This window comes from Tachypleus tridentatus, chromosome 7 (assembly GCF_004210375.1).
Source record: "Tachypleus tridentatus isolate NWPU-2018 chromosome 7, ASM421037v1, whole genome shotgun sequence".
NCBI classification, from domain to species: domain Eukaryota; kingdom Metazoa; phylum Arthropoda; class Merostomata; order Xiphosura; family Limulidae; genus Tachypleus; species Tachypleus tridentatus.
This window is the reverse complement of record NC_134831.1, coordinates 60,644,791-60,788,969: the sequence shown is the minus strand read 5'-3', so window position 1 is coordinate 60,788,969 and position 144,179 is coordinate 60,644,791. Positions and strand designations below refer to the sequence as shown.

The following is a 144,179-nucleotide window of genomic DNA, read 5'->3' as shown; positions in this document are numbered from 1 at the left end:
ATAGAATTTAATTGTCTTTGCCTTCACATATGAGAGTGAAATAATTTTGTGTTGACTACATTATGATGAAATTGCTTTTAGAAAGTCAAAATGTAAAAATCTCAAAGTTTTATACAATCGTAAAAGTAGTTTATAGGCTACTAAAGCAATTACGTTAGATTCATATGTGTGCATATAATAGACAACACATCCTTTAGGGTAGAGATATTGTGTGTTAAACCAGTATTGTTGGTTTAGGCCTTATTGCAGATGTAGTTTTCAGAGATGTTGAAGAGCCCATTTTTGTAAATGTAATATTCTAACTTTATTGTTTCTCTGTACTTGACCAGTCATATTACTAATTAAATTCAATTTTTAATTTTAGGTGCATAAGTTTTTTTACTATTAACTGTAAATTGCTTGCATGCAAATTTTTTCATTTATGAACTTTTTTAGGCTTTATTTTGAATGTCATTAATGTTTATAAGTTTTAAAAAACTGTTGTGAAAAATCACTTTTGACATTAAATTGTGAGAAACCATTATCACGAGAATTTATCTTCCATCTTTTTTCATTACTTGTTTATTCTCATTTGGGACCTTTGACAGTTAATGTATAGATAGTTGAAATTTCATCAAAAGTTAGAACTATAGTGATAAACACTAAAGGTATTTCTAAAGTGTTTTCATATACTATGAAAAGCATCATTTTGATCTAAAATAAATGTGATTACAATGTTAGAAGTATGTAACATGTCAGGAATGTTGTTTATAATGGAAATATTTTTTAGATTTAATAGATACTTACTCAATGGAACATGCAACGGGCTTAGAGAAAAAGGAACTGATGGCAAAAGCTGCTGGAAATGAAGTAAGTAAAATTATTATATGGAGTGTTTATCTTAACAGTTTGAAGATACGAAGGTAGGTTGTTAAAAAGATCCTAAATCAGTGGTTCTTAACCTGGGTTCATTCGAACCCCAAGGGTTCGATGAGTCAGTCTCAGGGGTTCGATGGAGGTCAAGACAAACGCACTGTGTATGTGTCCGTTTCGTTCACCCCACTCGTATGATTCTTGACGTCATGCTCCACTTGGCCTTAATATCTGTGCTGAAGGGAACTTCATGCGCTTAGCAGTTGACTTGTGACTAGTAATCGTGCATCATTTGTGATTTTTTCCCTAATCTTTCAATCCCTTCATACTTACTATGTTGAGCAAAAATAGAAAGTGGTTGGACAAATACGTACAATATGGATTCACGTGTATAACAGAACATGATGGGAGTCAGCGTCCTCAGTGCATGATTTGTAATGCCCAGTTGAACAATTCTAGTATAGCACCGGCAAAACTAAGAGAACACTCCCTAAAGCTGCATGGAGATAGGAAATACAAGAATACAACGCTTGCTGGATTCAAGGTAAATAGAACCAGGTTCGATGTAAAGGTTACTTTGCCTGTTCTCAGCTTTGTACCCATTGACAAACCAATCCTCACAGCATCGTACGAAGTTGCGAACTTGATCGCAAAGCAGGGCAAACCACAAACCATTGGTGAAGCACTCGTAAAACCAGCTGCATTGAAGATGGAGAATATCGTGCTGGGAAAAGCTGCTGAAAATAAGTTATCCCAAATTCCTCTTTCAAATGACACCATCAGCAGCAGAATAGATGGCATGAGCAATGGCATCTTGGCCCAAGTAGTTGCAGATCTGATTTCAAGCCCAGCAAAATTCAGCCTTTAACTCAACGAGACCACCGACGTTTCCAATCTAAGCCAGCTTGTTGTATTCGTGCGCTATGTGAAGAACGATGAGATTAAAGAAGATTTTTTTATTTTGTAAGCATCTTACAACAACAACAACAACAACAACTAAGGCAGCCGACGAGAAGGAACTTGTTGATGACCTCTTCAGAGACAACGATCTTTCGTGGGATATGGTTTCTGCAGTTTGTTCGGACAGAACTCCAGTCATGCTGGGACGAATCTCTGGTTTTCATGCACTGGTAAAAGCCGATGCACCACACATTGTAATGCACTGTGTTCTGCACAGGCATGCATTAGCCACAAAAACCTTGCCTTCAAAACTGGTAGAAGTATTAAAAATTGTAGTGGAATGTGTGAACTTTGTGCGAAATAGTGCCCTGAAGCACTGCATTTTTAAAGAGCTGTGTAATGAAATGGGCTCTGAATTTGAGGTACTTCTGTACCATTCTAACGTTCCGTGGTTATCTCGGGGAAAGGTGCTCAATCGTGTTTTGCCATGCGTGTGGAATTAGCCCTGTTTTTGCGAGAGCACGAACATTGTCATGCAGATTGCTTCGAAAAATTTGAGTTAATTCTCATTTTGTTGTACATGGTCGATATCTTCAATGCTCTCAATCAACAGATGCAGGGCGGTGGAGTGAACATCATTGAAGTGGAAGAAAACCTGAAGCCTTTTCAAAAAAGCTACCATTATGGAAATGACAGAGAATGATAACTTCACAAACCTTCCCCTGTTGGACGACTGTGTGAGTAAGATCGAAAATTGTCTGAAATCTGAGACATTTCTATACTTAGGGAACTGAAGCAAGCAATTGCCATGCACTTAGATGAGCTTGTAAAGTATCTCGATGGATACTTCCACTAGAGTCATATCCAGCATGGGTGAGACAGTTGTTCACGTTTAGTGTTGTGACAGCAGATGTAAATGATGAATACCTCGACAAACTCATTGAACTTAAGCAGAGCCAGGTTCAACAGCAACTTTTCAGAACAACATTGCTCTCAACGTTTTGGTGTCACCAAACCGTAGCGTGCCCTCTTATTGCTAAGAAAGCCCTTGAGGTACTCATATCGATTATTACAAGGTATCTTTTCGAGGATGGAAGACATAAAAACGAAGAAAAGGAACAGACTTTGTTTGGAAAATATGAGTGGTACTTGCCAAGGTGAAAGGCAACAGCAAAAGTCACATTGATTTGCAGTAAATATTCATTGAGTAATGTTTTTGTGTGAAATTCATGTTTTGTTGGTTTTGTTTTTTGAACACTGATATTGTGTGCAACTGATGTATGGTTCATTTTGTGCACTAATAAAATATCTACTTATGTTTTGAATTTAAAAAAAATCATTTTATTTTTTCAATTATGAAGGGTTCAGTGAATGCAAGTACAAAACTTCCAGGATTCAGTACCTCCAACAAGGTTAAGAACCACTGTCCTAAATCCACTGCATTGTCAAAAAGTGACACACATAGTATGCAGAGTTAATTGTTTTGTTTAGAATACATAATAAGAATAGTATGTATTGAATATGAAGGAATGTTTCCCATAGCATAATCCTTCCATGTGTACAAACATTATATAAAAGTTTTGCATATTATTTTATTGAATGCCAACATTCTTGTTGTGTAAAAATGATGAGACAGTGCTCCAGGTAAGGTAAATGCATCTTTTTTATATAAAAATGCATTAAAACAGGAAATGTGCTACTAAGTACGTATATACTTTTAGTAGTATATGTAATATGCCACACGTTTTCTGCATCTTAACTTTTCTGTTCATTTTTTGCTACCTTCAGTTTGTCTGCGGTGATTTTACATTTTGTTCTCAGTTCTTTCTTTCATCTTAACTATAATCCTATGTTTTTTTTTTCATTGAGTTGGGATTTTTCTTAGATGTTACATTCTTGAGGCATAATATTCTACAACTCTATGAATGTTTGGCCTTTCCTCTGTTGCAACCTGCAACCTCATTTGGAGTATTTTGTTCATCACTGCATTTAGAACTCAATATCTACCTGCTTTTTATCCACTTGGGGATCTTATTTTCTTTGGGGTAGACTCAGCCTACTTCATTGTCTTTTTGACATGGAGCTTTGATACCAGGGCTCTTGTGTTTGCTTTATTTCCTGCATAAGTTTTTTTGTTGCTTTTTTTTGGGAGAAGTGGGATTTCTCCTTTCTTTTGAAACCATCATTCATTTTTAATGTCAGTGCAAATATATGTAAAGTTGCATGGTCTTTTCATCTGTCAAGGTCATGATGGCTCTCTGGATCTCATGACTGTGGAAAGTCTCTCTTCCCCCATTGTACTCAGACTGGCATCTGTGTAGAGTCCTACAGCATTAAGAAGTCAGTTTGTGGACTCCAACTTTACATGCATACATTTCTACATCTGTGGTAAGCCAAGCAAAGGTGGTACTTTGTTTTGGTGGGAGTAAGTTCTGGATGCCTGAATATCCAACATCTAGTCTCTAGGGGTGAGGCTTGTCTATGTCCCTAAGCTGATAACTACACTGCAGGTTTGTTAATATATCTCATATATTTGGTCTTGTCATGACCCATTTAGTCACTTCTGTTGTTTTTTGCTTCTCTCAAGAGGAAGGCACTCAGTCTCAGAAAGGTCTCTTTTTTGTGGCAGGAGACATTCTCTTTTGGGCTAATGACCACACCCATACCAGGTGTTCTCAGATACAATGACTGCAAAGTTCAGTTAACAATCTATTATGTCTCAAAAGCCCAGTCCCTGTTGTCTGATTGACTGTCTTTTCCAATTTCATACCTTTCCACAAGTTGGTTTGTCAATTTCTTGGTGTTTTCATTGGCCTTGCTCCCAGTGTGAATGCCTAGTTATCACTATCTTTTTATTCCACATCCAATTTTTGTTTCCAATCATTTGCTTTTCAGTCCTAGACTTTACAGCTCTGACTGAGGATGCTGTACATCTGGTGTGATTCAACCTTCTTTTATATGCTTTGACAAATTTGTTCTTCTCCCTTACAGGAGCTATCACTGTTTGTCTTTTACTATGCTTAACACAGGTGAAAGTTCTTTCATGATTGCCCCAGGTTTTAGGTGGTTTGGGAAGATGAGTTATGTTTTCTCCATTAATCCTCCTCTTCCTTCATGAACTATGTTCTTTTTTTTTTTCTCTCTCTCTCTATTCATTATTATCTCAGTCATGCTTCTTTTTGTTAGGGCAGTTGCCTTGGGATTCCTCTTCCTCTGGTATCTTGTATCTTTTCACTTTATACCTGTTTCTTTACTGTTATCAGTATTCTGGTAATCCATTGTACTGTCTGTCAGTATAGGACCTAATTCCAACTGATTGTGCCTGATGACACAGTCTAAGCATGTCTTCAGTATTTGCTTCTACATTATTTTTTTCTTCCCCATTTCTTCTAGTGTACTTAGAGTATAGGACACTCAACTCCATTATATCACTTGTTTCTCTACCTGAAATAACTTGACTAGCCACACTACACACTCAAGTTGAGCTTCCTGTGAGATAATGAATGGTTGAGCAACATTTCAATCCACCCATCTTAGTGATACTTCAGTACCATGTCAAAGATTCTGGTGACACTTTTGCTCTAATTGCTATCTCTAGCCTAGCAATGAATACAGTAGGTACACTAGATAAAGAGTATTCTTTATTTGTGAATATCACTCTTCATTGCCTTTTCATTTTTGTTTTTTTGAGAAAAGGGTTCATCTGTGTAATTTTTTTGCACCAGACCCTACATAATCTTCATTGTAGGATTCTGGCTCTTTCTAGCATTTCTGAAGTTAACATTTCTCTTACTTGAAAATGTATTTCAGGTATATATTCACTTCTCTGCACCACCTTCCACCATTCCTTCCCTCTTCTAGTGCATTTGATTTGCCTCATCGGGAATTAATGTGTGTTAAAATACTAGTGCATGGAGGATGTGTTCTCTTCCTATTGATGAAGGGTTGTAATATAAAAATTGTTACAACCTACGCTGGCACTCTTAGTGTAAGGCCAAGAGCTTTGTTCAAGGCTTATGACACATGGGAATTTGTACTGCAGTGCACTTTAGGTGGTAACTTTGGGTGCAGGAAGGTAAAAGTCTAGCTGAAATACATTTTTAGGTTTTAAAAATTATTTAATGATAAAGTATAAATGAATAAAAAATAATTTGGCTTCCTGTTTCATTGCTTTTAATTTTGTGATGCTGCTTGAATTATGTTTGTAGATGTGTACATTACAGATTAGAAAAGGAAGACCTAATTTAGTCTCAAGGTAATTTCAGTTATTTAGCATTTTGAAAGTTTATGGTAAAACATTTGTGAACCATCAGAATTCAAAACCATTAGCAGTGAACTTTAGCACCCAGTACTACATACATTAAAAATAAACCTTGTAATATTCAGAAAGCTAAAACACTCTTTCAGTGTTTGTTTTATTTCTTCTATTTTAGATTAATTTAAAATTCACTAAGTTATTTAGTAGTTTAGAAAAAAAAATTTAATTGAATTAAGTTATTGATTCGGTCCATGCAGACCCAGTTGACATTTTGAACACATTTTCTATATTGTTTATGCCCCAAACTGTTTGTAGGTCCTTGACTTCATTATTGCAAAACCTTATTAATATAAGTCTAGAGGTGGAAGATTATTGGTATGTACTAGAGTTAATCAGTAAGCCCATGACCCAAACAGTGGTGTACAACTAAAAAAAAAGTAGCTTGAAAATTCTTTGTGAGTGCTGCCATCTAAATGTTGCATTCCCTCCAGACAACAGTTTAAAATAAGTGACAGTACTGGATAACCTCAGTAGTTTTACCATATAATGAAGACAGGATGTACACGTTTTGTATTTATGAGAATTGAACCCAAGATCCCTCCCAAATTTCCAAGTTATGTGGTCTGAAATCTGAACACATTTGAAGTGGCAGAAACAAATTATAATGTCAAACTCAGACTTTGATACATACAATAGGTAGAGCACATTGTAGATACTTTTGAAGCATTGTGCTCAATAACAAATATGTTAGTATTTCAGTTTCATAAATAGTTGGAATAATTGAAAATCAGTAATAATCTGAACAATTAATTTCAATTAGTTGATCATTTTCATGGCAATTTGACCTCAGTTTTTGATTAGTGAATTGTTGGAATAATTGGAAATGCTAGTTTCAGTTAGTTTATTATTTTGTGACAGTCAATTCGTTGTGGAATAAGCACAATCAATAATAATTGGAAACACTAATTTGGTTAATTGATTATTTTTTGACATTAATTGATTTTATTGAGATTAAATGATTAGCTTGCATCAGTGGTAATGCTTGGGATAGTTGGTTGATCACAATGATACAATAAAAAGTTTAAGAGATTCATTATTTTGTTGTATACAAAAACAATTTTACTTTAAGTTCTCTTGTTTAACCTAATAAGTTTATAAATAGTTACATTTTAGTCACTGTTTTAACAATAAATAAATAACATTCATAACAAACAAGAAATTTAGTACCCACTTGTGGACTCAGGCCTTCTACTGTTTTAGTATGTGGCACTCTGCCTGCTTTCTTGTGATGATTGTTAGTGTCCATAAAATAATTCCCATTTATTTCAGATATGCTTTTGAGAACACACACATCAGCCACTACAATAGAATGTTCAAAAACTATAATTTAAATGATTTTTAAACTAAATTACAAATGTTAAATTCTGTTAAATACTTGAAGCTGAACTCTACAGTAACAAACAATGAAACTAAGGCTAAATGTCCACTTACAAGCTTGTAGAGGAAAACCTGTTATTTCTATTGACTATAATTAATCTAATAGCAATGTCAGAAAGATTACTGACATTTTATGTAAGACAAGGTGACATGGGAGGAGCATGTCATATGGATATGACATTTCTGTTGTATACAGTAAAGCACAAAGACTGTAGGCTCTGTCTTTATATTCTGGCTTGTCTGTTTATAATGTGTTAGTAATTAGTTAGGCTCTCAAAAAAATCATATTAAAGTAAACAAGAAAATTAGAAATGGGCTGTTTGGAGTGGAAGGCCATCTCATGACACAGAGAAGTAAAGATTGAGAATTTATTTCAATATTTCCCTTAAAAAATAAGTTATATTAAATTTTGAAATGTAAATTACTTCTGGATGGTAAGCTTAATGACATATATCAATAATACAATTGTTTAAATTTTGAATGTAACTGTTAGAAGTTGGCATGCACATTTTGATCCAGGCATTGAAATAGAGTTAATAAACACTTGGCTTCCATGTGAGTTATTTAAATTTTTTGTATGAATGAAAGGTTTACATTTTTTTCTAAAATCACCCCCTCCACACACACAATAGTTCTGGCCGTCTAAATATCCATGGTTTGTGTTACGCTAATCTGTGTACGAGGCACACAAAGAAACTAAAGTGAATATTCCTTCAAATTAAAAGTACTTACAATGCTTGCATGCTTTACAATAGATAATTTTTCTCAATCTTTGAAAGTATTTCTTGATTATTCATGCTATAGAATATTATTTTTGTGTACAAACCCTTTTATCTGAAGGGTTTTCAGATTCATGAAAATTGAATAACTTGTATTCTATGTATCTTGTGTATAAAATGAGCAATTTCACCCAATTTTTTACACTTAGTTTTGTAACTGGCAAAATATAAAGTTACTATTTGTTATGATGTAAGACATGGATTTCTTCAGTCATCAGTAATGTATATTTTAAATTTCTTTGTAATATGTGAATATTAAGTTTTCTTTTTTTCCCACAGAATCCTTTTGACATGAGAGTTTACAAGAGAGGACCTGGAACCAAAACAGATCCAAACATCATTCCTTCTGCATACCAAGAGCGTCTTATTGGTTGTATATGTAAGCATCAGATATTACTTTTGTGTAATTACTGTAGTATAGATAGTAAGTTAGACCACTTTTATGAAACTGTTATTAAAAAGTATAAAGTTCTCTAAGTACAGAAGATCAACATTGACTATAATAAGAATATTTACTTACACTAGACAAAAATGTGAAAATGACTGTTGGTGTAATTTACTCAGTTTGAATATTATTTAAAATAATGTATTAAACATAACACTGATACCTTTTCTTTTCAGATAACATTAAACCTTTAAGCACTTTTAACAGAGAAAATTTAAATTTGCTGCTTCTCTGTAGAAACCTTTTTCTATATTTTGCTTTAATGTTTTGTGCTAGTTATGCATTTTTGTTTTACATTCCATATTTCCACAGATCATACCTGCATGCTTTTACAATAGATAATTTTTCTCAATCTTTGAAATTATTTCTTGATTATTCATGCTATAGAATAATATCTTTGTTTAAGGAAAAGTGTTAAATTACTTTGTAAAAATATTGATCATAATTGCACTTTATGACACACATAAATTAAAAAAAAAAAAGGTAAAGTATTTACAGAAAATAAAAATTTGATAAGAGTCCAGTATTTAACAGAATACTATGTCACTGTTGAACATTAAGTACCATATTTGAAGAAAATTTGTCTTTTACACATCAGTTGTACAAAATGTATTTAATTGCTTCTAAATGCGATAAACAAGTATTAATGTAGTAAACATTTTTTGAAAGTCTTTTATTGACATTTTACAAAATTTATTAAGAAGTTTGTATGTGATAATACACTTAATCATTCACTTTCACGTAAATCTTCGTCATCACTAGAATTGCTGCTACCATCAGATTCATCACCTTTGCTTCATCCTCTTCTGACTCCCACAGCGTGTCACCATCTGTCTTGTGAATATGCACCGTTTATCGAAACCTTTAATGATGCTCTAATGATTTTATTTGGTAGCTTCTAGTAAAATATATAAATAAAGTGAAAATGGATAAACATAATGCACAATCAATTTTACAGGAGGAAAGAAAGTGTACATTATATTTGGGCAAATTTGGTACATTTATTTTGATTTTGAGAAGTTATCTATAGCTGTCATGGGCAGTTATGAAGTTACTTGTAGAGGGTTATAAATTGGAGTGAGGTGCCTCTAGGCTCTGTTTTGTATTTTTATTTGATGTAAAAAAATATATATATACTTGTGTTTTAACAATATGAATATTTGTTACCTCTAAAGTTATATTTATCATCAATATTAGTTCATCTAATAGGTGATATAGATACCAAAGTACAAACGTTTGTACAAAATTAATGTTCATACAATTTTTTTCAGTTTTATGTTTTTATTATATTTAACAGATAATTAAAAGACTTATATTAAGCCATATTAAAACTTTTCAGTCATACTCCAATCCCTTATCAAATTGAATATCAGTCTTTTCAGTCATACTCCAATCCCTTATCAAATTGAATATCAGTCTTTTCAGTCATACTCCAATCCCTTATCAAATTGAACATCAGTCTTTTCAGTCATACTCCAGCCCCTTATCAAATTGAACATCAGTCTTGTCGGTCATACTCCAATCCTTTATCAAATTGAATATCAGTCTCGCCATACTTTTTCTTGCTTACTGTTTTCTAGTATTTTTATTGTAATCTCACTGTGGTATAATGTTTTCCTTCTAAAATGGTTATCACTATGCATGCTAAATCAGTATGCTTCAACTAAAATACATGGAAGCAAAATTTAGTAGTGGAAATTATCTCACCAAACTCATATGCTTATTGTTTGACTATCATTTTAAAGTGTAACTGATAAGTTATTAAATGCTAAGCTTATCATGCTCTTTTGTGCTAATAAACTAACAAAGGATTACATCTGTAATCATACAATAATGAACCTCTTTCTAATATGTATGATATTGGAAAAACTTGTTATGCGACGTGCAACTCCCCCCAAAACATTTATTCTGTGTGTATGTAGATTTCTAACAAGGGTCACGATTTTCCCATTTTGCCTCCATTTCCTATCACAGAGAACTTTGTTTCTTTATTTGAATGTATATAAAAAAAATTGGGCAGCTGAATTTACTACGCTTGGAGGAGCAAAACGAAGGTGGAGAGGTCACGCAGATTCAAAGTTTACAGAGTTATAAAATGATGAATAACATCAGAAGCACATACTGTACTATCAGTTTTTCAAGTATCTACTAAGTATTCAAGCAAAAACTGTCATTTATGGCTAGAAATTGAGAAAAAAATCTTCTTGAAGCAGTGCTATTTGTGTACAAACATGCAGGGTGCAGATATGACATAATGAATATGTCACATGCAGATCTAATTGGTTTTTATGAATTACAGAGCAACAAAGCAATGAATAGCACCAGAAACAGTTGTGAATTGTCAGTTTTTCAAATATGTATCCATTTTTCAAGCTAAAAACTGTTATTTGTGACCAAAAATTGAGAAAAGCTTGGAAAAATGCTCTTGAATTTTACAAATACTGGGTGTCAAGTATGACATCATGAAATGTTATTATAAACTCTCTTTATTAACTTAAAGATGACCTACAAAGGCCGAAACACTGTCCTTTGCTTACCAATAAGTGTTAATACCCATACCAGCCATTCCGAGATAAGTTGAATTTTATATTGTATTCAAACTTCAAAATGACAAAAAGTAAAGGTTAATATTTCAATTTTATTTTCTAAGCCTTTGGGAGTATAAATAATTACCCTTTATTTAAGAATTGAATTATTTAGAATATTTTGAGATATACAATGAAATTGTCAGGAAGGAACTAGGAAGAAATATTATCCTCTTATTAACAGTTGTTAATAAACTTCATGTAGTTACTCTACTTTTATTTATTATCAGCAGTTCTAAGTCCATAAAATATATTTGTTTATATTAAATGGAGAATCAGCTTTGATAGTATTGAATAACTTGTGGTTTGATCTTTATGTGCAAAATAATGATTCCGATTTAACCTTTCCTGAAACAGAGCCTCCTCTAAAAGTAAATAAATAGTGCTACGCTATCTCATAATACATAACATTTGTTTTTCTGTTTGTGGCTTTTATCATCAGTGTTTTTAGATTCTCAGTTACATTTCATTTAATAAGGTGTTGTGAAATTGATAAACAAAATCACTGTAATAAGTTGGGAGACTATATGTAAGGATGAAGAAGGTTCTCAACAGGTATAATATAAATACCAATGTTCTATAGCATTGGTATTTATATACAATGACAGAGTTTTACTTTAAAAGATGATTGCCACTAACTTTCATTTGTTTCTCCACTCAACAAATCCCAAACCAAGGCAAGATACCATTGCTACGACACCAAACTAGAAAGTGGCAAACCCACCAAATTGTTCATCTTTCTTATCACTTCAGTTAAAATAACTCTACAACTACTTTATCATTAATGTCAGTTTAAATTAAAAGTTGCTGTGTTTATAGACAGCACATGTCATTGCAATCATAATAACTAGTAGTAATTTCTTTAAAATTATAATTCTGCTATAAATAACATTATCATAACCCTTTGAAGTTAGCTTTTTTACAGAAATATGGTGTTTGATTAAGAAACTTAAGTACAGTATGAAGCAGGAATTACCAGCCAATGATAGAGGAATATTAGATTACTGTAACATGTAAAATACTCAATACTTTGTACACCATATACTTGGTGTGTTTAGGGAACTAACTTTGTATTATGTATGATGTAAAGGAGCAAAAAAATGAATACAAATGTTAAATTTTGTGACATTTATAGAGTACACTAACTTTCAGTCAGAGGGGGAAATGTTCTAAAACAAGTAATAAAAATATGTAAATTGATGTTGAGATGACAGTGCCAAGAATAATGCAAACAAGAAAATAAGGATGATACATCTGTACATAGATCATCCCTACATCACTTTCAATTTTAAAATTTAATGTTACATTGTAAAATGCATATTTTAATTTTACTGCAGTTAGAAGTTGTATAATCCTGACTGTTGTTATGCAAGTTGTTTACATAACCTGATCATGTGAGAGTAGGCATCAGTGTAGTGTGACCAAGAGCCTAGGACTTCTGTACAGAGAAAACCAAGCAGAGTCCAAAAATATCTCTTGATTGTTACAGACTCCTAATCATTTTGTACTCATGCAATTTACATTGTAACATTAAATATTAATGTTGAAAGATATAGAAATCATCCCTAAGTATAGATGTATCATTCCAGTATTCCTATTTTTTTGTCATTACCATCCATACGACATTTTATATTTATGAAATGTTTTTTATTACTTGTTTATGCTGAGGATAGTTTTTTGTAAATCTTAATTCACCTTAAATATTAGATGTAGGCACAATTCATGTGTAGATCTACATTCAGACTTAATAATAATTTTTTTTATGATGAATTTTAACTTCTTTTTTTCACTGGAGACATCCATGGGTATCTTTATACTTAAAGGTTACAGTTTGTATAACCCTGGCAAGTGGTCATGTTATTGATATTTAATAATTTCAGTGTGAGTTTTGGTTAAACAACTTAAGTTTAATTACAATAGAAGTGTATCAGTAGACAAATAGTGTAGTGTACTATACCGGTGATTCTCAACTGATTAGCCATGAGATGCTTAGTAAGAGGCTTCTCTATGTTGGGAGAACTGTGAAAACTGACTATTGCGTAAAAACATTAAATGGGCCTTTGAGGTGTAAAATGTTTGAAAAGCATTGTCTGCTATACCATATTTCTTGTTAATTTAGGAAAATGTAGAAATTAGTTGTGTGTAACATTATGCTGATATATTTCTTAATTGTAAGAAATAGATACTAGTTTATACAGTATTTGATTAGATTAACAATTAGAACTGCAATTAAAAGTGTTATTGTAATTTCTGATTAGTAAGATGGTAACTTAATAGTTTATAATTGTTTACCTATTCATTTTATTATAAGTGACAACTGTTTTCTCACCATACAGATATGTTTTTTTTTTTATAGGTGAAGAAGATGCTACATGTATCAACTGGATGTGGCTTGAAAAAGGAGAACCAAAACGTTGTGAATGTGGCTATTGGTTCAAACTGATTGATGCAAAACCTTTGTAGTACTTATAGAAGAATTCTTACACCATCAATAAAAAAATATATATATATATATAAACAGATGATCACCTAGAGGCTACATTTGTTTGTAGAAAGTGGTGTATTTTGTAGAAATATAGCATTATTAGAAAAATCTGTATCTCTAATTTGATTTTTTGCTTATTGTTAAGAAGGTATGTAATAAACATGGAATAAAATCCAAAGTATTAAAATGTTCTGTTGCCACTTGACCATTTGTATCTCAAAAATCAAATCATGGTCAATTAAACTTACCTTACTGTCACACTAAAATGCTGTGGCCTGAAACCTTTAACAGAAAAGTCTTCAGCACCTTTGAAAATAAATGTCACCATTAAAAAGAAATGTAAGTTTAAACTTTAATTTGTTAAATTTACAGTTGTTGTTGTTGTCAACATTTTTAAAGGTAAACTACTGCCTTAATTGACAAGCTGGTATCTGTATTCATTTCTTTTCCAAATTGCCAGTAATTTATAACTTTTTCTGAAGTGGCAAGACTTGAGTTACAAAGATAATTCACTTTTTCTTAGGTTGTACTCAGTGCAAACATCCAGCAAATAAAATGAAACTGTTTAAGTTTTCATAAGTTATTTAGTAGTACTAATTGAAAAAAATGATGTAAGTGGGTTTTTTCTTTAGCATAGTTGTATTGTGAAAGAGACTAAGATTACTGAGAAACAAAAAATAGTTGGACTATAGAATACATAATTTCAACTGTACCTTCATATTCAATTTCAAAGGAGAGTATTTGAGAATGACAAACTAGTTTCTTTTTAAAAATCAACAGTAAATTTTGTTTGAATGTTTGTCTATGAATATTGCAAAAATATTTGGAACTTGGATCTGTGATTGAAAAAATTGTCATCAACATATCTCATGTAATAGCATAAATTCTGTAGTACCACATCTATTCACTATACTTCACAACAACACAAAAATAAATGATGAATAACAGTTGCAAGTTTAGATGCCATAGTAATGCAGGCATATCTGATTCTGTATTGTTTCATTAAATATAAAATGGAATTTCTTAGCTGGAAATGACATGAACTTGGAAAATACTTGTTTAGACAAACTGTTAATTATATCTGAAGAAAAAAAAAAGTTCTGAGCATAAATCAAGTCTCTTGCAGAGAAATTTCACGTCAAAGTTGGTTGTACAAATGTTTTGATTAAGCTTCATAGTTTGAAGCCAAAAACTCAAATCTATTTTTCATAATAGGCTCATGAATGAGAAAAATATTTATTAATGTAACTGCCATTTGAAACTAATTTCTGTAGTGCATATTGATGTATAAAAGACATTTTAATACTGGTACTAAATTACTTTATAATCCAAAATTTATTGTTTTTTTATTAATTGGATCATCAATGTTTCATTTAATAGTTTCTTCAGGAGTGATATTTCTGTTTTGTACTGTCATTTAGTGTTTGTGTTTTATTGGAACACTTGAGAAGAAATTGTAAAATGAAACATTAAGTGTCCAATTAAAGAAATAATTGTGATGTTAAAAGGTAATTTGTTTTTAGTACTTCAGACTAATGGCTTTAAAGAAGTATTCAAATTTTGAATTTTAAATAAATCGTACATCATTCCAGTACAAGAACTAAGTTGTCTAATTTATCTTTACATAATCCAAATTTTCATTTTATCCTCAATCTGCAGTTGACATAATTGCAATTTTATTTACCTTTTAGACATGGAATCTTTGTTCCACTTCAGAGATTTTGTAGTGTTGTCTAACGGTATCAATGACTTTTTAAACATTTTTATTCAAAAATTTCGTTTCCCTTATCTGATTTTCACCTATTTAAGTGATTATGTTCTTCAAAATCTTGTATTTTTTTTAAAAAGATGAAAACTGTTATAGAGAAGTTTAAAGGTTAGTCCATGTGCTTATTTTCTTTTTCTTCTCAATTTCATAATGAGTAAGAGAAGGCATCATCAGGTTTATTCATAAATTAATTTCCATGTTTAGAATAAAGTCATTTTGCATGATTGATTCTACATTTGGTTAACATTCTGACATTTTTGTAAATAAATAAAATCAAGTTTAGAAACAAAATTGTCTAGGGCTACCAGTTGAAAATTCAAACTCTTGGATACATTATTTTTCAGAAGTTGAATTCGTACTTTATATGACCCTGACCTATTAAATCTATTTGATCAAAACATTAAATTAATTGGAAAACTGCATTGTCTGCAAATTCTTGGTGAATATGATTCTTACGAGTATGTGGAGTTTTATGTGATTATGTGATCTTAACAGTGAATGCTGTTTAGTGTTTGTATTGCATACTTAAAATATCCTGGTTTGGTGATTAGTTTGTTCGACGTACATTGTGTGGGTCTTTTGTTCCAAGACCAATAACCGACCATGGTCGCCCTCTCAGCTGTAGAGGCATTATGTAATATGATCAATCTCATTATTCCTTGGGAAAAAAAATTAGCCCAAAAGTTAGTGGTGGGTGGTAATACTAGCTGCCTTCTTTCTAGTCTTTCACAACTAAATTAGGGAGGGCTAGCGCAGATAATTCTGATGTAGCTTTGCGCGAAATCAAAAACAAACCAAAACAAATTTAATACTCAAATGAATTATTTTAGGAAGATTAAGGTTGAGAAAAAAAATTAAGGAAAATAAAAAAAATATCCTACTTGCAGGGACAGCAGTAAGTTTACAGAATTACAACGCAAGAATCCGGGATTTGATTCTCAATGGCGGACACAGCAGATAACTCAATGTGGCTTTTATTTAAAAACAATAAATTTTCAATACTCTAATTTTATGATAAAAAATTGTGAAATAAAATATCTATTTTTCTTTTCAATAATTACCCTGCTAACAACAATTCTAATTTTAAGCAGAAAAAACGAGTATCCCAAATTATTAATCAAGCAGTTAAGATTGTATGAGCACCGAGAAATATAATATTTGTTATGTGAAAGTAACCTATATCTTTAAATGATTGACATATACCCCAAAAAACTTCTACTCAACCAAATTATTTGAATTTTGAGTTCAGGGTCGTTGTTAGGCGGTGGTACACGTTGATGTCTTGAAAAATCAAAATAAAGAACCATGATAGATATTATACTAAAACGCTAAATATTCGCGAGCCCTGGATCTTTTAAGTAACTAGCGACTCCTCTGCGCTGAAACACAGGCAGCCAAGCTGCGTAGTACAGTGCTATATCCCAAGAGAAAGAGGTAGTTTTGGCTTTCTGTAATTTCCTTTAATATTGTTTTTTTTTCTGATTTATTAATCACAATAGTTATAATTCTGTCGTCGCCGCCTCCTAACCCATGGGTGAGCGGTAAGTTTACAGACGCCCCAAGTGGCCCAGCGGCATGTCTACGGACCTACAACGCTAAAATATGGGTTTCGATACCCGTGCTGGGCAGAGCACAGATAGCCCATTGTGTAGCTTTGTGCTTAATTCAAAACATCACCACCAAGTTTACGGACTTGCCATGTTAAAACACGATGCTCGATTTTCTGCACTGAACAGAGCTCAAATAATTCATGATGACGAGAAACCAGCTTAGATTAAAAATTATTCTAAAGGCGGCAAAAAACAAGTCCTTTTTGTTTTCGTAAATGTTGGATACTATGTGTTTTTTCTTTGGATAGTAGCGTCTTACGAATATTAAGAGATTAATGGTTAAAATCTAGTGTTTGTTTCTGGAAAGATTCTGACAAATTTACTAATTTTACTTTTCAATAAGTAATATCCAATTCTAGACGGGTCAAGGGTAAAAGGCTGTGTCATTGCCTTTGTGGACTCTTATTTAAATTTTTACTGAATTATTATTTTGTAAATATATGTGAATAAGTTTGGTATCGAAGTGTATAATTCAAGTTTTAGTATTATAAATTACTGAATTTCTTAATTTAAATGTAAATATTAAAAAAACAGTTACACATCGGCTTTTTATGTGTCACATGATGTGTTGCATTTAACACTGATTCAAATTAGATTTTTGTGCTGTCAAAATACTAAGTCTATGATATCGTACGAGACAGGAACTCAAATTGTAGATATTGACAAGCTAGAATATAAAATAAGAACCTCATATATTTACTGAATCAAACAGGGTGGCTTCGCTCACATTTTCCTATTTTAGAAACGGTTCCTTGTAAACACTTTAATATGTGATAGGTGAGTAAATAGTTGATCCCTTCAGTGGCATAGCGGTGTGTCTGCGAACTTACAACGCTCGAAACTTGCGGTGGGTAGAGCACAGATAACCCATTGTGTATCTTTGTGCTTAATTTAAAAAAATAACCAATTGAAAATGCGTAATGCCCTCCTGAGGTTTTTGAGCCATTTTAAAATGTTAGGACGCCATTTCGTTCTTTCGGACCAAGATTGTCTTGTTTGCTGCAGTTATAATATGACGGTCAATACCACTATTTGGTAGTAAAAGAGTAGCCCAAGAGTTGGCGGTGAGTGGTAATGACTAGTTGCCTTCCCTCTCGTTTTACACTGCTAAATTAGGGACGGCTAGCGCAGATAACTAAGGTGATCCAAGAATAATAATATAGAATTCCAAAACATTTATGTTTGTCTGATTTTAAGAAAACGTATCGTAATATATTTTATTACAAACAATATAGTGTTAAATATTTTACCCCTAATTATGATGTTTTGTGACATACATATAAATTAATGAAAAATTACATTTCTCAAACTTAATTCAATTCATAACGTAACGATTGTTTTCATGCATATAATCAACGTCTCAACCACCTACCTCCTCTAGGATATAAACATTCACCCACGTATTTGCAGTGCGTAGCGACCCGTGAAGGGGAGGAGAGGATCCAGGTGGTTGAAGGGTCCAACCCTAACACATCACTTTGGCCTTGAATTCCTAAAGACGGGCGTCCTTGAGGCTCTCCCCTTGGGTCAATTGGCTGGTCCATTTGGACTAGGGTAAACCAAGTACCAGTGTTGGATGTTTTCAACAGGTGTTGTGGACATTGTATCTGATACTGGTGTTTGGCAATAGTGCTCACGAAACACTGACGTTGTTGCAGTGTCCTTGTTTAGCATTGTGGTGCAATCCCTTCGTACGGTTCCATGATGGGTGGGGTTAGTGGGCACTGAAATATTTTTTTTGTCATTATGGATCATCCAAATAAAAAAATAAAATAATAAAGAAATAGTCCACAGGTAAAAGACCACGTCTTAGAGATTCTGAGCAGTAATCTTCAACATCTGTAACACCTGTAGTACTTTACTTTCTTATACTACATTCTCTTTCAGACAAACCTTTAGGTCGAATGTCTCCCTGTTTTATTCAGAACGGACTAGAGAGACTTTCTGGCTCTCCAAAGTCAGTAAAGAAGCTTCGATCTGATGACATACTGGTAGAAACATCCACATCTCAACACAGTGAACTCCTCTTGCATTGAAAGACGACTGGGGATATACCTATTGAGGTAACACCTCACGCTACTTTGAATTCATCATGAGGAGTTATTGTTGAGAGGGATTTGAAGAACATTTCCGAGTCAGAGATTCTTGCTGGTTTCTCCATCCAAGGAGTTTCTACAGCGAGATGTATCCACACTCGCAAAGATGGAATTACGATGCCGACCAATGCCTCATTCTGACATTTACATCACCACGTCCACCTGCCACCATCAAGGCAGGTTGTCTTAATTGCAGGGTACGGCCATACATACCAAACTTCTTCGAGGTTTCTAGTGTTGGCAGTTTGGTCCCTCAAAGACGTCATGTCGTGGTTCCTTGCGTGTGCTCGTTGTGGTGCCAAGTACCATGATGCCTATGAGAGTGTAATGGATCCTGATTGCGTTAATTGCAATGGCTCTCACCTGTCCTACTTTTGTTCTTGCCCTAAATGGTTGGAAGAAAAAAGGTGCAGCGTTTGAAAACGATTCATAACATTATTTATCCAGAGGCTCTAAAGTTACTGTTCACCACTTCATCTCAGATGTATGCTGCACTTCATTCCACTACTACAGTGGGAGTGCAGAAAGATCTATCTGCTCCTCCAAAAGAATCGTTTTCAAAATCAAACGAAAAGTCTTTTGACCTCCATGGTTAAAAAAGTTGATGAATTAACTTCAACACCCATCTCTGTCCCTTACATGCATTTCAAAAAATCCCATGATCTACCTGGGGTACTTTCCGTAGATATCCTACACTTTCAAACCGCATCAATTTCCAACGGGCCCGTACACATGCCAGGTGGATAAGACGTCAAAGCCAGAAGGAATCTTGGATTAAGTTTACAACCAGCACATCTTCTACTACCAGTTCCAAAGTCATATTGGTTTAGATTTGGTTTTTATTTTGAATTTCGCGCAAATCTACTCGAAGGCTATCTGCGCAAGTCATATTAGACAAGATTCGAAAGGTTAGCGGGCAATTTAACTCTGCCTCCCTCTCGATCTTGTTCTTTGATAGCTAGGAAGTAGCTGATACCTGGAGCATTGCTGATGCTTTAAGTGAAAGCTTTTGCCGGGTATCTAGTACTTCTGTTTTTTCCTCCACCTTTTTAGTCATCAAGACTCGGGCAGAGCAGTCACCTCTTTCCTTTCGAGTTGATTGTCTCTATGACTATACGCATATCTTTACACTGGTTGAACTCAGACTGACCCTTCTTCGGTCTGGCAGTACATCGGTTGGACCTAATGATGTACACTATGAAAAGTTGCACCATCTATCTTCTGCTTCTCTTGCTATTCTTCTGGTTGTTTTTAACCGGATCTGGCACGAAAATGTTTTTCCTGATGCCTGGTGCCAGGCTATTGTCCTACCTTTCTCTAAAATTCCTTCAAACTACCGTCCAATTGCTTTGACGAGCTCTCTCTGTAAGACCTAAGAGGGGATGGTTAATGCTCATCTTGTTTGATTCCTCGAACCAAAAATACCTTCTCTGGCCCATCCAGTGTAAGTTCCGACGACAGTGCTCCACCGTGGACCACCTGATTCGGCTTGAAACGTCAATCAGAGAAGCCTTTCTCAAACGACAATATCTTGTTTCAGTATTCTTTAACATTGAGAAGGTTTATGATACAACATTGAGGTATGACATTTTGCGATACCTCCATATACATGGGTTACGTGGCCATTTGCCCCTTTTTATTAAACATTTTTTAATGGACAGGAGATTCCAAGCTTGCGTGGGTTCTACACTTTCCCATTCTTTTCTATAGGAACTTGGAGTCCCTCAGGGCTGTGTTTTGAGTGTCACATTTTTCAGTATAAAGATTAATGCCATCACTGAACGATTCCCTCTTACTGTTGTAAACGGTCTCTATGTTGACGTTCACATCTCATGTCAGTCGTCGAATATGAGGTATATTCAGCGGCAACTACAGACTGCCCTCAATCGTTTACTAAAGTGGACCACAGCAAATGGCTTTAACTGCTCTCTCTCTAAAACCATTTGCATGCACTTTTGCCGCCAACGGGGTATTCACCCTGATCCTGAACTCTGTATCGGTGAAGTTGTGCTGCCTGTGGTCCGTGAGACAAAGTTCTTGGGGCTTATCTTTGACCGTAAGCTGACCTTTATACCACACATCAAGTAGCTACGGGTTAAATATATAAGAGCACTGAACATCTTCCGTGTCCTTTCTTCCACCACTTGGGGAGCGGATCGATGTTCTATGCTAAAGATATATTGTGCTCTTATTCAATCGAAACTCGACTATGATCACTGATCTATGAATCTGCCAGGACTTCAGCCTTCAAGATGCTGGACCCCATTCATGATCAACGACTTCGGCTCTGCACTGGGGTTTTTGTACTTCTCCAGTTCAGAGCTTATACAGAGTCTCATGAACCTTCTTTGCACCTCCGTCGTTTGCAACTGTTTTTACTATATGGTTAAAAACTTCGTTTCATACCAGAACATCCATCTGGGGTTGTGTTTTCCTTTCTTGGTGGGCCATACTTTTTCAGAATGATCTGCCATTGCTCCTTTTGGCCTTCATAGCCAGGCGCAGTTGGATGAATTGGGTCTGTCCTTGTATAACATTGCTGTATTTACTGGTCAGCCCATCCCACCACAGTTTCTTACAGTCTCCAAATGTGACCTATTTTTAAGTCATCTGAGAAAAGCAGACACTCCCGATTGGAAATACTGTCTGTTATTTGCTGAACATCTTTCGAACCATCCGTCCATTCCTATTTATACAGATGGTTCGAAATCAGGTGATTGTGTGGGCTCTGCCATGGTTTGTTGTGGTTCAGTGATTGCTCGCAGAATCCCCTCTACAGCTTCTGTGTTCACTATTTAACTATACGCCATTTCTCTTGCCCTGGATCACATAGATGTTAAGCAGTACTCAAACTGCACTATTTAGTTCTCTACTGGCCCTGGAATCGCTTCACGTTAGTTCACACCCTGTTCTAACCGATATATAAAACCGATTGGCTCATTTCTCTTTCACATCTACTTCAATCCAGTTTTTATGGATACAGGGCCACATTGGTATTCGCGGGAACGAGCTCGCCGACACTGCAGCTAAATCTATCTGGCACTATCATCGTTGTGCCTGTTACATGCATGGAATATGGTCCTATATTCAAGGCTCTGCTCCGTGTCAGTTGGCAGTCGATTTCGAGTGAGCAACGTGAAAAAAAGCTTTTTCCAAATAAAACCCTATATTGTATTTTGGCCGTCGTGCTTTCGTAAGGATCGGAAAGTTGTTCTAACTAGATTACGCATTGGTTATCGTTTTTTAACTCATCGTTTTTCTTTATCTGGGACTGATGCATCAATGTGCCATATTTTACTGTCTTGCTGTTGTTATGACTCTCAATGACAGCAGCATTTTAAACATGTTTTGTCCCAAGGTTTGTTTGTAACATTAGACAGTGTTACTGATGATGATGACACTGTCCACGTTAGAAATGTTTTTAGTTTTTTAAAGGCCATTAATCCTTTTAATACTATTTAAGTTGTTTTTTTAATTGATACATTAGACTTTTTTAATGTGATTCCCTTTTAAGAATCACAATCTCTCTAGTTCGATTTGAAATTAGAAAATGGCCGTAACATCAAATAAGACTCAAAGTCAGGACTGGAAAGACCAACTTCAGGTGACTAACGCTTCTGTTTGAACTACCCGTTAGTCATTCTGGCGAATTATAATTACAATTTTGCTACACGTCTTTTAAAACTTTTATAACTTTACTTTTTGAAAATGGCAATAACGTCAAATAACTCGGAACCAGGACTGGAAAGGCCAACTTCAGGTGACTGTCGGTGGTTTTTGAACTTACCTGTTAGTCCTTCTGGCGAGTTATGATAATTACAATTGTACTACAGAAAGTCCTTTACAATTTGTGTTACTGTAGTTTTTCTCTTACAGCTGTAGACCAGATGTAAACATTGGTTTTAATGCTATTTATGTTTTTTAAGCTTTGTATTGTTTTACCCTAATTTCCTTTTATGGATTTTACTAAATTTGCTTTAATTTTAACTTTTTACCGGATGTTTGGCGCAGATAGCCTAGCTACATTGTGCCATAAAACACCAAATTAAACAACCAACCTCAACCACCACCGTGTTTATTCTATCCAAGGCGTCCTGAAGAGCCCTGGTACTGGGCGAAAGGCTTCGTCTGCACTGGTTATAATAGATATATTGTGGTTGAAGTATTATCATACAATATTCTTTACTTCCACTCGAAGGTTTTAATTACTAATTATTGTAAACGAGTGCTGATAAGTCGTAAAACATGTGTTAATTATATTACACAGGTAAAAGCTTTAAGTTCTAAGCCGACGTATATATTTTCTGGCGTACTTAGTTCCAAGTGGCTAAGCAAAATGTTCTGAGGAGTTACTAATGCTAAAAATCGAATTTCACTACCTACACACAGTGGGTACAGCAAAGTTTACGGATTTCTAGGATACTTAGCTGTTCAAACAAGTAATATAAAAACCTATACAAGCTTAATTGAGATAGAATTGTATGTGAGGTAATTGCTGAAGTATGTAATTTAATGCTCTGAGGGGTAGAATATATAAACCTTATGCCAGACTATAAATATTGGATATAAAGACTATAAAAATCTTTGTCTTGCTCTTATTCTGGATCTTTCATGTTCAGAAACTTTGGGAAGTATCTCCAGCCTTATAAGTCATTCCGAGTACAAACAATAAAAAAGCTGGTTTATTTGGTAACTCTATAACACTACTTAGTGAATGTTTATTTATTCTCTTTTATTCATTAGGTTTTATTTACTGTCTGTGTCAGAATTATCTGCAAAACATTTCCAGGTTTTGTATTTTTTGTGTATTTTAAAATTTTCTTTTTATAATAGTTTATTTGAAAACCATATATTTCTACATATAGAACATTAGTTATAGAACGTAGCAACATTTCTTTCACTCTAGTTATTTATTGTTCTACATACGTGTGCCTTCTCGTGGAAAATACTGGTATAAAGAACTCTCTCTGTAAAAATAGATAGTTCTGTTATTTCATGATACTTTAAGGGGTTTCATTTATTTCTTATTTGCATTGGAATGATCAATAGTGACGTGAATAATGCATGCACATTGATAAGGATGATTTTGTACAAATTTGTATAGAATGCTGTATACTCTCTAGCTTATATTAGATTATAATTTCAAAGTCTTAAATTTTTTGTCAGTGAGACAACCGATTATACTTTATTTTATTCTTTCATTATTACGTGTATACTATATTGATTTTGTAGTTATTCATAATAATAAAAAATATATGTGTATAGAAAGCCAGATGACTGATCGTTCACTCGCATCTTTGTGGGTATTTGGGTTTATTTATTTCTTAAATACCCAGGAGGGTCAGGTGCACAAGACCTCGTCCTCCATCCCTAGCTTTCATGTCGGCTACTAGTAAGAATTTGTTGTTGTTGTAGTGTTTTTGGGACAGAGTGTCCCTCATTACTCCGGCACTATTCAGGACAATGTCCATGTATTATCTTGATTTGCCCTTTTTTATTTTATCCATTTATTATATTTTTACTTATATTCCATTTTTATATTATTTCTTATAATTTTATTCGTTTTCTTTTTCTCTTTATTTCCACTTATATATAAATATATATATATTTCCCTTTTTCCCATATATAATTATCGGAAAAATAAAATAATAATAATTAAAAAATTAACGGAAAAGAAAGAAAAAAAAACTAGTGATAAATAATAGCAAAAACATAAAATAAATCTTGTGTTAAGTGTCTGGTGGCCAGCTTGATTTATGTTTCTCAAATATATATTTATAGGATAGTTTGTTTGTTTTTTTGAATTTCGCACAAAGCTACTCAAGGACTATCTATGCTAGCCGTCCCTAATTTAGCAGTGTAAGACTAGAGGGAAGGCAGCTAGTCATCACCACCCACCGCCAACTCTTGGGCTACTCTTTTACCAACGAATAGTGGGATTGACCGTCACATTATAACGCCCCCACAGCTGAAAAGGCGAGCATGTTTGGCGCGAAGGGGATGCGAACCCGCGACCCTCAGATTACGAGTCGCACGCCTTAACACGCTTGCCCATGCCGGGCCCTTATAGGAGAGAGGTACTTAAGACTATGTTCATCATGTACGTGGTATCTGTCGAGATCACACATTAAATCATTTTACGCCATTTCTTTTTAAAATAATTTAGTGCATTATGTAAGAGGCTTACAGATGTTGTTTCTACGTTAGCATACTTGTGCATGAATATGGATGAAGTACTAAGTGGTACTTTACAGGCTGAAGTTAAGATTGAATTTTGCATTTTTTGTAGTTTTGTAATTGTTTTTGTGTTTTGTTTATCCAAGCAGGAGATGCTTATTCTATTATGGGTTTAATGTATGTTTTGTAGATTTTTTATTATGTTATCAGGTGATGTACCTTCATTTTACCTGAAAGACTTGCATAATTTGCTCTTTTTCAGATTCTAATCAGGGTATTGTTTGTATGCTGTGTCCACGTTAATTTGGTATCACAAGTTAATCCTAAAAATTTAGCAGAAGTAGCGGTCTGTAAAAGGGATCCGTTCATGTATAAATTTGGTGGATCTTTTTTCAGTTTATTTAATCTGCTGAATAATATTACTTGGGTTTTCGGAATATTTATTTTTATTCTATATTTCTGGCAGTATTGTACAAAATTATTCAGAACTGGTTGGAGGTTTGTTGCTGCAATTGAAGGAGTGGGGGCACTTTTCCAAACCGCTGAATAATTTTTGGAGTTTTTTTTTTTTTTTAATTTCGCGGAAAGCTACTCAAGGGTTACCTGCGCTAGCCGTCCCTAATTTAGCAGTTTAAGACTAGACAGAAGGCAGCTAGACATCACCACCCACTGCCAACTCTTGGGCTACTCTTTTACCAACGAATAATGGGATTGACCGTCACATTATAACGCTCCCACGGCTGAAAGGGCGAGCATGTTTGGTGCGACGGGTATTCTAACCTGTGACCCTCAGATTACGAGTCGAATGCCTTAACCCACCTGGCCATATCGGACCCTGATTTTTGAGATGCAAGCATAGAGTTATAAACAGAGAGAGAGCACTGTGACGTAATGAATGTTTCAAAATGGTCGCCAAAACGGTTTGTTTGTTTGTTTGTTTTGTAATTTCGCACAAAGCTACTCGAGGGCTATCTGTGCTAGCCGTCCCTAATTTAGCAGTGTAAGACTAGAGGGAAGGCAGCTAGTCATCACCACCCACCGCCAACTCTTGGGCTACTCTTTACCAACGAATAGTGGGATTGACTGTCACATTATACACCCCCACGGCTGGGAGGGCGAGCATGTTTAGCGCGACGCGGGCGCGAACTCGCGACCCTCGGATTACGAGTCGCACGCCTTACGCGCTAGGCCATGCCGGGCCCGCCAAAACGGGAACAATGTCAACAACACACAACCAACATACGAGCACACGCGAGTTTCGAAGGGAGTGAGAATTTCCTGAGAAAACTACATAAATGACCAAACATATCTGAGATTGTAGAAATTATGAAGCAAATTACGTGCATGAAGTAAATTTGCACAGTTAATTGCCGGCCTTATTGTCGAATAACGGCCGCTGGGCATCATAAAGTACCTGATTCGGTAGAAACTTCGTCTCTATATTCAATTAATTCTCAGTAAGATTGAGAGTTTTATTACTGAAGTTTAGTTATATCAAATCAACATGCGCTTTGGCGAAAAGGTTCTTTTCTTTTAGGATTTGTAGCAGTTTTGCGATAGATTCAGTTTTCCTTTTCATTGTTTGCTTGCATACTCTCAAATCGTTTTGTAGTTTTTTTTTTTAGTTTGTCCTTAGCTGCTTAAAGCTGATCTTCCACTAGGACTTTTAAACAATATGAATGCTTGACACCTGATGTCTGTTTCTTCTTCTTGGCACTGAGCATGTTTCCTTCATTTCAGGAGCTTGTTTTCATGGAGGTGATTTACTTTATGATTGTACAACTTGCTTATGTCGAAGATGATCTGAAAAGACGGTAGGCACTGCCAGAGGTTTCAGTTCATACTTCAAGATGTCATCTTCTTTTATGTTTTTTGGTTTTACTCCTTGGAATAAAGGAAAACTTTTTTTTTGTTTTAAGTTTTGTGATTGCAGCAGATTTTCACAAAGAAAGCCACTGGTAGTTTGTTGTTATCTCATTTTCTAAACAAACCTGAAGTTATTTCCCGATGACGAGAAACCCATTGAAATAAAAATGTATCTCAGGACGGCTGGCATGGGTATTAACACTTAATACTCAGACCCGAAATTAAGGACACATGCCCTCTAAACAGTAACAAATATAGGCAGTCATTATTATATATTTTACATATGTTATAAAGGCACTGATTGTATTTTTCAAGAATAAAAATATGACTTTTCTTTTCAAAAATATTAATAAGTATTGACAGTATTGTCCAAGTGGTTTTATACCTCTTGTATAATATTTTGCCAGAAAGTGTTCACTACACACCCTGTGATGCCTGAATGGCTGAAATCCTTCATGACTTACATTCTTCAATCATTGTTGACGAACTTCTTTATCAAAAGGAAATCTAAAAATAAAATTGTACTGTAACTGATTTTGAGGATACACTTTCCGATATCTCTCCGCTACACCTATCTAAAATCTTTTCAAATTTTAAAATCGGACAAGAAAAAACCAGCATTGGGACCAAAAACGTGTTTAATCTGCGTTTAATTTTCACCAGCGGCCATTGCCATTCATGATTTGGCTGCTTGATCGCTTACTCATATCTAAATACTAGTATATTTAATACTTCTGTCTAAATCAGTACCATATCAAACTCAATTCTGACCTCTAATGTCTTAATTCGGCGTATAGCCCAGTAGATCTAGTAGAAATTAGTACATTACAATTCAGTTTGACCCTTCACAGAAAAGTTTATAAATGTGAATACTTATTTATGGAAGAAGATTCTTGAAAACTTTTTACGCTTATATGTGCAATTAAAAGAAACTCAGCTCTAGGGCATTGTTTGAGAAGTTGGCGGTTATCCGTCAGTGATATTCAGACGTCTATTCCCGTTTTGACAATGGTGACCAGAGCTCTCTCTATATCTATAACTCTATGGAGACAAGTCAATAAGTCACGAGAATTTCACTTTCAATGCAAAGGCTTAGTAGAATGACTATATCAAAACATAATTTGAAAAGTGCTTGACATTAAATAGACGATGTGATCCATCGAAAGTTGATTGCTTTGGGAAAACACATATCACTCCCTGGCCAGGTGGGTTAAGGCGTTCGACTCGTAATCTGAGGGTTGCGGGTTCGAATTCCCGTCGCATCAAACATGCTGGCCCTTTCAGTCGTGGTAGCGTTATAATGTCACGGTCAATCCCACTTTAGTTGATAAAAGAGTAGCCCAAGAGTTGGCGGTGGGTAGTGATGACCATTTGCCTTCCCTCTAGTCTTACATTGCTAAACTAAGAACGGCTAGCGCAGATAGTTCTTGAGTAGCTTTGCGCGAAATTCAAAAACAAAAAACAAACAAACATAATACTCCCTTTCGACGCAAAATATTCATACATTCAAATAGCATATGTATGTGTTGAGATCGGGAATTTAGAATTTCCAATATAGGGATAATTATTGACTTTAAAAAATAACAGAAAAATGGACCTGTTTAAAGCTCTGAAAACCTTTTAAAATATCTGTTTTTTCTCTTGATTCACCTACCTTTATTAAAGTTAACAAATATTTTAGTTTTACTTTAGTATTTATTAAAACTGTTATATTTATCATTGCAAACATACACAAAAACACGATTTAGTAATCAACCGGCAGATTGCAGCAAAATAAAAATGGCAGCTTTAAGAGTAAATGTAGTGTATATCTAATAAGTAGATTTTCAGGTAACGTTTGAATATAAATAGCATTTGCAGTAGAAATGAGTGGAACAAGATCCAGCCGTAGTTATCCACGGGCTAAAAATAGAAATGATGATAAAGATGTTCGACTTTCAAAATCTCTGTCATGGTTATTAAGGCATGGTGCTGAAAAAGAAGGGCTAAATATAGAACATGGTGGTTTTGTAAGTGTAGATAAATTGTTGAGTTTTCCACAGTTTTCCTCTGTAACTGTTGAAGATGTAAAAAGAGTAGTTGAATATAATGATAAAAAGCGATTTACTTTGAGACATCATCCTGAAACTGGAGAATTGCAGATTCGAGCAAATCAAGGTCATTCAGTTAAAATAGGTGAAGAAGGTTTGTTGGTTGCATTAAAACCAGAAGATTGTCCAGATATGATTGTACATGGAACATACTTTAAGAACTGGCCAGAAATTAAAGTAGACGGTGTATCTAGAATGAAACGAAATCACATTCACTTTGCTGTCGGGCTGCCTGGAGAAAATGGTGTTATTAGTGGAATGCGTAAGAACTGCGAGATATTTATTTTGGTTGATGCAATAAAGGCGATTGATGATGGCTATAAATTCTTCCGGTCAGAAAATAATGTTATTTTATCACCAGGGGACAAAAATGGATATTTAAAGCCAAAGTATTTCAAAGAAGTATGGCAATTGTCACCAAGAATCCAGTTGTTGTAAAGTGAGCTTAGTTTAGATGTTTATTTATTAAATATTTTTACCTGAATTGTCATGTGAATTTTGCTAAATGAAATTATGTAAGTATAACAATTCCTACTTCACTTGAAAAAATGTATGTATAAATAAAGTTGCAAGTTGCAGTATATCAGTTTTGAAATTGGAAGGCTTATAATTAATGGTTATAAACATCACCCAGCCAATTATCATACCTTTGTAATAAAGTACAGTGATGCATGATTTACAGAAGATAAGTAACATTTTTAAAATACCTAATTTCATCTGTTCCTGTATTTATTAATTAAAAGTCTACACATTTCTATTGACAATGTTTCATGCTCAAGAAATTATAGATTCTTAAAGTAATTATTCATGTACAAACCACACTTGTAATTGACATCAGTTTCATTTAAGGTTTTGATAAAAGTGTGAAAGTATAATAAATTATTCTCATAAATTGTTTCTTTTTCTTATTTTAGAGCAAAGACATATTAGACTATCTGTTGTGTCCATCATGGGGGAATCAAACCTTAGATGTTAGCATTGTCAATCTGCAAACTTACCAGTCCCATCAGGGAACTTCTCATAGATATTATAGTGACCAACAACATGTTTGTTAATCACAAATTCATAAACACAATTTATACCAGTTATATGTTTCAGATGTATGTTTTCCAAATATTAGTGACTTAATAAATCAAGCAAGATTTGACATGTTGACAATGGACAAATGTAAGAACTGATTTCATATTGTGTTGAATAATCTGAAATTATTATTTTGAATTGTGTCCAAATTTAACAAAATGCATACACTTAGTTTTACATCATATAAAAATATAATCTTATTTAATATAAAACAAAACAATGATGTACCAATAACCATCATCAAATAAATCTTCTGTAGCTTTTTCTTTCCTTGCAGAATAGTAAGGTGGTTGCAAATTCAGATACTTAAAACTAATGTCTCATATTCAGAATTATAAGGTTGATAAAATAACCCATGTGAATTGACAAAATTACTTCATGTTACACATAATATTTATATCCTATTTTTTAATCAAATAAACAAAGTTTGCTATACAGGTATAAAGCCAAATTTTTATGTAGCACCTCTTCACAGTCATTTTTTTGCAGCCACCCCAACTTTTTGATTATTTTTTCCCCTTTATTTGAAGTATCATTTTTTGATCATACAAAGAATACTTTTGAGTAAAAAAATGAGATGAACACAGTTGATTCCTTTTCAGTTTTCTTTATTTGTCATAAATCTAGTATCAATTTGACAAAACAAAAACAACTTCTGTTTAATATGGATCCTTTGAAAATAAGCAACAATCATGAAAAAGAAGAGATGTAAATTTTCTGTACAAAAAAAACATTTTTTAACACTCCAAATACTTATACTGTAAGTTCTTAAGTAGATAAGATTTTTGACAAGCTTTATTGAAAATTAAATAAATACAAATTTTGAAATGAATATTTAGCTGAAAAATTCAGCAGTAAACATATGTTTGCATTTTAGTCCAATTATAAATATATAGTAAACAGTAGATATCTTACATAGCCTTATTGTATTTAATGTAAATGCATTTGGGTTATATTTATGTGTTGTTTTCAACTTATGCATATATTCAAAGTGGAAACAGTACTCTTGCAATCTTCTTTTCATAATTGCTTGAATGATGATTAGACCTCTGATGTTTGTGATGCTATATCTACTTCACCACATTATTGTGGCTTTGGATACAGTCATGCTGCATAAATTTTAATGGTAGAAAAGTTTTAGCAGTGATTGGTGATTTTACATCTTTAAAGCAAAGCTGTTTTTCTTAAATAATCATGAAGCAGTTTATGAAAAATATACATTTGTTATATTTTATAAGGCTAAAGTATATCATAATAATTATACATTATTTAAAATAGGGTCAGTTTAAAAATGTTTCAAAGACTGATAGTTTTTTCTCCTTGGGTATTAACTAGGATAGGGTACATGAGGTCACCAGGTTTAATATTTGTGAAAAAAAAATATGCTTAGTTGTAAATTTATATACCTATTAATTACTTAATTATAGTTTTAAAATTAGCATTGCAGACCTATCATTCAGATATTCATCCACCAAAAAGTTATTGTTGAGGATGCTCTTCATTCAGTAGCAGAAGTCATTGAGCCTGTTGGTTTCTATTGATTCTCAAACTTTCTGCATAATGTTACATGAAAGCTATTAATAGTACTGTGTAGTAATTGCACATTTTTATGTTGCTTAATGAATAATTTTTTGCATTTGCAAAATTTACATTTTTTTTTCTTAGTTATTTCTTTTGGATATTTGTGCAAGCTGCATGAGACTTTTCTGATCCTACTTTTTAACTGATAGAGATAAAACAGGAACTTTTCAATATCCAACTCTAGGGTTACTTTAATTGAATAGTAGGACTTGACTATCGCTGTTATGCACTTATTGCCTCATGCATCGAGCATAATCTTGTGGAATAAAATTCAAAATACAAACCTCAGTTTGTCATGCTAAAAAGTAGCCTCTACTTTATGTACACTTATTTGTAAACTAAGGGGCAATATTTGAAAAAAAATAATTTATAAATTAATGTGGATGAAACAGCTGTAAATTCTGCTGGCTGTGATAGTAATTATTTTAGTTAAAAACTGACTTTTAATGAATTATTACTTTGATGATTTGTTTTGACATTCTTTGTTCATGTGGAGGGTGAATTTTATTTTTGTAGTTGTTTTTAATAAATCAAGATTCATGGTGATCTCTTGTTTACCCAACTCTCCATGGTTTTGAACCAAAGTTAAATAAAAGCTGGAAAATTATATACATCAAAGGACAATGTCTCCATATGACTTGAAATATGAAACTGTTGGACAGTAATGAAAGAATCTACTTCTGAATGAACCACTGAGGACTTATCAGTACCTTTTTTACTTAATTGTTATAGTAGAGGAAGTAATATCATTTATAAAATCTTCTTGTTATGATTGATAAGGAAATTAGTACTGTTTGTTTGGTTGGTTGATTGAAATTATGTAGAAAGCTACACAATGAACTCTGTGCTCTACCTACCAAGGGGAATTGAACCCTTAATTTTAGTGTTAAACCATCCATGGTATCAAAACCTGGTTTCTAGTGGTGTGTGCTACTGTTTTGGATTGCCACTGTTAGGAAACAAAAGAAAATAACATGTTTTCTTGGTCTACAATTTAAAAAATATTAAGTGGTTGAATCTAAAACTGATGTTTACTTAAAGGAAAAACATTTTAAAAGTTTTATTTTTTTTTATTCTTCTAAACCAGGGGTTCCCAACCGGGGGGTCGCATAGCCTTGTTAGAAGTAGCTTGGGATAACATTAATTTTATTTCATCAATTACATTTTCATGTCATGAGTGCCAAAAGGTTGGGAACCCCTGTTCTAAACTGAGTGCACACAAATAAGCTTGGCAAATCTTTCTTAATTTTGGGGTGCCATAGCCTATTTGGACCAAGCATCTATTTCTTGACAGAAAATTACTCAAACATCATAAAATGCATTAAATTTGAAGTATTAACTGGAATGCAAGGTACATTTTTATATGTATATCAACACAAGCTGTTCCAGGATTGCTGATTAAGTTTTAAGTTTCTCCATCTGTTAAGAAAACAAACACTTTTTGTGTGTTTTCTTATAGCAAAGCCACATCAGACTATCTGCTGAGCTCACTGAGGGGAATCAAACCCCTGATTTTAGCATTGTAAATCTGGAGACATACAACTGTACTAGCAGGGGGGGGCACTATTTTTTGTAACTTATACCTTAATAAATTTAATTACAAATGTTATGTAATCCCTAAACATTATCCTTCCAAATTAGAACTTGAATGAATGGAAGTTCATTCCATTCTAAAGACCGGAGGCTGAACATTATCTACACTTAAGGCACAGTTTAACAATCATATAATTTAATTCAATGTTCATATTTTCAGTTCTTTTTATGCTTTCTTATTACATTCTTATAAAAAACACAAGCACCAGGCAGGCACACCATGAACATTTTGTTAAAGTGGTCCCAGATGTATTAGTTTCAATGAATAACTTGTTTAGAACGTTTTTGAAAAAACAAACTAAAAGTGAAATTTAAACAAATGGAAGTTCAGGTTTCTAATATAATAATTTAAATGTCTGTATTGGTTCTACTTTCACAGTTTATGAGTAGCTGAATTTAATATTTTCAAATTACTGAACTTTGCTGCAGCTAAAGAATAGGATTGAAATGTTTTGCATGCTAATATATTTTTCACATACATTCCTACTTTGAGAATCTTCACAATGACTTTTCATTCTTATTATACAGTTACTCTTAGGTTGCATGATTTTGTTTTGATGAAAATAATTTTTAATTTGTAAACAGTGGGATTTGTTTACACAGATTAAATACTGATTTTTTGAAGAACAAGAATACAATAACTTTATTTCAAGTTTTTCTTTAGTTTCATATATAATTTACAGCTCTTGCTGAAGTCCCTCTATACTTATAATTTGCTTGTAATTTATATGAAAATTCATATTTGCTTCAAATATACATTTGAAATAAAACCAGTAGTTAGTTTGATTTTTACTTTTAAAAGCAGATTATCATGTGGTAGTTTTAGAGGTACTGTATTCTAGAATGAAATTGTATTGGCTTAATGAACAATGAGCAATGTGAACTTGAGTAACAAGATTTAGTAATTGTTTATTAACGTACAATTTTTTCTTATGAAGCATATATAAACTTTGTTTTCTTATAGCTTGGTATTAAGAAGTACACAAATACACCTATGTTGGAACTTCAACAGAAAATACGTAAGCGTTTCAATATAATTTAAGTGGAAATTCTCCATCTTGTACTGGGTTGAAGAAGAAACTCTATGCAGTCTGGTAATTAGTTCTTTCTATATTGTGAGCAAGGCAATTTTGTCTTTCGAAATTTATAACCTCACCAAAAACCCTAATTAATGTGCTAACTTGTTATAATATGAATGTTACCAAGAACTTTCTTAATCTCATATTCTTCAAAAAGAATTAAATAAACGTCTAACATTAGTGCTCAGGATCTCTAACAATGAACTTTAACTGCATAATTACAGTTTAGATATTTTATTAAAATACACTTCCTTAACTACAAAAAAAACTGTAAACAGTTAATTTCAGTTTAATGTTATTTTTTTTACAGTAACAAAAGTACAGTATAATATTTAATTAAAACGTTTTATTGAATAGAAGACACACAAAATCTGAAAGCTAGATTTTGAAGCAATTTATGTACAACTTACTCTTATTAAAACATGAGAAATAAGTTTGTGAAACAGACCTCTTCTAGGCTTTGAAAATATTAAATAAGTAATCAGGTTTCTTTTCAAACACTATTAATCAAAATTTTTTTTTCTTTAACCTATTTTAAAAAAAACCCTTTTATTACATTGTACTTATCAAAGAGTGATGCAGGTTGTTTAAATAATAATAATAAAAAAAAAAGCTATATTTTGTTCATTTCTTCAGGATTACATCATTTTGCGTTGTTTATCTGACAGGTGTTTGATGATGGTTTATTTCATATCCTGATCCCAAGGTTCTTTCTTCAGTCTTTGTTATATGGTTTTGTCTCTCTGGATATTTCTGCACTTCATTAACATGCAGTGATGTGAAGGAACAACACAAGGTCTGGAAACAGATGAGTTCTTTATGCCAGCTGGATATTAGCAGCTTGCAAGTATTTGTACAGATGAGCTGCTGCATCAGGAGCAAGGCCTGATGATATGAGAGGTGTCAACTAAACATGAAAAATAATGAAGGACTTGGTTACCTGTTTACTGAAACATAATACATTTTAGTAATGAGAAGCCAATACACAAGGCTAAGTTGAAGTTTGATACGCTAGTGAAAATATACATCGTAAGTGAAAAAATGTATTAATGAAGTCTTCAAACAAAAAGTTCATATTGTCTACTAGTCTACAGTCATGAATTTAATAAAAAATGTAACTGAAAATATTATTTTTCTCCATTGTACTACTGATTAAAATACAACACATCAACAAACCCAGGCTTCCATTTGCATCCCCCTTACATATCACAAACAACTGCATGTGGTTTGATGTAAACTTAATACCTTAGTTAAACTAAATATCTTTAGTTATTTTTATTAAAACTGTAAATTTGTCTGCTTTTAAGCACATATAACTACTGTTTTCAGTATGTTGACTCACAATGTAAAAGCTCATCCCTTACATACATGTTTTGCCCACTTCAATAAAGATTGATATACAGGTCAGAACACAGTGGTAAAAGCTAAGCTTGGTGTTCTGATGGTAGTAGAAAAAAGTAGCCATGAAGAGCTTCTTGTTCCAATTTTACAACTTGAAAACAATATTATAATTCCAGTTATAATACTAAAGAATGACAAGAAAAGGTTGTTCTGTGTTTCATTTTTCTGACAAAGCAACTATGTTGGGTCTTGTTTGTTTAAATACCTTCTTAAATGGGCAAAGAAAATAAAATATATAAATGAATGTAAAATTGGTTTTAAAACTATTACATAAATAAAAAATTTTGGCATGATAAAAAGTTATTTTTAATATTGATTTTTTGTAATGAAAAAATAAATTGTACAGGTCTAAAAAAATGAAAAACTTTAAAACAATGTAGGAAGACAAAAATCAACAAAAAAGCCTACAAAGGTAGCCAACTTTAAGTTTCTTAATTCTTTAAACCCAAAATTTTCAGTGTTTTTTTGCCAGAATACTTTCACAATTTCTTTTCCTTAACTTTTGTAGATAATATATGGTTTTGATTAGTTTTCAGCCAAAGAGACACTGATACCATCGAGTTGAAGGAGTTGAAAATAATACTACAATGAAAAATTTTAGAGGTGCATAATTTATTGTAGAAGCTACAAGACCTATAGACAGTATCATTAGTTTTTCTTTGTTACAATTCAATATAACAAATAGTTAAGCAGATGCATTAATTTGATTCACCCAGGTTTCTTAATGTTCTACACATATGCAAAGGATGCTATACCTGAGCAGCAAAAGAAAAACGTTTGTATGTTGTTTCATGTAATACCAAACCAGAAGCGAAGTACATCAGTATGAATGAGAAAGTTAAATACTATTGTGTTTCAGACACACAATATTAATGTAAGTAAAAGTTGTAAGAATATGAAGAAATATTTTGTAATGTGTTGCTGGTATTTATGCAGAGGTCAAAACAACTAACCTTTCCAGGCTGACTGACTGAGAGCTTGTGTAGATTCTGTGCAAGTGTAACACGAGCATCTGGTATTGTGTCTTTGAAAGGATCATGTTCCCGACTACCAGCAAATACTAGATGCGAGTAAGCTGTTTGATATCCAGGGGTTTCATCTATTTCAATGAAATGTTCATCATCAGGAATAGTATCATCTTCTGGCAACTCAAACAGACCAATCAAAGCTTGAAGAAGAGCAGCCCTGTGAATGAATGAATATGTCATGAATGACACTTAACCAAAGTATCAACTATAAATCACTTGCAATTTATTAAATTCAAATTCAGTACTTGCATATATAAAATACAAATTATTTAAACAGCATATAGCAACTTCTTTCACTGAAAAGTCAACTGACTGAATGTGTTTAAAGACTTGTTTATGAAAAAAGTTAATTCACGAGCATAAAAAACAAACAAACCCAACAATAATGACAAGAAATAGAGAACATGAAAATGTCAGCAGAACCATGAACATTTAACAGATGCAAGTGATGAAAAAAACAGCTGAATATTTTGTACCTAAACCCTCTTTACTCAAAAAATAAAATAATTTAATTAAAAAGAAATACAAACATTCTTTGTATCCAAAACATCTTCAAACAAAAACGACAAAACAGATAACATCAAATGCATTTCATTTATGTTACATGAAGAGTCGCAATAAATAGGAAGAATTAGCAACAAAAACAAGGAGGAAGAAACAATGTAATTAAAGAATATTAACTACATCGGTTACATCCAAAAATACATTCACTTCCAGTAAAATAACTTTTTTCCCCTTCAAAATCATTTGGAAAACTAAGAATTCATAAGAAGTAAACATTGTTATTCAAGTTCAAGCTTATAAAAAAAGAATGAATTTTGTAATGGGCAAAAGTTTCAAAATTCTTTCATGGAGAAAACTATTACTGGTGTAAAGTTTTGGTACCATACATACCTTAATGCTATTAACTGTTGTTTTTCTTTACTCAAGGACTATCTGCACTAGCTGTCCCTAATTTAGTAGTATAAAACTAGAGGAAAGGCAACTAGTCATCACCACCCACTGCTAACTTTTGGGCTACTCTTTTACTAACGAATAGTGAGATTGACTGTCATATTATAATGCCCCCATGGGTGAAAGGGTGAGCATGTTTGGTGTTACTGGGATGCGAACCTGCGACCCTCAGATGACAAGTCAAACACCTTAACTTACCAGGCCATGCCTGGCCCTTAATGCAATTTATACAGGCTTGGTCATTTTGACTAACCTTGCAAAACTTTTAATATAGTAATATAGTAAAATTGTATCTTCACAAAATTTGGCAAGCTTTTTACTAAATATTACAAGTCTTTTTTCTTTTGCACACAACAAATAATATGTTTCAATTAATTTTTACTAAACATTTATCAGTAAATTTATAAAGTCAGTGTCTGACAAGTCTGAGGGAAAAGGTATTTTCGTATGAAAAACTTTTTTCATCTAAACTTTTTAAACTTCATTTGCAGAACCTCTATGATCTCTTAAATTAATATCAAGTTGTCTTTTTTGTGGTAAAACTTTATATGAAAGAAATCTAAAATATCCATTTGGGCAATTCAGAGTGAGCAAGTATCAGATTACATAGATAACACTATGAATTTATTTAAATATATCTTTTGGAAATAAGAAGTTAAAATTTAGGTAATATTACAATTTGGTTTATCAAGTATATTTTGATGTCAAGTTTACTAATATGGATTAATGTTAAAGTAGCTTAATTAACTTTTGAATGCAACTATGTAAAAAAGGTTTGACATATTCTCATCTAACTAAATCTTCCATAAAAGTGTATATAACTTTCACGTTTATATTGATGTAGCTATCTAAACTATTTAACAAGTATCAAGTTACAGATTTTCTTTCTTCAAACATAACAAATTATGTTAATAATTGAAGATTTAGAATATGCTGTCATATTCTCTAGTTTAAACTATGTACAAAAAAGTTAAATTTCTTGGAATGAAACATTTTTTAGTTACTTGTTGAACCCCTTATCCAATGTAAATTTTCTAATTTAAAAGTAACTTTTTAATAACATCTTAACACTATCTTATGTTAAATATATTAACAAATTTATATAAATAATGGTTATAGTTTCCAAGAATGGACATGAAACACTTCACTCAAATACAAATATGTAATAAACATTTGAAGTTCATAAGAAATTTTTCTCATTTAGGCACTTAGGGTAAAATTTTGCTAAAACTTTAAAGATTCTAAACAAAATTAAAAGGAGCATCTTTTATCCAATAGATATATTAACTAGTGAATAATAACACTGCACAACAAAACCAAAACTATATTTGTTCATACCTACCAGGTAGCTGTCACAATCAGCAAAAACTTTTCAAAAAAATTGTTGTGCAGAGTAATTTTAATATTCATTACATAAATATATGCATGCTGATTAGAAAATTAAGACATCTCTATACATTAATTTGAGAAATGTACATCAATACATACCAGTACATAGAATAATCTCCAAGTAGCTCAGGTGTGTTGGTAAGAATTTTTATAATTCCTGCAGCACAGATTTTTCTTTCTACATTACCTGAAACCTTCTGAAGTTCTGGAATATACAGCCGTTCTAGAACCATACCAAACATCCTGCAAATAGTTTTTTTTTTTTAAACTTATGTCTGTGAATATATTATCACTGTTTATAAAACTGCTCTTGCAAAGATTTCCAAATACTGCAGTTTGACTAAAAACTCAACATGGTTTTGATCTTTGCAATAAAATGTCAAATGAATTTTAGACACAGACATCATGTTTCAAATTATGTAAATGCCATGGAGAAAGGGTGAATGTACGTGACAACTAATCTTTACAGTAACATTCCTCACGGTTCCTGTGTGTGATGTAGAACTACAATTTGTAAACAGTGAATCTAGCACGTGTCACTGGTTCCATGAGAAATTTAAATGTGCATACTTGTATCATGTTTCAAACCAATATCCAGTTTATATATAACCAAGAGAACTGAGTTTCATAAATTCTAAACTTTATTTATTAGATTAGTTGCAAAAAAATTATTACAGAAACCTTTTTCACATTCAAAACTCACTTTGCTTCATCCACCAAGTTTATTTTTCATGGTTGTTTATCTTAAACAATTATATTTTCTCACATCTAACAATAACCATAAATTTTTAATATTTTTCTGGTATTTAAAACAATTTGAACTGATTAGTAAAGCACAGCTTTTGTCTATAACTATGTATTAAAGTGTCAATTATCAGGATATTACAGATGAAATGGGTTACCAATTTTATGATGAAAGAGATATTTATGTTGCAAAGCTAATATATAGACTATTACAGATTTCAACTATTAACATAGTTTTAGGAGAATTTTATAACTATCTACATAAGATTTACATGATAAAGAATTAAGATGTGCATTACTTATGGCTATAATACTACACTATATATTAGATACTTAGTCAAAACTAAGTCTGTGTAGTTGTACTTTTATAAATATAATTCTGTTTTGTGTTGATCCTTTTTCATACTGTAATGCCTCAATAATTTATTACCAAATGCAAAATAACAATAACATAATGCTTAGGAATAAAAAGGGACTAACTGGTCCATCTTGACTATCCCATCCTCTAAACTTAAAAAAAAACAAAAAAAATCTTAAGGCCAGCCCTTATCACTCATACACTTATAATCAAGTTTTATCTTAAACTCTATCAAATTTACTGTCTTCATAATATTCAAATGCAGTCAATTCCAGGGGCTAACAAACTCTGTTAAAAAATAAAACTGTCTTAGCTGAAGATGACCCCTACCTTGCCAAAATTTATACTTGCATTCACTAGTCCTATTATTCTTGTCATTAAGTATGAAAAAAAAAGATGATGCATTAACACTACTAATTTCATTTAAAATCTTAAAGACCTCAGTCAAATCCCCTCTTTTTGCTCAAGAGAAATGTTTAGGGATCTTAATCTCTCCTCACATGACAAGCCTTCCATCCTAGCCATCATTCTAGTAACTCTCCTCTGAATCCTTTCCAACAATTCAATGTCCTTCCTGAGGTAAGGACATCAAAACTGGATACAGTACTCCAGATATGGCCTAATCAGTAATCTGTACAATGAAATTATGACCTCTCTGAACTTGTATTCAGTAGTTCTGTAGATATAACCTAAAATCCTATTTGCCCCACCACTAGCAATACCACACTGATTGGATGGTTTAAGAGACTGATCCTATACTTTCATGACACTGTCAAGATTATTTCCTTCAAAATTATAATTCAAATTACACTAACCCATATATCTTGCATTTATTATAATTAAAATCAATGTACCATTTATTTGCTCAATTCACAAAATGATTTAAATCTTTTTGTAAACCAGCAGCATCTTGACAACAAGTAACACTGAAGCTTTTATATCAGCAAATTTAAGTAATTTAAAGGAATTATTTCATCTGTTACTGATGTAAATCACAAAAGGGCAAAGGTCCTAAGAATGAGCCTTGAGGAACCTCACTTGTGATATTAATCCAATTTTACTAAATGTCATTTACTATAATCTTCATTTGCAGCCATTCTTCCCCAATTTTCTAATCTCTCTAATTTTTTTTACAAGTCTTTTATTAACTTGTCAAATGCCTGAAAATTCATACACCCTTACCTTCATCTACAATTTTCAAGAATGTTAAGGTTTAACTTAGTGAAATCTCTGCAATAAAATTATAAACTTTGTTAAATGGGTTTGCAAATTATTGTTTACCAAACTTTCCCAGACTTTTCCCACAACTGTTTAAGACTAACAGGCTTATAATTACTGGAACAATTTTTATCACATCCTTTGAAACAAAGAGTGCCATTAGCTAACTTTCAATTCTTTGGTACCTGCCAATTATTTAAGAACTTAAAAAAAAAAAAAAAAAAAAAATGTGATTTGGAGTATTAAAGAAATAAAAATGAGCCTAAATAATAAAATATTGTTGGTAAACACATCAATAAAGGTAATTAAAACACAAAAACAGTATAATTAGTTTTTATATTTCTTTATGAAAATCATTGCAAGAAAGTTACAAAATTTGTACAGAAAAGTAAAACATTTCTTTCAAAAGGCTATACGTAGACAGTGCTTTAATATTACACATACACACACCACCAATTCAGAAATTTAATAATAATAGTAACTTGCAAGATAAATAACTTATCTTTCCTCAGTCCTATAATTTAGTGCAAACCTTTTCAATTAAAAAATGCTAATTAATGATTAACTAGTAGGATCATAACCAGTCTTAAATACCATAGTATAATTATTTTAGAAAAGGTAGTTATTTTTATTCTCATGCAGGCCACCAATTTTCAACTAAACAGAAATTTCCCATTTTGTTTAACTCTTCTTATACAGGCTTGGTCATTCCTTTTACTAAATATTAAGTATTTACTATACAAAAAATCTTAATTGAATACTTTTCCTAGTGTTTTGTGTAAATTTAAGAATTTGAAGTCTAACTAATCCAAGTGCAAGACTTTCATGTTGATATTAAAAATATTTTTTTATCTTATACTTTTGAGTTTTCATTTTCATAATCTACAGAACATTTTAAATAAATGTTTTTTTTCAGAAAACTTTATACTTTGTTATTTTCTCTAACACTATTAAATATAATACATATATGCTGATGAAGGAAACCAATACTTAAGATAAATCTCTAACAGATTAATTTGAGCCATGTGCATACATACTTACCAGAACATGGAAAAATCATTAAGTATAATAAGGCACTTTGTAAGAATTTTTATGATGCCTAAGTCAAACTTAATCATGTGAATGTTAGAGGATTACAAACAATTTTTGAAAATGTGATGGGTAACATTACTAAAATTTATAAACTAACTCACTTTGAAAAAAAAAAAAGTAGCTCAAGTTATGGTATTGGTTTGTTTTGGAATTTTGCACAAAACTACCTGAGGGCTATCTGTGCCAGCCATCTATAATTTAACAGAGAAAAAGTAGAGGGAAGGCAGTAGTCATCACCACCCACTGGAAACTCTTGGGCTACTCTTTTATCAATGAACAGTAGGATAATAATGCTCCCGTGGGTAAAAGGGCAAGCATGTTTGGTGTGATAGGGATTCTGACCTGCAACCTGCAGATTGTAAATTCAACACCCTAACCACCTGGCCATTGTGAATTACATAATGCACATGCAACTCGTGTGCATACTTCACTGATAATTTTTATATAACTTTTAGATTTTAGTTACTTTTATACCAATAAATAAAAAAAAATTAATTTTTATGTGGCTTCTTTTATCTCTGACATAATCGTACTTCTTTGTAAAAACAGTAGTATATAATTTTTTACTTATTTTAAATATGAAATAACTCAAAAACATACTCAAAGTATATAACATCCTATAACTATTACAATTTAACTAAGGTAGAAGTACATTACAATAATTCACCTAACTGTTCAATGTGAACTTGGAGATAGTAACATTGAATCTTTAGGTCAAATAACTCAAAAACTCATGATAACGAGTTAATCTTATAAAGAAAATAATTCTCTTTGATTAGTTATAACTAATCCAAGGACAAATGCCAGTAAGAATTATTGACAATTCCCAAAATACATGGCAAGTAGGTTGAAAACTACAGAATCAGTGTTTTAGTAATTATCTGTAAGTGTGTAATACATGTTAAACTAACAACATCATATCTGTAAGTGTGTAACACATGTTAAACTCAGGACATTGTATCTATAAGTGTGTAATACATGTTAAACTCAGGACATCGTATCTATAAGTGTGTAACACATGTTAAACTCAGGACATCATATCTATAAGTGTGTAACACATGTTAAACTTATGACATCATATCTGTAAGTGTGTAACACATGTTAAACTCAGGACATCATATCTGTAAGTGTGTAACACATGTTAAACTCAGGACATCATATCTGTAAGTGTGTAATACATGTTAAACTCAGGACATCATATCTATAAGTGTGTAATACATGTTAAACTTATGACATCATGGAAGTGATGAGAAAATCAAATATAGGCTAGTCTGAGCAAACTACAAAACTTAAAAACAAACAACAGAGAATTGAGAGTAGCTATTACAAGTGTGATGTGTAACACTATTAGTATTTCTCTCAATTGTTTTGCATTATATGGCCAGATCATTTTACTACAATAGGAAAGGACAAAAAAATATTTAACTAGTTCTATTAAATATAAAAAGACAGCTTTCCATTCATTCTTTTGTTTGAAACTACTACCTCAGATAAGTAGGAAAGCCAGAACAAAAATATAGAAAGTACAAACCAGTATGCATTCATTTTTCACATTAAACCAGTAATTTAAACTACAGTAGCCTACAGAATTATGCAGTTATTCACTGAAGCAATTCACTAATATAAGCTTTTATGTTTTTGGGTTATTTCTTATCAAACATGAGAGAGCATGTCATAACTGGACAAGAAACGAAACAATAAATAAAAAATGTGCACACATTTAACATTAACAAAATACAAAGATTTAAACTGAGTGTTCTACTACTCACTTTGGCTGAATTCCATCAATTGTGTTAATCAACACACTCCCTCCATACTTGTATGCAAACAACGAAAAAAACACTAGAAGTCCTGGAACAGAAAACGTATTTTTCTACACATTTCACAAAAATACTACAAAGACCAAAAAACAATGGAACAGATAGTTTATATCATAATGACATTTAAATATTAGATTATAGGTTATAAGATTCTGCAGATATAATTTACAAATTCCAACAAGTTCATAACTTTCAAAGGTGGAAAAAAAGGAGAATTTATAGGAAGTTCAAAATGGACAAAGTTTTCATTAAAGATACTGATATTATTAGTAACTACTATTAACAATCTTCTTGTGCAAACACACCTAATTAGCTTTAACATAAAAACAGTATGCAATGGATAAAGTTTACTCTATAGTAACAAATTTATTGTATGCTAATTTCAAAATAAGAACTGTAACTAATACATTTGTAGAAGAAAACCTACTTTGGTTTTTGATAGCAGCTTATAATAAAATGTTTTAGATATACCTATATAAAATTATGCTATGACACATTCTACTGTCATATAACACTGAAAATGTATCTTGATACAGGATGGATTCCAATGAAGAGCTTTTCAAATGATAAATATTACTATAGGTTATGCCAAAATGTCATTAAATCACAAATTTTGATCTGTCATTAAATCATTAACAAAACAAAAGCACTGTTTATAAGTATGTTTAGTGGCAACATTACCAAGTGCCATTATTGTCAAGATATGAAACAGGATGAGCACTTAATGATTTCAGAACATGGTTGTCCCATAGAATATTTTAGAGAAAAATGACAATGACAAATGAGAGAGAGTTGAACAAATGAGAATGAATAACAATGCCACATCCTCCTAGGGCATGTTTAAATGCATGAAGGTTGGCATACTCTTTCACATTGTTAATAGTTTCCTTCCTGTAAAACCAACAGAGCCTTGCTGACAACAAGGACAAATAAATTTATAAACTATTAATGATGACTGTACAGTTGGTATTGGATCTACAAATTTAGAAAAGACAGTAAGTTACAATTAGATTAAAATACACGCCTTAATTGTACCTGTGGGTATAACCTCAGACAACCTGTTTAAGCTAATTCTTAATAAATAAAAAATATTCACCCATAAATGGTACAACTGATGACTAAAGGGAATTCAAATACTTTGGTTGGAATTATGGTATATAAACTTTATACTTATTTAAATAATTCAGTCTTATATACAAAATCCTTGATGTCAATAAATTCTTTACACACAGCTTTGTTAGTGCTAGGTATTTCAAACACATGGTGAAATAATACTTTAACAACTTTAGTTTAAGAACATTATAAGTGAAACTTAAAACTGAAATATAAGCTTGCAAATGTTTTCTTATGATAAACATGATAATACAATCTATTATTGTAATAAATCAAGGTATCCAGAAAGGGAAGTTTATGTTCTTGCTGATATTTCTAAGTATGTTTCATGTTGTGTTTACCAGACAGATACTGAAGAAATTGGGAAGCTTGATCAGATCTTAAAGATATTTTAACACTAAAGAGGTTTTAATAGATGCAGACAATTTTCCAAACATTATTTTTCATGAAAAAATATAAATAAATTAACCAAGGATGTCACAAGTCTCAAGCACATAGCAACATTGTCAACCTGATCATAAAGTTTACCATTCAACAAACAGATTCTTTTGTGACAACAGATTTTGGACTAGACATGTTACTTCAGATGTTGTCATACTTCAACTTAAAACTTAACTATATTGTCTCTGAACTATATAATTGCACACAGTGACTAAATATTAAAACTAGCAAGATGCATACCACTATCAAACTTTAGTTGTTGAATTTCATGATAGGCTCAAAACTGTCTTTCAGAGCCTATTAATCTGTGCATGATATTTCTGTTAAATCAGTATAACTGAAAATATAAAAACAATTATATTCTTTATAATTTTTTTTATAATCCAGGAAATCTTCCATAAACTAACTAAAAAATTAAATCATTATTTTACTAGTCTATTGCTGCTTCTTACCTTTGATATATTTTGTTGTTTTTGAATTCTGTAACCTCTGGAAAAGCAGAATAAACACCTGTTTTATATACTGTTCAAGAGCTTCTCTAGAAAGAAAAAAGATTAGAAGGAGTTTTTCAATTTTAAAAACAAAGAACACAGCAAGTGTTTTCAAAACATGCAAGTTCAAAAAATGAATAAAACACAGATTTGATACTCTACAACCTGAGCCTCACAGAAGGTGGATGCTTCTTCAGTGGTGAAGAAAGATTCACTGATTGAAAGTGCTCTGGTTATGGGTATCATATTTTCATACAAATTAGGAAATGTAATACAACATTTGAGAATTTTAGAATTTGAGAGTAATATATTTTACTATCATGTATTGATGTTAAGTTTTAATCTTTTCTTCAAAAATATTTGTTTTTCAAGAATTCTGAAACACTGTCAGTAAAGGAAATGTATTATTTAAGGTTCACTGTATGAATCAATAAAAACTCCAAACTTGCATAGGTTTCTATGTTTAAAACTTTTAAGTTAGCAAAATTTTGACTATGATACAGATGGGTAATTACTGAAACATAATTAAAAGTTCAATACATTAAGTTGCAAATGCAAAGAAAGTTTAAGTTCATTTATGTTCTCACTCCAATACTAATGTACATGCTGTAGCCCTTACTTAACCCTTTCACCATGGAAAGTGGATAGAGTTAATGGAAGGTTAAATGTTACTGATAGCACATTCTGTATGATCAGTAGATAATGTGAGGTATTCACACCCTGATGCAAAGATATCAGCAAAATATATTTTCTGTGTTTTTACCTTAATTTTAGGAAGTTACCAATGTGATAACATCAAGATATGCTATGTAAGTGTATCTTGCATATCATAATGCATAATACAGCAAAACCTACTGCTAATTTATGATGTTTTCTGATGGAGAAATGACAATAATTGGTCACTGATTGTGAAATCTAATTAAGTGATGAAAGGATCATGCTACAGCTGTATTTTTTATCGGTTTTTGTTGGGAAAAGTGATTCTTTACATTGTTAACAGAATTTCTTTTTCAAGTCCGTTTAACATAATTATATAATGCATATATATATGTTTTTGTTAGCTGTGGTATAAATATTATTAGCAAGACCTGAAAATGCTTTGAAATGTAAAACTCCATTAAAAAATATTAAATCTAATGGATCCTTGTTTATCTTGGCTGATGTCACCAGTGGCCTTTTCTTTTGTCATCATTTATTCTTAATACATAAATTCAGGATGAAAAAAGACAAACTTTGTATATTATACTATTAATACAATTGTATAAATATTATTAATAGTAAGTATGGGCACTGAATATTGGAATCTAATTTAATTCAATTTCAACTAAAATATAAAGTTATATATAATATTTTTAAACTAATTAATTCAATGTCATACCTTTCATATTTATTATTTTGCTACTGTTAAATCAAATACATTTTTTCTTACTTTAATCCATAATCCTATAAAACCTAAGCACACAATTAACTCTCACTTGAAATAAAACTAATCAAAAAACTAAGAAGCAATATTGTAAGTCATTCCTTGGCTGTTTGTTTTTCTTTTTTTCTAGAGTTCAGACTGAAACAATAGGAATTATACTGTTGGGTTCAAAAAGAGGCTAGTCCTTTGCTTCTTCAGAATTCTCAAGTCCTTACAAATGAATGATATACACACCCCATATAACTATTTTCATGCTTCTTTGAATTTTTAATATCTACAACAAGCGAGTGAAAGAAACTTACGGTTTAAATACTGGATCAAACTTTGCATAATGTAGAAACCTTCATGGTCATTTGATTTCGATGCAATCAATTTTTGAAAGGCGTAAACAATCCAGACTAAAAACATGAATATTAATAACAATAAATGTCAGCGTCCTGTTGCAATATGGATAAGATTACTGCTTGAGAAAAGTGTGTATAATGGTAATGACACAGATGTGTTTTCATCACATATTGAACTACCTTACTTACCAGCTTATTTGTGGCTACCACCTGTTGAGCTCCCTTTTCAATGTAAGCTTGAATAAGTCTAACTAATGGATGAATATTTCCAGGCCGCTCCCACAATACAGGAGAGAGAAGACATGGGAAAAGTGACATATATGTTTCTGGGACTGATGTGTCATGGAACTCCAGTAGCAGAGAGAGAATTTGAAAAACATAAGGAATGAATTCTAGAATAAAGAAAAGCCATCATTTTTGATTACAGGGTAACTGTTCTTTTTCACATATATTATTAGGAGGTAATGATACTAAACAGTTTTACTTTAATCTATTACTTTAACCCTACCTGCTTGGGCATCATTTACTACTCATGTCACAAAGTTTTAGTAGAGTACATTCAAAATCTCATGACACCATTTTTTTATGCATTATGCCAATTATTATGGCACAAATGCATAGCTAATAATTAATATTTTAATAGTATACAAGTTTCAGGTTCATAATTTTAAAAGGCAATATTTAAAAAAAATATTTAAATTTCCCCTAGTGGGAAAACATTTTCTTTCAGCATGTCATTTTATTCTATTTTATTCACCACCCCTTCAATAAGTACGAAATTTAACAAATTACTCACAATAAAATTGTAGTTGCTCACACAAATCATAAATTTCATAACTTTCAATTCTGTTTGGTAATGGAGTCATCAAAGAGAAAATCAGACCCTTTATGTCATACCCACCTGTAACACTCTCTCTTTCAGGATTTGTTGTTAGTGCTCTCTTACACTTAATTCAATAACATCTATAACCAATAGAAAGCAAAGGTTTTTATCCATCAAATGACATAACATATGTTGTTTACTGAATGCTGAATTTTCAATTTCTCTGTTAGTACATAATCTGTTCTGATGGGAAAGATAATGACTAGCTTGAATTAATTTGTAATGGTTCTTGTTGCAGAGTTAAGAAATTAGAAAAATTGTGACAGGTGGACAAGTTGTTTTTTTTTGCATGTTATTATTCTATATTCTTTATTGCTCTACATAAAAATTATTTTGTGCATTACTGCCATTAGTATATAAAAAAAGGTAGGGTTGTCATAAACAGTCAACAACAAAAGACACAGAAAAGCACTTTATTTCTCATTCATTCTTTATTTATAATTATAATTGTAACTAAAATGTAAAAATAGGGATCTTTAAGTTAGATTATGTAAAATAAATAATAATAATAATATAGTAAAAATGTTTCATGAGGAAAGCATGTGAGCTGTACATTCCCCAAGTGATTTACAACTTGTAATGGTGCAAATAGCAGTTTGAAAATATAGTTTTACTGAAAACAAACATTTGATATGTGTTTAGGAGCTTTTGGAGGTTATGTAAATGAAATTTGAGATTTTTGAGATGAAAAAGAATTTTTAATCTCAACATGAAAATCATTTTGCACACAGATTCTTCAAAACAAACACTTCAATAAAAAAAATGACTTTTTAATTTGAGACTTGTGCTTACTGAAAGTGCCACATTTTGTGAAGATATATACACACTATGTTAAAAGTTAATAGCATCACATTTATAAATAAACATTAAAGTGCACAGAGATCAGGTGGTCAGTGAAACTGACTGAGACTGTACTAAGGATGTTAATGAAACCTGCATTAGTCACACAACTTACAGTGATACACTAAACATTAATGCTCACACCTAGCCCAGTCTCACGTCTGAACACATTTGTTATGTAAATTTTGCCAATATTAACTACTGCAGTACTTTCTGCATGGGAGCTAGATTAACTTAACTATTAAAAAAGATAAGTATTACACTGCCTAAAATAATAAAGCTAAAAACTCATAAATAAAAATTGACTGGTTACACTAATATTTTCTTGTACCCATTGACAACTGGTTTGTTTATCCAACTTATTTTATTCCATTAAATTAAAATTTTATTATGACTGTTCAAGAAAATTAACATAATAGAACTTTAGATAAAAAAAAAAGGTTCCTATTAGAAACTTAAGAATTTTGTTCAGTAATGACAACATTATGGTTAAGGAAAAGTTTAGAAACCAAAACTATTATGTATTATTGATGTAATTTAATCTCTAACTTTTTTTATCTTATAACATTTACTGAAGAGTAATATTTGTAACTTACATGACTGTGTACAGTTTAGGGTGCAGCTAAATCAAGACAAAATATGAATACAGAATCATCACAATTTACAATTTTTACACCAATTTTTATTTTCTCTTTACCTATGAATAAAATATCATTACCTTGAACATCCTGTTGCAAAATTTCCTGAAAAACTGGGAAGAGAGCTTCCTCAAACGTGGAAACTGCTCTAGTTGTTGACTTGCAAACAATTCGAATGGATAAACTTAAAGTCTCAAATAAATAGTGGTTAAAATGTGGCTTGCTTGGGTTCTATACAAATTTGAAAAGAAACAAAAATTACAAAATGAAAGTTAATGTACTAAGTAATGTTAATAATGATGTAACAACAACTTTCAAGTCACCATCAGAAATGTACCTATTCCTCAATTTATTGGCTAATTCAACAAATCCTCTGTAATGAAATAAAATCTAATATTGCTTAATAAATACATAAAATAATTTTAAAAAACATATATTTAAAAAATACTTAAAAGTTTCAACTGGTTTCAATAAAAGATGATTGAAGACATATGAACATGTCTGATTTTTCACACAATTTTAATATACATACAATCATTTGTACATATTTGTTTAAAATGTTTCTGAATATGCAAAATTGATTGTAATTTCTAGTTTTGCCAAAGGAAGCTGTGTACAACAAAGTTTTATTATTAGTTGAGTTAATAAGTCATTGAAACGATACTTTCATGGACCAATACAGAGTTTTATGGCAGGACACTTAGATCCTTCCTATTAGAACAATTAATGGCAGTATCCCCAAATCTTGGGGAAAATCATGGATAAAACTTACACCTCTTTAAGGAAATACAATAAATCAAATTATCCTGAGATGTTTGCAGTCTTCATCAAATAATATTATGAAATAGATACATTACTTTGAGAGAGCACATTTTTATCAAATTAATTTTGTTTGGTAACAAAGTCTGCCATAAATGAATCATGATTCTACAAATAAAATGAAAGGTATATATGTAAGTAGTTTGTATGTTTAAGATGGACATGATATTTTGATTATTCTTATAGCATAAACCACAGGAAATCTACAGAAAACTAATTTATCTTGCTAATATAAAAAATTGAAATTCTTACTATGAAAGGATTGTTTGTTATTTTTGAAACCAAGACTACATTGGACTACATGCTATGTTTAACACAAGGAATCAAACACCAGATTTTTGCAATAAAATTCTTTAGGCTTACTGCTGCCCCACCAAGGGAAGTGAAAGGACTGATGATTCAACAAATAGTGTTATGAAAGATAAAACTAGTACCACCTTACCTTGCTAACTTGTAATAGCTTTATTGTCAGCTTGGGAAGTAGTGTTGGTAGATATGGGATAACAGCTTCTTGAAGTAGGGAAAATGTTCTCATAATAGCTGGAAATTGAACAAAGTTTATCTCTTGCAAAATCTTTCAAATGTTTAAAACTCAAATTAAAAAACAACAGATGAACACACGTGCAGTACCTTTGTTTATATCTCAGCTCTTTCTCAACAATTTTTCTTAATTAAGAGCAGGTCTTGGAACAAAAAACTTTGTGGTATTGTCTGGTTATAGCTGTTCAAGTTTTATATTTCTAATGATGACCTTGTTATCAGAAAGATTGGATTAAAATAAATTTAGATGGCTGCAAATTGTTTTATAATATTTATTAGCATTAATTTCATGTTTATGTTAATTAAGTCTATTGGAATCTTTTATGTTCAAGTAAGACAAGCACTGACTGACTAAAGACGAGATTGGTGCAAGATTTAGTTGTTAGCTGATGTACTTACTTCATCTTCACTTTTCAATTCCCTTTCCAATCTTTAGTGTTCACACTAACATTAGTCAGAGGTTAGGATTTGTTGTTTTTAAGTCTTCCTTTTGACTTGATTTTACTTTTCAGTATGAATATTCTCTTGATACATAACACATACATATATACATTTCTTTCACAAACAAGCCCTTTTGGTTTTAATACTTTTAAAGAATTTTTTTTTTCTTGATCTATTTCCAAGTGTGAGTAATAGGTACATTTATTTAAAGTTTGACTTATATAAATATATAAATTGAAAAAAAAAAGAAGTAAATATAATGCAATGTCAATGTTCTAAGTGGTTTTACTTCGAATTATGAAAAATTTGTTAATAACCAGGGTACTCTTCTCAATGTATTTAGTACAAAATAAGTTTTAAGTTCAGACAGCAAACTCCAATTTACTGATTTCTTATGAGGTCATTTCTGTAAACTAATTGTATAAAAATGATTGACACTGTAATAAGCAACAAATGCAAAAGTATTTAAAAGTATGTACTTATGAAAAATTGTAGTGTAATGTTAATTTTTAAATTTTATAATGAATTCACAGAATAATGTTCAAGTTAAGATAATATTGGGAGTAGCTTTGAGAAACCTCTACTTTTTTTCCTTCTCTATTCTGTCACAAATTTTATTTCTTGCTATACTCTGTTCTTTATAATTCAAATTCCATTTCTTACATGCTGCCATTTGATATCCTTTAATTTTCTTAAGTAACGAACAAAGCTAGAGGTTTCATAAAATGATTGGAGGACCAGTCTTTCCAAAACTTGCAAAAATAAAACATGGTTGCTTACTAACAACATTTTAATTTCCTACAATTCAGGAACAAACTCACCTTACAAATTCAGTTTACATGAATAAACTGACAACTTTTTACAAGTATAGGGCACTATGCAATATAAAATGAAAGTGTCCTAGTTTATGGTTATTATATTGTTATATAATAGTTTTTAACAGTTTAGTTGTTTAATATTAAACCATCAACCAGTTTACACCACTGTTGTCAACAACTACATAGATGCAACATATAATGGATACCCACCAATTAGGTAAGACCCCTGTTGTGATATTGTGCAATATCCTCAATAAGTCCTCAGTAATTAATACTGTAGCTCAATTTGATTTCTTCAGAGCAAAACCACTTTGGGCTATCTGCTGTGTCTCCCTGGCACTTGAGCCCAGATTTTAGCACTGAAAGTCCTTAAGTTTACTGCTCTCCTACTAGAGAACTTGTGGTTTAGTAAAACATAATATATAAAATTTCTGTATTTTAAGCAACATAATTGAAATTTATGTGCTATTTCACTTCTGTACCTGATTTTTTTATTTTTCTTTCTGCTTGTTGTCATTACAAGAAATTTGCTGAAGGAAACATTTCTAATGAAATGCATCTGCATTAAAAATAATTTTACTTTAAACATTATAATAAATACCAAGTATTTAATTGAAGTAAATATAAATCCAGTTTATTGGGAGGGGAATTTTGAAAACACTTACCTTTCATAACATATTCATTTTCTTCTGAACCAGACATGTCTATAACACTGAAGAGATTTTTGAGAAGTATTTCAGTACTGCCTTGAATGTCTGCAGGTGTTATACTATAGGAAATATAAATATCTAAGTCAGACATGTCTATAACACTGAAGAGATTTTTGAGAAGTATTTCAGTACTGCCTTGAATGTCTGCAGGTGTTATACTATAGGAAATATAAATATCTAAGTCAGACATGTCTATAACACTGAAGAGATTTTTGAGAAGTATTTCAGTACTGCCTTGAATGTCTGCAGGTGTTATACTATAGGAAATATAAATATCTAAGTCAGACATGTCTATAACACTGAAGAGATTTTTGAGAAGTATTTCAGTACTGCCTTGAATGTCTGCAGGTGTTATACTATAGGAAATATAAATATCTAAGTCAGACATATCTATAACACTGAAGAGATTTTGAGAAGTATTTCAGTACTGCCTTGAATGTCTGCAGGTGTTATACTATAGGAAATATAAATATCTAAGTCAGACATGTCTATAACACTGAAGAGATTTTTGAGAAGTATTTCAGTACTGCCTTGAATGTCTGCAGGTGTTATACTATAGGAAATATAAATATCTAAGTCAGACATGTCTAAAACACTGATGAGAATTTTAAGAAACATTACAGAATTACAGTGAATGTCTATAAATGTAATACTAAAGAAAATATAACAACTCAATAAGGTATTAAAAAACTGTTGATAGAATAAAGTAATAGCTGTTTTACTTATAATTTGAAAACTAAAGTAGATACTTAAATTTGGACTTCAAGTTTTTCTGTTATACAAAAATAACATTAATTAGTAGTTCTTGTTTTCAATATTATTTTTAAATTAATTAATTCACTTGTATTTTGACTATATAATACTTCTTAGTAAGCAATTCAAATGTAATGTCTTTCTCAAATTCTACAAGTTTTTCTCTAATTGGTAACAGTGTTAGAAACATTGACCTTACAAACATAGAGCAAACAGAAAATAAGGCTTCTCATAGAGCTCTTTCATATTCTTTTAGTGAAGAAAAGTGCAAATCATATAAATGATGGTTAATTGTCCTTGCTCAAAGCTGATAGTTGTATTGTCTGAATCTCCTGCACATTGTAAAATTTATATTATTCTAATTTTGATAAGATATGATGACTTTAACAGCCATATTAATATATGACAGGTAAACAATATGTATTATGCTGAGTGGATCACAGTATCTGTAGATTTAAACATGACAATCAGTCTATTATATTTGACAAACATATTAGAATTCATACCAACTATAAGTACTAAATACAGTACTGTGAAACAGTACAAAACATTTTCTGCTATTAATGTAGTGACAGGGTTTCTAAATTCTTTTGATGCATTAAACAGAAAATGCATTTCATCCTATATTTTATATGGATCACTAATGAATGGTAAATACACAAGTAACTGCAAAATTATGTTTACTTTTAACACCCACATAAAACGTCAACAAAGAGTCAAATATTTGATAAATTTGCAAAATTACACAAGAATACAATCAGAAATGTTCTATGTAGGTTTTACATGTCCTAGTGTGAGAACAAACAGCTGTTTTGGCTAAAAAGAGTACTCCTATTCTACCTTTTCATTTAAACAAATGGTGGACAAACAAATGAAGTGGCAGGTAGGTCACTTCACTATATCTAAATCTGTAATGAGAAGGTCATAGGGACACTAGGATAAATGATTTGTACATCAGACAGTTGGTCAAGGAAGATAAACCACATTATGAGTCGACAAATGACTTCAAAACAAGGTTATGAAAAGTGACCCGTATACAACCCATGATATCAATGACTTTTTAAGATGGCAACTGAAGTGATTATTATTGGTTGAATGCTGAAGGCTTTATGAGACTGGTTTAAGAATGAGGAAACACAATTCATTTCTGCCATTGATCATCCATCTCAACTTTTATGGAGATCATTAAAATTACAAGCAGCATGGCTAATTTCCTATAATTATTTTTTTTTCCATTTATCAATGATACACAAGAGATGAGTGTGGTGTTGTGTTCAATATCATTGAGTTCCTAACCTCTTCAAAGGTATTCAAGATTAAACATTTTTACATGTACCAATAATCAACAAGTTCACAAGCAGAGAGTGATAGATGAACATGTTTAGTGTAACAACATTAAATATTACCATGACTTTACAGTTTGTTTTCTAAATTGCACAAAGCAACATGAGGGCTATCTGCACTAGCCCTCCCTAATTTAGCAGTGTAAGACTGGAGGGAAGGCAGCTAGTCATCACCACACACTGCCAATTCTTGGGCTACTCTTCAAACAGTGAATAGTGGGATTGACTGTCACGTTATAACACCTCCGTGGCTGAAAGAGCGAGCATGTTTGGTCTGCTGGGGATTTGAACCTGCGACCCTCAGATTATGAGTCAAGTGCCTTAACCACTGTTATAGTAAGGGGAAGTATCAACATGAATGTATGCTATATCTTATTGTACTATGCATATACACTGGTAAATAGTGTTTGTGTGTGTACATGATATTAATCTAACTGTATGCCCTTCCACAGATAAAATTTAACTAATATTTGCCTCAGTACAGAATAACTGTATGTATAGTATCATATTTCTAGAAACATGATGAATTATGTTCAACATGTAACTATACATTTAACCAGAAAGAACTTTGACACTGAATATACAATACCTTAATTCACCAAACATTGTCAGAAAGGAAAAAAGTTGCACTGTCTGAGGAATGGAACACAAACCAGTGAAAATGTGCCTTCTAACTGCAGAAATTGTATCAATATCAGAGAGACCTAAACTAATTATTATCTCTTTTTATCAAATTCAATTCTATCAGAGAAACTGATGTAGTCTGATCCTAATTCTGACCACTTTCAACTTAACACTCCTACGAAAAGTGGGGCCTAATAGGCCCCGGAGCAACTTGAAAGGTTATTAATATTAGGCTAATAATTTTGTATTTAAATGAAATTGCCATTTAAATCCATTAATGAATGGATTAACGAGATTCCCACTGTCCCTATCTACTATCTAGCGAAACCACAGCCAGGGGAACGGGCTTGGAGAAATCAGGACTAGAAACGTCTTTTCGTAGGAGTGTTAAGGAAATGTTTCACACATTGTACTCAGCAAGATATTGTCAATGAAACAAACATTAAGTGCATTTGGTGTATAAATGGTGTTTCCCTACTCATGAGTTTCTGTAATAATTTAATAAAAACTAATGTTTAAAACTGATTTTTTATATGAGAAAATAATTAAATCAGTAATATTTTTTTATATTTTTACTTTGATAACTTGCACAACAAAGTTCAAAAAAATGTTTAACACGGTTATGAAAAATTATTGAAAATAAAACCAATTTTTATGTAATCAAATAATTTATTCTGACACTTTGATATCAGTAAAAATATTCCTTAAAAACAACTTATATTTCAGTACCTAGGTTTTCCAGCTCTGTCACGAAGTGTGAAAATACGTTCTAAGGCATGGGCCGCATAAGTGTGAACTACATGACTGGAAGAAGTGAGTAACATTATAAGACGAGGCACACATGCAAGAACTACTTCCCGTGGAAGCTATAAATAGATTTAAAAACATTATTATTCATGTGCTAGTAATCTTGACAATTTTGAAATATATTTCTATTATTGCTGAAGTAGCAATTTCTTAAACTGATAACTAAATACAGCCTTTAAAATTAAAGGAACATTTTAATAATAATAATTGTAAACAATTCCTTCACACAATTGTTTTTTTTCTAAAAAACATTTTTTGAAAGAAAAAAAAGACAATTTTAAAAATACAAAAATGTTCCTGTTTCAACTCTAATCAAAATAAAAAATACTTTGATGTGGTTCAAAAAAGTACTAATGAAGAGCACGTTTTAAATTAAAAAGATAAAACAAAACTGCATTTCTAAAAGCAATGATTAGAATCCATGAAAAAATCAAAGGAGAATATGTCAACTATTCTATATCAGCCATAACCAGTATTAATGAGGTCTAGGTGCCATTAGATATCAACTTTTATGAACAATAACTATTTTGTTTGTTTGTTTTGAATTTTGTGCAAAGGTACAGGAGGACTATCTGTGCTAGCCATCCCTAATTTAACAGTGTAAGGCTAGAGGGAATGCAGTAGCTAGTGATCACTACTCACTGCCAATTCTTGGGCTACTCTTTTACCAACACATAGTGGGATTGACCATAATATTATAATGCCCCCATGGCTGAAAATGTGAGCATGTTTGGCGAGATTGGGATTCGAACACGCAACCCTCGGATTACAAGATGAGTGCCTTAACCACCTGGACATGCTGGGCCTACAATGACTATTATGAATGTGAACTCCGCAAAGAATTAATAATTCAGCATTATTGTTAAATACCAATTATTGATATATGTATATAAAAATATAAACACACACATACATACACACATATATTTGCTTTCACACCTAAGGAATAGAAATATGGTCAAGCAGTAGTCTAACTTGCATTATGCAGTAATCTCCCATTAGATCCTAACTTCAGTAATACTACAAATGCTGCTAATTCATTAGTTTCTAAATTCACTGTTAAATGTTTATAACACAAAATTAAGCTAAAATTGTGTAAAAAATAGTCTTGAAAAATTTATTTTTTTGCATCTTGAGTGCAGAAAATAAAGTAGTTTCACAGACATTAAGAATCTTCATGTGTTATCCAAAAGTTATATTACACCAAATAAAGACTAATGACCAAAATGCAAGAATAAAAGCTGTTTCAGATGTTTTGAGCACTAAGTTTATTTTATATTTTATAAATGTTACTAATATAAAATATCTAGATTTTGAGTTCACAGATGTAAATTCTTTTATTTTCCCATAGAATTTAAATTACTGTTATTTATTCTAACAGCTGCCACATTCATATTCATTATTGGTTCTTCTGTGTAACAGTCCTTCTAAGGCACTAAAACATGTAACAATAAACATTTCTTTTTCCAACTCCATTTTCTGTTTTTGATTTAATTTAAATCAGAATTTAATTGTTTGAGGTTTTTTTCTCTCTCATTCCATACTTTGTTTCATTAACACAATTATTACTAGTAATTTTAAACTATTTAACCAATTCTGGACTGACAATACTTCTGTTTTAACATTATTTTACACAACTGTTAATGTGAAAGATAATATTTTAAACTGAATATTACTCGATTAACTAAAGTTAAAAGTAGGTACAAAGATTTCTGTCCTTTGACCTACTTTATGAAAGGTATAAAGTTTTATTATTACCAAAGATATTTACAAGCAATGACAGTCTTTCAAACTTTGTAGTGCATTTTGATAACAGAAAAAATTAGAAAAAAAAAAAGACATTTAAACTCCACATAATTAAAAGAGAACTTATATTTTAAACCAATGTTCTGTATTTCAATCTTCTTCTGGACTAGTACATAAAACTTTTTGACATTAAAATATTCATTAAATTATTAAAGTGCTTTCGATGTTCTTTTCAAGTTTGCTGAAATGTGCCTCTAACAATGTATAAAATATTAGAATATTGTTGTTTCATTACTGTTATAATATTATTATATTGTAGTTATGAAACTAACTATATTGCTATACTATAAAATATCACACATTACTTATATAAAATATATATAGAGAATTATGAAATGTTTCATGATTAGCTACCAAAACAAACAGTTGGAAAACAGAAGCTGCTAGTAAACAAAAATTTGAAAGGATACAAAGTTTACTAGTAGTGTTAAAAACATTGTAAGACTGTAATACACCAGAGATGAAAGTGTTTAAACAAAAATTAACTGTGTCAAGTGTACTGGTATGATGTGTTGTTTGTTTGAATGGTGGTTTAGTTACATGTCCCATTCATTGTTTCTGTTCATTTTGGGATGTTTTTCCATTAATTAGTTTCCACATATTTTTTTTTAAATCTTTGTAAAATAATTTTAAATACATTTAGATCTACTGTGTTCATATAGGAAATATTTTACTGAACCAGCTTGCTGCTGGTCATACGTATATAAACACACTGATGTGCTTGTTCTTCCCTGTTTTTGGCACATTGTGACCATGAAGAGTACCCTAAGTTTTCTTTCACTGTTTTACTTGGAGTTTGCATTATGTTGATTGTAAGCTGGAACTGTTTAACAGTGTTACAAATCTAAGTGGTGATTGTGGAGTTTATGAGAGGAATGTTCATTGTGAGTGTTTCTGAGTAATGTTTTTTTTTTATTTTTGGGGTCTGTTACTGTATTTTTTTTATTTGAATACATTGTTCATGTAACATTGGAGGTATCTGTTTCATAATAGTAGTGTTTTAAAGTACTTTGTGTATGAAGCAGTTTCAATTCATTCTCTTTTAATTATCCTATTACTGTTTCTAAGTGGTGTGTTTTGTAATGGGAAAATATCAGCTTCTTGCATTCTTTGTTATATATGCAGACAAATATGTCTATGTTGGACCTTTAAGTTTAAGTCCACAAACGTTGAGTTTCCTACTGCATTGAGTAGTTTTAGTGTGAACTTAACTGATGGGAAGAAAATAGTGAAACTGATATAGTCTTTAATTTTGTTTGATTCCAGAACTATCAAATAGGAAATCAGACCTCTCTTGAACTATCAAATAGAAAATCAGACCTCTCTTGCCACATCCTTTCTTTCATAATTCATTAATAATTCTCTTACCTTTAATTATCAATTACCTATAACCAACAGAATGTAAAGGTTTTCATCTATCACATGATGTTTTGTATAACAATACATTCTGAATGGTTAAATGCACATTTCACTCAGAGTACTAACATCATTTCCATAAGAAAGTTAATGACTAGCTTGGATAAATTTGTAACAGTTCTTGTGCATTGTAAGGGTATTTGTCAACTTTTGGTATGTTACTAGTCTATGTTTCTCTGGTTCACTATTTAATTAAATAAAAATTATGTGCATTACTACCACTAGTATAAAGAAATGAGAGTAAGAAAAAAATTGACCAAGCATTTTATTTCTTCGGTTTCATGCTTATTTCAATGTATAATTATAAAAGTAACCAAAATTTAACGAGCAGGATACTTTCAGGTTGATTAAAATTTAAGTATCTAAAACAAATAATACTAATAATCCTATAATAAAAATATTTCATGAATCACACATGCAAGCAGCTCATAGAAGCTCATGAGTAATGTAATTTGATAACATGAGCTGCACATGTGCAGAAGTTAGAGATGGTTCAAAGGGAAATAAAAGAATAAAATTTAATTATAAATAGGTAAATACTATTTTGAACTATTTTAAGATAGGGTACAGAAAATAACTGATAAACTATAAAGTTTTACTAAGAAAACAATGAAACATTTAGGAGGTTTCAGGGATTACAAAGGAAATATTCGATTTTTCAGATAGGAAAAGTATTTTTAATCATAACATGAAAATTACTTTGCACACAGACTTATTCCAAACAAATATCCCATGTATTTATTGACAAATCTTTATTACAGTTTGTTAAAAATATTTTACTAAAATATATGAAAGCTTACAATGTTAAGTGAAAGAATGCCTAATTTTGTGAATATATACACATTAAATTGAAAACTCTATGAAGACTTCAAAATCTTACACTGAGGTCAAGTGACCAGTCAAATTGACTGAGCTTGTGTTAAGAGTTAAATCCAGTTCTGTTTTTTTTTATTGCAAAAGTAATGATTTATGTTTACAATGAGTTTCACACTATTTATGTATTTCAGGATATTAAACCACCATTAAAGACAACACTTCACCAACTGTTATTTCCATGAAATAACAGGAACCAACTTAGATATGTTGTTTACTATTTAAAAATTAGTGGTGAACATAAAACAGCAATTCCATTCCTCTCAATGTATTGTTTCAAGGTAAACTCTGAGTATTTTACTCTTCTATACATTTTAAATCACATGTAATTAAGTAGTGTTTATTGCAAAAAACAAAAGAAATATAAAACATACAATGATTTTTATGATTTCTTACCTGACTCCTGAATATCATGACATACTTTATTGCATCTGCTTTGAGAACTGGGAATTCATTCACTACAAAAACAAAACAATCTCATACCTTATACTGAATACATACAAGTATTACGAAAATGTTAATCACACAGCCCATAAAAACTATTATGTGCATCATAATTACACACTTATAATAATTTTTTAATTATGTTGTTGAAATCAGTACATATATACTAGGTGTTAGTGTTAACAGTGTTTAGCAAATGAAAAATGAACTATTAAATTCAGCCATAAATACTCCCAACATAGGCATTATACATACTCCATTTTTTGAAACATGTTTTTAACACTTATATCATTGCAATAATTTGTATGTATCTCATCATTTGCATAAAATTTAATTTTTAACAGATGCCTTTATGAAAGAAAATTCTTTTTCTTCATTTGAAGAAACTGCAAAAAATAGTCATCAGTAAATAGGCTGATCCCTGTAATCACCATTTACTTTGACTGAATACTAAACTTCAGAAGTCAATAGGACTTTTCTTGTCACAAAATGTAATGAAATATGAAGTTTAATTAAATTCTGTTTAGAACTTTAGTTACTGCATGGAAACTAGATGTATATGTGGATGGTTGATGTTACTGCCGTAACACCTTAAATGTTTTCAGTGAGAGGGAATAAAAACTGCATTTCTGAAATGCATGATGCTAAAAGAATGAAAACTGGTTAACATTTAAATAAAACAGGGCATAGCTGAATTATTGTAGGGTACATACCCTGTGAGATAAAATCTCCAAACATTAAAAAATCTTACTTAGCTGTATAACAATGTTTGAAGTTTCTACTACATAGTAAGTTTTCTGTTGACTCTGTTCCCTCCGAAAAAGATAGGACACAAGTTAAATTCTTTACTGTTTAGCTACATACAGGTATCTTTTAAAGCAATGTTTTACAAAGACGGATGCAAAATCATAATCTTGTTACTTTTCAACTTCTTGCACATTATTAACAGAAAAATTCAAAAGTATTTTGATAATATTTTTAAGTTTTACATTTTTTACCAATTACTTTTTACTCATGTAAATGAACTCTTGGTTTTCTTTGAGATATTAAGTGAAAATATAATGTACTATGTCTGATCTTTCCAAAGCACAATATAAACTTACCATTTGGACTTTCTAGATCTGGACTGATATATTCCCGAAAAAAGTCAGAAATGTTTACAAGTTCACTGGTTTGAGTAATGCCATGCTAGAAAATATTAATGATAAACAAGTAACAAATGTCAAGTATTAATTAACAAAAAATGTTAAGATTTAATACTTTCACACTAAAATATTAATATCTTCAACAGAAAGTTTCTGTAGCAATGAAAAAAATACTTCATGGACAAAGAAAGTATGGAGCTGCTGATAAGAGGTTCCATTTCTAAAAGATAATTTTTTTTACAATCATGTGTAGACTTCAGATGAAAAAAATGGAATGGAACAGTTCCTAAATTGAACATCTATCTTAAAAACTTAACCAATGTACAAAAAAGTAATATTTTATCATTTTGATTTAAGTTTTATTCTTCAAATTTTTAGTTTCTAATTTGAAACAAATAATCTTGCAAACACGACTTTGTTAACAATGGCATTTTATATATTTGCAACAGTTTCTTAAATAATCACTTATCACCTACACACTTTCCTTGCTTTCTACCACTTCTATATTAAAAAACATTTAGTGTGCTGCTTATATTTAAGCAATACTGTTTTTAACACAAAAACTAAACAAATTAGAAAGAAATATATATTTCTTCCATGCTGTAGTACATATACGTAACTAGTTTACAGGAGTCCATAATATACATACAACATTATCAAACATTGTAACATTCAACTAGACATTACTTATTTAAAAAAAGTGTCTATGTGATTCTCTTCCATTATAAGTGGCCTCTTTACAAGCTGCACGAAAAATTCTAATTAATATATTTAAATAACATATCATATCCAGAAAGAGACTGCACTGAAGGTACAAAAAAAATGTATCATACTCTATACTTCTAATGAATTCAACCTTGACAAAATAACTACTCTTGACCCTAATAAAAAACTTACTGGTGTGTGACTCAGGCAATCTAAATACAGTACAGCAGAAATCATAAGAACTTTATTGAATACAAATGGAGAAAATCAGATATGTGGGAAATCTATAATTAACTCAAGGTTTATTAAAGAGCAGTGGATAAAATTTCTTGTAATCAGCACAAAAGAAATTAATAAAAAAGATTTAAGATAGATGAATGGGAGGTAGTTTACATGAAATTAGGTTACACACACAAAGAATATAGATGATAAAACATAACTAAATCATGTCACAGTTTTTTTAGCAACAACTTGTCAATCATTATTATCTAGGGAAATTGCAAAATTAAAAAGAAAGAAATAGGTAAGATTCTTCTAAATTATAAAGTGTGCTGGAATAATATCTTTCTCAGAATTTTTTTTACAAGCAGGTTTCCTATTAAGCTTTTTATAATCATGTTAAAAAGTAACATTCTAGTTGCAGCATAGTGGCTAACAGAATGGCTAAAGTATTTCCATATAGAAACTTTTGGCTCAAAGTATTATCATCTCTTGACTGATTTGAGATCTAATTACATTTTTGGACTCTGGAGGCCAAAACTTATTGGCCAATGTATTGGACCATACCTAAGATCTCATAGATTAATTTGCCCTGATCATGCCTATAAGAATTTCTGTTTGAGAGTATGCTGGTTGGGATCCTGATGAACAGTAAAATCAAATTTACTGTACAAGTACCTTCTGCTTGGTATCACTGGTACAAAAATATGTTTAATAAAAATCTCTCATAGGTTAATTTATGGTAACTCTGCATAAAAGAATATCAAATGTCATAGCTACCGAGCATTCCTCTTGTTTCACTGCAGTATCAGTCTTTTCTGAGCTTTCAGTAATGTTTATTTTTTTATAATTTTCATTAAACAAATATAATTATCCTAAATACTGTACATATCTTATTGTTTTGTGAAAACACGATCTACACTCACCTTTACTGTTTGTCCTTTAGCAGCCATGGATGTGACTAGATAAATTGCTGCATCTTTATTCTTCCAATGGCTTGAAGGATCTTTCGCATAAGTCTTGGTAAAAAAAAGAAAAAAAGTATATACATATAAAACTTGCCAGTGTGTGAAAAAATAAGGTAGATTGTCTTTCCAAATTTGTGAGAATGTACAAAGTTTTTCTCATCCCTTTTTAGCTGTATAGACAAACAAAAAATATAAATAGATACTGCACAAACAAACCCTTCTACGTTTTCATAAAAATCAACAAAAAAAGGAAAGACAGTGAAACACATTTGATCATTAAGAAAAAAAACAAAAAACAAATGGAAGATGGTAAGCTTCCCAATTATTCAAAATAATAATTCCTAAACCTGGATATAGGTCTTTAATAGAATCTCAAGCATCTTCCATTTTTAAAAGTGGATATTTTCAGGTAAAGATATAACTAGGCAACGAAAGAACTGCCCATTTCTATGCAGTTAACATCTGCAATTGAATTACATCAGTTAAGAAAGGAATTAGAATTTGGAAACTGTCTGAAGACTATGTAATCTTATACAAGAGCATTCAATTAAATTCATATTTTGACTCCTACACTAAAGAGCTGGAAGTGAATCTCAAGCAGCAGGCTGAACAAACAAAATTTTAAGAACCCCCTCAAAAAAGACATTTAAAGGTTTGATGGTTAGGTACATAAAAACTTAATAATTAAGTGTTAAACACACATTAGCTAATCAAGTGAAGGTTTAGTATAATTTAAGATGGCATTTTATTTCAGTTTGAAGCTCAAAAATAAACTTTGTGAAGTTAACGAGACAATTTACACCGTTATAAAACCATTACTGTGAACCTCAGGAGATGAATGAGACATGGTAATTAGTTTAAATTAATAAAAACAAAAATGAAACTTATAAAACAATAGTAATAAGAAACCTGTTAAGACTTTAGTTGGAAGAGTACACTTTTTAGCAAAGTTTAAACAAAATCAGTTTTTACACTTACTGTTTACTGTGCCAAAAATATTTTAAACATTACTGGCAATAAAATTAGAAAAAAAAAACCAACAACAACAAAAACTTTCACCCTTGAGATAATTGTAACAAAAACATATTTCAACAACCTCTCGTAATTTCAACTTCTGTCAAGTTATTGAAATTTTTTTTCACAGGAACTAAATATTAAAATGAATGTTACTTTCATGGTTTAAAAATAAAGCCATTACAATAATTCTTACAATACAAACTGTCATTAAACTAAGTTATTTTCAACCTGGTTTAAAACACTGCCACATTACAATGACTTAATTCAATTGGGTAAACAAATGTCATTAAAATCAGATTTTTCTTATTTCACTAGATAAACACTACAATGTATTCATACACACACACACACACTCTAAAGTTACCCCCTACAGATCCACAAAGAACCTAAGACTTTAGTCTTCAATTTTTCTGACATATTTAAATAAAAAAAAGTTCTAACAACCAATCCTGGTTATTACTTCACTACACATCAAAGCTGACCATTACATGAAATTTCACAACTCTGAAATAATTCTATATCTAATGTACAAAATCAATCTGATTGCATTTTATTTTTAATTCTTTAATTTTTGTGTTCAGCATGGTGAAGTACTAAGAACTATGAAGAAGTAAAATACATTTGCTAAATTTCTTTTCTAATATTGATTACTCCAAACGTCATTGTACAGTTCTTCCCAAACACATTTATCTTTAAATTAAAGTTTTGGAGATAATTAAAAACTATTTCATTATTTTTGGCTCATCGATACATTCTCATTAATTCTCACTTCTGCTATAGCAAGAAAGAAACAAATTATGACATACAGAAATACCTGTAGCATTGCTGTGATATACTGAGAAAATACTTGTGTTATCTGAGCTTCAAAAAATCTGGCCAATTCTTTCACTAACTCACAAGCAGCTCTTCGCCTTGTGTCAACATCTGAAATGAAACAAGAGTACATTGGACATTTACAACATTGCCAAGCAAACTTTTCTCTAAACCCAGACTATGTTACAAAATTGCATGCACTCTTAACTCACTAGATAAAGTACACAGTAATTAGATAATCACACACACACATGCACAAAGAAAAAAAAAGACCATGGTTTGGTTTAATATTACAAACTGACTCTCACTGTATGATTGTTGGCACTTCAAACAACTTAACTGTTTCAATGAGATAATTTTCCAACTTCTAGTTCTAGAGGCATTCATCAATTCCTATTACCTCAGCAATATTTACTAGCTTAATAAAAACAGTTTAAATAAACACCTACTCAAATACCACCTATCACCCCATCTCTCCCCATATTGGAGAATAAACAATGTAATATATGCAAATAATTAGATTTGCATTCTGAAGTCATACTATATCAGTACTTCCTGTGATATAAAAAAAAATTCCTAAAGTAAAATGTTCCAGTAAAATAATACTGATATGTTCTTAATTTAGTCAAATAACAAGTGTTTCTTGAAGAATAGGTCTTGACCTACTTTCAGGCATGCCAATGACATTTATGAAAAAAAGAGGAAAAGGTATATAGCCTGAAGCCAGAGGCTATACAAGCGCAGCAGCCAGCCTGACTAGGGGGGTCCGGGGGCATTGCTTGCAACAGTTTCAAAGCTAATGCTATTACCACGATATTACATTTTTATTACACAATTTCTAAAATTTTCATTCTCATAATTTTCCACATAATACCCTATTTCTAACTAAATTAAATGATTATCAACAAAAACATTAAGTTTACTAAAACATTTTCTAACAAATATGACAGATTTTTGCTTTCTGTCTTTATTTTTATAACACACTCAACCCAAGAAGATTGATTTAGTTATAAAGTTTTCAAACATTGTTTTATAGAGGATAAATTACTGAATTTATAGGAATAGTTAAAACCCCAACATAATTTTTGTGTACAGTCTGTTACAGATGTAAAAAAAAAGACGACGACAACACTTTTTATAGATATCAAACAGAAACTACAATGTAGTTTTAGCAGGGTACATAAGAAAATATTTTGTGGATAATTTTTACTACATTACAAATATTCTTTCTTTCAATTTAATGATAGTGCTGTGTTTTAAAAATAGCAGAGGGTATTTCAGTTTGTGATTATACAACTGATAAAACAACTTAATCAACAAAACAATTTTTTTTTTCAATTATGATTCTGGGTATTTAATTTTTGTGGATAATGTGGTTTCTCAATTTACACAGATGCATGTATGTAACCATCTGCATACCAATTTCAGAGTTATTGGAGTCCTGATAACTTTATATTTTTATATAATGGTAAACTGAAAAGAAAGATTCAAGGTAAAATGAAAATCAAAGTTACAATCAAGTAATAAACATTTTAAGACTTTTTAGCTATTATTATTAAAAGAAAACAACAGTCATAATAAAAGTAAATGTGGTCTCACATGACAGATGGTAAACTTACAACTTCTTTGAAGCTTAAAATTAAACATTTTTACACTTCTTGCTTATAACCATAACTTTAAAACACTAAAAAAAGTTTGCAAGTGCATGTTTTGATGGGGTAAAAATTTACAGTGACAAGCTAAGTGGTTGTAAATTTTTAAGCTTGTGTTCAAAATAATCTAATCTGTGTTACATTACTTTGTTCTATTTTAGTTGAAATAAAAATTACCTGTAAAAATTGTTCTATTTTGAAAACAAATATTCTATCTTCACAAATAATTGCCTAAAAATATATACATTAAGTAGTACCTTAACATGTTTTTCTCCAAATAAAAATATTCACTTACCTGAACCTTCAATATCCCTCCTTATGTATTCTTCAGGGTTATCTTCAAACAATTCTTCATCTGAGGCTGGAGAAAGAAATTAACTATTTTAACACTGACAAAACAAACACTTTCTGTTTACACCCAGTTCTTTCAAACACTAATCCAGTTCATTCTGAAACTACAGAAATAAGAGGAGTACTCCATTTTAATGAAAAACAAGAAATAGTTTTAGAAATTACTTATACAATGTTCAATAGCCTAATAATTATTTCTTTGTTGTTGCTTTTTTAACTGTGCAGAACTATACAAGGGTTATTTGCAATATTTGTCCCTAATTTAGCAGTGATAAACTAGAAGGAAGCCAACTCTTGGGCTACTCTCTTTTACCACTAAATATCAGGATTGATCTTCATATTATCACACCACTATGACTGAAAAGGTGAGCATGTTCAGTGACTGGAATCCAAACCCACAACCCTTAGATTGAGAGTTAAGCACCTTAACCACCAGCCAGGCATAATAAGCTCAGTGCTGTAACACACCTTTGTTCAGTGATGACGAGAAACCCACTTGTTGAGAAAATTTATATGCAAAAACGGCTCGTTTGGGCTGAGAAAACACTTTTACATAGAAAAGCGAACAACGTTTCGACCTTCTTCGGTCATCGTCAGGTTCACAAAGAAAGAGGTAACTGACTGGAAGCTGACCACATGTTTGAAAGGGGTTGTGTAACTGTGTGTCGAAATGTAGAGGGCGGTATTAGATGTTTGAATATATAATTTTATTTATTTTATTTTATTAATATAGGTATAAAGGCGTTCCTTTATATTGGTTTATTTTGGGTTTAAGTTGTTGTATAAGTAAGGCTTCTTTAATTTTGCGTTTGTTTATGTTTGTTTCTTTATTTAGTATTTGAGTGTTTTCTATGGTTATGTTGTGTTTATTTGACTTGCAGTGTTCGAAAACGTGTGAATGTGACATTTTATGTTCTTTGAATCTGGTTTCCATTTTTCTACTTGTTTCTCCAATATAGAAGTCGTGGCAGTTATCACATTGTATTTTATAAATAATGTTGGTGTGGTGTTTGTCAGTGTAGTTTTACATAGTATAGACCTCAGTTTTGTGCGGGTTTTGAATAAATTTGGTATTAATTGGAATGTCATATTTTGTTACTAATTTTTGCCAAATGTTGATTATTTGTTTGCTGATGTCAGGAATATATGGTATACAGCAGTATATGGTTTCGTGGTTTTTTGATTCGTGAGCTGTATTTACTTTAGTTGGTTGATTTTGCTTTCTGTCGAGTTGTGTGCGTATAATGTTTTCTACGGTTTGTGGAGGAAACTTATTGATGTTGGTGAAGTATTGTTTTATTTGGCTAATTCATCGTTAATTTTATCTGGTGAGCATAGTTTTATGGCTGTGTTTATTTGGTTTCTTAGTATGTTGAGTTTTTGTTTTGTTTCATGTGCTGAGTCCCAAGGAATGTATAGTCCAGTATGGGTGATTTTTCGGTGGATTTCTGTTTGAAATTGTGTATCAGTTCTTGTAATTTTGAGGTTAAGAAATGATATTTGATTGTTTTCTTCCTGTTCACATGTGAAGTTGATGTTGGGATGTATAGAGTTAATGTGATTGAAAAAATTAAGTATGTGTTCTGTAGATTTGAATCCCGCAACCGTGTCATCTACATATCTGTACCAGTATAGTGGTGGATGTAATGCTGTGTTAATTGCTTGTGTTTCAACTTGTGTCATAAAAATATTGGCTAGAACTGGTGATACTGGGTTGCCCATGCTTAGGCCAAATGGCCTAATGTAGCATCAGCCAGCTCATTCATCAAAGACTCTTTTAATTTCAAATCTAACCTTAATCAACTTAATCATAAAGCCTTAATGGCCAGTTTCGATGTCATATCCCTCTTTACAGAAGTTCCAACCGCTGAAGCCTGCAAGATAGCCTTAAAACTCTATATCCGAGACCCTAACCCATCAATAGACATTCCCAGCAACCCTCACAGAATTCACCACGATAAAGACAAACTTCATGTTCAACAACCACAACTATATACAAACAAATGGCCTAAGTATGGACAACCCAGTATCACCAGTTCTAGCCAATATTTTTATGACACAAGTTGAAACACAAGCAATTAACACAGCATTACATCCACCACTATACTGGTACAGATATGTAGATGACACGGTTGCGGGATTCAAATCTACAGAACACATACTTAATTTTTTCAATCACATTAACTCTATACATCCCAACATCAACTTCACATGTGAACAGGAAGAAAACAATCAAATATCATTTCTTAACCTCAAAATTACAAGAACTGATACACAATTTCAAACAGAAATCCACCGAAAAATCACCCATACTGGACTATACATTCCTTGGGACTCAGCACATGAAACAAAACAAAAACTCAACATACTAAGAAACCAAATAAACACAGCCATAAAACTATGCTCACCAGATAAAATTAACGATGAATTAGCCAAATAAAACAATACTTCACCAACATCAATAAGTTTCCTCCACAAACCGTAGAAAACATTATACGCACACAACTCGACAGAAAGCAAAATCAACCAACTAAAGTAAATACAGCTCACGAATCAAAAAACCACGAAACCATATACTGCTGTATACCATATATTCCTGACATCAGCAAACAAATAATCAACATTTGGCAAAAATTAGTAACAAAATATGACATTCCAGTTAATACCAAATTTATTCAAAAACCAGGCACAAAACTGAAGTCTATACTATGTAAAAACTACACTGACAAACACCACACCAACATTATTTATAAAATACAATGTGATAACTGCCACGACTTCTATATTGGAGAAACAAGTAGAAAAATGGAAACCAGATTCAAAGAACATAAAATGTCACATTCACACGTTTTCGAACACTGCAAGTCAAATAAACACAACATAACCATAGAAAACACTCAAATACTAAATAAAGAAACAAACATAAACAAACGCAAAATTAAAGAAGTCTTACTTATACAACAACTTAAACCCAAAATAAACCAATATAAAGGAACGCCTTTATACCTATATTAATAAAATAAAATAAATAAAATTATATATTCAAACATCTAATACCGCCCTCTACATTTCAACACACAGTTACACAACCCCTTTCAAACATGTGGTCAGCTTCCGGTCAGTTACCTCTTTCTTTGTGAACCTGACGATGACCGAAGAAGGTCGAAACGTTGTTCGCTTTTCTATGTAAAAGTGTTTTCTCAGCCCAAACGAGCCGTTTTTGCATATAAAACACCTTTGTTCATATAAGAGATAACTGTGTACTGAAAATACATTTTAATAAAATCTTACTTCGAAACTCCATGTTTGGTACAATGACATTTTCACATATGGAGCTGAGGATAGCAGGATCTTCAAAGAGCTCTTTATTTTGTGGGCGATCTGCAACAGCTGACAGAAAATGAATGGCATTGCTCACTAGCTGTGAGAAAATAAAAGAAAAACAAAATTCAATTTTATATACTACTATAAAAACACAGAATGTAATGAAGAGCACATGGAAAAAAAATCATAATTAGTAATAGATCATGTAGCCATAAGTACTGAATTCATTAAATGCCTTGCTTTTCATATATGTTTTGATTATACTCATTTCTTTCAATAATTCATGTTTACTTTTCTTGTGATCGATGACTATGCTTTGTTTGTTGCCATTAACATAAGTTTGACAAACACGTACAATCACTTTATGGATATCTTATAACAATAACAACAAAGTACACAGCAAAGTGTGAGAGAATAAACCAACAGATTCCTGCTAATATGATTAGGTCAATACAACTCTCTCTGTGAATATTGAGACTTATTATTTGCATATCAAACAATTTTGGTCTGCACTGTTTGATTTCAGGTTATATATTAACAGGCACTCATTAAACCTTCAGAAATAAACTTCCATTGGTATTTAAATGTCAAGAAAAGTGAGAAAAAAGGGTAAAATCAAAGTTTTCACAATATTTTTGTGAGAAATGTGCATAAAGCTTTTCATTAAATAATTTTTGCTCTCGGTATTACTGACTAAACCAGAAAATTTTACAATACTGTGTTACTGCAATGACCACATTTCAAAAATCTCCACTGAACACGTTTGTTATTTTTTGGAAATAATTAAATTTATCAACATCACTGATAAATATTCACTATTTTATTTTAAAAATCAAAGACACGTAATAATATAAAGTTTTCCTTGTATATTTATATATATAAAACTTATTCCCTATAGAATTTATTCATGCAAATACAACTGAGAGGTCTTTAGAAAAACATTCGACTGATGCCAGCTTAACACTAATTAGGCTTATTAAATTTTGCCAGCTGGTTTTTACGTAGATGGTCCCCATTCTATTAAGTTACCTCATTATCATTCTCATAACAGAGCCCTCTATTAAACACAGCTATATTGTAACTGGCAAAGAGCTTATGATTTTACAACTTAATTGCTCTGACTTGTTATATGGGACAACATATATGAAATCAGTCAAACTGTAACCAATTACTTGTCTCTCCAGTGCTTATAACAAACTCTGACCATATATTGTAGCAGTATCATCTACATAAAGTTGTTAAAAACATTTGGGTGTAAAAATGAGATTACAGTTTTAATCCTGAAGGACATATTTTCATCAAAAGCCTACTTTTTGCTGTTTTATAACAAAGCTAGAAATAAATGAAAATAAAAATTAATATTACAATTATCTAGAAGTGAAAAATAAAACATAGTTTAAAAACATTAACTTCACTCTAAGAAAAATTCTGTCTTCAATTCATAAAACTTACCAAATCATATTTGACTTGCTGACCAGTAGAAGTTAGGAGGTGCCACACAGCTCGTACAAAATCTGGAACATGCTTAGTAAATTCCTCTCCATATTTTTGTACATACAGGGCAACGTTTTCACATATTTGAGACTTCAGTTGTTCTAAAAGACCAGCTTCTTCATCTTCCTTGAAGACAAAACAAATGTTTTGATAAATATGAATTTCTTTTGTACAATAGCTAAAGAAAAAACCAAAGATGAAAACAACCAAGATATCCATTTCAAACTAGGAGATATAACTACTAATAAAATTCTGATTTGGAATTCAATATGAAAATGTTCTGACAGCTGATTGTTTTGTCTCAATAAGGTGAGATAAAAATAAGTACATTGTATACCACGAACTTATATCAGCAAAGTTTATTAATACTGGTTCTCTCAGTCATTACAAACATATAAAAACATTTATATGCAAGAAAAAGATTTTGCAATTTTTCAATAAAAGTATACACTTTATAGATTTTCTTACACCCATTATAGTAAAACAGAAAGTATTGCTATATATTTCTTTATTATTATATCTCAACATTTTAGACTTTAAACTGAGACGCCTTTCATGTTTTCTGCTTAAACATTTTAAAATGTGGATTAACACCATGTCTATGTTTTCACTGTACATCAAAACACCTTTTGTTTGATGATCTGTCATATGAAAAAGAGCACTAAAAATCTTTTTAACATTAACCATGGTTAAATACATTTGCCCTGTGTATCTCTTATTATGCATCACAAAAAAAAGTTTCAGTGCCTTAGATTCAAAATTTTATTAACTTACTTTATGTTATACCAATTAGTATGGCATAAACACTTAAGTAAATAATACATATTTTAATAGTATGTATGTTCCAAGATCTTAATTATGTAAGGAAATATTTTCTTTGTTGCATTACTGAATTGAAGTATTTAATGCAGTACTACTTTTAGTATAAAATATGTTGGCTTAGGCATAACTGATAAACAATGACAAGAAAAAAAAGATTGGGTAAGTGATTTATTTCTTGTTTTTAATTTTAATTCTTTACTTTTCATTATAAAAATAAATACAATAAAAATGTTTCATGAGGCATGCATGCAAGCAGCCCATAAGTAATGTAACTTAAGTAGATGTCTTCTGTTATAAGCTTAAAGCTAATTAGAATAAACAAATGCAATTTCATGTCACAACATGAATTCATTCTAGAAAGAAGAGGGAAATTTAGATTTTTTTGTGGTTACAAAATCATTCAAATTGACTAATTATGTTTTGAGATAGGGAAAAGATGAAATATAAAGTTTTATTGAAAAATGTTTCAAATGTATTTAAGAGATTTTAGAAATTACACAAAAGAAACTTGAGATTTTTGATAAAAGGAAAAGTATTTTCAATCATGAAAATTACTCTGCACATGGACTATTCAAGACAAATACTCAATATATTCATTGACAAATTTTAGTTCATTAAAAATGATTTTATTTGTATGTCAAAGACTTATAATGTTAACTGAAAGTGTCAATTTTTTTAAAAATGTATACACTATAGAGAAAGTTAAAAGTATTAAATTTGTAAAGACTTTAAACAAGATCACAAGGTTGGTAAAATTGACCGAGTCCATATTGAAAAAGTTAAGCTATACCTAGCTAATTAATTGTAAGAACATTTACTCATCTACCAGTATTTATCATTAGAATATATTTTGCCCATCTAGGTTAAAAACAGTAATTTATTTCCCTTACAAGTTAAAAATAAAAGCAGCTAACTTAAAATAATGTTTTAGAAGTTTGTCAGTTAATGAAATAAGTAGTTTAATAAAGTAAAATAATGAAATACGATTTTAATTTAAAGGATTAGGTCATTAACAATGCCACTAGTGATTCTTAGAATTCAAACCACACAAATCTCACATATGCAGGATAGCACATTGAACAAGAACATGGATAATTACATTACAAACATAAAAAAACTTACATCTGTCTTCAGAAGTTTGTTGTCAACTGTTAACAGGGTTTTAAAATGTGTCATCCAAGTGTCTAAATTATCTTCAAAAAATTCTGGTAGATCCTGTCAGAAAAAAATGAACCATATCATGTTAAAAAGAGAAAACCAAACAACTTTTGTTTACCTTAATATGGAAGTTTTGTTAATCACATGTGTATATATAATATGTTAGCTCAGAACATGTATGTAATGTAACAGTGAGAAAATTTCTTTTCAATTTTTACTGTTATTAATAATTCAAAGAATGATCAATGTCAAGTATTTACTTCTGAATGATATAATGACATCTACTAACAACTTGGTTGCAAACATTTCATTAAGGTTTTCTGGATATGTCCTGTTTAAATCTTAACAGGCTATCAAGCTTCAAATAAGTTTATATTTTCTATTTTCAAAACTTAAATACATTACTAAAAAGTAATGTATTAACTTACCTACATATTTATTTCTTAAATACACATGATCCTAAGATCTGTTTTTCTTTTCAGCACAACTCAGTCTTATGAAACATTTCTTATGTAATTCACTAAAACTAGTTGTCCACCAAAACCAAACCAGGAATTCATCTTTAGTGGTTGTTTAAAATCACTTTTTTCAGTTATCAGCCAGCATGTTTATTTTAAAACAAAGATAATCTCTCTTGAACACTTTCAAAATAAAATATTTCTTGTGAATGTATTGCTCCATGACCTATACAATGTCTCTAATAAATTATAAAACTTCAGGAAATGTTTACTTATTGAAAAATATAAAACAAAGAAATTATAATAATAGTGTGAGAGAAATACACATTAAAATCAGAAAATAGGTCTGCTTAAAACAAGCATTTAGTGAATTACTTATCAAATGTGGAAAAGCAGATGAAAATTAAAAAAGTTTAGTTTTAAACAGTAATTTCCAATCTTAAAATGCTGATAGAAATTGTTCATTATAATTGAAATCATTCCCAACTGAAATTTTTGTTACACTAAGTTTAATAGGTAATGAGAGTCTTAACATAAAACATTAGAAAAGTGTAATGTGTGAATATCTGTAACCCAAATACAGAAAGTAAAAATATAACTTATCAATAAACAGGTCATTATGTGGTGACAAAGTTTGGGAAAGACAATAACACTCTAGAATGTGAAATGGAGTAATAAATATCTGAACTGTTTTAATCATATTTAAGTTAAATTAGTATAGAAGCTAAATTATTTAAAATAAAATGTTACATAATCCAGTATGATCAATATGATTTGTGAATCACAAAAATACTAGAAGTACAGTATAAAAAACAAGCAGTAATATGGCATTTGATTTCATTATTTAAAACTCTTCTATTATCAAAACTTCAGTTCTCAAAAAGGACCTAAATATGTGTATTTTTCTAGATTATTCAGATTTCACTATCTTACATTGATAAAACTTAAAATTGTCAAAATTTTTGTAATTGTTAAGACTTTCAAATTAATGAAAAAAAAACACTTAAAGCCTTTTATATTTATGTTGATCATAATGTTAGAAGGCAACATGAATGGAAGTACAGATGTTGTGTTTACTATTAGCAATATGCTGATATGCTACAAGATGAAGTTGTATAATCTTTCACAGATGAAACTGGACCAGACTATGCCTTGATGCCTAGTCTTAAAATGTTATGGATGTGATGGGCTACCTATGGACTTAAGAGTAACTTCATTATGGTTCATAACATTATCACAGTAAATCATACATTATGTTATGATTAAAATGTGGTATTATCAGCAGACAGACAGTCTGATTATGTCTAAAAGAAACAGTAACTACAATGAGATACATATACAAATACCTTTTTTCTAGGAGGTGTCTCTGTAAAAAACATATTCAACTAATTAAAGTTTATGGTGAATTAATTTGTCTTATTAAATATGTTTATCTGTGGAATCAGAATTTATCAACAAATATCAGGTAAAAATCTAGTAAGTGGAAAAAGTAATCTAGCCTCACATACACACTAAAAAAACGACAAAACCACAAACATTACCTGATAATTGAGGCTGTAAAAAATCTTGGCAATCAGTACAAGAGAACTAAAGATCACCTTCAAAGCTTCAGGGTTATCTGCATACTTATTAGCTAGTTCCATAGTTGCCTTGTGTTAGAAAAGGTACTCATTAGCAATATATCCATTCATTTATTATAAATTAAATACAATATACAAAAATTTAAATTTTTGTTGGTTCTTTTATGGACCATTATAAAATAAGCATGTCAGTGAAATGTTAAAATAATTTTAAATAAAAAGTAATCTTTTACTTCTTGCTGTTCAGGTTCTTGAGAAATTATACACAAAATATGCATCTTTTACAACTTACAGTTGAACTTTCATTACATTTTCTCACCAACCTTAAAATACTTCAAATGCTTAAGTCAGTTCTGCAAATTTTACAACACTAAACAATAACTGACATTTAAGAACTACATCTATGAAGTTTCTGAGCACTTATGGAATACCAAAAGAGAAATAAACAATTACATTAATCAAAATATATTTTTATGTAGAAAAATCATATGATTAAATCTTATGAAAAAATAATTTATACAGAATTTCAGATCTGCTATTTTTCCTCATAAATTTTATTTTTTTGTAAAGTAAAAAACTTGTACATTCATGTCAGCTAATAGATTTACTACAGTTTTTATAAGTGAATATTTAAAAAAAAATTATATTTTATACTCACAACAAAAAGTTCAGTCAGAGGTTTTGCAAAGTTGTCCAACACGTATTTAATTTCTGTCCATAAATCTTGGGATTTAAATTCGTATCGGTATCTTAAAAAAATGAAAAAAATATATTTTTGTTAAGTTGAAAAACTTAATTGAATTATAAAGTGGAAAATATATTTGCATTTACTTACAAAATAAAAATAATAAATCTTTACCTCTTGAAGAGTGAGTGAGCTGTCTGCAGAACTCCATTAATGATATGAAACTCTCCAGTTTTAAAATGGTTGATCATTTCTTGCAGAAGATTGGGCCAACGTTCTGGGAAATCTTCCCCTTCCAATAATACTAACAGCATCACTCATCTGTGAAGACATTCACATTTTTAAAATGAATCAGTAACACAAAAAAGTTTATAAAACTCATTCAAAACAACAAAAGAAAAACTCACAGAATGACTTCTACCATTATTATTAAATTTCCAATTATGCAATAATGCATATTGTGCTTGTGCCAAATATTATGAATGTTCATCAAGCTATTTGAAAATGATAATGTAAATTAAATAATGATTTTTACAAACTTCAGGTGGCTCTCAGAATATCTGAATTGTAATTGTATGCATTAAACATTATATTACTTTAAAGTACTTAGTACTATATTAATATACATATATGCTATATTAAATATGGTAGTTAATACCATTTACAAAACAGCATTAGTTTAGAGCTGACTTTCACATAATTACACAGTCATACCATTTATAAATCTTTGTATGTATTTGTTGGAATAAAGTGTCAAATAATTTGAAATGTAATAATTTTTCATAAAAAGTGAAAAAGTATAATAATGAGTAATATAACTAGTTACTTTATATTACATGTGTAATAGTATTATTTCTTTATTTTTTGCAATAAGTAAGAAATAATACATTGTTAATGCTAATAATATTGCCCAACAATGTTATCATTTGAGTTTTGAAAGTAATTTACATAAAGTGAGCATTGCTATTGGGAAAGAATTGAGAAGGTAAAGAGAACTAACATTAGAAACGTGAAAAAAATTGCACGGCTCTAAAGCAAGGATGCATATACTAATTGGAAGTATCTGTATTAACTGGGAAAAAATAAATTGGAAAGAACTTGTATCAATTACACAAGCACCAGACTTTCTTTTAATTCAAAATCTTTACTTTAAATGAAGTGTTTTCCATCAGAACAGCTCTGCTGAAAAATAGAAATCAATATTAATAACATTATCATCAGCTTATTTATAAAATTAAAAATAAAGAATACTTTTGTTCCTGTTTTTCTAGGTAAGAATAATGTCATTATGAAATCAGATAGGTTTTTAAATAATTACCTGAAAAACAAATGTTAAGGAACTACAAATATATTGTTTCATTTCTGCATTTTGTGCAAAGCTACACAAGGATTATCTGTGCCAGCTGTCCCTAATTTAGTAGTGTAAAAGTAGAAGGAAGGCAATTTGTCATCACAACCAACCACCAACTCTTGGGCTACTCTTTTAACAACAAATAGTGGGATTTACTGTCACGTTATAAAGCTCCCACAGGAAGATTTTGCCAAAATAAGAAATAAACTAAAACCACATCAATCTTACCACAGCATTTTGAGTTTTTAAATAGTTTTACTTGCTAATTGTCACATTATTTTATTAGAATAAAAGAATAGCTGAATTAATCATCACATTATAACACTTCCATGGCTGAAAGGGCAAGCATGTTTGGTACATTTGAGATTTGAACCCATGACCCTCATGGTAAAGAGTCAAGTGCCCTAACCACCTGGTGATGCTAGGCCTGCTACAAATGTCGAACTTTACTAAGATAAGTATAGAGTATAAATATAAAATATGTAATGTAAAAATGCTTTTAGTATAAATTTATGGCCAATTTCTGATAATGATCAGTTTTCACTGGTACTACCTGTGTGTGTGTGTGTGTGTGCACGCACGTAACAAGACTTAAGAAAATTTACCATTTTCCACATTAAAAAGGATAATTTGAAAAATGCTGACTTTAAAATTGTTCTAACCAATCGAACTGAACTCTACTCACATTCATAAGTATAGTTCATTAGATGTAACAACACACTAAACAGAGACCAAATTCAACAAACCAGTGAGTTTAAAACTTTTAACACATCCAAATGAAACATCAACACAATTTCCTTTAACCCTTTCAAAATGGACATCATTTTGTAGTGTCAGGAGGTTTAAGTAAGTTACATTCAAAATTAAACTATTTTATTGTGGTATATAAATAAAAGTAGCGTGAAAATGTAGCCAGCATTCCAACCTTTAATGTTATATTTGTTTCAAGCTTTTAGTTTTATGAGGCATTATTAAAAAAATTAAATTCTCCTAGTGTAAGAATTATGACATTTCCCATCTAGGTTATCTATCATTATTGTACCTAATCTTAACAAACCTAAGAAAAGATTCTTACTTTTTTAAGTTTTATTTACTTCTGTGATAATAAATAATAAACATGAAAAATAAGAAATAAAGTATCTTCTTTTTCTTATTGCAAATTATACATAAGCCAACATATTTTATAACAATGGTAGTAGTGCATTAAATAATTATTTGATTCAATAATGCACCAAACAACATTGACTAATAACATGTAAAACCAGAAAATTTCCCCCAACTCTCAAATACTTCCGGTTTTCTAACTGGGCCACAAAAGCTGTTACAATTTCATCCAAGCTAGTCATCACCTTTCCCATGGAAATAAAGCTTGTACTCTGAGTGAAATTGATGTTTATCTGTTAAAAAAAATGCTGTTCATGTTTTGATTATTTGGCCAGTTGGTTTGGTGTTTCATGGCGCAAAGCAACTAGTCTACTTGTGCCGAACATCCAGTAAAGAGTTAAAAATTAAAGTAAAATAAGTAAATTTCATAAAAGGAAAATAAGGTAAAACAAAACTAAATTTAATTTTTGAATTAAAAAAACATAAATAGCATTAAAACCAATTTTTAAAATCTAGTCTATAGCAGTAAGAGAAAAACTACAATAATGCAAGTTGTAAAGAATTTTCTGTAGCATAACTGTAATCATTATAACACATCAGGAAGAATAACAGGTAAGTTCAAAAACCACCTTAGTCACCTGAGGTTGGCCTTTTCAGTCCTGGTTCCGAGTTATTTGACATTATGGCCATTTTCAGAAAGTAGAGTAATAAATATTTTAAAAGACTTGAAGCAAAATTTCAATTATAACATGCCAGGATGATTAATGGGTAGGTCAAACATCTGCATTAGTTACCTGAAGTTAGCCTTTCAAGTTCTGGTTTCAAGTTATTTAATGTCATGGACATTTTCTAATTTTAAATCAAACTCGTTTCTTTACTGACTCGGTGAAGCGGAGAGCGGACCGCAGGGTTCACGTTTCCCCGCTGATTTCTCCAAGCCCGTTCCCTTGGCTGTGGTTTCGCTAGATAGTAGATAGGGACAGTGGGAATCTCGTTAATCCATTCATGCGCATCACTAATTAGATGACGAGGCATTTGGCTACCTTAAGAGAGTCATAGTTTAATTAGCATTAAAAAGATTAATGGCCTTTAAAAAACTAAAAAAACATTTCTTAGGTGGATAGTGTCACCATGGCCAATAACATTGTCTAATGTTACAGATAAACCTTGGGATAGAACATGTTTAAAATGTTGCTGTCATTGACAGTCATAATGACAGCAAGACAGTAAAATGTGGCTTATTGTGACCTGAGTGTTACACAGACAACACATTGGTGCATCAGTCCCAGATAAAAGAAAAAGATGGGTTAAAAAACTGTGACCAATGTGTAGTCTAGTTACAACAATTTCCTCTTTGCGATCCTTACGGAAGCACAACAACCAAAGTCCAATATAGGGTTTTATTTGGAAAAGCTTGTTTTCACGTTGCACATTCCAAGTTGACTGCCAGCTGACACGGAGCTAAGCCTTAAATACAGGACCATAGTCCATGTATGGAACAGGCATAGCAGTGATAGTGCCAGAGCAGACAGATTTAGCTGCAGTGTCAGTGAGCTCGTTCTCTCGAATACCAACGTGGCCTGGTATCCAAAAAAACTGGATAGAAGTAGATGTTAAAGAGAAATGGGCCAATCGGTTTTGAATATTGATGAGAACAGAGTGTGAACTAATATGAAGTGATTCCAGGGCCAGTAGAGAACTAAGCAAGTCAATATAAATAGTGCAATTTGAGTACTGCTTAGCTACTATGTGAACCAGAGCAAGAGAAATGGTGTATAGTTCAGCAGTGAACGCAGAAGCTGTAGAGGGAATTCTACGTGCAACCACCAAACCATAGCAGAGCCAACATGGTCACCTGATTTCAAACCATCTGTATAAATAGGAATGGAAGGATGGTTCAAAAGATGTTCAGCAAATAACAGACAGTATTTCCAACTGGGGGTGTCTACTTTTCTCAGATGACTTAAAGCTAGGTCACATTTGGGGACTGTAAGAAGCCTGTCATTTCTGTACAAAGAAAACTGCCAAAAGGTGACTGTATTGGCAGGTTTCAGAAATGTTTTACTGTAAGGAAAGACATACAGGATGGTAGGAAGCAATCAGTGCTTTGATGTCATCCAGATTAAAACATAAACCATTGTATCAAAGTGGCCATTTTTATCTATGTGTATGTGAATTGAGCAGAGAACTCTTCTGTTTATGACCATATCTTTTTACTTTACTGTCTTTATTCAAGGGAGATCTATCAACTTCCATGGATCTCTTGGGGTGGGAGAAGAAGACGTACCTGAGGAAAAGCTTGAACCCAGAGCAAAGGAAGTGGATCTTTGGATTTGCTGGAATGTATGTTAGGGATAGAGATGGGTGTTGAAGTTGATTCACCAAATGTTTTAACCATGGAGGTCAAAAGACTTTTCATTTTGTTTGAGAATGAATCTTTTGGAGACACAGAGAGATCCACCTGCACTCCAACTGTAGTAGTGGAACGAAGTGCAGCAGCATACGTCTGAGATAAAGTGGTGAACAGCAACTTTTGAGCCTCAGGGTAAGTGATGTTTTCAAGAACTGTTTTCAAACGCTGCACCTCTTTTTTTTCTAGCCATTTAGGGCAAGAACGAAAACAGGATGGGTGTCACAGTTAATGCAACAAGGGTCCATTTCACACTTATAGGCATTGTGGTCCTTGCCACCTCAACAAGCACACATCAAGGAACTATGACATGATGCTTTTGAGTGGCTGAACTGCTGATACTGGAAACATCCAAGAAGGCTTGTAATATGGGTGGAGAAACCAGCGAGAATCTCTGAGTAGGGAATGTCCTTCAAATCACTCTCAATAACAACTCCTCATGATGAATTCAAAGTAGCACGAGATGTAAACTCAATAGGTATATCCCTAATTGCCTTTAAATGCAAGAGGAGTTCAATGTGTTGAGATGTGGATGTTTCCACCAATATGTCACCAGAGCAAAACTTCTTTACTGACTTTCAAGAGCCAGGAAGTCCCTTTGGTCCGTTCTGAATGAAAAAGGGAAACATCTGCCCTAAAGGTGTGTCTGAAAGAGAATGTAGTATAAGAAAATGAGGTATAACAGGTGTTACAGATGTCGAAGATTGTTGCTCAGAATCTTCAAAATGTGGTCATTTACTTATCTACTGTTTTTCGCTTTTTAAGTTTTTATTTAGAGGATCCATAATAATAAAAAAAAAAAAATATTTCGGTGTCCACTAACCCCACCCACCATGGAGCTCTATGAGGGAATGCACAACAATGCCAAAGAAGAACACTACAGCAATGCCAGGGTTTCATGAACACTAGACCCAAACAACAGCATCAGATACAATGTCCACAATACCTGTTGAGGACATCCAACACTGGTACTTGGTTGACTTTAGCCCAAGTGGACCAGCCGATTGACCCAAGGGGGGCCACCCCAATGCTTCCTGTCTACAGGAATAAAATAAATATTAAAAATAAATGTTTTAATACATAATCTTTTATGTAGTAACCACAACCACTACTTAAGAGCAGATTCGCAGAATGTTTTGCATCAATGATGCAGTGTTTTGTAAAGAAAAAAAGTGAGTTTAATTCCTTCTGCACTATTCTAAGTGTAAATAGATGAAGAGAGATGATATTAGTTTCAACGAGTGGTTCATATTTTCTCATTTCATACGTGACCAGTTACATCAGAATGTCACAAACCCTGTAAATTTAATTATACTTCAAGAAACAACCTGCATAATTCTTATTTTACTAACCTGCCTGCTCTTAATAAGTTGCAAGTTGCTAATATCTGTTTCTAGAGTTGAACTATTTGGTGTTTCGGAGTTAAGTCTTTTCACATGGGCACATTTGAATTTACCTAGTTCATTACTATTTTGTGATCATTACAGCTTCTATACTATAATGTTTAGTCACTGGCATTTATATTCATAACATTTGACAGGCCTTTTAGTAAACATTCAGATTTCTGTAGAAAAAAGGTTTTATAATTAAATGTTTTTATATTTATTGTGCTTTTGTTTACCAAATCAAGTGCAATGATTTTCATGTTATAATGAAAATAATTTTGTTCATCTAAAAATTTTCATATTTCATGTCTGTAATCTCTTAAGCCTCCGACATAATTAAAAAAATGTTATTTTTCAGTGAAACTATTTTATCTAATTCCACATATGAAGTTGGTCAATTTGACCAGCCTCATAACCACACAGACAAAAAATATGAATTACCTTTTTTGTTCTATCTAGAATGACTTTCAATTGTATTATGAAACAACCTTTGTTTATCTTACCATTAAACTCGTAACAGCATACATTTGTACTTCAAATGTCTATTATTTTTTTTAACTGTTTGTAACTGAATTTTCCTGAAATAAACTTTGCAAGTTAGTGAACATGAATCTCTTGTTACCCTATCAAATTATATAATGCATAAGCTGCTGGTGAGTGACTTTTTGAAATGTTTTTATAATTATCCTTTATGTTACCTAATCTAGTCCAAACAATTTCTAATTTTTATGTTTTAAACACTTATAATAATAATAATAATAAATAGATAAATAATACATATGAAAAACAATAAATAAAATACTTGTCTGAGTTGCCTTCTCTCTTTTTATCTGTTAATTGTTAATGACACTTAACCTTTCCTTTTCTATACAAAGGGTGCTATTGCACTAAATGTTTTATTTAACCCTTTCACCTTAGTATCCTTATTATGCACAGCAGAATGTTTTAGTGTCTTATATTCAAATTTTCATCATATTAGTTTTTGTTTACATTACACCAATTAGTATGGCATAAACATTTAGCTAACAATCCATATTTTAATGGTACATTCATTTTATGTTCTTAATACCTTAAGAAAATATTTTTTAAATCTTAAACTTCTCCAAGTGTTACACAGTAACATTTTCTCACAGCATGTTCTCCATTTTATCCACTATATTTTCAAAATGTACAAAATTAAATGTAAATTGCTTCCTATAACATTGTCATTGCTCACACAAAGCAAATTTTATAGCTTTCAATTCTGTCTGGTTCCAGAGCTACCTAATAGAAAATCAAACCCCTCTTGTACCAACCACCTGGTTTGTTAATAGTTCTCTCACCTTTATTGTATATTACTTGTAACCAATAGAAAGTCAAGGTTTTTATCTATCAAATAATGTTGTGTTGTGAACAGATGAGCATCAATTTTACTCAAGAGTACGAGCAGTGTACACATGACAAACTTAAATCAAATTGATTGATACCATTTTAAATAAGGGTAAAGAAATTAACAGATAAAATAAAGTATTACTTAAAAATGAAAAACATTTGAAATGCATTTATGAGGTTTTACAGATTACACAAAGGAAATGAGATTTTTGAGATGAGAATAAGTATTTTCAATCTTAACATGAAAATTACTTTGCACACAGACTATTAAAAATACTCCACTAAAAATACTCCACTTTTTTTTTTTCATGTGAAAGACTTACAATGTCAGCTGAAAGACTGTCAAATTTTGTGAAGATATACAAAATATTTTGAAAGTTAAAAGTACTAAGTCATAAAAACTTTAATCAAAAAGTTCATGTAATCAGTCAAACTGAACAAGTCTGTGTTGAACGTTAACCACATACTGTTAATAATTTTACAAGAAAATCAGCTGATTACAGTGACAACAAAACTGCAGTTTTAAAATTTATAAAAAGTGAAACCATAGCAGAAAATTTTTAAGTTAAGACAATTTCAATAACAAAGACAAGCAAAGAGTAGATTGGCTATTATTTTAATGATGATTGACTTTGGTATTATAGAGAGATAACACAATATTATGCAGTATAAATGTAATATAAAGCATTCTCTAGTGTAGTATGAAATCAAAGATTTTTTTCACACATTGTTCTTAATGGTTGTTAATACACTTTACACCATTATAAAGTTAATGTAATGCACTTTATATTTTTAATCTTAGGTATCTTTCAAGTTACATTATCATCATACACTTAAATACTGGATTCAATCTTTCCAAAAGTGTTTCAAAACTTAATCAAGTACTATGCATGAAATAATTCTTAAATCCTGGCTCAGATTTCCTTTAAAATATATAAAACTCAAGTCTAATCTCTATGCTGCTTTAGTTTATAAAAGTTTACACTTAATAAAGTATAGAAGTGGTATGTTCTAACATTATTTTATTCATCATCATCAGTTACATTTAACTGCAGAAACTGTAAATGGTTAAACACATACATCACCTGCATGTCATTCAAATACTATCACTTACACACAATACAGTATTTCTCTGAATGTTTATGGATGCTAGTTTTAAACAAATAAACTTCGTGAATACCTGTCTCTGAATTTGTTCTGGACTTCGTAACATCAATGCAACAATCAAGTTTTTCACTGTTGTTCGATCCTCAGGATGAATTTTGTCGGTGGAATCTTCATGCTACAATAACAATTATTTTATACAAGTTAGCAGCAAGAAATTTTATTTTAAAAATGTCTGTCGAAAATTAGTCACAAAATAATGTTACTAATGTTTGATTTTTGGTAATGCATCATATTGAATACTTTAGCAGTTATCTGCCTTCTTACATAATAGTTGATAATTATACACATGGTATCCAATATATCCAACATGATAATATTAGTTAAGATTTCAACTGATCTATGGAATACACTTGATGATAGAAAGCCTTACTTTACAAAAGCATAAAAATTCTTGATATTATACTAGCTATAGTTAGCAATTACTCATAGAAGAGTACCTTTGATAAAATGACATTTTACATTTCTGCTTGGCTGATTTCATATGTGCACTTCAATACATAAAGAATGTACCAGACTTTTGGTACTTTTCTAAATCCAACTGAAGTTTTATTGTCAAGAAAATTATTATAGCTTATCAAAACTTCATTTATCAAGTATAAAATATAAACAACATGCATAAATAATAACAAATTAAATACTTTACAAATTTAAAAACAGTTTTACAACTTAATTATACAAAAATATTACCAATAAGAACACACATATTCAAACTTCTGAACATAAAATAGCTGAACAACAATTAAGAGTTTTATTTTAAATCATAAGTTCTAAAATCTCAAACTGTAACTGAAAAAACAAAACAAAAACATGTTAAACTTGATTTTATATCATGGGTTATGTATTTTGTTAAAATAATTTCTAGGGAATTTAGCTGTGCATAACTATTAAAAATATTACTTTTTGTTTCATCATCATACAATAAATGGAACTCTTGTTTATATGATAATGAAAAAACGTTTTTACTATGCAATATGTAACCCCCAACTTTGTGACATTTAATTGTGCATAACTATTAAAAATATTATTTTTTTCACCATCATACAATAATTGGAACTCTTGCTTATATGATAGTGGAAAAATGTTTTGTTATGCAATATGTAACCCTCAACTTTGTGAAATTTTTATCCTGTGTGCATGTAGATTTGTAATAGGAGTCATGATTTTCCTGTTTTGCTGCATTTCCTGCCATGAAGAACTTTATTTTTCTCCATTCTCAAGGTGCAGATATAACATTCTGAATGTTACTCATGCATCTAATGCACTGGCAACATCTATATAAATATAACCATACTATCTATTGCTTGCTCATACAAATACTTCATAGGGTGTGCATGGATCTTCACCAAAATTAATAAAGAGGTTCATTTGGTTCATGGAGAAATTTTCAATTTTGCAGTTTTTATGAGTGTTTTTGTGTGTTATTTTTACCAGTATTTTGCTTCTGTTGATGGATCTTCACTAAATTTGGCATGAAGTTTTGTCGGGTCCATGAGGAGATACATGCAAATTTACAGTTTCATATTTTGTGTTTTGCTGTTTTATGGGTATTTTGGGTTTTTTAAAATTATGAGTAAAGGAAACAACTTTTCATGTCCTAAGATAACCTTTCATTAATCATAAATTTACATAATTTCAATTCAATGTACAGGTATCCCAGTTAGTTATAGTAATGTTTACGTGTACCTATGATAAAGAACTTTATAGAAATGTACTAATTTATATCTTTGTATTAAACAACCCACCAGTTGTTCTTTTTATCACTCTCAACCAGTGTTAACAAGCATGCTCCCTAAGATATGAACACTTTCAAAGAGCATTTTTTAATTAGAATCATGTCAAGAGAATAGCAAGACAATTAAGTAATCTGATTACCTGTAAGCATTGAGTAGTGTCACTTAAAAATGATCAATTGGTATAAACAACTAAACAGAGTAATGTTCTGTTAACAATCAGCTAATCAAAATTAGGGTTTGTGATTACTTTTGCTTATTCCAACTGTCCTAGTATTCATAATATTGCCACTTCAATTTATCATTATTTTATTTTTAATTCAAATTTGTTCAGCCAAATCAACTTAAATAATAAACATGTTCAATTACTGCTATTTTCCATTATTTTTTCCACTCAAGTAAACAAAGTATTGGCATTGTTATTTTTGAGTATTTCAAACTGTTTCATACATCAAGGGCCACAGGTCTGATTCCAGTTGCCATCAAATATAGCTTGTACGAAACTTACAAATGTGAAGGTGTAGCCTACAGGCTGTTACATAGTAAGTCACAGTTATGTCTGATGTTCAAAACTATCTTGATTGGGCCTAAATAATAGTATAGCTTTAATTTACATATTACTTATTACATGATACAAAGGTAATCACTGTTAATAAGGATATGGTTGGCTTGATAAAAAAGTTATGAAAAGTTAACAATCATTATTTTGTACTCACTCAAAATAAAATATTGATTGTTCAATAGCTTGCTGTGTTTATGATAAATTAGTAGGCATGGACTAATAATATGTAACTTGATTAACCCTTTTGTTGTGAACTCAGTATAAGATACATGAGATTGTCTACACATTTCCACACATTATGTATTTTCATTATAACTTTTGAAATGTGTCTCTCTTCACAAAATCTAGTATACTTTTAGTAAAGATAAGATTTAGATTTTTAAAAAAATATTTTTACTAAAGATTTGTTTAAAAAAATAGAGCATGTTTTATTGTTAACCTGAATGCAAAGTGATTTCATGTTAAGATTAAAAAAACTATTCTTCGTCCATAAAAATTTCAAGTGTTGCTTGTGTAATCTCTAAAACTTCCTAAATACATTTCTCATGTTTGTTTCCAGTAAGACTTTATATTTTATTTTCTATGCTCTAACTACGTTGGGTCTGTCACTTACCCAAACTCGTATCCATCATAATAAAATTAGGAAATACATATAAATTACGCTTTGTTGATGCTAGAATGTCAAAATATCATAACATGAAAATACAAATGTTTAGTCTAAGTAGCTTAAGTTTCATAATGCTATATATAAAAATATGTATCTTAGTTTTTATTATTTTGACTTTTCAGTCATGTTTACCTAACATTAAATATCTTGCATTGATGTGGTGCATGTACAATCAGGTCAAGTATCCTCTAATATAATACTGACCTTTAGTTTTCTCTGTCTTGGCTGTGTTTCAGTGGACTAGTATTTTGTAACATACATTCACATTTCAGTTATTATACATTATGTATGTGTGTGTGAATGATTACTCTTTAGAAATAAATAAATGAATTCATTTTTCTTAAAACATAGAACAATAAATCAAGAAGTAAGGCAAATATATATCTTTTCTCACTGCAACCTTTGCATTCAGTTGCTGGATATAGGTTTTTAAGTATTAAAATTTTGCATGTAGAGGATATCAAAGAAATTTTTTAGATTTTATATATGCAGTTGAATAACAAAAATGATAAATCCACTAATTTATTGAGTATTATAACTAAGATGTATTTAGATTTAAAGAAATATGAAACTTCAAGCAGACTAAACACAATGTACCTTCATGAAATCTTGGTTCAAAAAAAAGTGGTAGCCTTTTCACAAACTAAAATTGCTGAGAAAATCCACAAAGAGGACTTTCTAAGCTGTTGTTTGGTTATTCACTTCATATACTGTTTTGTTTCAGAAAATGGAAAAAAGTTTAAAAAACCTATGGTTTTATTCAGTACATAAGCCATATTTTGGCAAAATAAAAATATATGTGGTTCTTTTCTTTCAGTTTAGCTGGTAAATATTAGTAATTTGAGTTCCTAATTTGTACAAAACTACAGATGTAGTATTGACATCACAAACATCTATATTTGTGTTTTGATAATTACTTTTAAATTAAGAAAATAACTGATATATAACATTAAAGTTTGAAATATAATCTAGAATTTGATTCCAAACTTACTGACATAAATTCATAAAATATTAAATACAATTCAACAAACATGTTGACACAGTCTTTGACCAGTGATACGTCGTGAAAGGGTTAAATGTGTTCTACACTTTCATCAGTATACACAACATTTTGCTCAATAACTTGATGTTTTCAATATTGATAAAAATTTTAACTATTTAAGTTATTTTACAATGATGATGGAATTGGAAAAAATATGAAAGTCTTGGTAATTAAACATTTAGAATTCTGTTTTTAATATTTCTTACAAAAGTCTGATTTCTAACTTATAAAGAACTTTAATTTCTGAAAAAAAAAAAAAAATCAAATATCACATTCTTACCAAATAGCAAGTAATGCACTATTTGTCTTTATAGAGCTACTGTGATTTTCACTGAATTAGGTATTATCACACTCCCTAGCTTTATTACAGGGAATCTAAATGCAATTATTTTTATTAATGAATTAATTTATTTGGTAATGGATACATTAATATAGTCAGATATTAACAAATTATTTGTAAAAACACTATACTCTTATTTTTTTTACATGAGGAATTAGTTTATCCAGTAATAAATATCTCAATTTTTCTATTTCAATCCATTACTCTTTTCAATCTTACTGATGATTGGTCATGTAGTCCCTTTAATAGTGTACTGGTGAAAATGTTTTCATTTTCTGGATGAGGATTACAAAAAAACCTTGGAAAATTAAGTATTTTTCTGATTTATGATCTATATTATGAAGTAATGTTTATTTCCATTAACAGAAATTTAGCATGTTTAATAATCTCATGAAAATTTTAGAAAGAAACCCAAATAATAATTTTAATTCTTCATGCATGGGTTTGGTCATTTTGACCAACCTTGTAACCACAACACCAACTACAAAAGTTTATGCACAATAACTCTGAATTTACTAAGTGTAGCTTCACAAAATCTTGAAGGTTATTAGTAAACATTATAATTCTGCTGAATACAAAATGGATTTTTTAATAAAGTATTCTTACTAAAGGTTTGTTTCAGAACTTAAGAAGCCTTTACTGAGTTAGTCTGAGTGTGAGGCAATTTTCATGTTAAAAATAAAAATTTTCCTTTTACACTTTTTATTTCATCTGCTTCATTTTTAGAACTTACTAAAAAATATCAAGTTTTTCAGTAAAATTTAACACTTATTTTCTCTACCTTAAATCAGTGATGAAAAATTAAAAGTTGAAATTATGAAATAAATCTAAATTATATTTTCTTTTCAAACTGACTGCATGCTGTAACAAACAATTACAGGAATACCTTGCACAGTGTGGTTAATGCATTGGAAAAACTAACACATCAACTGAATCAGCATTAACATGGAATAGTTTCAATAGGAAAAATAATGCTGTGTGAGTATCATAAGGAATTTCTTCACAGTAGAAATAATTAAACCTGATTAGAAAAATTAATAAACACAAATAGTTATGAGGTAAAATAAAAACTAAATATTTACTGATTAAAGAAAAATATATAATATGAGTTGCACCATTTTATAATTTGGATAATTATATATATATATAAATTGGAATTTTCTAATGCTCATTGGGCATTAATGTTGTGCTCTATGTCTGGATCACGATTCATAATTAAGTCTGAAGCAGTTTTCACTGCCCTGAACACTTTTTAAAGTTCCTGCAAGGGAAATTCTTTTTCATGCTTTTCATTAGAACCTTTGTTACACTCGTCTTTCTTCTTCTTCTTCCTCATATGCCTTGTCTTGGTTTAAATTAAGAAGTGTATCATTGTCAAAAGTTTGAGAATGTGTGTTAATGCACTCTTGAACATTAGCTACTTACATAGACTTGAAGATTGTTTCCAATTTTTACATCTTTGGAAACATCCCTAAATTTGGGACTCAAAACCACATGAATTGCTTGAGCAATGAGGCAAACTGTGTTTCAACACTGCTCTAATGTTACTCTTACTAATTTCAAGCCATGCTTCATTGATATTTTTAATAGCATTTCTGACATTGTAATTTTTTCAGAACCCAGTCAAAGATAGTGCAGCTTCTCTAGTTGTAGCCTTTATTACTTGAGAAAATATTTGCCTCATTGGTTGCAGTAGAAATGTTGTATTGGGTGGAAGAAAATGATATTGACATTTTCATTAAAGTCACAAAGTTCTGTTGGATGGCCTGGTGCATTATCTAAAAACAACAAAGCTTTAAACCCCAAGTTGTTTTCTTTGCAGTAACATTAAACTGCAGGACAAAAATAAACTTTTAACCAGTTTTCAAACAAAGTTTTTGTAACTCATGCTTTTTTATTTGATTGTCCAGCAAGTGGGAGTTGTCTTTGCACAACAGCTAAGTGTTTGGGGGGTTTCTGCATGACACACAAGCATGGGTTTTAATTTAAAATTGCCAGATGCATTTCTGCCCAACAAGTGTCAAATGGTCTTTTGATGCCTTGTATCCTGAGTTTTTTCATTTTCTGATAGAAAAATTCCAGAAGCCATTTTTTTTCCAAAATAAACCAGTTTCATCAACATTAAAAATTTGGTTTTCTTTGTACCTATCTTTTTAAATAATTTCTATAAATACATTAGGAAATTTTTCAGCAGCATTTTTGTCAGCACATGAACTTTTACCTACAATGCAAACATTATGAATCCCCAAGCGTTTATTAATATGACAGAACCAACCACAGCTTGCCAAAATTGTTTCATTAGTTGCCCCCTTCTCTATCATTTTCTTCCTTTATGTTTTATTTAAGGGCATTGAAAAAACTCATAGCTTTCATTTGAATTTCCATTTGACTTAAAGGAATTTGCTTCTAATTGTAATCTTCTACCCATATTGATAGTAGACATTCTATATTCACCATTAGAAAGCTCCTTTTCTTTACAACTGTTTCTGAGGCAAAAGAGTTGGTAGCCCTTCAATACTATTTGTACAGATTCTTTAATTTAACAATTCTTCTCACAGATGGTTCTTTCATTCCTTTGTCTTGAGCGAGTTTAGCAAATTAAGCACATTTTTCATAGCATTTGATGATTAAGTTTCTGTTCTAATGTCAGCCATTTGTGTTTCTTTGGCTTGGTGTCATTACACTCTTTTTTCACTCATAATAAAGGGATCTCTGTAAAAAAAAAAAGATCAGAAAAAGAATACACCTGTGCCTGTGGTCTTACTGAGCTCATTAACTCTCCCATTAATCTGTTGTACCATATTAAACATCTTAAGGGAATGGTATTCTCACAAAAATCTGTTTATCTTCCATTGTTTTAAGTTCTTAATGAGGCTGCTGCTACCTGGAAAGTGACCACTGACTATTTGTAAGTGTAACAACATGTAACAATATCGAGGAGAAATTGGTGCCTGTGAACCCTTTTGGGAATTATAAAAATGACCAGCTGCTTACCTTTCCAAATAATAGGTCAATATATAATTAGAATTTGGCCTCATTAAACCTAAAACTGGCTTTCTTTGATGTTCATGTGATCAGAGAGCCTTAAAGCTAATTAGAAAGAGAAGAGCTATCATGTTTCATCATGAATGCTCAGTTACTTTCATTTTGACCAAATTTAAATAGCTCTGAATCTGGTGAAAGTTTGAGCCAGCAGTGCCATTCCAGATTGATCTGATTTGGTGTCTTTGTTTTTTTGAAGTAATTAACTTGTTATTAATGTGAAGTATTTTTAACATCCAAAGAACAAAATAAAATATTATATGGAGAAAAAGTAAAATGTCCTAAATAATGGGGCATTATTAAAATCTGGATGCAGCTTTAAATGCAATATATTTCACTGCAGCCTATAAATGGTATTATGAACTTTTAGAATATCATAAATAATTGCCCACTTTACTGATTTAAGAAATTATGAAATGATATGAAAGATATTTTGAGATATTAAGTTTACATGCAACTCAAATGCAGTTCAGATGCTAAATTGCATCTTTAGAGGGGTATGGTCTCCTAACACTTGAATACAATACTGCTGGGTAAAGTGAGTGACAAAGCACTTCTGACAATTAAATGTAATGTATGATTCTTTTTAATGATATATATATATTTCTTATTTATTGTGATATAAGTTAGTTCAGATGAACCACTTTAAGAGTAAAACTGAAGGGATAAAACACACACACACAGACTGTTTATATATGTAATTCTAAAATAAAATTACAGAGATTAAATACAGATGAAATTGCAGAGTAACATTACAGAGTACTGTAGAAAAGAAAGTAACCAATATAGACAAATAAATGCAAAGGTGGCTAGTTAGGACATATACCATTAGATCGATTTGTTGTATATAATTTTCATGAAGTTGTTTATTCATTCAACAAATGAACATGTTTAAACTTAACACCGACATAGTTTTGTATAAGAATAGAGATGGCATTACATCCTTCTTCAATTATCTTTTATTCCTTTGACTTGGGATCCCCAAAAGACATGACCTCTTATCAGCATAATCAGTTTCTAAAATGTTAAGAGCATTATTGATGTTGATACGGTCCCTACATCTGCATAAATGAATCAACTGTGTTTTTGTCTGTTTCCTTAGAAAAACAAAAGCAACAAGTCTGTTTTCATTTGTTCTTTTCTTATTATTGAAACATCCATACACAGCACAATCACTTGGCATGTTGGCTATTTCTTTTGTTTTCTTAAAAAATGACTGATAATTAAAATCTCTTCCTCTGTAACATGTTTAGACACAAACTGGGCCATGATATAGAGGGAAATTTTTAGAGTGAGCCAACTGGGCTTAATTGAAGGGTGCACTTGATGTTGCTAGACTGTTCCACTCATACCCGACCAAACTGTCAAAAGCTATGCACCAGGCAATATATAATCCCTTCAGAGTTCATCTGCTGCAGAAAATGCTAGAGAGAAATAATGAACATTACTTAGTCCATCTGTATCATATCAAGACTTTTCCTTTACATATTTTATCTGTTTCCTATTTTTTACTTTTTTTTTTCTTTTCAAGTAATGGGTGACAAAGAACTAATGAAGTACTCGTATTTTACAGTCGCTGGTTTTCGTGACCACAAAAAAGCAACTTGTAACTTGTCATACTATGGTTTTGAAGCATCCTTGTGCTACTAATCTAACAAAACATCTGGAAACACACCATAAAGCAGAAATTGAAAATCTAGTAAAAAATGTGAAGCTTCAATGATGAAAAGACCATTCCCACAAGATGAGAAGACTCAAGACCACAGTGACACCAAGCATATAAAAACCATTCTTGAGTTTTTTTGTCCAACAATAAATATTTCAATGAACATAAAAATGTTTAATTATGCTATCATTAAGTTTGTGACTCTAAATGGGATATCTTTACCTGCAATACAGGACAGTAGTTTATGTAAATTAATCCAATTAAAAAGATGCTTAACACAACAATGGATCAGAAGAAAACTGATTTTTTTGGTGAAAAAAAGCTTCAAAAATTGTAAAGCAAACAAGTGATGAGCTACAAAACAATGTTTTCACTGAAAATTGACATCACATCTTGTATGGATAAATCTGTGCTAGTCATTAATGCCCAAGTCATTAACAGAGACTCTCTTCAAATGATGACGTTAGCTCTTAAACTTCTATTCAGCTCACTTGGGTGAAAACATAAAATGAATAGTTGTGTTATCAAAATACAATTTAAATATAAATTATGTATATTCTATCACTACTGATAATGTTAGAAATATGGTTAAAGCTGTGGAATTGATTTCCGATGAGGGAAACGAGACTGATAATGATGAAAGTGATACAAGTGAACTTCATGATATTAAACTAGGCAGTGTTTTTCTGTTAAATGTGCTGCTCACATTTTGCAACTTGCAGTATGCTTTAAATGGAGGACTGTGTGCAACTGCTATATCTCAGGTGTGTAAATTGTCTAAAAAGCTGCAAACTCCAGCTATAATGAATGTTTTAAAGAAAGAGAAATATGTCTGTCATACACATGTTGACACAATGGTACTCAACATATGATCTCCCATTTAGTTGAACTCTGACTGTTTATTGAAATAATAGTAATGGACTTAAAACTCTCTTCAATATTGGGAGAAATTACAAGAAATTATGCACATATTAGATCCAGCTAAAAAAGCTACAGTACTGTTACAAGAAGAAAATTTAACTCTAGAAGACTTAATAAGGTGTTGGTTGTTTGCAAAAGTGAAATATCCATAATCAATTGTCTGCTGGCTCACAAAATCACAGAAGTAATGAATGCAAGGAAAGAACAATTTCTAATAAATGAAGTAATATTAGCATTGTTATATCTAGATTCTAGATTTTGTGTTATACTATCTGAAGTAAAACAGGAATGAGCCATAAGTCACATGATCAAACTTAATGGTAAATTATGTGCAATGAATACCTGAACCTCAAGCAACTTTAAAATCTGAAGAGCAGATGGCATCCAGTACATCAGAGGATAATTTGGAAAACATGCTTAAAGTGGCTGCACAAAGCAAGAAAAACTTGAAAGCTCAATAAAAAGGTTGTTGCTTTGGCTCTCAAGGACTATGTGAATACTGAAAGAATTTCAGCAGACAACAGTCTAGTTTCATGATGGAACTCAATGAAGAGAAAGCACAAAAACTGGCTACAGTTGTGTGTGAAGTTCCAATGACAAGTCAGTGTAGAAATGTTTTCTATTTTTAGAATAATCTTGTCTCCAAAGAAACAATTTGTTGTCTGAAAACATTGAGAATATCTTAGTTATTCATTCTAATTTCAACTTGTAAGCTTATGTTATATGACACTAGTAATTTTTATATAATAAAGGAATTGAATTGGAAATCTTTTTACTATTTTGTATTTCAAAACTTGACATGTTTGTAAAACTATACATTAAAACATATTAGAGTTTAAATAAAACAAGAAAATTAAATAAAAAGTATAAGAATGAGTGGTTTTTCATTAAATACATTGGTTTTATTAAGATTGGTCTTAAATGTGTATTTATGAAGACTGTAATTGAACAGAAGCAAAAAGAAAAGTGAATAGGAAGAGACAATATGGTGCTTTATTCTCCAAAATGAGAGAAGGAAAAAATATAAAGTTGTCAAAATGTGGCATTTATAAAGATTAAATATAAAAATACTCATACGTAGATGAAAAAGTTATCTTTCTTTCAAAACTAAATGTGAATGCAAATGTGTAAAAAAATGTCAAGTTCCCAAAAAAGTGCATAATGCCGCAGAAGAAATTAATAACCATTTTAAAGAAATTTGAAAAACTGTAATTGAAATTGAAATCAAAAAAGGAACAGATAAAATATACAAAAAACTTGAGTCAAAACTGAAATTACTATTTTTTTAAAAATTTCAAACCAAAATTAAAATTTTTCAGTTTCCCATCCCTGGTTTTAACCAGTAGCTGATTATTCCTAAGCTAACATAACAACATGAGTGTATGTTAAATGTTACTATGGTAAATTTCATGTCTTGGTTTTCACTAAACACCCTTACAGAGTGTCTAGATTTTATAGATTTATTTTCAAAGTTAATACCATTTAAATTAGCTGCAGGACTTATAACATAGACTTGTTACTGAATTTATTTTTTTCATTGTTAGAATTCTTGTGCAGAAATACTATTTTTGTATTGTTATATCCAAGATAAATGAAAATGCAAGTGATATGACTATATAAATAACAACTGTTTAAAAATATTTTGAAAACAAGCATTTCATTTTAATTGAAAAGTTCGAAATGTTCATTTCTGTTTTTATTTTCAAACCAATCAAATTATTAGAAATAACATATAAGCTTTGAAATAGCTGGGTTATAATGTAACCTTTATTATTTACAGAATATATTATCAATACTTTAACTCTGACTTACATTTCTTTAGGACTGTTTGATCAACAGTGATTAATCCAAAATATCACATTATAGTAAGTCTCTTTTTCAGATAAAAAGATAATGAAAATCTAGTTACAATGTTACACATATAACTTTTAAAAAGTTAAATGGTATTGTACCACCATTTTCAAAATGAAACATTAATGTACTTATTGAAGTTAAACACTGTTATTACTTGTTAATGTAATAACAAAATATAATCTAAATAGCTTGTCCAGTCCTGTTCTCATTCCTTCCTTAATGGTCTTTAAACTTTGTAAGATGGTTTTATAACTATTGAAAGTTCTATTTTACAAAATAAACTGATGGTATTCTAATTTTTATTTTGTTTGATGTTAAATGCACTACACTTTAAAAAATATCAGAAAATATTAGGTTTTTAATTTTGGCTAACTACTTATTTTGTTTGGTCAGCTTGTTTCTAGGTAAACACAAAGCTACCCAAAAGAGTATATATGTTCTTTCCATTATGGGTATTAAAACCCAGATTTTAGCATTGCAAGTTTGCAGAGATACTACTGTGCCACTTGATTAGTTATAAAGCACTTAAGGACCCAACACTGTTGTAAACACTTATAAACATGCAAAAAATACTGAATTTTCTAGAATAACAATTATGGAAATTAAGTATTAGAAAGAACTATGTTTTTTTAAAAATTCACAATAGTTTTACAGTTGTACACCATAAAACATTTATTTCATTCACCACAATGTTTCAATAGATTTCCCTAACATCATCAACTATCTCACTTAATGCGAGATAGACCTCCTGAAACACTGAATAAAATGCACAAAAGTTTTACTATGTACACAGTATTGTTGCATGGGGTAAATGAATCTTTTATTGTTACTGATTGTTAAATAACAGTTCAGTTGCTGGTATGATACATATTCATGTATAAAGTTTAAGCTTACAAAATTAAATTAGTTCTAAATGATTGAGCCTTAAGTTAAAAGAAAGGGTTTCCTCTGGGTTTTCATATTTTATCACAAATGTTTTAAAACACTTGTTTGAAAGACAATTTAATACGTTAGTTCTAACTTTTTTTCCACAGTTTTAACTCTCAAAAGATATTTATGATATATGGGCCAGTTTCTAACATTTACTTATTAAAATCCTCAAAGAAAAAAATTACATTTTCATTTCTGCACAACTGCAAAGCATTTTCACAGTAAACAAAACTCACTTGTCAACTGTGTTAAGAATATCTCTGCTAATGCCAAATAATAACTATATTTGCTACAAACCTATAACTTCTTGAGAATATATTATCCATTTTTTAAAATTTATTTTTCAATGTTTCTTCAAGTTTTTTTTTTTAACAGGCCTTGGCTGAAACATCATTATGGTGCTTTGAAAGCAATTATAAGAGAAGTTTAAATATGATGTATAAAAGAGAATCATAGTATCATGTAATATATATATATATATATATATATATGTCTTTTTTGTTATATTTACTACAAATGTTTCAGTTCTATTAGTTTAACTTGTTAAAATATTTACATGTAAATTTATATTTCTTTAAAAACTACAGAAAATTCAATAAGATAAGCTTATACAGTTTAGATACTGACTGAACAAGTTACAAAGAAAATTATATTACAAGTTCAATACATTAACAAATGCACAACTTTTTGGTAAAGGTTTTATCATTATCAGGTAAAAGTAAGTTTATTTAAACACAGGAATATATGTATGCAGATTACAGTATGAAACAAAGTCATTTAATGGAAAATTGAAGCTTAACAGTCACTGTTGATGCTCGATTATTTTACTTGAACATTCAGTAAAAGAAAAGTCAAATACAAGTACTGCTTAGTGAATATGGTAAGTGACTGCAAAATATACTGATGACCCATATCTTTATAAAACATTTTTATGTTTACCTTATTCAAAAACAAACGAAAGGCTAACAAGCTACTTTATTTTTAACTGTAGTCATGGTATATTCTGAATACAAATATCATTGTCTTATAATATTGGTATAGTAAGACATGTTTTCTTTGTTTAATTACCAATTTCTTTGATTTAAAGTAGATCAGTGTGTGATTACTGCATATCTTAAAAATAAGTAATGGCAACTATGTAGTGATGCTCACTCAACATCACCAATGGAGACTGGAAATATATTTAAATACTTCCTTCAGAAATTAAAACATATAACAAAGATTTGCCTGATATTACTTGTTTTGATGCTAAGCTTAGTGACATACATTAATAATACAGTACTTTACTAATTAAATTTTCAATGCAACTATAAAAAGTTGTCACATGCATACTTTATAACCATATGCAAAGGGTTAACTGTATTTTTAGCTTAATACAGGTTTCATTTTACGTCAAATATATAAAATATTTCCATGTACAACAGTTTAGAACTTATAAACAAACTATCATAGAATGCTGTAATGAAGATATCCAAGACACAAAATAAAGGATATTTTGAAAATTTCTGTAAAAAAACATTAACAAGCTAAAGAGAGGAAAATTAGTCTGATACTAAAATAGTTAAATACAAAAGCACAAACTGTTAAGCAATTAGGAAATTCCTCTGTTTAAGTTCAATCCAGACTCAAATTGGTTAAAAGCACCAATATTTTGAAAAACAAATGAAATAATTCATACAAAATAAAAGCACAAAACACCATTTACTCCTTATGTAATGTGTAATAAAATGTTCTTTACAAAACTGATTGCACCTTAATTTATTTATACATATACATATACAATAAGAAATGATTCTGAACAAAAAAACACACTAAATTTTGTGTAAAATATTTTCTATTATCACTGTAGAACCAATTTTGGTCTGATCATTTAAAGTATGAAGTTGGAGGTAGTACTATCATATTTACAAGCTATAAATTGGGAAAAAAAGCTCTCTCTAACTGTTGAGAATAGAAAGTTATCCAGTAATGGTAGCAAAGAAAAACTTGACTTACAACTTTCCAGTTTCTCTTTATGTAATTTTTAAAGGCAATGGCTGCAGCGACTCTAATTGTCATTTCAGCTTCAGCTTTGTCCACCAGGTGAAGCAACAAAATAGGATAATTTTGGTTTATTTCAACAGACTGAAGAAATTTTTCAGCTGAAATGTTAAAATCCAAAAATAAAATATTTTCAAAAATAATTCTATCAACAGCAACAAAAAAAATTATTTCAGAGAACTAATGAAATAACAAATTTCAGTTTTACACATGTGTTCAGTGTATTACACTGACTTTGTAGTCTCAAACTATTGCATGATCCATACTATAATCTTTAATATGGTGCAACCTTTATCATATTTGGCAAGCTTCAGCAAACCTTATAAATTTTTCATATAAAAAAACAAACACATTCTTTTAATATTTCTACTTGATTTGCTCATCAACATAGGAATTAAAAGTGCCGACTGATATTAAGATTAACAATACCTTTTTTCATATGAAAAAACCTTCTAGATAGATAAACTTTTTTTAATAAAACTTTATATTTTATCTATTATTTTCTGAACCATTGCTACATGGACTCAGTTGACTTGTCCAATTTGGCTGCATATTGTAACAGAAAACTACAGTTATTTATCCCAAGTAACTTAAGGTAAGAGCATACATCTGTTTCTACTTAAATTTACTGTTTTACTATCCTAGGAACCATCTCTAACTATCATGCCATACAAGTAGGAAATCACATGATGAACACATAGTTTAAGTTGGTGTACTGAATGATATAGCACACTAGTTATTATTATGAATATACCATTTGAATAATTATTATGTTTTTCATTATCTTATTTAATATAATTTAATAAGTTTCTAATATTTACTTTTTGACCTTGTTTCTGCTGCCAGTACCTCATGAACACATGCCTATTTCTTACAGTGATGACACTGGTACATTAAATTAGTTAAATAATGCACTTAAAAATACAGTATAATAATGTACATAAATCAAACAGTGTCCTATGGCTATTATAACTTCAGTGGCTTTCTAACTGTGATATAAGGGCCTTAAAATATTTCCCTAAGCTTCTCGATCAGAACATTAAGAGAAACTTTCAAACTGAAGACAAAATAGATAATACTCTGTAGATAAAACAATACCATCATTGGCCAGCTTACATCTTCATCTTCTTATTGGTTATAAATGATATATTACCTTACCTACTTCACAGAAGAGTGGTAAACTAGAGAAGATGCAAAATCTGGTGAACTGACACTAGGAAGAACTGAAGATTTTTGGAAATATTTCCAAATAAAATTGAGAATCTAAAAGTTATATAATATTAAGATTTGATTTACAAATTATGTTATGATGACAAGTGTAACCATATACATTAATAAAGTAGTTTAAACAAATCTTGAAAGTAATTCTGTAAAAGGTCATTACATGCACACTTTAACCTACCTGTAAAAGAGAGCATTAATATTACCAACACCTATTTAAATGTTTCAACAGATACAATAAGATCAAATGAAAACACCAATGAAAGCTTTACAGGAGTTGATGCAATAATAAGATCAATTTATAATATGTTATCAAGATTAATGATTTTGTAGTGCAAGTAAGTCCAACATTGCATATATACACTGGTGACAATAATGATATGAAATATGATGCAATTCCTAGTCTACTAAGCATTTAGGTACATGATACTGATTTCCATTTTATACAACTATGTTCCTCTAAGACCTATAAATGACAAAGATTACAATACTTTGCAAGAAAATAACCTAGCATCCAAACTTTCTTGTGAAGTATTCACTATATAGTACTTACCTGGCTTCCTTACATTGACATCTGAAGACAATGTCTGTTGAAGATACCCAGCTAGGGTAGTTAAGTTTCCCTCATTGATTTCCATCTTGAACAGAAGAAAAGAAAGAAAAACATATTTGCTGTAAGGTAATATACGAAATAAAGTTTATCACTCAAGATAAATGATTTTTTGAAGACAAATTATATCTTGACTTTTTTCACACTATAATTACAATACTTTTACAATTTAATTTAAAGTCACTTTAACCTTTTATAACTGAAATATAAGATATATAAATAAGTCGCATTTCCAATTTTGATATTCCCAGAAAACCCACACATCAGTGCAGTAGCATGCATTAAGTATATGTGAAATTAAGATTAAACACTCAAAGACAAAGCTGTTATAATTTAGAAATAATTCTTATTTCTCAAAAGGATGTACCAGTTACCAATGCATCACAGTAATTCTACTACAAAACAAAATATCGCTAACTGAGAAAACAACACCTTTTATGTAATACGGTGTTGTTGGAGGCTGGATTTAAACTTTAAAATAATGAATACTAGATATTTAAAAGCTCTATTAACATATTGTACAGTTACACCAATAATAAATGTCACCTGGGAAATGTTAAGCATAATAACATACAAGAGCTCTAAAATTAGTTATGTTTTTTAAACCAATCCTAAGTATAAGTGAAGTAATACCAGAATATTTTGAAAATAATTACTTTCAGATGGCCTCTGTGTTTCTAAGGTAACAACAGGATTCTTCTTTTAAAGAATATTTGTCCATTGTTATAAACAAAAAGAAATATAGATATATAAAATAATTAACTGAAATCTAGAATGAGCTCTAGGTATAGTTATAGCAATATGGAAAAACAAGAAACTATCAGTGATGTAAACATTACATGTTTAAGTTGGATCTGTAACCAAAACAAACACCACTCAATGATAAGATACTGAAACAAAGTTGTAAAAGTCTTCTAGGTGCAGTATACTGGCTATTGAGTTTATAACAAAAAACATTTCTCACTATTTTAAATTAATTCAGATGAGAAATTAGTATCAAAATATCTTCACATAAGACTCTCTATACCATACATATTTTGCACAAATGTTAAATTTATAACTATGGGGAGTATTCAACTCTGAATTTCAAATTGAGTTTTAAAAGTTATATTTGTGATAAACCTAATAATTGGTTGCATACAGTTATATATTTGAATTTCTATTATGAAAATGTACAACACATCAACCTGGCAAAGTTTGGATTAAAAGTTTGCATTCCATTGATATAAGGTATTTCTACCTGTACAACAAAATGACTTTGATCAATTGATTAGTTGGACAAATATTTGGCATAAATCTTAGTTGCAGTAAGTTCTAGAAAACACATTTGGATCAGTAGGCATTCAGTTAATTATATTGAAGCAATGCAGTTTTTAAATGTAGATTTCTTCTGTTTCACCTTAATGGTTCAAGTCAATGCACAGAAGGATAGTATAATGTTTGTTTTAAAACAACATTTTCTTAAAAGTAATGAGTAATATATGAATTAAAAGAATTTTTATGTGGGTAAACTTAATGTTTAAAAGACATTAAAAACACTGTCTTTTGGTTTCTGTTAACCACAGAAAGCAAATAAAACTTAACACTGCTCAAATACTGCCTGATGAACTCTTGAATGTGTAGAACTTTCTTTGAATTCTTGGATAACAAATAAACCTTTCAGCACAGCCTTACCTGTGAACTTATCAATGATTTTTGTTCTTCATGTATTCAGTAATTTAATTAGGTTTTATCTTTCCTACTATCCTTTTCTATTTAAGAAGATGCCAATCTTGAATAAAGAGCAAGTTATTTCTGAATTTTCTCAAATAGATACCATATTACTTTTTAACTTATTATTCCAATTCATTAATGTGTGTTGTTACCTCAGAAATGACTTTCTATTAATTAGGAATGGAAACTTCATTTCTTTTTATTATAACATGTAATAAATCATCAAATCTAATCATGCAACAACTGTTCTTCCTTAAGCAGTACCACACTTTAACTCTTCAAACCATATCCTCATTAGCAATTTATAATTTATCTAAAACTGAACACTCTTTAGTTACCTCTTAAATGACCATTTGGTTCAGTAAACCTTTCTCCTTTACTACTTCAGTACTTGACTCATATATATATATATATATACAAGAAGTAACATTCAAAATAAGAGTAAAACCTAAAACTACACATAGAAATCAATTTTTCGCTAAAAGTACGAGAATCACCGTTTTGTTTTTGTTCAAGGTTCATTTTGTCAGGAACATTATTTACAATTTGACAACCTTGAGTAAAATCCAAAGCTCAACGTTATTATCATTAGTATTAATACAAAATTACAAAACACCGCTTCTAGCAGAATTTACTTCTCTCCGAATTATCTGCATCAATCATTAAGCCTAACCTGAGTTTTACTTTAAATTTCAAAATTCAGCTTTCACGACACATGTCTGAGTGACGCTCTAAGTTATTCAAGTTCAATGTTAATATTTATCAGCAACAATAGTTTTGTGCTAATAAATTGTTGGTAAATAAACAAGCTACAGATATGCTAAAATCAATACTTTACCATCGAAATAACCATAATTAAATTGAAAGCTCACCTAACCGGCAAATTTACTACCTATTCAAATATGTATCTCGCCACTGCGCACGTACTCTCGAAGGAAGGCTCAATCGACCAAACTTTTGGTTCGAAAAATTAAATTTAAAATAAAAAATAGTCGGTTTAACATTTAACATGAATTAATTTTAGGTACGCTAAAAAGGTTTTTATCTTTATTTTCCTTTTTCTTATTGTCATCTTTCGAAGCTCTACTCAAAAAAATAATTGAGTCTAACAACGCAAAATGCATATTTTTTCTTTATGTTCATTGGCCTTAAGATTTTGGCCAACAGTGTACATAAAAGAAGGGCGATAACACGTACATTTCAGACTAAAATATATAGATCTCACAAAAAAAACAGAATGAATGAGGATGCATATTTGTTTGACATCAGCGTTCTTTGTGAGTCCAAGAAACGAAAGCTCATATTATAACAACACTGAATTTATCCCAACACTGAATTTATCGAGCATGCTATTTACAATATTTTTGTAATATGGGTCCTTGTTGTTTCCTTAAAAATAGTTAATAACATCTTTAAAGGCAATCCACGTTTCGTTTTGGACTTTTCTCACTGTTCTTTCGAATTGTTTATCAAAAGTTAATTTCTTAATCTCACGCCAAACAAAAATCTCTTCTTTAAGTTTCACTTCTGATGAAGCTGAGAATTGCCTACACAGATACTTGAAACAGTCGCAAGCTTTGTCTAAGGCCTTTACAAACTATTTCATCAAGCCCAGTATTATGTGAAGTGGAGAAAACAGGACTTTCTTCGCGTCAAACAAACTTTCATGTTCAATGTTTTTTATCTAATATCAGGCTGACTCTATATGGCCATTGTTTCTTAATCTAGTGTTGATTTTGTGTTCTGCTGTTTGGCCTGAGAATAGGAAATTAACGTGGAAAAGTTCAAAATAAAGTAGTAAACCATGTTCTTTGGATTTTATCTTATTAAGAAAAAGTTTGAGATTTTCGCATATTTCCTTCAAGTGAACCGTATGAGCAAGAGGTAGAGATGCACAAATGTTACAATTGCGAAGGAGAACACCTTTTAGATTTATTTTGACAAAATCAATGAACAATCGCCACTCACACGGTTCATAGACTTCAACTCCTACCATTGGTTTTAATTCAGTAAAACTGTTGCAATAAACGAGGAAATCTTCTTCCAAAAAGTATGGTATATACTCTTCCTTACGATTTCTGTACCAGTAAAATGGTGTCCCTGGAGAAACTCCATTCTTAGCTCAAAGTGTGGACCCTAAACTATCTGAAGAATTACTTGGAAGGCCCAAATCTTTCACCAAGTTGTCTACTGAACCCTAACTTTTCATTTTATATTGCCTGGGTGAGACCCAACAAACTCTAAATCTTTAGTACTAGAACCTGAAATCTCTTAGAGACTTGATATTTGTAGAGATTTGTTTTTAGTAAATTGTGCTTAACTATTAGGCTTAATGAATGCAATACATTTTAAGGATACTCCATTTGATAAATGTTAAGTAACATTGATTTTTTTACAGTGGCTGCATTTGTGAAACGCGTCAAGTCTACGATTACTAATATGTCGGACACGTAAGAACTGAAGGATCTGTAGCGTCACTTATTTTACGTATATGACTTATACAACAACTGTAAATATATTATAGTAAAATCTGCATATCTAGCCAAGTACCCCTTCACTTTGTAACTCCTTCCTATATTACTGTATATGTCCGAATATTATTAAAAGTCAAGTCATACTTATCACATACTGGTTCTCCTTTTAATTTATACAGAAAAAACTTCAAAGGAACCATGAAATTGACTAAATTTGGCTTAGTGAATAGGAAACACAAAAGCCTATATTCATGACTCTCTTTTCGTTTTCACGTAGTTAATAATCCAATAGATCTGTGATAATGCTGTGAGGATTTTGTGAGAAACTATCTCTGTAGTTAGGTTTACCACATGACATGGACCATTCTTTATTTTACCGTTCTGTTTTATTATCAAGGTTTTTGGCCCGGCATGGCCAGGTGGGTTAAGACGTTTGACTCGTAATCTGAGGGTCGCGGGTTCGAGTCCCCGTCGCATGAAACATGCTCGCCCTTTCAGCCGTGGGGGTGATGTAAAGTGACGATCAATCCCACTATTCGTTGGTAAAAGAGTAGCCCAAAAGTTGGCGGTGGATGGTAATGACTAGCTGCCTTCCCTCTAGTCTTACACTGCTAAATTAGGGACGGCTAGTGCAGATAGACCTCAAGTGGCTTTGCGTGAAATTCTGAAAAACAAACAAAACAATTAAGGTTTTTCTGAAATATTTGTCTATTTATGGTCCTAGTGAAAAATGTGATATGACGACACTGGCCTGAGAGTTTTTCTTTGTTTGTAGTTGGGCAGAAAGCTACACTAAGGGATATTTGTGTATTGGAAGCTGGTTTCTAGCGTTGTAAATCAGCAGACATACCGTTGTGCCACGAGGGAGGGACTGAGTGTTTTTAGAATGTGTGATTTTGTTTTTGAATAAAGCTCAAAGCTGTACAATGACTATCTGTGCTCTGCCCACCACGAGTAACGGATCCAAATTTTTAGAGTTGTAAGTCCGCAGACATAGAAAAGATACGAAAAGAATTACTTAATATATCGTAAGTGCTAATTATATTGAATTTTTCAGAAAACTTGTCAAACCTATAAACTTTTAAATAAGCAATTATGTTTCGGCAAATCTTTAAAAAGTGGAACTTTCCGTTCTTCAGGGGAAGATTCAAAACAAATATATATATATATATATAACCATGAAAACCGTAAAACTCTCTACACTGATCGCCAACTTTGTATTAATGACTGTAAGCAGTTTCTAGATGGACAGATTATATACACACAAATCTTAAGTTTTCTTGAAACTCAAAGACAATAAGATATTTTGAAAAGTTACTCTAATGCTTGAAATTATCACAGTAGCATCACATCTGGGAAGAGATTAAGAGTTTGTTAAATATAGAGACTGGAGTTTAGGCGTAGCATGGCCAGATGGTCAAGGCACTCGACTGGTAATCTGAAGGTCGCTGGTGCGAATCGCCGTCACACTAAATATACTCGCCCTTTCAGCCGTGGGGGCGATATAACGTGACGGTGAATCCCACTATTCGTTGGTAAAAGAGTAGCTTAACAGTTGGCAATGGGTGGTGATGACTAGTCTTATACTGCTGAATAAGATACGGTTAGCGCAGTTAGTCCTCGTGTAGCTTTGCGCGAAATTCAAAACAACAAAACAAACAAACAGACAGGAGAAAAATTAAACTTTTAATATTAAATTGACATTACCAGATTGAGTGTAACATTTTCTTTCCATTACACCCTAGACGCACAGGAAGGATAAATAACTTTACCTCTGAAATTTGAGAGGAAGAAACACAACACTTTCCTTGAATACGAATCATTTTAAAACGAAATGCTACTAGTTTTTCATATGTTTTGAACCAACCAGTTATATTATTGAAGACACTCATTTGTAGGAAAACATATTTGCAACAAATTATAGTTCATTTAGTTTTCAGTTTGATGCAAAATTATACTTTTATCAAAATTTAGTAATATAGAGAAATTACAGAATTATCTTCCTGATGTAGGAATGCGACAGGTAAAGCATTATAATATTACATAACATTTTGTTTTCTTAGTGGAAAGATACACAATGATCTATCCACACCCTTTCAATGGTGGGGGATCAAATCCTGGATTTTTTTGTAAATATGTAAATGTTCAATCTGTGTAATAATAGCCAAGGATTGTTTTTTAGTATAAATGTTAAGTTGGGATTAATTATTACCCCGAAAAGTTTTATTAAATATCTATTTAAAGTATTTGGTCTTTAAATTCTTGACTGTTTCGCAATATACTGCCATACTTTATATTTAACAAATTAATGGAAAAAAGTTTCATATAAATGTTGCCATGTTGAACATTGGACAGATACGTTCAATTGTGTACAACGTCATCCCGTGGATGCAGACCATCGTTGGTGTATTGATTAGATGTATCGCTTTCTGACAGTCTTTTTCTGGTGGCTATGTATTCACATTCTCATGGTCACATTGATATATCGACTAATAATCGTGACGATGTGACGAAAAATCTATTCATTTTCAACAGGACACGAAACTTTTTAGGAACCCTGCATTCATTTTAAATTACCATATGTGTGAAATATAAAATATTCAAGAAGTGTACTAGAAGTTTGGAACATTTAATCGACGATAGTTAACACGATCGTTAAGAATTGTAATAAATTATATATGTTCTAACAAAGTTATAGTTGTTAAGAAAGTACTAAAACGTTCCGCATAAAATCTGAATGAGAATATCTTATTTGTAAAAATATAATAAAGTAGATTTCTAACGATAAGATATATCGTTGACATCATGATTTCTAAGATGGCAGAAGTTAACGTGTGTGAACCTATATCTTAAGCAGAGTGTATTTTCAGTTGAAAACAGTTATATATGCATCAATAAATCTGTGACGGATTGCATAACAGAAAAAACAAAGAAATATCATTATATACCTCGTGTGTGCATTCTATGTTATCAGTTTTTAACAAACCATAACTTTGTGTAATCTGTCTAGTTCTCGACAGCACACGCTGTCTTTTATCCTCGTCAACAGGATATCAGTCTGATCAACTGTATTAAATACTTTCTGTCCATGTGGTTTTGGAAGAAGCAAGGGCGTGTCTTTGTAACACGTAGGACCAGAAAAGTTATTTGTGAATATTGTGCATTAAATGTGGTTAAAAACGATATATGGCCTGGAATAGCCAGGTGGTTAGGGCGCTCCACACGTATTCTGAGGGGCCGCGGGTACGAATCCCCGTCATATCAAACATGCTCACTTTTCCAGTCGTTCGAGCGCTATAATGTACCATCCAATCCTACTATTTGTTGGTGAAAGAGTAACCCAAAAATTGGCGGTGAGTGGTGATGACTTTCCCTCTAGTTTTACACAGCTAAATTATTAACAACAGCTAGTGGAGCTAGCTCTTGTGTAGCTTTGCGTACGCTGAGTATTTATTAAGAGCTAGAAAGGGTAGATTTTATTGAAAGTAAATAAAAATATTACCTACTTTAAAATTTCTGCCTTTTTTCAGACTCTTGATAAACATACAGCGTACTATAATGAATTGAGATCATAAGGTAGTGATAAGATATTTGCAACACAAATGTTGAAATTATGATTATAAATATACTATTTTGTTCAGAGACTTCGCACTTGTTAATTTGATCTAAATGATTACTTTGGATAATTTCAATCTCTTTTTTAATCTTACTTGTGGATTATTTAATGTTACTCATTATGGTGTTCCACAAAGGACTGTATTGTATTTATATTATTACTTAGTGGCAAAAATTTAATTATTATAATGAGAAAGTAGTTTAGCATTAGCCAAGACTAACGTGTATTGTTAAGTGAGGTTTGGCTTACCGTTGGACCTTTGATCCAAGATGGATGATGAGCGTGATCAGGTCATATTTATTAGACTTCAAGACGACTGATGACCAGTCCTTAAGAATTCCAATAATGATCATGATAAACGAGTCTGATATAGTACACGTTCTTGCACAGGTGTGATGGTATCAGTGACATTTTCTGACGAATTATAAGTAATGTAGCTAGTAGCATTTTTATGATTATTTATTTGTGTAAGGGCATAAGGTAAGCAAACAGTTACCTGGGGAAACAGAAAAATTAACACTTTCATGTCACTGAGTGCCACAATGTAAATAATTTTTAAAATTTAAAATACTGACCAAATGTCAGACGGGGTATTACTGGGAGAAGAACTCTCCAATGGGGTTCTGCCTCCTCCCTTCACCATTCCGGTGGATAGGCCCCTAAGTGCACGTGATTTGTTCAAGCACTCTATATTATCAATATCTGCTGTTCAAGATGCGTCATTTAGTGGTGTATCAGGAGGGTTCATGCTAATGTCTGCGAAGTTAAGCATAGCTAGAAATAATCTAATTTTCTTGGTAATTTAATCTAAGTTACAGATATTTTTACTCTTGTAGACTCGTATTGTATAAGACTGGCACTCTGATGTAATTTCCATAGCATAACTTTGCCTGTAGAGAGCACAATCGTGGTACACGGAATGATTATTTTAGCAATGTTTTTATAGGTTCCAATCTGTTGAAAACATCAACAGGTTAAAATTTTGCCTAGAAATAAAACATGCCACACCAGTAGTATTTTAAACTTTGTCAAACATCTGAAGAAGAGGAGTTTGGAATATTCCTGGTCTTTTCCAGCTTCATTATTTTGCCAGTATGCATCTTTCAAACGATTATGATTCTTTTGAACATATCTACCATCTTGTCTGGCCTAGGAATTTATCATGGTCAGTAAGAAGTGTTTTAGTGAAGTTAATTGTTATTGTAGTTTAAGTTTGTACAAAGCTACACAAAGACTTATTAGTGCCTAGCCACATTCGATTTTGAACTGAGAAGCTAGGCATTGAGTCAACAGCATCCACAACCATTTCTTGGGCTACTATTGTCTGAAGAAGCAGTGGGATTTGACTGTTACACTTATAGCGCACTTATGGTCCATAACTGCAGAGTGTGTTTAACACGTTGTGAATCATAAACCTGGAATCAGAACCCGTACACGCTAGCTACTAGGCCACGAGCGGCATCTTAGGTCGTTTCAAATAAAATATAATGCATGTTCAGATTCCTGTAAGAAGTGGTTTTAAAGATATTGAACTTGGGATTTGTGTTTTTCATCAAAAGAGACGATTAACAACGAGTATTTTGTGCATTTATTTTTAAAATAATACAAGATAAACGAAACCTAATAACACTTAAATTCAAAAATGTTTTTATGTTAGGTTGCTGATATAATAGATTTTGTCCTAAAATCATTGAATCATGGTTATTCTGGTGCACCAGAAATCGAACAAAGCATACGTACCATTATGGAATTTTACACATGAAAATATATATATTAATTGATTAACTTAGTAATAACAAATATATCATTGCACATGTGTGTAAAAAAGGTGAATACATTTAATTAATTGCACTCATAACAGATATTTTAAACGTTAAATGACTTTCAATTTAAGCACAAAAATGATTGTTGTGACTCAACAAACAATTTTCCAAGGTTTTCACGAAGTATTTTTCAAGAAAGAGTGATCATTCAGATAAATGTTAATATAAGTTGATGACAAATGATTAAAAAAATTATTCAGACAGTTTAAGCTGAAAACCATATTAGGAATAATGGGGTATGGTATGTTTTAGTTTTATTATTGCATCATAGAAACTCAGACTTTACCGGCATGCAAAATCTGTATATAGAGGAAATAATTAGAAATAACCTAAGCATTTTTAATAACAGCTTGCATGTGATTTGATAAAAAATATTATTAACTGTAACTTAATCCCACACTTGTAATGATGTAAATAATTCGACACAATTTTCTCATTTCATTTAAACAACACATACACACATATATATAAACCATAAAATTACATTACAGATAGCCCATTGTGTAGCTTTGTGCTTAATTCAAAACAACAACAACTAATGCCTTAATTGCTATAACTAATAATAAAATTTAATTAGACAGTTTGTTTTTAGCGAAGAATCAAATCTTGGATTTTAGAATTCTAAGTCCGTAAATTTAATGCTGACCTATCTGGAACGATTATGGATAAATAAAATGTTTTTACGCAAGTGAGAAAATCAAACATCCAAATACATAAAAAAGAACAGCCATTTTCAAATACATAAAATGAGCAGTAATTAAATGAAACTTCTTGAAAACAAAATCCAAGATAAAATCTGTATTTCATCAATGATAAAATATTATGAGAACATGAAAATCATTGAAAATGTAAAAACAAAAAAAATCTACATAAACGAAATGAGGAATCATATGAACGTTTCGAAATTTACAAATGTTTTTTTTTTAATATCCACTCTTAAAGTGTACTCTAAATTTAGTAAAGATCAGTTATGGGATGAAATAGAAAAATTGAAAGTTTTTAAATTTATTCGTGCGTTTTGAAATCTTCTCTCTTTTTAGAACACTTGGAGTAAGTCCAGTTACTTTGGTTAAAGAGACCATTAATTTTTGTTTTCTTTCAACTGTTTTGTTCATCTACGTATTTAAAAGAATTTTAGCTTTGTTCGCTGATTAATTATTCGTGGATCACTGCTAACAGGATCTATAAGTGAAATTTAGTCTTAACATGTAGTCGTTGAATTAAATGCAGTTTGGTAGAGTTTTATATTTTCCACACTGTAGTGTTCTGAACGTTCTTTCAAATATTGGTGAAATGTGAAATATTAAAAATACCCCCAAAATTTAAAGATTAAAATACTCTTTTGTGGTAAACAAAGGTTACTATGTTTCAAACTTATACACATGGATTATCAAAAAGTTAGGAAACTTGCAATCTTGCAATCAACGAGTTCTCTTCATTTCCAAAATAAGAATACCCACTTATCACTTTAAGCTAGAAAGATATTATATCCATAATTAAAATATGCTTTGTGGGTTTCTTTACAGTTGTATCCAAGAACTCTTAAAAGCGATCGCTTCCAGTTTCAAGTGCAGGGTTATCGATTTCTTTGGTGTTTGGTTCTGGCTCGCTAAATCCGACAGATAGCTTCTTGAAATACTGTTGTCTTACTTCTGGGTCAGCAGGACCCCACCTGGTGTCAGGCTTCACAACTTTCTTAACATTCTATACACAAAAGAAATAATGAATATGTGACAGTTAGTAAGCAGTGATCAAAGATACTAAGAAACCATTAAGTTGTGAAAATGTATTTATATATAATAATATATTTTTATTGATTAAAAAAAGAAATACACCTTGAATGTTGAAAACAGAAATCGCGACTCAACGTATCTGCTGTATTTTGTCAGATAAAAGTTTATTTCAAATTTAAACCTCTCACCACTAAAAAAAAAAATTTTTATTCACAAAGCTAATCAATGGTTTTTCTGTTCTGCGCCCATTCCGAGTATCGAAACCCAGTTTTTAGTGTCATAAGCCGACAAAGTTACAGTTGAGTCAATGGGGGGGAAACTACTACCACAAATAAAAATTTATGTGTTTTAGAATTATTGTAACTTTTTGTAATTTTATGTCAGTGATTTTAGCGCATTTTGTAAATTTCTTAGGTTTGGATGTATACATATTTAAAATAACACTTCTGTACTTACTTTGATATTCCTTACCAATATGACAGTCCCCCAGATCGGTATTTGAACAAGAGATATTAGGGCTAACAACCAACCAATTCCATCGGCCCATTTTGGATATTGGTAATTTTCTCCATATTTTATTGGCTTATGTTGTGTTAAGCTACAGATAAAAATTGACTGGAAACAGAAATGGAGGTAGATTACTATATCAGATAGTGTTTTTGGTTTTTATTTTTACACTAATACTTTTTCTTAAGAAGGAAAGCTGAGGCATTTGAATATTATATAATCATACCGCTTGTTGTTTTCGCATTTGTATTTAGTAACTCAGTATTAATAGTTAAAGCTTTACAATTACAGGAAAACAACCTCAGAAGTTATAATCTAGATGCACTACAGTGATATAAAATCACTACAGTGATGCACTCACAGTGATATACAGTGAGATTTGTAATACATGAAATTACAATAATTAAGTTTAAAGGCCAGTTTTTAGTAACCTTAACTTATTAGCATATAAAAAACACAATTATTGTTGTTATTTCATTACTTACTGTTAAAACCAGAGGAGAAACAACAAACCAACAAGTCTTCCAGAAGAAGTTAGGTCGTGTACCCAACATAAACTCCAAGTCGTCGCAAAATCGTTTAATACCTAGTAAGTCAAACAGAAGAAAACAAAAAACAACAAATTTTTTCGTGCTTATTAAAATGAATATTTTTATTATAAAAATATGTAATTATATTTTCTTTCGTAAAAATTGGAATATGACAAAAACTTAATTTTGGAGGATAAGAAGACGCATAAGATAACATATTTGTATTTATTTAAAACTAAACGTTACTTGAATAAAAAGATATATGAAAGTTCATAATTGTATTTGTTTTAGTTAGCCCTATTTCTCTAATTGTTCCTTGATATAAACTCATCATATAAAACAGTTAAAGGTTTAACAAGATAAAGTTGAAAATCCCAAGTTAGAAACTAATGTGTAAAACTTAGCAAACGTTTCGACACTCTTTGATGTTTTTCTCATCGTCCAGGTGGTATTGAAACATATGGTAATTTTTATCTGGTAATTTTAACGTATGGCTTCATTTTTTGTTTGGCGATACAATTTCACGTAACAGCTTAACGTAGCGCGCAATACAAAATAGTCCAAGAGGAAAATGTCTAATTTATTCTTAATGACATATGCTTATATAACAACAATAAATTGGTGCTGATCAGTTGCCCCCATAATATCGGTGGTTCGAAATTACGGACGGCACTACTCTACCTGTAATGCGTTCTGACAAAGGTAATGCGACAAGACTCCATAATTGAAGTTGAAGAGCAAGCGCTTTGGCCAGTGCTGAAAGTTTTCTTTATCATGTGGTTAATCTTAACGGAATTGTTGTTATAATTAAAATATAAAGAAAAATGGATAAAACATACTACAGATCACTACTACTCCTATTTCTGTTACTCGTGTTAATTTTACTACATTTTACCAATAATAGAAGCTCACCATAACCCCACATTAGAACTATAATTTCACATATCGCAATAAAGGTTATTGCAAAACCACCACCGTACGTGTCCATCAGGTTCAGAACGTATTGTCCTCCCTAAAAAAAGAACAATAGAATACCAACAACAATTAGTTAATTATTTAGTCAGCATATGATTTTGATGTTTAATTTTATATTTATTTTCTTTTGACATGTAAAATTAACAGATTGAGATGATTACATATTCCATTCTGAGAATTCTGGTAAAAGATTGTCCCTTCTGTCTTTCACAATAAAAAAACTATAGTTAAACTTTTTGAACATCTACTATTTGTTCCCCAGATTTTTTTCTTTGTGAAGGTTTAGTAATAGTAATAACACTTAAAGAATCGAGTGATATCAGTTGTTTAACTTATCATTGCTAACTTTTCGAAACTGTAACTACACTAGTTATTTCCCTGCCATTAAATGAATCTCCAGGAATGTTGCTTATTATAAAGAATAATATCGTGTATTTCGTGGTGATTATTTGGATCATTATTTTATCAATGATATTCTAAAGGAAAATTTTAGTGTATTGTTTATTTTATCTAATTTCACATTTTAGGATTGTATGAAAGTTTTATTAGGATTTAGGTTCAATTGTGTCTTTTACTTTCATCAGGGGACCGACATGGCCAAGTGTGTTAAGGCATTTGAGCTATGGGACGTTTTAATATATGCTCAATCCCACTATTCGTTGGTAAAAGAGTAGCCCAAGAGTTGTTGGTGGGTGGTGATGACTAGCTGCCTCCCCTCTAGTCTTACAATGCTAAATTAGGGACGGCTAGCGCAGATAGCCCTCGAGTAGCTTTGCGCAAAATTCAAAAAACAAAAGAAAAAACAAACTTTCATCGGTTTTGAGTTGAATTTCGTGGACAGAAGAAAGTTCAAACCGGTCAAATAAGTAATGAAGTTTAATACAATATGTGAAAGTAAACCAACAGTAAGAAACAAGAACATTCATACAACGAGTGATAAATCTGTTTTACAACTTACATGAAAAACAAAGTAATACAAAATACATGAAAAATAAATGTACTTTGAGACATATTAGATCACGTACAATAACTATATGCTACCATGAAGACACTCACTATCTATTGCTTCGGCCACTTGATCTATGAAGGATTACAACTAGGTAAACAAATAATGTATCTCACACAATAGTGAACCGATTGTGTAGATGTCGCTGTTATCGTTTTTCGTATAATCATATCGCTACATACATACCTGGGTAACGCAGGAAGTCCGAGTATGAAACATCCAATGCAGCACAGGAAAGTTAACAAAACCTTCTTTTTGCGCAAAGCTGGAAATTCGTCACAAATAGCAGTTAAAAACACTTCTAATACAGCAAACTGAAAGAAAAAAAGAGACACCCGTTACTGATAAAATTGTATTTCAATGATAATCTATTGTAGCACAATAAAAATAATACGAAGTATTTCAAAATGTCGGTAAGCATTTTCAATTTTATTACTGTTTTAATTTTTGAAGATAAATCCTGCATGTAAACAAGTGAGTAAAGAAACGTTTATTTTATATTACAGCGTCACTAGTTTTCTTTTCGTAGAGCAAATATGAAAGTCTTTAATAATTATAAAACAGTGTAACTAGTTAAATAAATAATGTTTTTTTAAATGCACTAAATTTTTTAACACTATAAGTGTTACGTACATATCGAAAACAATATTTTGTTTTACAAAATTTAATTTACATCATATACTGATTTTGAAAATTAACAATAAATACAAAACCAGATACAAAAACTAAAAGAAACATCTTTACTTACCTCACTATCGAGACCTAATAAGAACAACATAAAGAAAAAAAGGACGGACCATATTTGGGGCATAGGTAGATGACTCAATGCTTCTGGGTAGGCAACAAAAGCCAATCCTTGTCCTGAAATTAGAAACAAAAATGTTGCTGAACCACTTTGTCTGTCTTTCCTAACTCTATATTTGACAATTAAGGGGCGTTCTTTATTATTTTTACATGTACAATCTTAAAAGTAAATCTTAACAAGAATGGTCTGTTATTTTTCATGAGCATTTTTAAAGGGTTAAGAATAAAATTTTAGCAATATTTATTTAATAACTAAGTACTTAATTAATTTAAATTTAAGTGCTACACGTTTGTACAACACCTTTAAAAATAAATAAAGCAAAATAACTAATTTTGTGGTACCAATTAAGTCAGTTGTTGCATAATAAAGAGATAAGACCTTCAGTACCTCCTTCAACAACATCTTCAATATCAATACCAAGTTTCTCGGACATGTTTCCAAGGACAGAAAATATTACGATTCCAGCGATTAAGCTTGTAAGGAAATCGAGAGAGCTAACAAACATGGCGTCCCTAAAAAATAAAGCCAGATTGAAATTCAATGAACGAAGTAATCACTTCTTTTAGTTTGATGTGTGAACACAGAAATTATGACTGACTTAGAAACGCATTGCATTAAAATGCTGGTAATTTAAGAAGAGAAAAAAAAGAGATACAAAAATCGTTGCAATTTGAATTTATGAGCAAGACACCTTATAGTTAATCAACTTTTCCTGTGTTAAAAATCATTAAAATTTTTCTAAGAAATCAGATGTTGCAACACGCATAGAGAGATTGAAAGTTTGAGACTTGTTAATTGGTCTGTTAGGTAGAAAAAGAAAGAGTGTGTGTTTTCCTTATAGCAAAGCTACATAGGGTTATCTGCTGAGTCCACCAAGGGGAATCGAACCCCTGATTTCAGCGTTGTAAATCCGTAGACTTAAAACTGAGAAAAAGGAGGAAGAGTGGTGTTATAGAACATAGTTTATGTAATATAAAGTCTTTCTTGCCAGACTGTTAAAATATGTGTGTTTACTAGAAGTACTTTGCAGATGTCCCCAAAGCGTTTTGTTTCAAGAGTAAATAAAACCAAAATTAAGGCTAATAAATATTTTTATTTCTTGCCTTCATATGTCATGCTGTGTTGTAGTCTAGAGAGTGCATAATTATTATCGTTATTTATGGCATGTGCATGTTTTAGTGACGTCACGACAGTGGACATTGCAATGTTAAGCGTCCCTTTTGTGAGTTCATTTTAGTGTCTACTGATTAACTGACAGACAACACATCACTGTACACTAGCGACAGTGGTTAAAGCAAGCGATCCTATTCAGTTGACCTTAGGTCCCCTTTCGGGGAAATTAATATTTTACTGTTGTCCACGATATTGCTATTTTCTAAACCCACCATTTGTAATGAACTTTGAATACTGCATGACAGTAATGATTTTATACTGGTTTCTTTGTTTGTTTGTTTGTTTTAGAATTTCATGCAAAGCTACAAAAAAGATTACCTACGAATGGCCATCCATAATTTTGAACTGATACTCTAAAAAGAAGGCAACTATAGATAACGACACGAGTAATTATTCTTAGAATACTCTCCTAATACTGGGATTTCACAATTACTTCTACAACACATTCTTGGCTACAAAGTGAGGATCGCGTTTTTCCTGTAACAGATCATGAACATGAAAACCAGTATTTATAAGAGCACACTTAATAATTTAAGAAAAGTAAAATATATGGACTGATTATTTCGCAGGTTTAGGTAGAAATATATGTGTAGATTGTTTGTTTGATTTTTGAATTTTGCGCAAGGCTACACAAAGACTATCTGCACTAGCCATTCCTAATTTAACAGTGAAATACCAGAGGGAAGACAGCTAGTCATCATCACCCATAGCTAGCTCTTGGTCTACTCTTTTACAAACGAATACAAGGATTAAGCGTAGATTAAAACGCCCCACAGCTGAAAGAGCGCGCGTGTTTAGTTAGATAGAGATTTGAAACCGAAACCTTTAAATTGCGAGTCCCGCGTCCTAGCCACCTGGCCATGTGAGGCCGCATGGTATAAATAAAAAAATATATATATATCATTCATTCATTCATTCACCACTTGATTCCATCAAGGAACATAGGGCCGCAATCGCTTGCGGTATATATATATATATATATATATATATATATAAAGCTAATTTACAATAAGGGACACCAACGACAAAAGTACATAATTTTAATCATACTTGTAACAACTATGTACGGTTTTATTAGTTCGCTGTGTTTGTATAACATTGCCTCTAATATATGAAGATTTGTTATTTAAATAATCGATTATTGATAGAATCCCGACTGTATTATATTTCTGAACAACGTCATAATGTAACTTTAAACAATACACAGTGCTGTGCAAAAATGTTGGTGCAAAGTAAAAAATTAATTTTAAGGCGACTTCCAAAAAACAGTGGAAGTTTAATCACAGAAGGAACATCAACATGTTATTAATATTAATATTTGGTACAACAAAAACTCAGTGGAAGTGCTTGAGTTCAGCAAACAGTTAATATTTTGTGAGTCACCCTTTTGCTTTAATAACTGCAGACAGTTTTTCAAGCATTGTTGTAACATATTTAATCAAAGTGTTTTTTTGGGATTCTACTCCAAATGCTTCTAATATAATCCCATAAAATTTCTGTGTAAGTACCTTTTGATTTGTCATGTTTTTGATCTATCAAATCCTAGATAAACTCAATTGGGTTGAGATCGGGACTACGTGAGTGTCATTGCACCATTTGAGTAGTTTCTGCATATAGTTTGGATGAGTGTTTGGGGTCATTATCGTTTTAGAACTAGAATCCTTTACCAATAATAAGAAATCACTGTATCACTAGGTATACCATGACGAATCAGTATCTTATGGTACTTATGCTGGTCCATTGTTTCAAAGTTTCTTGCAAATATCTCTTGTTTCCTCGGCAGAACAACACCCCTAAACCATTACACTGCCTCTCCCATGTTTCATGGTAGGCGCTATGCATTGAGGTAAGTATATTTCACCTTTCTTCTGCCGGATGTACAACTTACGCTTTGAACCAAGTATTTGAAACTTGGAGTGATTCTCTTTCAAATTATCAACAGTACAGTTTTGTACTTTTATCAAATTTTTATCTCATGAAATATTTGATGGTCAAAACAAAGGTTTCCTTAACTGCTATACAACCAAATATACCATTCTCATTAAGACTTCTTGATACTGCAGATCTGGACACTTTTCTGCCATTTGGTACTTGATTATTTATCTCTTGCTTGAGATAAGTAGCAGTCTTCCTTCTGCCCCGAAGACTGCATAAATGAAGATACTTAACATCAATATAATTGAGTTTAGGTGTTCTGCCACTTTCTTTACTATTTTCAAACTCACCTGTCTCGGTCTCACGATCTAGGGTGTAATTAACAGTGTCTGGGAGCATTTCATGTCTGCAGCAATTTGTCAGAGAGACCAACCAGCATCATGTAAAGCTTTTATGTGAACTCTCTACTCTACTGACAATGCTCTATGCTTTAGGAGTCGTGGCAAGACAACAAGACTTGATATGTAGTGCTGAACACTGTTTTTATAAAAGTTTATTTGTGGAACACTATTAAATTGATTTCTTATAGCATAAACCGGTATCATTTGCTAGTTTCGTTCTATTTAGTTAAGACAATGCATGAGTTACCATGACAGTTATTTCAGGCCCTAAATTTGATTAGTATGTTCATTCAAGCAGAACCTTTATGACATGCCTTTCAAACAAGTATATGGGAATTCTAAAGAATGACAAGCATTCTCACCCTGGCTCATCTACCTGTCAATATACATCAGTGAAGCATTGCCATATTGTTGATATATATATATATGTATATATTCTATAATGGTATGGAAGAAGTAGTCCCATAAAACAGAAAGAATAAAATAAAATAAAATGTTATCTTTTTTCTAACACTTTTGCACACTATAAATCTGTTGTACATTTCATTTACGTATCTATGAATTAGACTGACAATTTTTTATTTCGCTCGGTAAACTTGACTGAAATTCTACTGTATGATTAATGTTACAATTAAAAAAGCTGTAAACTCACCTGTGAACTTTGTTATAAAACTGGTTGTAGCTGCCAAACATAATTAAACCTCCCCAAGCTACACTTAATGAAAAAAACAGCTGTTCAGCTGCTGCCCTCCATACCTGAAATTTAATTTAAATTTCGAAACTGTTTTATCGGTAAGCACATGAAATAACATCATTCATTTTGATCAACTGTTTATAACTCTAATTAACACAGTACAGATTAATTTGAAAAGGTAATTTAAATATCGAAGAATTCAGTAATAATTCATTCAAAAGAAATTTGATTATTCGTGCGTTTTCTGAACACAAACTTGTACACTCCAGATAACTTACGGTCACATCTTTCAGTTTTTCCCATTGAGGAATAAGGAAGTAGCGAAGACCGATTCCAGCGCCGTCTAATATCAACCCTCGAATAAGTAGAATTATTAGAATTAGATATGGAAATGTAGCAGTAAAATAGACAACCTGCGAGAGAGGGAATATCATAAACTGATTAATTTTGATATAGAGAGAAAATAGCGAAAATATTTAAGTAATAATAAATACGATAGCATAATTAATTATAAATTATCTTGTGCAAGTTACCATATTTTGCATGTCTGTCAACTATCATGACAATTATTTCGTATTTAAAACTTAATTTCAATGTTGACGAAGTATAATTTTACCAGGTTTGCTACCTCTACAGTATTAAAAACAGTTGATCTTTTTTTAACACACATACACACACACACACACACTCGAAAATGATACTTTTCATTGGATAATAGAGAGTAGAATATTAATCAATGTTAATATTGTCCAGAATTTAAGATTTATGAGGTTTTTGTTTTTATAAACATTTACAGCTATGAAGGGGTTTAAAATTTAATGGGAAATTAAGAAATATCAAATGCACTAGTCTACTTAACATGTTTTACGTGTTTTTGCATTTATATCCATAACAGAAGTGCACTGAAGAGCGTGAATGGTGGGCTAATTTTCAAGAGGTGTATAGATATATCAGTGCAGCACTATATACAATTTATCTTTATTGTGCAAAATATAACTATACTAATTGAACCATATAATAGCATGAACAATTTTACTGTTATTAAAAACAATTGAATCATTCAATATTCGGCCCGGCATGGCCAAGCGTGTTAAAGCATGCGACTCGTAATCTGAGGATTGCGGGTTCGCATCCCCGTCGCGCCAAACATGCTCGCCCTTTCAGCCGTGGGGGCGTTATAATGGCACGATCAATCCCACTATTCGTTGGTAAAAGAGTAGCCCAAGAGTTGGCGGTGGGTGGTGATGATTAGCTGCCTTCCCTCTAGTCTTACACTGCTAAGTTAGGGACGGCTAGCACAGATAGCCCTCGAGTAGCTTTGTGCGAAATTCCAAAACAAACAATTCAATATTGAAGATAAAGCATCCATTCTTGTATGAATATGTCTATATAATATTACATTAAAAGCAAAAAAAAAAAAAAATAGTGTTTTCCTCTAGGACTTATAGAAGTCTGAATATTAATTATATCATATAGTCGGGCTTATGTTTTTTTTGTTTTTTTATTTTCGCGCAAAGCTACACGAGGGCTATCTGCGCTAGCCGTCCCTAATTTAGCAGTGTAAGACTAGAGGGAAGGCAGCTAGTGATCACCACCCACACACTTTTATTAACAAATAGTGGGATTGAAAGTCACATTATAACGCCCCCACAGCTGAAAGGGCGAACATGTTTAATGCGATGGGGATTCGAATCCGCGACCCTCAGATTACGAGTCGAACGCCTTAACCCACCTGGCCATGCCGGGATTGTCAGACGTATGAAACTGGAAAGCAGTTTACAAAGAGTACAAAGAAGGAGACAGAATCATGTGCTGCACATAAGAAAGGTTCAGCTGCTGCGCATAAGAAGACAGACTTAACTGTTATCTCATAAGAAGACAGACTCAATTGTTTCATGTAAGCTACTGGAATGAAGATTCAAGTGTTACTCATAAATCACTTAATTTTAGTTCTTTGATTAGTAATATCACACACCTTTCCTGAAGACTTTACTCCTTTCATTAGGCATAAAAATACGATTATCCAAGACACAAACAAACATACAGTTAGATCGAACTTAATCATTCCGATATCTTCTATTCCTTCTGTTATGTCTAAAACGAATCGCCTGTAGATGAATTAAATAAAAACATGTTTGATTACTTCAAAATGTAAACTCTCTTTAGAAAGTTATACAGAAGGATAAGCTATTATTACCTGACGTTAATAACGTTATGTTTAATTTTGCCAACATAGTGCTCTGTAACTATATATGTGGTCGAACTTATAATCAGTTGTATTGTCAAACTGTATAACAGCACACTGATCACTTTACTAAAACTTATCGAAATACATTCAGAAAACAATGCAGGGATTTTTAATTCTATGTAAGAAGTTAAAAATACGTTAAAACTACACGCAAAATACCAAAAGCTATTTTCAGAGACAATAAGTTGTTAAGTTAATATTTTTTCACAGTTTTCTTTTTCAGAAAATAATATTAGTTTCAAGATTTCAATTAAGAAAATTGAAAGGAATATCAAAATTACCGATACAGTGATAAGGAAAACTTACTTCCAGAAATGTTCAGACGCTGTTTGAGTTGCGTTGGTACAGTTTTGTAAAGCGGAATAATATTCGTTTTGTGGTAAGAGGGCGCTGCTCTTCTTGTCAGACAACGTGACGTTAATAAGACCGTCAAGCGTGAATTTTGTTGATGCGTTAAACTTACTCTTATATTTTTTTGCTAGTTTATCAATGGCGACTGGACAACGATCCTAGATGTTACGAGGAAAATAAAACAATAGGTTTAATAAGAGATAATTTGTAGCAACAAAAGATTACTGAATGGTATAAATGCAAGATTCCTAAGAAACAATTCACTTCTTTAAAATTTGACGTAACAACATATAACCGGAGTGAATTTAGAATACTGAAAATTCATATACTACAATATAAGTATAGAAGCAGCATGCATACCAACTGAAAATACATTTCAGTTATATTTAGCTTCTAATTCAACCAAACTTTTTGCATACAAACTATTTAAGCTTTATTAAAATAATAACACTAAGACAGAAAATTATTGAGATAGTTTTAAAATAATAAGACAATATAAAGGCACTCACACGAAAATATATTACAATTTGTATGCTTTTCTTTATAATGATGAAAAGAACATGAAGTCTAGCTTAGTGAAATATTTATCAATGTTCGAGGTAGTTATCCCACTTCCCCAACAATGGGCTAGTGTTACATCAGTAAAGAGTTCTCCGTATTTAGAAAAGTTTGGTACGGTTTTTGAATTCCGTGCAAAGCTACACGAGTGCTAACTGCGCTAGCCGTCCCTAATTTAGCAGTGTAAGACTAGAGGGAATGCAGCTAGTCATCACCACCCACCGTTAACTCATGAGCTACTCTTTTAACAACGAATAGTGGGATTAAGCGTCACATTATTACGCCCTCATGGTTAAGAGGGCGATTATGTTTGGGGATGATGGTAATTCGAACCTGCGACCCTCAGATTACGAATCGAGTGCCTTAACCACCTGGTCTTGCCGGGCATTTATAGATAAAGTTTGCTTTAAAATATAATAATGTCACACGCCTCTTGTCAAACGCGGCTTCTGATGATTATTAGTATTATACACAATTTAGAAATTGCTTAAAAATCACTGATTTATATATATATATATATTAGTGAAAAATAATACATTTTAATGAACTTAAATAAACAAAATTGTAAGGAAGGACTGCATTAAAAACAGCAAATCTAAAGTTGAATAAGCAACATTATAAGGAAGAACTGTGTTAAAAACAACAAATCCAAAGTTAAGTGAGCAAAATTATAAGGAAGGACTGCGTTAAAAACAGCAAATCCAAAGTTAAATAAGCAAAATTACAAGGAAGGACTGTGTTAAAAATAACAAATCCAAAGTTAAGTAAACAAAATTATAAGGAAGGACTGCGTTAAAAACAGCAAATCCAAAGTTAAATAAGCAAAATTACAAGGAAGGACTGTGTTAAAAATAACAAATCCAAAGTTAAGTAAGCAAAATCATAAGGAAGGACTGCATTAAAAACAGCAAATTCAAAGTTAAATAAGCAAAATTACAAGGTAGGACTGCATTAAAAACAGCAAATTCAAAGTTAAGTAAGCAAAATCATAAGGAAGGACTGCATTAAAAACAGCAAATTCAAAGTTAAGTAAGCAAAATTACAAGGAAGGACTGCGTTAAAAACAACAAATCCAAAGTTAAATAAGCAAAATTACAAGGAAGGACTGCGTTAAAAACGGCAAATCCAAAGTAAAATAACTAAAATATATTAGTTTTTACTAAATTATATTCAACATATGTGAATTGCCGTTATGTCGTGATTTCTATTACATTGTTCAGTCTTTATGAGGTGAAGTCTAATAGCCTTAACTAATGATGTAATGTGAAACTATACACATATAAGTAATCACTATTGATAATTAAAAATATTACCTGTCCATTTCTCACGTAACAAGTATTGTTGTCCGCTCCCCACCATTCATGGCAGCTGCTCCAAGGCACGTCAGTTCGAAAGGATTGGCCCATATAATACAGACAGTACCCCATTATGACGTTGTAGTAAATTGCGACCAATAACGATATAGTAATCATGGCAGCTCCTATTCCTAAAACATGTGCGAAAGAAAAAAACGTTTGTTTGGAGTTTCACACAAAGCTACAATTGGACTATATGCGTTAGCCGTTGACTACTTAGTAGCGGAAAACTAGGGGGAAAACAACTAGTCACTACCACCCACCGCCGATTTTTGAGCTGTCTTTTGCCAAAGTATAGTGAGATTGACCTTCATATTACAACGCTTTCACGGCTGACAGGGGAACAAGTTCGGTGACAGAGATTACGAGTCCAGAGCCTAGCCAAAAAGAACAAACAAAAAGCACAACAACAACACCAAAAACAAAATGTTTTATAAATAATAGGAAATATAAAGAATTCAGTCTGAGGGTCGAGGGTTCGAATTACAGTTCCACCAAACAACCTTGTCTGTCAATAGTGGGGACATAATAATGCGACGGTCAATCCCAGTATTCATTGATATAAGAGTAGCCCAAACATTGGCGATGGGTGGTTATGACTAGCTGCCTTCCCTCTAGTTTTACTTAGACTACTAAATTAGGGACGGATGGCGCAGATACCTTTCGGATAGCTTTACGCGTAATTCGAAACAAACAAACTTCTGAGCCTGGTATTAAGAAAAACACCTCACATGTGACATGGAATCGAGTCTAGAAAACTGCTTTAGTGCCACTTTCATGTAGCTAACAAAAACAGAGAAAAACTTAAAAGTCTCACCTTTGCCTAAAGGAAAACATCTCCAAACTGACATAGGACCAAGGCTAGAAAACTGTCCTAGTGCCACTTCCATGAAGTACATGGGTTTTCCAACCACTATAAGAAGGAGGAAATATGGCAAAAGGAACGCACCTGAAATGTAAGATTGATATGCTATTAATTACTGTAATAACAGGTTTAATTATGGTTTTAATACCACTAAAGGCGTTCATTCAAGTGTGGTTATTTGCGCCATCTGTTGAGAAGGTATTCAAATTATTTCTGGTTTAATGAATTTGAAACAAATAATCTTTCTAAACCAGCAATTCTGAGATACATTTTTATTTCAAGAGGGTTTCTCTTCATCGAGAAAAATAATCTTTCTTTTGTAGCAATTAATTTCAAATGTAAACTTAATAATTTTAAATTTAACTGGTAATCAGACTTAATTGAAACCAAGTACAAAAGAAATAGTTACTAAACGTAAGATAAAAGTATGATCCTTTTCATATTTGTCTGATCTTTTCATTGAAATTAGTAATAAACAAATTAATTCAACTAGCCTCCTCCATTCTGGTAAGCCAAGTATGGGAAACGCCAGACGTTACCGATGCCTACTGAAAGTCCAATACATGATAAAATGAATTCAGCTTTGCTACCCCACTGTCCTCTTTCTGTTTCAATTGATTTATTCTTATTACCATGATCCACATTCACTGAAACAGATGGCACTGATAACTGTAGAAAGAACAAATAATTAATCACACATACTTTACATTTGTATGAGTTATGTAACAATAAAACAGTGATTAGTTTTATATTTTAATATCAATTTCAAATACCATTAGTTACAAGTTGTGATGAAAGAAAAGAAATGAAGTTACTGGTTTGCAGTTTAAATATGATAAAAAACAGAGAATTAGAATGAATTAAACAATCATTGTTCCATTACCGTGGAACTTTTACTGTCACGACACAGAGACAAGTGTCGGACCTTTATTGTCTGTCACTATACTGAAACAAGTGTGGGACCTTTACTGTCATGACTCAGAGACCAGTGTTTTTAGTGTCATTTCACAGAGATAAATGTGAGTTATTTGGTGTCATGCAACATTTAAAAGTATGGAACTGTACAAGTACAATAAATCTACATAAACACATTTCTATTAAGGTAGCATATACCATTTAATAAACAAAAGCGTATTAAGTGTGTAAGTTTCACAATTTTCAGAATGTGGTATACCTTTTTCAACTAGATAAAGATACTTAAAGTGACTATTTTACCTAATTTTGGAACACGTTTTTTAAAAAAAAATCACAATTGATTTTTTTATAGTGGTTTTTAACTCATAACTTCAGATCTGTTGATGATTTAAATTTCATAATTGGCAAACTTATGGTTTATCAGTGTACTTATAGTATGTACTAAGGTAAAGTTGATAAGAGGTTTGGTTTTTATTAAATGACCAGTACATATACACTGTAGTATATGCCCTACTTAGGCATACTCATTAATACAATAATTTAAGGCTTTGGATTATTTTTCAGAATTTTTTTAGTTCGTACTATTTGTTCACATCTCATCAAAATCTGGACCTATTTTTATAACCATTTAGTTACGTTTTGTAGAGGTCAGTAGTAACATACGACATTTCTCTCTATTTCTTTATTTTTATAATGTGCAAACTAGCTACAGTAATAATGTTTACAGAATTTACCAGAATGTTTATTTGTACTCATTACACTATATTGTTTCAAAAAACACGTTGTATGAAATGGTTTTCCTGATAAAGAGGGATAAACCTAGATAACACTAGGTAAAAGGTATATGCTACTGTTAAGTAACGTTTGATATATGGGATAATTTCTTTCTTAGTAAAAATATTTAACATTTAAGGTCTGTAAAAATTATTGAGCAATTGTTTTAAAAATATGAAATCATAAATGAGGTACTCTACGTGTTTTTCTAGTATTTTTCATTAATAGTTGTTTAAGGAATTTTTTAAACCTCTAACTGTCACACAAACTGTTTTATTTCCCTTCAGTTCATGTACCATGAAATATAATTTATCACTTGTTCGCTCAAGATCATCTTAGAATTTCTCATTAATAAATACTGTTATGAAAATCATAGCAATAATGCTTTAATTAAAGCATGCACTGCAACTTCCAAAATGCAAAAGACCTTGTGGGTAGCTGTAGATAAAAAGATCTGTTTAATTAATTAACTCAGGGAGGTGATTTGAAACAACGAATTGTTCCTTACTGTTACTTTTCCATTTATGCTATGAGTATCCTAGCTTTGAGGATATCAGAGGTTATGGTGTTGCTGCTGAAATTGTTTGATGTTGTTATTAATTAAAAAAACAACTAAAATACGCAAATAAAGTAATAATACTTTTACTTGATACATTTAAATATCACACACAGTTTGAGCATCTGGTACATTAGATGAATGTGAATCTATAAACTATATGCTGCCTGTTCATTTCATATGTCCAAAGAGTTATGATATATAATAATTTATTTTGGAAAATAAAATTTCTTGTAGACTTTATAACTTAAACATTTAATCATAAAAACAATGGTAATTGGGCTTTTTCTCCAGGAGATGTAATAAAAATAATTTCGTCCTCAATTAAATATCTAGTTCATGGTATAGAAATATCAACGATATTTGTACTGACGTATCAACTACGGAATTAAAGTCATCATTATTTCTTTTACATTAAAAAATTCATTTATTTATCTTTACATAAATGAGTTTAATTATTTACACCGATAAGATGGAACACTATCTCGCAATTCTGTCGCACAAACTAATGTATTTCGTCGTTTGTAATTCTAAAAAAGTTCAAGGCTTAGACCAGCGTCATGTTTCCTGTAACGTCTGATCCTGCGTTTCCAGAAATTCTGCATATTTCCCGTAAGAGTGCGCAAGCTCAGTTCTGAAGGCTTCTGTGTCTAGTCAATACAACTTCTAAGAACTTTCAGGTATATGTGTCAATTCAATAAGACATATTCACATATTTCTTGATAATAGGTTCAGGATTGTGCCATGGAAGTAAATTCTTAATGGAATGTTTAATGTGTTCGCTTTCAACCCATAGCGTAGCCCACATTTCATTTGTTTATGTGTAGGTGAAGAACACATTTATTGCGTATGTGTCTACATACAGGTATATAAATCACAACTACCCGCGTGCTTAACGTCAAATATATATTACATTCTATGTTTTTCAAAACATGTTTATTTTTTTAGGATAATATACGTATATTTTTACATGCTGTGCTGGTTTTCACCGTCTTTTGGCTTTAGCATTCACATTGTCATTAATCACTGAAAATACATGTGACCTTTCTCTACTGTAGGAAAATGTAAAAGAAAAAGAGATATAGTTATAGCAAATAAACTTAATGTCTAATTTTAACCATAACGACAATGCGTATCTCTATCCACATATTATCTACTTTAAAATGACGACAAGGCATATTTTGATTCTTTTATGTTCTTTAATATGAGATAACACGATGGTAAAGGAAAGACTGCTGTGCAGAAAAAGTCAGATAGAAAGTTTGTATCTATATGAAACTAACTGTAGTCTTTATTAAAAACACTACCTTATGTCACACTGAAATTAATGTGGTGTTTGACTTCACAAGGTACTCGAATGAACGGATTACGTCTGATTATAAACAGTAGACCCAGAGAAGAAATGTAAATATCTTTAATGAACATTTCGGAATTATACATATTCTGTTTTCAGGAAATCTATAATAATAACAAATTGAAAATTTTTTAGTATAATTACTAATGTAAAAATACAGTAAATAATTTTAGAAAATTATAAAAGATTCAATTTCGAGAAAGAAACAACAACAGAGATAGAAATCTAATGGAATAAAGCAAGAGGGAAAGAGTTAGAATTTCTATTGAAGCTTGGATTTTAGTTCACAGTTTGTAGATCGTTTTTTATTAATAGTTCGTGATCATTACCTCCATAAGTTAGAATTGAAATATTTTCAGAGAAAACAGGGTGTGATGACGTTTCGTTGTAAGAATATGCATGAACGTTATGTGGGGTCGGAAATTTAAGTTCTAATTAAAACTCCCATCTATTCTAAAGCGCGTATTTGTAAATGACTAGAAGTTTTGGTTATATAGGTGGGTTTACAGCTACCAGATGTACGACCTTTAAACATAAGAATGAAAGTAAAGTATCTTTAGTTCTAAAATGTTATTGATACGAAATGAAAATGTGAAGACAATACGGAATGTAACCTGTAAGTAGGAAGACCTTAGAGCTTATTGAGTTGGATTTTAACAATAAGACTGTTTTCCAAGGTAGGGAATTGTTAAGGTTTTAAATATAAGTGCCTTGGAATATTTTACAGAAGATGTTTCTGATCTGTTGATGATAATTTCGAACAATAAACACAATCCACTTGTTTCAAAATAATATATTCAAAGTAAGTCAAACGTAAGTACAAAATTCTTTACACTATAGAATATCACGGGTACATCTAAGACTAACTAATTCTCTTTTCTGTGTCAAAAGTCCACACAGGCTGATTCGATTACTTTAAAATTCAACTGACAAGATGAATTATTCTTCTCTACTCTGTTTTTTACTGTGTACTCTTCGATAGATTCACTTCTATCACTTAGAGGGTTACGATGCGGGTTAAATTACCTTAGAACCTACTGAAAAACTTCACTTCTTATGTTTGTTACCAAAGTTGTATTTAGAGTTTCAAGTTATTGTCTATTTTTTTTTGTTCTCGTTAAGAGTCCATACAGGCTGGTTCAGTTACTGTAGAACCTAACTCTCGATACAAATTATTTTTTTACAATACAACTGTGAAACCCACTTTAAAAATCTCCCGTTAAAGCTAATCACTCACACGTTGGCTAATTTCACGTTTTCTTCCACTAACTGTCTAAACTTTTTTTACTTGCCCTCGCTTACTCGCTTGTATATATAGTTATATATCTGTCTCAGCTGAGGCCTCGAATGTTCTACAAACTATGACACAATATTATATAACAATAATCATATAGTGAGAAAAACTTATAGGTTTTGACAAAGATGACGTCAACAATACTACAACAATTGAACGACATACACAGCGTACGACTCTCACTGAGTTCGTCACGAAATTTATTATGACTATCAAAAATAATTAACTTTAACAATCTCGTTATGAAAATAATCATTAAATATCAGTTCATTAATTGAACTAAATAATAGTCCTTACACTAAACAGTCTTGTGTTAAATAACAAGTGTTAGAGGAAATTTGTGATATAATTGGATGTTAGTGGAATTATTTTATTAGTAAGAGAGTTACATATTAAGTGTTCAAAGGAGAGAACAATAATATCCAATCATGTTTCTTCTTGCTATATTCAAGTACTTTTCTTTCTACCTCTTTCTCTCTCTTTATTGTTTAGGAATTCGATTATTTTATAATTTTCTAGCATTATTTATTGTATTTTTGTATTAGTAAATTTGTAAATTTGCTGATTGTAGAATATGTATAATTCCGAAACGTTCATCAGAGATGTTTACAACTGTTATTGTTACTATTTACTGTAATACTAAAGACAACCTTGTTTGTTTCATTTAATTTTTTCTTTCAAATAATATTGCTAAAATTATGATATAATCATTTTGTTGGCTAAAAGCAATGATAGAAATCATTGTCATATGTTGTTTTTTTGTGAATCAGATACACGTAATACGAACGCCTGTGGATTATTGCTTTACTCTCTTGGAAGAGCTCTTATTGGACATTGTGGCAAGTACATGACCAAGACAGCCTTCAAATTAATACATAACCAGTGATAACCTTCAGGTTAGTTTGTGAACATGATCAAGATTAACCTTCAGATTAATACATAACCAGTGATAACTTTCAGGTTAGTTTGGATGTTATTTGCCATTTAACAAAAAATTACGTTACTCAGCTGCTAGAGGAACATTTCTCACGCTATTACTCTACCTTAAGTACCTTACACTGTTGAAATGATACAAGCCTCACGCTATTACTCTACCTTAAGTACCTCACCATGTTGAAATGATACAAGCCTCACGCTATTACTCTACCTTAAGTACCTCACCATGTTGAAATGATACAAGCCTCACGCTATTAATCCTACCTTAAGTACCTCACCATGTTGAAATGATACAAGCCTCACGCTATTACTCTACCTTAAGTACCTTACACTGTTGAAATGATACAAGCCTCACGCTATTACTCTACCTTAAGTACCTTACACTGTTGAAATGATACAAGCCTCACGCTATTACTCTACCTTAAGTACCTCACCATGTTGAAATGATACAAGCCTCACGCTATTACTCTACCTTAAGTACCTTACACTGTTGAAATGATACAAGCCTCACGCTATTACTCTACCTTAAGTACCTTACACTGTTGAAATGATACAAGCCTCACGCTATTACTCTACCTTAAGTACCTCACCATGTTGAAATGATACAAGCACACTCAAGTGTATCATGTTCCAATAAAGGATCCATTCAACGTAGTACGTATGTAGTGCGGAATGAATCGAGATGGCGTTTTTTCTCGTGGATAAAGAAAAGAACAAAAAGAAATGAATGGAAAGTAAGAAGTCGTGAGACGAAATAGTAACTGATATATATATACACGTCTGAGTGTTTCAACGTGCAGTACTCATTTATTTCCTCATGAGGTGAAGTTGTGTTTCATTTAGAAACTTTATTGAGACTTAGGTTCGACAAACCGAATTCTGACAGATATTCGTCATAAATCATGTGAAACAGTAAATACTCAGAAATAAAGCAACAGTATCGAGTGACACCAAGAAATGGCTGTGTTCCACCATCTTAGGTAACTGATTTACAAAACCTCTACTATGTCTGGTATAACTTTTCATTCGGAAATAAAAGGCCTCAGAATAATGCCCAATATATTATTCGACATTTCAATAATTTTATTTTTGTCTTTTGCAAGAGGGTGTGTTGATTTATGTAAAATGTTTGTCAACCAAAAATATTCCGACCAAAATATCTTTTAGGTGTAAGGAGTTCTTTGTATATACATATGTGTGTATATAGAAAATTAGTAATTACATTGATGGTTACAGCGTGCTCTGCGAGTAAATTAATGGGTGATGGTTCGGAGTTATGCTAGCTAAGATAACTTGATTGGGCTTTCATACTAGTAAAATTTGTCTACCATACTGCTAACTAACTTATCATAGGACTTTGCTACTACAATGAATGCTGGAATACCATTGTCAGGAGGTAAGCTTATTTTACTTACCACTAGTGGTAGAACCTTATTTTCATTTTCTTTTCTTACTTTGAAGATTAGCTACCTTCCCACAACTGTTTGCAGTTAGTGAAGAACAACGTAGAATTGGAACACGTCGCCCTTTCAGTTAGTGAAGAACAACGTAGATTTGGAACACGTCGCCCTCTCAGTTAGTGAAGAACAATGTAGATTTGGAACACGTCGCTCTCCCAGTTAGTGAAGAACAACGTAGATTTGGAACACGTCGCCCTCTCAGTTAGTGAAGAACAATGTAGATTTGGAACACGTCGCCCTCCCAGTCAGTGAAGAACAACGTAGATTTGGAACACGTCGCCCTCCCAGTTAATGAAGAACAATGTAGATTTGGAACACGTCGCCCTCCGAATTTATATATTTTTGATGATTATTATTGTTTTGTTTTCTTCAATATGGCGAACGGAGATTAAGACTAGTAAACAGCGTATCCCCATCGCAATGTGAGTTCTGCTTCCACACATCATCCAAAATCCAGGGTATAATTTATATCTCACATTATAGCCTACACCCTATTGATCCTTCTGATTTATACAGGATTTTTAACTTTGTTTTTTCTTATATTTGGACTTTTATTGTTCATTAAATATATATATATATATATATATATATATGTATACATCGAGTTTCGTTGCATTACTTATGTGATATAGCAATTACCTTCTTTAAAGTTTTCGAAAGAAAAAAAGTCAAAATGGAAGCATCTTCCAACAGCAATTTTTATTTTCTCTATATTTCGAGGCCAGCCATGGTCAGGTACTTAGAGTGGTACACTCGTAATCTAAGGGTCAGGGGTTCGAATCACCATCATACCAAATATGATCGCCCTTTCAGACGAAGAGACGTTATAATGTGACGGTGAATCCCTCTATCCGTTGGTAAAAGAGCAGACCAAGAGTTGGCGATGGGTGGTCATGACTAGTTGCCTCCCCTCTAGTATTGCACTGCTAAATTACGGAGAGCTAGTGCAGATAGCTCTCGTGTAGCTTTGCGTGAAACTTAAAAACAAACAAACAAACATTATATTGAAGAACACTATTTCTAATCACTGTGGGCAAAACGCTTGGTAAAAGATTCAGCTTATTAGTCGCTTTATCTCTGTTATTTGAAGAAAAAATTGTCTGGTAATAAACAAAAAACTTTCCGAGGTTTCATTTATCGTTTAAAATTCGTTAAATCCTCATCATATCTAAAGTTTCCCTTTATCCAATAAAATAACGTGACAATTAGCAAGTAAAACTATTTAAAAACTCAAAATGTTGTGGTAAGATTGATGTGGTTTTAGTTTATTTCTTATTTTGGCAAAATCTTCCCGTGGGAGCGTTATAACGTGACAGTAAATCCCACTATTCGTTGTTAAAAGAGTAGCTCAAGAGTTGGAGGTGGGTGGTGCTGACTAGCTGCCTTCCCTCTAGTCTTACACTGCTAAATTAGGGACGGCTAGCGCAAATATCCCTTGTGTAATTCTGCGCAAAATAAGAAACCAACAACAATAAACAAACAAACTCGCAGCAAGTCAAGTTCTATAAAACTTCAACTGATCATGAGAGGCCTTTATAGCGATACAGTTGTGAGAAATTTCGGATAATTTATGATTTAACCTTTTTTTGTTTTTCAGAGGATTGATCATAGACGGACAGATATGTCCTCTCACTATTTCATTAATTGAAATTGTCTCTATGATATTCAAACAGTAATAGTATAGTTTTTCATTATATGATAAATTACTTTACCAACGTATTCTTAAGACGGCTGGCATGAGTATTAGTACTTTAATTTAAATAAACTACAGAACAACGTTTCGACATTATTAGGTCATCTTCAAGTTAACAAAGAGAGAGTTGCAATCTTTATTTTAATTAAAGTGCTAATACCCATAACAACCGTCTTGAGAATACAATTTTATTTCAATTGGGTTTCTCGTCATCACAAAATCACTTACCAGGTACACTAGGATCCATTAGAAACTAATGTCAAAACAGAAAAGAAATTCATGCAAGAGTCATAACTCTTGTTTTTATGAAAAGCATATATCAACTATTCTGTGTTCTCCGTTGTTTTACCAAACAACGGTAAGTTTCAGACTTACAACGCTAAAACCCAGCAAATAGCCCAATGCAGCTTTTCTATTGAATATAAAATAAACAAAGCAATAATATGTTCTTTATATACTTTTCAAGCCAATGCTACAACTTTATGATATGATTGTAGAGGGAAGACTGATGAATAGAAGGTCAAATCGGATGTCTGTTCGTGTTATACCCCAACTGTCATATTTTTAAAACCTTACGTTGGGCTGACATTGGTGTGGCATGAACTCCAAAATACATTAGAATTAGTCATGCATTTCGTCGACTAATAACCGCAAGGCACTCTAAAGGGATTTCTGATGTATATTTGTTGATCGGTCATGCATAGTTTCGAATAAGACGTAAGTGGGAGTATATCTAAATTTCATTTCAGATTTTTTTAGCTTACCTCTTCTATCGGTGAAACTCGATTTCCGAACGGCATAACAGTGAAACAAGGTTATTTGTAAATCTGAAAATTTAAGACAAATCAATATAACGACCGATTTCAGTATTGCTAACAATCTTCAATGTCGTGGTGTGATCATAATGTCTAACTTTAAATCCTGAATTGTAATAATAAATATTGTGACCGCGCGTTCATAAGATCGATCGAAAGATTTTCCGCCAATAACATGTGATACATACGTTGTGATCATCCATTCGCGTGCCAGTAAACACGCGAGTTTTCAAAAACGTTTAGAGCATGTTTAGTAACTTTTCATTGAAATAAAAATATTGCTAAGTCAAGGTTTGCAGATTAAAACCACTGTATCGAAAAGTACCAGCAGTAGCCAGCTCCGTCAACAAAGAAGCTATTCTCTGGTTGTCATAACAACAAGTATCATGTGACTCTCAAGGACAATAGGTTATTTACCGAAAAAGCGTTGATGGGTCATATTTCTATCTATCTATACTCGATACAACTTATAGGACTCTTAAATTATTTATTATTCCATCTATATATATAAATAAATAGATATGGAGATATATGAAACTACATACATAGCAAGCTGCCCACCATTATTACTTTGTCTGTTTGGGTTTCTGCTATGCTTGAGTGTCTTCATGTAATTCTGACTAGTTAGAGGTACTTACTTCTCATAGGATCGGTTTCTTTTAGGAGTTACAAAAACAGTGCTACGAAAAACGCTGTTAATGGCGTAGGTTTCTCTTACAACTCACGTGTAATGATCAGAATTTATTTTAACCGGCTGAAATATATTATTTCCATCAGCTTGATTATCATTAAGGTTCTATAATGTTGATGATGTGTCATGGGTAGATAAATGGAAGTTTTAAGAATGTCATATTCACAATCACTATAATCTATTACGATTGGTTTGATTTCAGCACAGTGGCACAGCGGTATGTCTGTGGACTTACAATGATAGTTACTCGCGATGGCTAGAGCCACAGACGGTCCATGGAGTAGCTTTGTGTTTAACTTCAAACAAACAAACAAACAAATAAAATGGCTCACAAGAGAATCAAGTCATCTGATGGTAGATCCCAAACACCTAGAAATGCATACAGTGTATCTAAATTTATAAATAACTTTATATTTTTTTAGTGACTGTGTTTTATATTTAAATCGAAAGAAAATTTGTAATATAAATTCAGGTTTAGAAACAAATAGTAAATATTTTCTTCGGATAATTTCCATGGAAACGTTTACGTAGTTAGCTATTCCCAAACAGTGCACATTTGTCAGTAAATAGAAATGTCATTGATACTGTTTACTTTGAGACATTGTAATGTATGACATTACCTATGGTATACTTCAGGAAAGTCATGTTTTTAACTTACTGACATAGAATAGTTCTTCATGTATAATACTGATCTTATAAACTCGATGAATTGAGATCTTAACTAAATGTTTTTGTTCTTTTTAAAAAAGAGGAACAGGTTAAATATTTTATGCTGATATATAAACTAATATGTGTCTTTTTTTGATAGATTTTTTAGGCAGAGTATTCATGATGAAACTTTGTAGAATGGACAGCAACTGCCTGTTGTGGAGACACAAGTTTAGAGGACGACGTTTCGAAAGTTTTCCGCCTTTCGTTTTGAAGACGAAAGGCGGAAAACTAATATATGTCTTTTTATGGCATATTTGATACCTGGCATATAAACTAATATATGTCTTTTTATGGCATATTTGATACCTGGCATATAAACTAATATATGTCTTTTTATGGCATATTTGATACCTGGCATATAAACTAATATATGTCTTTTTATGGCACATTTGATATCTAAATTTATTACTATGCATTAATACCACCAAGGAGGTAAGTTGATGATATTTGTAATGTTTACAGGAAACATTATATTATCATTTGGAATATTGAACTAATTTACATCTTTAGAATCACCAAACATGATTAAAGTACCATTAATGTACTTGTTATTATTCATACGATTACAAATTTGAAGGACAATGACGAATTTGTTGTGATAATACAGGAACAAGTTGGTTACGATGGTATTACTCTATAGCCAATCGCTAAACCAGCAATTGGTCATAAAGAAAAAAAACCTTTAGTATTGTTTTTTGATGGTTTTTTTTGATGGTTTTGAATTTCGCGAGAAGCTACTCGAGGGCTATCTGTGCCAGCCGTCCCTAATTTAGCAGTGTAAGACTAGAGGGAAGGCAGCTAGACATCACCACCCACCGCCAACTCTTGGGCTACTCTTTTACCAGCGACTTCTGCTCGAACGCCTTAACACACTTGACCATGCCGGACCTTGGCTGTCTGGAAATGAATTTACTATAAGAAATCGTGTTACTCGTGAATGCGATGTAGTGATACATTGAATAACGTTCAAAATGATTTCAAACAGTAATGATGAAAGAAGTCTAGACATAAAAAAGGATTCTAATGACAAACATATTAAGGCCATAACTTAGTGAAATTAGCTCTGCAGTCAATATGCATTGTGATATTTTTGATGTATAATACATAAAAGAAATAAAAAAAATAAATATAAATATATGTCTCAGAAAATGTTAGTAATTACAAAATATTTTAGCAGTGTGTGTGCGTTACCAGAAAACAATAACTACTTACAAGTGTAAAAATAGATGAAACAGTTTTAAAAAGTCAACGTGATAATGGTTGTTATATTCAAAATCAAAAGTCGTGTCCTCGAAACTCCAATATATTTCTGATCTGGATGGGCATGGCTAGAGCTCTCGACCCATAATCTGAGGGTGGTGAATTCGAATCCCCGTCGCACCAACATGCTCTCCCTTTCAGCTATGGGGGCGTTATAATGTTACGGTCAATCCCAATATTCGTTGGTAAAAGAGTAGCTCAAGAGTTGGTGGTGGGTGGTGATGACTAGTTGCCTTCCCTCTAGTCTTACACTTCTAAATTAGGGATGGCTAACGCAGATGACCTTTGGGTAGCTTTGCGCCAAATTAAAATAAACAAGGACCCAGCATGGCCAAGCGCGTTAAGGCATGCGACTCGTAATCTGAGGGTCGCTGGTTTGCATCCGCGTCGCGCCAAACATGCTCGCCCTTTCAGTCGTGGGGGCGTTATAATGTGCGGTCAATCCCACTCACTATTCGTTGGTAAAAGAGTAGCCCAAGAGTTGGCGGTGGGTGGTGATGACTAGTTGCCTTCCCTCTAGTCTTACACTGCTAAATTAGGGACGGCAGATAGCCCTCGAGTAGCTTTGTGCGAAATTCAAAACAAACAAACAAACAAAAATAAACAAACAAACAATTTATGATCTGTTTCACGTTTTTTTATTATTTTCAGTTTGATATCATAAACATTATTCGTAGAAAAGCTTTCTTTCTCAAACTACAAGTTTTAAAATCTACCAGCCAACTTTGTTATTGTTTCTACATAACATTTAATGTTAGAAAAATTTGTATTATTTACTATCATCGATTGTAACTTACAATATCACATTCCTTTCTCTAAAAGTTTGACATAGACGGAAACCACCCCACGTCTTTATCATCGATAAAGGGAAACTTTATTTTGAAAATGTTTCACAAGGGATTTTGATCTTTGATTATTTATAAGAATACAATACAACTTGTCTGTGAATATCCAACTCACTTGCTTATCAGTTGCAACTTCAGAAATCCGCTTTAAAATATGAAGAAGTTAAATAAAACCAACGATGCAAAGAAAAACAATTCTTGAATAAGCTGGACTTGGATGAGCAGCAGGTAATGCTTATATCATAGTTATACTAAAGCTCAGTTGAAGGGTATAAATTATGATCAATCGTATTTCAAAAATAAAAAAACTATTGTCATTACTAATCATAAATACCACTAGATGGCGTATACGTACCAAAGACATCTGGGATTAATTCTGGGTCTTTGAGTAAGAAAGCAGATTATTCTAATGTAATAATACTAAGTTGGCAAACAACGATTTATGGGCATAATAAAGTTATTTATTTCTGGAGGGGGGAGACATATTACACGTTTAGACACAAACTTGGCCTTTCTTATTCAAACCAATGCTCTTTCAAAATTTGTAGTATATTCCCCAAAAATTTGTTTGTTTTGAATTTCGCGCAAAGCTACACGAGAGCTATCTGCGTTAGCCATCTCTACTTTTGCAGTGTAAGGCTAGAGAGAAGGCAGCTAATCATCGCCACCCACCGCCAACTCTTGGGCTACTCTTTTACCAACGAATAGTGGGAGTGAACGTCACATTATAACGCCCCCACGCGATCCTCAGATTACCTGTCGAACGCCTTGACCCACCTGGCCATGCCGGACCCTTCCTCAAAAATAAAACACTTTATTATCTATGGGGTTTTTAGTCCGTTTTATTTCATCATAAAGTAATTTAAATTAATTTAGGTATGTGAATAATATTATGACATTTCTTTGACTTATTATGACATTTTATGACTTATTATTACTGTGTGTTTTTATAGTTTGTAACACTGTGAGCATTATTATTATGGGGCCCAGCATGGCCAAGCGTGTTAAAGCGTGCAACTCGTAATCTGAGGGTCGCGGGTTCGCATCCCTGTCGCGCCAAACATGCTCGCTGTCCCAGCCGTGGGGGCGTTATAATGTGACGGTCAATCCCACTATTCGTTGGTAAAAGAGTAGCCCAAGAGTTGCCGGTGGGTGGTGATGACTAGCTGCCTTCCCTCTAGTCTTACACTGCTAAATTAGGGACGGCTAGCACAGATAGCCCTCGTGTAGCTTTGTGCGAAATTCAAAAACAAACAAATAATTATTATTACGATAGAACATAAACATACTTTGAGATATCACACTCACAAATTTCTTGTTATAGTAAAAATATACATTTGTAATACGTTTTATGAGGCAGATTATGTGAACACCGTGAATAGTTAAGTAGAACAGTAAACTATTTTATCAGATACCCGTACAAATATGTATTACTCAGAATTCTCTTATCACTATAAAATCTAACCAAAACATATGTATATTGACAAAATATGACACCAAATTTTTATAAGCAGCACCTGTAACCATATATCAGTTTATATGAAACATTCAGTACTTAATTGACCCTCCTCGTACTCTAATAACTTCCGTAAGGCGATATTGTACGCACCATAGCTTCATCCCAAGTTGTCACTAAAAATTACTGCAACTAAGTTACAGTAGGTGGTTTAGGGCAAGTTCTGGCTAACATTTCTTAATAGGATTATAATCTGGAGACTTTACTGATCATGATAATCTTGCATCACCGTCTTGGTTGGAATAATCTTGTGGAATACGAGCACTGTAAACAGTGGCATTGTTATCCTGGAACACAACATTATTGCAAATCCTTGCCCTAGCATAAGGCAGAAATATTGTCCTTAAGTGATACCTGTAGAAGGCATCATTAAAAAAGAGCAGTTTTCTACCATGATTGAATAGCTGCCCAAACATGTGTTGCACCACCTCCTGTGTGTTTCTTGTGGGAAAGGCAGTTTTCTTTCGTCTGTTCTTCACGCAAACGACGAACACGACTGCTACTACCAACTTTAACAAACCAGAAACAAGACTCGTCGGAAAAGATGACATCTTGCCAGTGTTTTAAGTGTAAGTTGGCATGTTCTTTTGCCCCAGTAAAA

General features: G+C 31.4%; 3 protein-coding genes, 1 long non-coding RNA gene and 1 pseudogene across 7 annotated transcripts in view; 3 read left to right on the top strand and 2 right to left on the bottom strand.

The window, feature by feature from the left end:
* LOC143255772 (cytochrome c oxidase subunit 5B, mitochondrial-like) overlaps positions 1–13,928 on the top strand; it is a 15,714-nt gene extending 1,786 nt beyond the window's left edge. Inside the window, exons 2-4 of the mRNA XM_076511960.1 lie at positions 770–849; positions 8,506–8,605; positions 13,613–13,928. Coding sequence (XP_076368075.1) covers positions 770–849; positions 8,506–8,605; positions 13,613–13,719 — 287 coding nt within the window. The 3' untranslated portion in view covers positions 13,720–13,928. The remainder of the gene's footprint in view (positions 1–769; positions 850–8,505; positions 8,606–13,612) is intronic.
* A 15,077-nt stretch (positions 13,929–29,005) lies between these two features.
* Positions 29,006–34,669, top strand: Tpt (tRNA 2'-phosphotransferase). 3 transcript variants are annotated; one of them, XM_076511958.1, is made up of 2 exons: positions 29,006–29,787; positions 34,567–34,669. In XM_076511958.1, the coding sequence occupies exon 1, from the start codon at positions 29,124–29,126 to the stop codon at positions 29,784–29,786; it is 663 nt and encodes a 220-aa protein (XP_076368073.1). In that variant the 5' UTR covers positions 29,006–29,123; the 3' UTR covers position 29,787; positions 34,567–34,669. The 3 variants fall into 3 exon arrangements, 2 of the variants coding, with proteins under 2 accessions (XP_076368073.1, XP_076368072.1); XR_013030833.1 differs by lacking the exon at positions 34,567–34,669 and adding an exon at positions 30,263–30,503 and having other exon boundaries at positions 29,007–29,863; XM_076511957.1 differs by lacking the exon at positions 34,567–34,669 and adding an exon at positions 30,263–30,503 and having other exon boundaries at positions 29,007–29,787.
* A 230-nt stretch (positions 34,670–34,899) lies between these two features.
* On the bottom strand, positions 34,900–106,677 carry LOC143255771 (exportin-2-like). The gene is given in 27 exon segments (XM_076511959.1): positions 34,900–35,588; positions 37,036–37,267; positions 39,553–39,696; positions 44,635–44,716; positions 46,692–46,775; positions 48,456–48,551; positions 48,683–48,889; positions 50,939–51,089; positions 52,120–52,217; positions 54,142–54,245; positions 57,636–57,772; positions 62,205–62,266; positions 63,356–63,440; positions 65,248–65,340; positions 67,121–67,230; positions 69,067–69,132; positions 72,414–72,543; positions 73,899–74,066; positions 75,885–75,977; positions 77,920–78,027; positions 78,617–78,707; positions 78,818–78,933; positions 78,935–78,964; positions 87,445–87,546; positions 102,181–102,326; positions 104,000–104,084; positions 106,608–106,677. Coding segments are annotated over 27 exon segments (2,925 nt in total). The 5' UTR covers positions 106,623–106,677; the 3' UTR covers positions 34,900–35,498.
* Positions 106,678–114,512: 7,835 nt separating this feature from the next.
* On the bottom strand, positions 114,513–138,787 carry LOC143255768 (sodium- and chloride-dependent glycine transporter 2-like; annotated as a pseudogene). The gene is made up of 15 exons (XR_013030832.1): positions 138,505–138,787; positions 129,253–129,427; positions 128,711–128,842; positions 127,852–128,024; positions 125,936–126,138; positions 125,357–125,489; positions 123,660–123,794; positions 123,340–123,443; positions 119,626–119,750; positions 119,182–119,294; positions 118,620–118,747; positions 117,365–117,464; positions 116,408–116,508; positions 115,872–116,030; positions 114,513–115,386 (listed from the first exon to the last, which is right to left on the bottom strand). The product of XR_013030832.1 is annotated as a sodium- and chloride-dependent glycine transporter 2-like (transcript).
* On the top strand, positions 132,782–136,629 carry LOC143258006 (uncharacterized). The gene is made up of 3 exons (XR_013032087.1): positions 132,782–132,973; positions 134,422–134,547; positions 136,049–136,629. It is a non-coding gene; the product is annotated as an uncharacterized LOC143258006 (long non-coding RNA).
* Positions 138,788–144,179: the final 5,392 nt, after the last annotated feature.

What these genes read in the sequence shown, in the direction of transcription:
- Tpt (XM_076511958.1), top strand. Translation starts at nt 29,124, where the DNA reads ATGAGTGGAACAAGATCCAGCCGTAGTTATCCACGGGCTAAAAATAGA.